At 38.8% G+C, this 144,179-nt stretch overlaps 4 protein-coding genes and 1 pseudogene across 4 annotated transcripts in view; 3 read left to right on the top strand and 2 right to left on the bottom strand.

Moving 5' to 3' along the window:
- The window catches only part of LOC140229963 (uncharacterized), a 20,672-nt gene extending 3,420 nt beyond the window's left edge, over nucleotides 1-17,252 (bottom strand). Inside the window, exons 1-6 of the mRNA XM_072310163.1 lie at nucleotides 17,200-17,252; nucleotides 9,320-9,560; nucleotides 5,071-5,199; nucleotides 3,964-4,077; nucleotides 2,826-2,897; nucleotides 1-194 (exon numbers count right to left, since the gene is read on the bottom strand). The exon at nucleotides 1-194 is cut by the window's left edge and continues 1,336 nt beyond it. Of these exons, the coding sequence (XP_072166264.1) occupies nucleotides 1-194; nucleotides 2,826-2,897; nucleotides 3,964-4,077; nucleotides 5,071-5,199; nucleotides 9,320-9,509 (699 nt within the window). The 5' untranslated portion in view covers nucleotides 9,510-9,560; nucleotides 17,200-17,252. The remainder of the gene's footprint in view (nucleotides 195-2,825; nucleotides 2,898-3,963; nucleotides 4,078-5,070; nucleotides 5,200-9,319; nucleotides 9,561-17,199) is intronic.
- A 9,484-nt stretch (nucleotides 17,253-26,736) lies between these two features.
- On the top strand, nucleotides 26,737-46,003 carry LOC140229962 (GA-binding protein alpha chain-like). The gene is made up of 11 exons (XM_072310162.1): nucleotides 26,737-26,768; nucleotides 32,013-32,143; nucleotides 33,856-34,003; nucleotides 34,948-35,032; nucleotides 35,882-35,962; nucleotides 37,004-37,123; nucleotides 38,643-38,846; nucleotides 40,139-40,186; nucleotides 42,868-42,990; nucleotides 43,979-44,171; nucleotides 45,554-46,003. Exons 2-11 carry the CDS (start codon nucleotides 32,067-32,069, stop codon nucleotides 45,744-45,746), a joined length of 1,272 nt encoding a protein of 423 aa, XP_072166263.1. The 5' UTR covers nucleotides 26,737-26,768; nucleotides 32,013-32,066; the 3' UTR covers nucleotides 45,747-46,003.
- Nucleotides 46,004-56,745: 10,742 nt separating this feature from the next.
- Nucleotides 56,746-69,276, top strand: LOC140229961 (platelet-activating factor acetylhydrolase 2, cytoplasmic-like). Its single transcript, XM_072310161.1, has 9 exons — nucleotides 56,746-56,849; nucleotides 57,573-57,727; nucleotides 59,107-59,272; nucleotides 59,861-60,008; nucleotides 62,933-63,046; nucleotides 64,302-64,393; nucleotides 65,681-65,860; nucleotides 66,723-66,871; nucleotides 68,489-69,276. The coding sequence occupies exons 1-9, from the start codon at nucleotides 56,746-56,748 to the stop codon at nucleotides 68,794-68,796; spliced, it is 1,416 nt and encodes a 471-aa protein (XP_072166262.1). The 3' UTR covers nucleotides 68,797-69,276.
- Nucleotides 69,277-81,150: 11,874 nt separating this feature from the next.
- Nucleotides 81,151-105,168, bottom strand: LOC140229542 (uncharacterized). Its single transcript, XM_072309790.1, has 4 exons — nucleotides 104,976-105,168; nucleotides 86,507-86,656; nucleotides 83,546-84,598; nucleotides 81,151-81,266 (listed from the first exon to the last, which is right to left on the bottom strand). The coding sequence occupies exons 1-4, from the start codon at nucleotides 105,166-105,168 to the stop codon at nucleotides 81,151-81,153; spliced, it is 1,512 nt and encodes a 503-aa protein (XP_072165891.1).
- A 2,353-nt stretch (nucleotides 105,169-107,521) lies between these two features.
- On the top strand, nucleotides 107,522-109,146 carry LOC140229851 (uncharacterized; annotated as a pseudogene).
- Nucleotides 109,147-144,179: the final 35,033 nt, after the last annotated feature.

Below are 144,179 nucleotides of genomic sequence, written 5' to 3'. Positions count from 1 at the left end.
GTCAGGGAAGTTGGTGATGACCACGGTCAGAGTACGGGAGGATGTCTGCACATTGTTTGGATCCCCGTCGATGGGCTCCTGTGTGGCTTGGACGTGGAGGACTTTGGTGGAGCCCCCCACATCTGCGGATTGCTGCACTATCTCTTGGCCCTGGTCCTCCTGGGTGTACATGGCAAAGGAGTCCACCAGTTGACCTGCACAAAAAAAGAGAATACTCTACAGTGAGTTGATAGACATCGAAACCTCTCAAAGCTCCATAAACGTCTGTCTGCAGATATTGCTTCAGGTTTTGCAATTTGGGTGATGACTGCAATGACAGCAAATAGATAGCTCACCCACAAGGCTTGAAATGCTAATGAGGAAAGTACAACTTCCTAGACATAACATTTTAAACTCTACATTCAAAACATTGTCATTCTGTAAACTCCCAATAGCAGTCCTCAGTTAATTTATTTCTGGATTAGTTGAAGTGTTGTAGAAAAATTACACCACCAACCTGAAATTTCTGTGACAGCATGCCACAGTTCGTCTACCTGCTCACCCAAAAATGTTCCAGCATGGGAGAACATACGACAATGTTGTGCCCATCGATGGGCAAACACATCTGAATGTTCCCCCATCATACGAAAATGTATATCAATTTGCTGACTGGCATTGATTAAAACTTAATAGAATGTATACGGCATATATTTTGTAAGGTTTTTATTTTCATGAATTTTGTGAGTTGGGTGCTATTCACTAATTCTACAACAAAACAATATTAACTTTAATCCCAACACAAATGTGACATGCACGTGTACCTTTCTCCATCCATTACTGTACTCTACGATTGTGAATTCAACTGCTCACGACATTGTCACAAAGTCCCCTTCACAAAAAAAAAAACAAAAAAAAAAACACTAACTAGATAATATGTTGCATACAGTAATGTATTAAAGTCGCCTAAATTTCCTCTGTTTGACCTGCTGACCTGTGAGATGAGCTATCAAGACATTCCTCAGGCATCTAATGCCCAGCCATGAAGTGAAAGTTTTCTTCTCTAAAAAATTTGGATCACTGAATTCTCCTATGGAGGAGATACCTGGCTCTCCTGCAGAACTAGACAAGTCAGGGCAGGGAATAATTTATCTGGTATTGCATCGCAATTTGCTATGCATTTTTGCACCACTGCTACACAAACTAACTTTTGTATAGCAGTTTTGTTCCAAAGAAGAGTACAGGATACCATTTGAAACACTGTTCATTAGCTAATATTGCTAACCAAATTTGAGTTACAAATTATTCCCTGTAGTGTAAAATATCTGTCGATATTCACAAGTTAACCAAGTAACCTGTCAAAGACTAATGGGAGTCAAAAAGTACTGTGATGCCAACTGTATCCAATATCAGATGACTTCTGAGAATATCACATCAGAATAATTAAAGGGCAAGTCCACCTTCATAGACATGTGGATTGAGTGAATGCAGCAATGTTTGTAGTAGAATACATCAGTGAGAGTTGGAGGAAAATCTGACAATCCGTTCTAAAGTTATGAATTTTTTAAGTTTCTGCTTAATCACTGCTGGATGAGAAGACTACAATAGCTTGTGATGTCACATGTGTAAAACGATATACAGAAAATACAAAGGAAATTCAACATATTTCACTTTTCTCGCATGATAAAAGATCGCTTGACTTGCCTCTATCAGAAGGCAAGGGGAATAATATTACCCTTTACATACATCAGTACAAATCGGGGAAATGTGCACTTCTGTCAAAAATTTGAATTTTGTGAAATTGTCCTCATATTTTCCTTCTATCATTCTATGCATGTGACATCATACACTACAGTAGTCTTCTCATCCAGCAGTGACTGCGCAGATACTTTAAAAATTCAGAACTTTTGAACAGATTGTCTGATTTTCTCCAAACTTTCACTGATGTGTTCTAATCATATTGCTGCATTCACTTTAAATAATCCACATGTTTATGAAGGTGGACTTGTCTTGTAACTCCCCCACCAACTCTCCTTTCTGAGTTATTTGCTCCAGTACGCTCCTCTTCTGACACACTACATGGGATGCCATATCAAACTAGAAAAGCACTTAAAGAGCGCAGACCTCCGCCAAGCGGCTCATTTTCACCCACACGCGTGTATGCTCATAATCCCTCAATTTCCCATTAAGAAGAAGCCCTGTTGTTTACCTCATCAGCTTCCTGCATGCTGCGCGCCGCCTTGAGCAGAGCACACGCTTTAGTGCGCGTATGCAAACCTCAAATATGCGCAGCTTGAACTCCAAAGTTCATTGACCCTATTAGCCAAAAGATAGAAAAATCCTTCAAAAATTCATAACAAATTCCTCGATCACTACCAAAATTCAATTATCAGTTCATTGAATCATTATCAACTTATCCTGCAAGTTTAATCCAAATCCATTCACAACTTTTTGAGTTCTTTTGCAAGTAGACACACAAACAAATAAATGCCGGGCGACAAAAACATAACCTCCTTGGCGGAGGTATAACAAGGACAGTCCCCAGGTGTGACTCTAAACCCATACAATGCTAACTCTGCATAGATGCCACTGTGAATTTGGCTGTATTCAGCAAGGTCAAATGTTGCATCATTCATACACCCCATTGCACTGTTTTGCACACAAAGGAAAACACAGTTTCACAATTCAGCATTTCAGTTACTATGTTGTTGTTGTCTCTAAATGTGTAATTTGTCATTCTAATTCTATCCACTAGCTCTAATTACTAAATGTCAACTGCGTGGTAAAACAACAACAAAACCAAGCCTCACGTTTTTGTCAATTTTTTTTCCTATTATTGTGATACATACCTTGCCCTTGCACACCATCTCCCGATGTTCCATCTTGCTTGTCATGTGTCCCTGGATCATCAATTAGCATTTCTGTGTACAGAAAAAGGGAGAAAACATAGGAATGAGTCTACCAACAAATGTTGTCATGTACAATAGGTCTGGATAACAATGGCCAATCACTGCAGGTACTGTATACGCCCATATTTAGTGAGTCTAAATTTGTGTGAATCGAGAATTCCTGACAATTTCCTAAGTGTTTAAATTCGGGATCGTGGAGTCCTGTACTAAAATGGAGGAATGTTTACGCAAACATGTACGTCACATTCGTATTGGGATCAGAGTGAATATTTTTGCGTGTCTTTAATTTCACAAATAGCACCTGACTCCTGAAATTTGCGAAAATAAAAACCTCATGAAATACTTGGCATATACAGTACTTGTAACAAATCATCAATACAATCAGTGTAAAAAGCTGGCCAACATGCGATCTGATCACCTCAATTGAGTGACTGGGTCATTATAAGTTTCTATACAAAAGAAACATTCAATCTTTGCTGTGTGCATACAGACAAAGACTGTACCATATGAGGATTCATTCTATTCCACATGGAAGATTATAGCTTCATGCGGAATTGAAACATTAAATCATTCTTTGTAAAGGGAAACAGCATTTTGCGTTCAAACTGAATTCACTAAAGATACAAAGAGTAATGTTTTATATTTTATTCTAATGTCATACTTCTTTTCTTTTTTTTCCGGATCAATGCGCTTAGAAACATCAGAATTAAGCGCTATATAAATGTTATTCATTATTCATTATTCATTAATGTCAAAGGGCAAGATATCATCATCTATTAAATCTACTGTATATGCCATATATTCAGCGAGACTATCTGTTCACAAATCGGGACTTCCCCAACAATTTCACTAATGGTTAGATTTGGAATTGTGGAGCGCAGTACTGAAAAGAGAAATGTGGATGTACACATCACCTTTGTGTTGAGATCAGATCAGTTAATATTTTCGCATGTTTTGAAATTTGCAAATGGCACCCAATCCGTGAAAACTAAAACAGTGGGAAATATTTTGGCATATACAGTAATCTGCATATGTGTGAATTTGGCCATTATAGTTAAGGTATGGTAAGGTAACTTACGGTCTGGGGGCCTGATTTCTGCGTACACTGTATGCGGGGTGTCCTCTCCATCCTCCTGCTTGATATTCACCTGCTCCATGATCTGTTTCATGAGCTCTGATGCTTGCAGGACGACTACAGTGAACATGGACACACACATAAGAAAAAAAAACACACCGGTGAAAGTAATGGAATGTGGATTAGTGGAAGCAAATGAAAAACACTGGAACATTGCAATGACATATAGAGGAGGAAGAGGGGTGGGGGGGGGGGGGGGGTGATGAGGGGGAAAGAGGTTTATGTCAACCAGAGGCTCTCTGCACACATTTCTCAGTATGGGAGATTCACCCACTCTGTGAAGAACAAGCCCACAATGTACATTGTAGGCTTATTTCATTTGTGACATTGTAATATGCTCACCATCATGACTGCACAGATGTACTGCACATGTACATGTGCTGGTAACGTTTGAGTAGCTTCAAAAGGTTTGTGTAATTTTGTCAACTACGGTTTAGTACAAATTGCTTGTCCATCAAATTACATGATATAGAATGTGAATCTGACTGCTGTGTAATACAAATTTTTGCTATAACCCATCATGTGTGGTGTCATGTTCAGTTCACCTGGGACTTTTGTATTTCTCTGTTAAAAAAAACCAAACCTATTTTCAGCCTCCACCCCCCCCCCCCCATGGGTTCTAGGACATTTACCCCTTGGACAATTCCCACAGAACTTTCCTCTGACCCTACCCATCTGACCCGACCTACCCCTAATCTTAATCTTAAACCTAATCCTGACCCTAACAAGGGTTGCATGTTAACACATTTTTTTTTTTCCCTACTGGTCCAACCTTTCTGTCAAACCAGAAGGTGCCCAGTTTTTTCCATTTTTCTACTGGTCCATTCCTGAAGAGTTACTGGTCCAACAGTGATTTCTACTGGTGCTGGATGGTTGGACCACTGCCAGTGTGCAGCGTTGCCCTAACCCAAATTCTAACCTTAACCCCAACCCTGACTTTTACTTTGACCTTATCATTAACCAGCATTTGTCAAGGGGAAATTGCCCTTATAAGCCCACATTTTCTTTACCAAACTGCGCAAGGGATTTGACTGAGTCTGTCCGACTTACCCCCATTTTGGGCCATGACAGGTGTGACCGTGGTGGTTCCCGTAGAGTCACTCACGTTACCATTGGCCTGGGCCAGTGTGCTCACTTCCTGTGTGATGATCTCCATCATCTCGGATGCTTGTAGCAGGCCTGGCAAAGACATCAAAAGATAAAATGACATTGTCACTCTAATGCTTTACACTAAGCGATGCTACATGAATTAGTCAAATCCGGTCCTGAGTTGGCTAGACATGATTACGTAATCTCGCATAAACATCAGAATGTAAATTTTTCAACTTTTATGCAATGTATACACGGTCCTGTCACTGTACAGAAGTCTGCGTCTGGTCGGGCTATCTTTTATCATTATGTAGCTTTGTATTTTGTGCAGCCTATGTACTGTAGGCTATGTGTACTTTTTATGAGAATTGATGCTGCACAGTCCAGTTTACACCTTGAAAATTGCAAACTCTTTTTCACTCTCACTGGAATTGTCAAGTTTTGTTCTTTTTTAAACAATGTCTAAACATTGTACCATGTATATTCTCAGAGTAAGGGGACCAGCAGTTGTTGAATGTTTGTTAACAGCTTTCAAGGCTGACTTTGCAACACACAGACATACACACAAGCATGTACAATGTACACTACTTAGCAAGACACCTTGGCCAGATTTACATTGTACAATGTTACCATGCAATATTCCTTTACAAGGAAACATATTTGGCAATTAGTGTGATACACTGTACATGAAAAGAGTGGAACAACCAGATATTTGTACACATGATGACGTAAATGGTATCCCGGGGTACCAAATAAAAATCAGCCATTTTGTTGAATTATTTTTTTTTTTTTTCAAACGGTTGTACCCTTGGTACCCTGGGTGCCAAAAAGAGGAAATTATTTTGGTGCTGGAGCTAGCACGCGCTAGCCACTGCACTGCACTGCACTAAAGCACACGCTAGTGGTATCGCAGCTTCCATGCATGCATAGTATAACATGCAGTGGCATGGGAATGCTACGTACACGCACACACAGTGCATGCATTTTTCTCTGGTTGTCCTCGAGTGGACGTGAGGTGGCGCTACACAACGGTGTTTATGTGGTTACCCGGGGTACTACGGTACCCCGGGGTAATACGTGATGCATCACATGTTAAATGTGCATGTGCAACAACTGAAGGAAAATACCATACTGTACCTCAGATTATGCATGTTTCTTCACTGTCAAGCGAGTGTAGACAGTGGCATTACATATAATATGAAATACCAAGTACTGCACAATGTCAATGGATTGTTATCATTTAAATTTGTATGAAAGAAATAAATTAAATGATGAGTGCGGGGACATTTGCACTCCTGTTTCATCCCAGTACGGTGAACAGAAACTGCAAGTATAACTTCAAAGCTACACAACAAACAACAAACAAAACCTGAACCAACATGTTTATACACTTTGCTATACAATATACATGTACAATGTGTCACTAAAAATACAAATTACTGTCTTATGAAGGAGAGGTAGTATTGTACAGACTTTATTGCTGTGAGAGTACTGCCCAGGCTACAGTAAACAGTATGCACGTATACATGGTAGAATCAATAATCCTTATTAATTGCCCTGAATAAGGCATGAATACATTTATGTAAACATTATAGCAAATAAAGATTCAATATGAACTTTCTTGTACATTGTATCTGTAATTGATGTCTAACAAGCAACCCCCCCCCCCAAAAAAAAAGGTTGGACGAGTACCACCATTCAGACGAGAGTATTCAAACTGAATTGCCAGTCTGCACCTTACACAAGTAATGAAACAATAGCAACTGTGTGTCATTGTAACCATGTACCATCAATAAATTACCTCTCTGCTCTGCCTACAATGCATGCATGCATGTACTGTTTATAATGAAGAAAACAAACAAACCTCAGTCCATAAAAGAAAAATCACTTTAAAACTTCATGCATGAAGGAGACTACTTAATAGCGTACAATGTGTTTCTATAGATGCAAACGTTGATGCAGAATGCTGTATGTACATGTACATGTAGGTCATTTTCAGTGCACGTAGAAAAGCAAATAACAGGAAGTGAGTGTTTTGCAAAAACCATCAGGTTAACCCATTCTGCGCCAATGGGTTAAATGTGTACTACTTTTGCATACATTCCTACAAACAGGAAATTAATGTGGTGCACACAGTGTTAACAACTGCAAAAACCATCAGGTTAACCCATTCTGCGCCAATGGGTTAAATGTGTACTACTTTTGCATACATTCCTACAAACAGGAAATTAATGTGGTGCACACAGTGTTAACAACAGATCAAAATAAGAGAGTAAACTTCTCACAATTTATACACAGTCTTTATGCTGTAGATATTGCCTAGGGTGTAGAGTACTCTACATACGTGTATGTACATGTACATGCACAGGTACATTATAATGTACTGGTACTATGTGCTCAGTGTCTCATAATGTGATTACTGTAAAAGTGGACATTTTCGTGCAACTACAAATACATTGTAATTCTTTGTGCTTGGCCGGATAAGAAGAGTTTTGCGTGTTTTTAATTCCGCAGAATCAAGACATCCAACACAGGAACACATGGCAAGCAGAAATATTCGTGTGCTATTACTTTCGCGCTAGTTTCTGGTTGCTCGAAAAGCGTGAAAATTTCAACACCGAGAAAATTTCAACTTTTACAGTAAATTATCATACTCTTTATCCAGAGCTGCACGCTAACCCATTTTCTTCTACTGGTCCAACTTGTCTGTTGGACCAGTACGTACCCAGTTTTTCCATTTCTTACTTGTCCATTCCTGAAAAAGTTACTGGTCCGACAGTGATTTTTACTGGTCCTGGATCGTCGGACCAGTGCTAATGTGCCGCAGTGCTTTATCAATCAATCAGTCGCATGGTATGTTTTTTAAGAATTTGTGTTACATTTAATGATTTTTACACTGCAATGCTGCTTTCATTGCAAAGGATAGAAGGTAAAAAAACACGTCGAAGCCAAATGATCACATGCATGTATAAATTACTGTCAAATGTTAATTGTGTCATTATTTTCAATATAATGCTCTTGAAACTAGGTGGTAAATTTGTGTCTAGATTCCACAAGTGACTGAACGCTTCAGCCTCAGAAGTCACTTCATTACATCGTACAGAATACCTACAGGTACACATGTAATCACAAGTTTTCATTAAATTTGCAAAATCTTTTTCCTTTCCATAAGAATGGCTTTTAAGGGAGAAAATGTTAGGTGTTGTTGCATCCAACATCCATTCACGAAAATCAGTGATATTTTCTTCAATATACATTTAGAATGCTACACGTACTGTATTGGAACACTATAACGAGTGTCTGTATTCTATGCACTATAAACAGAAGGGCCCGAATTCACGAAGGTGGTACAAATGAAACCATGGTTTAAACCATGGACAAAAACCATGGAGCGCCAAGTGTCGCATGGAATATTTCGTTACGAAATCAGTCATTTCATCGATGAAATGATTATTTTGTAACGAAATGACATTTTATAACTAAATGAACAGTTCGTCCACGAAATGATAATTTTGCTAACGAAACGGTCATTTTGTCGACAAAATGACCAATTTCGTAATGAAATATTCCATGCGACACTTGGCGCTCCATGGTTTTTGTCCATGGTTTAAACCATGGTTTCATTTGTACCACCTTCATGAATTCGGGCCAAGGAGTTTAAATTCTAATTTTGTTAGAATTTGACAAAACACGAAGTATGGAGTGGGGGTACACACAGTGAAGAGCAAACATGCCAGATATATGTACAAAGGTTATGTCAATTTCTCATAATATGAAAACAGGTACACACACTGAGACATTTATTATACCCCTTCCCGTCTGCGGGCTCGGGAAGGCTTGAACCATCAGTCTCACTGTACTTGATGGTTGAATTTGCCTGGGAACATGGTTCGATTCCTATATAAACTTCTTCTTTCTCCTTCCTGTAAATACTTACCAATATCAGTAGTAAGTAAACTGGATAGGACTGGATTTTTTTTTTTTTTTTTTTTTTTTTTTTTGGGGGGGGGGGGGGGGGGTGAATCCACTGATCAAGAAAGATCTTGCCTGTCGAGTCCAAATGAAAGTGCTTTGTAACTTGGATGAAAATCAGGAATGAATAAAAGACAAGAATGCAGACACACACACACACACACAAAAAAAAAAAATACTACAAAAATACTTGAAAAGGTTTAGAATGAGTTTGAATCAGGTATACTGTTTTAAATACCTCCAAGATCAGACGTCTGTCCGGCGTCGACAACCGTGATGGTAGTCCCTGCGGGTACACCACTGACGCTAGAGATCTCTTTCCCACCATCCATGACAGGGACTGCCTCCACCGCCGTGACGACAGGCTGGATCATATCAGAGATGGATGGTCCAGCTTGGTCCTTGTTGACCTGCACGTCGGTCTCCATGACGAAATTCGGCACCCGACTACTGGCTAATATTTGAGCTCAAGTAAGTGCCTGGAAGCAAAAATAGAAAAAAAAATAGATAAATAAATAAATACAGTTGTAAATAAATGAAACAAAAATAAAGAAATAAAACAAAATAAATAAACAAATAAAATTGGTCGCTGCAATTGTATAGCGACAGGCATGTATGCCACCCCTGCCATATCACAATGGTTGTTCCAATAGGCCTAATATCTTGACTGTATGAGACAACTGTTTCACATGATTAGCAAAAAAATTTGAAAGAAATTTTGAAAATGTTTGAAAGTTTGGCACAAATATAAATATGTTGCACGTTTATATTCCTTGAACCAGGTTTCATTTGGATGGCTTTAATTGTTTCAGAGAGCAAGTATACAGGAAATTGAGCATTATCACTTGATCTTTGACTATGCATCTTGACTCCATGGCCAATAACTTTCTTCAAATAATCACTCCCTGGTATTATTTAATTTTTATAGCAATACTTTGAGCTAGAGTGTATTTTTAAATATGGGAAAAAAGCGACATTTTAACATTTTCACTTGACCTATGACCCCAAGGCCTAAATGTTTCCCTGCAGAATCATTGTGCAGTAATGCATGCACTGGCTACTTTTTGTAGTCTAATTACCAGTAAGTGCATACAATGGTGAAATTAGTGTAATTTCAGTGCCAAACAGTGAAAATTTTCTAACATTCTAACCTGACCTTTGACCATTGACCCAAAACTTCCCAGAAAATTTCTGTTAGGCAGTAAATGCATAAGTACATGTATGTACTAAATTCCATGAAGATTCCTTAACCATTTCGGAGGTATCACAAAAAGGTGAAATTCTAGCATTTTTACTTGACCTTTGACCTTTAATCAATTAATTAATTTAGGCCAAGTAAAAAAAGAAAGTAGTTTCTCGTCCGGGTTTTTTGAGCAAGGCGATGAGGGAGGGCCTTACTATTTGATATCTTACTATTTTTTCAAGGATCGTCAAAATGAAAGTAATATGTGTTTCTCGTCCAGTATTTTCTGAGAAAGGTAACGAGAGAGGGCTTTACTATTTTCTATCCAATTTATGAAATGAAATATCACTCTGGTAGCTGTGTTATGAGAGACCAGGTCCCAAGTGTATGTCTTGCCTGCACTCTGTGCATTTTCAAACAAATAGATATACATGTAATATGTACCATACTTGAAATGAAACTTCATGCATGCAGAAATACATTTTGCTTTTTCTTTCCACTACAGATGTCAAGGGAAAATTACCATCTTAATACTGGTATTTAGTGTTGTAATGGCATTTCTGATACCAGTGTACTTGCAATTCTGATGTTGTGCTATTAATTGAAACAGGTATAAAACATTCTATCAACAAATGTACGACTGAAATAAATTCCATGATATTCAAAACACTGCTTTATCAATGGTGTTTGTGACTTTTTGTGTCAACACAGCTGGTATATTGTATCTGCATCTCTTCACAGTACAATTGTAGCACATTCAACTGGAAACTGGCTGGTACAATTGCAGATGGATGTCAAAATGATACTGATATGGCATTATAGCATTAAACATTTAAAGATGTTTCTTCATATTCTAAAAAGACATTTGATAATCACTCATCATTTGGATGATGAATTGATTGTATCACACTACAGGTGATACGACTCACGGCCGTGTCCGTGAATTTACATCGTAAAGAAAAGTATCCCGCAGAAATATGACAAACCAGAATCCGTGGAAAAGTGATTTATTTTGTAGATTGATAATAATTCTACATTTGCTGGAAAAGCGCATTCATTTTCTCTTCAAAATAGAACAATACATCGCCGTCAGATGCAACGTTAACAGAGCAGTGTTTGGGCCTCTACACATTCGAATGTGTTCATGCGTGCGTGCAGACAGCTGACAGACCAGGGGGATGGGGACTCTGGCAGCTAGCTACAGACACGCATAATTATACGCGGCCGGCACGGCCACTGCACTGGCACCGTACCTTCCGACACTGCACACACGTGCACATAGTCACAATGACATGAAAATGTAAACTCGATACAATCCTCGCAAGCATTTGTACAGTACAATTCATCCCTTTAAAATATGAGAAACGGGGAAAAATACGAACAATGCGCGATATATATTAGTGGAATACTAGTATCAGCGATCGTTTGCAAAAGATGTTGCCGCTATCGCGTTCACGACGTACCGAGTACGCTGTGTACATCACAGCCCAGGCCCGCGCCCGCGCGCCCATCCAACTACAGTTCGACTGCTTTGTGGGCCCTCCTTCTTGCCGAGCTCGCAGTGTGATAAATGCATGCATTATTACATACGCACTACGGAAGCTATAGTACAGCTGTACTCCAGCTAAGATAGAGGACGCGTACACATCACGATTGGTAGGTGAATTGTCGATTTTGTGTTTTCGGCGGCCGAAAAAATAGTAAATATCAAAAAAGTCGATGCGGCAACTGAAAATCGATGCGGGCGGAGAGCGGGCTGGGACGAGAATTTTGAATTTCTTGGTATTTTCAGCGCCATTTTGAAAATAGTAAATAGTAAAAAAAATCGATGCGGCGGCCAAAATCGATGCGCGCGAGGACGAGAAACTGGTTTCTTTTTTTACTTGGCCTTATTTATTTATTTATTTATTTTTATTATTCTTTTTTTTATAACCCCAATAGCCCCAAACTTTCTCAAGAGAGTCTTTATAATGTGGTAATACATGTCACTACGTTTCATGCAATACAATGTACCTTTAAAAATTGCAGAGATACAATGTATGGGGAAATAGTGACATTTTTAAGAATTTGTGACCTTGACCTTTGACATTAAGGGTGTGCACCCAAAAGCTGAAAGGCACCACTACGTCCACACATACACAGTCTGTACATATGCCAAGTTTCACTTGGATAGCTCAAACAGTTTGTTACACCATCCACAATATTATGAACAAAGGACAGACAACCTCAAAATATAATGCGTCCGGCAAGTGGCAGAGGTATACCAGTACAAATAAAATCTTTGGGCTAACCCATGTACTGTAACCTCACCTGCTCTAAATTCATTGATAGTTTGTAAATTTCTGGGTAAAGCAAATCAGTTTTGGTTGCATACAATGCCGAGTAATACAGTGATACAGGATACTAAATACAGTACACCACTCTTGACAGGAACATCACACAGACATGTTATTTTATCTGATAGCATTATGTAGGCCTACATTGTAACTGCCTTCAAGGCATCACTTGCAAGCTTTCTTGCATTTAAGTTTCTCTGTCTCAAATTTTTAAGGATTCTCTTAAAAGTCTGTCTACAATAATGACTGCCCCAAAATAAAATGAGTATTTTGAGGCCATACATACATGATGATGTATCTAGCAAACCAAGTTTTCTGTGCATCACTACAAGGGTTCAAATGTTGTATTCAGATCTGATCTTTTGAAAATCATACAAGGAAGGGGTTGTAAATAATCATAAATGGAATTCATCATGTCAAGTTACTTCATGGAGACTTTTATTGGTACATGTAGGCAGTAGAACATTGTCTAATCTAAGGAAATTTAATCATGCGAAACCAATGGACGAAAAAAATATTCTTATGACTTGAGTAGCAATAGGGAAAAGAAGCTGCAGCTCATACATTATGTATAAAAATTGTAGCACACAATTCCAGACTATCCCAATGTAGCACTAAGTACTTCAAACAGACTTGTCCTTTGCTCATAAAGTGAATTTTAATGTAATTAAAACAGGGTCTCTGCATCAGCCAACAAAACAAAACAAAACACACACACCCAAGAATGAGAAAATTGCAATGCTCTTACATAGTATCTGAGTCAGCAAAGTAACACTTTCACTACGCCCTGTTTCAGAAGGAAGTGAAATGCTATAGTTGTGCCAAAACTATTGGGTGCACATGACAGCAATTAACCAGCAAAACAGTATTAACCTGTTATACAACTGTATGCCCAGACACTTTTAGCTGCAACTTGCTGTGCTTTTTCATCAACTTTCAGGTAATTCCTCCTAAACTGATCCCAAGTTTGCCATCCAACTCGGGCCTACAAAACAATGTGCCTATAGGCTATATACACCAACTGGCCATGGTGACACGATAGAGATTATGGGGATTTATAGTGATCTCTATTCACTGGCAGTTAGTTTTCCATCCACTTCATGAAGAAAATAGTGCAGCATTGGTGCTAATCGACAATTAATACACTATCAAAGGGTTGAACATCATTCAGGTGTGTGTATTTTCAACATTTATTACTGCTATCCAATAAAGTAAGAGTCACATCACTTGATACAATGATCTACAGGGTAAATTTGGAAGTGATGGATCATCATTCAAATTCTGTACAGCTTTCTTCACACTTATAGCACTGTAAAGAATTGGACAGTGCATTGTTTGCAAAGCTTACAGTACCTACCTATGATACACTTGTACAAAACAGAGAATTTGTAGCTTTGGCAAGTTATGACTGTGCTCCACCAAGATAATATACATTGTACTCTTTATGTGCCAAGGTTTGTTTTGTTATCAACCAAATTTGACTATGAGATACCATTCTCTACTTCAAAAGATGAGTGTGCATGATAAATGTCATGAATTTCCCTCACTTTCGACAAGGTTCATTTTCACCAAGTGCTGCTAATTGCCCATGAAAGATACACTCTTGGTGGTAGACTAGAAACTAGTGGTTTATCAGCCAAGTAGCTTTGACCTCAAACGGACTCTTGATACTTACAAAACAGAGTTTACTGAACTAATACATTTCTCTAGCTTCCCTGCGATTTTGTCATCAGCCTACTTTGACCAAAATAATACGGTGAAATTACTGCGCAGGGAATAATTTTCCTGGTATCGCATAGCAATTTGCTATGCATTTTGGTATGACTGCTATACAAAATGTAATTTGCATAGCAGTTTCATTACATCGTATAGACTTGTATACCATTTTGTTGAAAATGTATGTCCATCGACATAAATTGCTATTCAATTTCAAGAAGGAAAATTGTTCCCTGCTGCGTTTTTGAAACATTGCTGGATGAGCACAGAAATTGCAATAGGTATCCTATGTGCTTGCTACACTCTAGATTTGTGCAAGGGCATTGATGCGTGGCCAAGATACAATGTACAACCCACCGAGGATGGTTAGACTTTGCTACAACACGCATTTCCCATAGACATCTGCCCGAGTATACTGGGATATACTCGGGACTCGTCCTCAACAGGTTAAAGAACAGCAAATTGCCATGGTAAAGCATAAGTAATGGTGGCTTTTAACACTCTTCAATGACAGACGATTAAACAAGATTCCTTCATCCTTTTTTCTTCTATTTGTACCTCCTACAAAGACAGACATACCGATACCGGTACTGAAGTGAATTATTTGAGTGCTTCTCTAATGGAGTTTAGCCAATTAAGTTGTATGCAATCTTTGTATTCATCCAGATAGCTTGTTTGTGTCAATAATTTGGATAATTACAACCCAGCAGTAAGAACTGAGATCACTAAATGTACATCTTCACGGTGTCAAGTGAGAAATCTGTACAGAATCTTTCAAAAGTATACATATTTTTTTTTTCAATAAATGTGTGGCATACATTGTACAGTAGTACATATCCCATGATTGGATTAGGCCAAATTAAAAAAACAAAAAAACAAACACAAAACAAAAAAACAAAAAAACAAAACAGAAAACCTGGACTGAGGACCGACATCTCTGGCCAATATTCAACCACACGCATGAGCACATGACAGCTTTCCAGGAGGTTAGCCTATGAATATTGGGAGGCACAATGTGGTTGAATTACGGGCAGCTTGACTATCAAATACTTAGTACCGCAGGGATGCCAAGTTAAAAAACAATCTTATGAGTGAGATTTTCATGACTCGGCATTTCGGCGAGCGAATGTGCACGCAACCCCCCCCCCCCCCCTCCCCTCGTGGCCTCCACTGTAGGGAGCTTTTTCAATTTTATCTCTTTAATGGTGCGATCAGGTGCATACTTAAATGACTATTTCTTACTTATTTTAAGAGACATAGGGAAAATATACCTTCAATTGTAACTATCACTTCAATCCTTCGATCTATGCTCCTAATTATGGGTCCAAATTGCAGACTTTGCCCAATGCGTGAGAAAAATGGGACCCATCCGTGAGATCGTGAGACGACCCCTAAATGCTTGAGTCTCACTCAGAATGCGCGAGACTTGGTAGCTCTGAGTACCGGTAATAGTTTCTTGCATTTGCATGCCTCCGAAAAAGTTAGCCACCTCCAGCAATGAGGTTGAAGGTGCAATGAACAGCACCAATAAAAATTGGGCGAAAAAATTGAATGTCTTGAATCTTGTGTCTAGGTAGCAGTTCTAACACGTTAACCTTTGGGCAATCTACAATGTAACAGAAAAGGTCCAAGAATTTTCTGTAACTGTGTTACATATCCTATCACATTTATTTTTCATTGTATTGACATTAACTATTGAAGTGATGAGCAGCCCAGCATAAATATAATTAAATGACAATAATGTATGAACAAAATGATGGCTATTCATGTCTCGTGCATTTATTCATAATCTATCCAATCAATCAATTTACTTTAACTGTTAGTTAGCTTACCCTGGGCCTGGCCTTGGCCTACCCTAGCACCCTTTGCAATCACAAAACTGATTGTGATATTTTCATGACGTGGTATTCAGTGTTTTATTAGTGTAGCGACGTGTAGGCCTACTGCATTTCATATTTCTTCTTACTCATACAAGGCCAGTTTGCTAGGCAAAGTTTCGAAAGTCACGAGGACAACTAACATTGTTAGTTTGGAAGTGGTACAATGTTGGGTCCTACTTATGTTACACGTTTAATTGAATTGATGCCCCCAGCCACAATCACATGTACGAGTCCTACGACCATGACGACTATCGGAAGTATCGGCCACCATCATGCATCATGCATCGTTCGTGTAGCGTGGTTTCACATTCCCCTCCAACATGAACCATTTTTACTCAGTCGACCCAAGAGAGAGTCAGATTATGTCATGGTGGTCGGGTGACAATTAGGGGTATATCATTGCTTAAAACGTAGAAAAATAATCTACAGAATCTTAGTGATACGTTAGTCAATGGTAGAATGGCCTGTCCGACTTGTTTACGACAGGATTACAAGTTTCCCACGGTTGTAATATGTGCCGCCGGTCGTTTGGTCCAGTCAGACATACATGCATGATACGCGACGACGCATACGCACGCAAGTCTATTGCATTGCACGATTGATGTACAGCACAGTACATCAGCCTATTTCCCTTTCACATGCATACTGCGTAGTCTGCATCTTGCCCGCATAATGTATGCCTTCACAGCTCCTGTACATGCTATCACGCGCGACAGAGCCCTACACCCGCGGGGCGGGGGCACGCCGAAATTATCATTTTAACATGGCGCGCGCCCTGTACAAACATATGGGCGATTTCAAGCACTCGTGTGTGTCGTACAGCTTCCCGCAGACATAACACATCGACGGACACGTCCAGGTAAATACCAAATTGTATGCACAAAACAACTCCAAATCCCCAATAAAGCTCGACAATCCCGACCGCATTTTCACGGAGTATATAACAGTACTATATATATAGTAAATTACACTACCACAAATATACAAATCTATAAAAATTTACCTGAAAATTACGGACACGTACGTACACGTCAGCGGACACAGCCCAGTTTTTAATTTACATTGACGTCATAAGATGGCGCTAGATAAGCGGCATTTTCGAATGGTGTATCGTCAACACGGGACTGTCTGTCCTGCTGGGGTATAGACTTCTAGTGGTATAGATTATCCCTACTTTGTATAAATAAACCAGTGACAGGTGAAAAATTCAGAAAATATTCTTGAAATGTCGTTTGAGTAAACACTAAAAAGATTAGACCATGAGCAGTATCATGTGCAGGTATTTGGCTCGATTCGCTTTTTGAGAAAAAAAAAAGCAGACAAGTAACTAGACTTACTGTTATCTCCTTTTTCAAATGACATTGTACAAAGAATACAATTATTGTTATTCGTTGAGATGATTGATTTATACATTTCTGGTTTTGATCCAGAGTGCACACTCAGTTTGCCAGTCTTTCCAACAAATTGAGACCTAAAAAAATTGCAAATTGTAAAGTATATATTCTTTATATTACAGTGCTATCGATAAAGTTACGAACTGTATAGAAATTGAGACCTAAAACATTTCGCAAAAGGTAGTAAAGATGCCTATTATTCTTTATATTACAGTGCTATCAATAAAATTGCAAAGAGTAGAGGTATAGAAAGGCTTTATTGATCAATTAGCAACGTGTACAATGGGAGCTTTGCTACCCTCAGTAGAAATCAACAAGCAAGCAAAAGACTATTCTCTCACTGAATATCATATCATTTGAAGAGATCATTAAAATACATTGTCGCACACGTAATAGACCTGCTTGTACTGTACAGTGAAACTAATGCCCATGCGGACATGATTTAGGCCTACTTGACGGCTTTCTTTCTAACGGACTCATGGGGGGGGGGGGGCAGTTGTTGTCTTGTCTTGGATAGGTTTAAGGCGGCATAACAAGCCTATAGGCCCCTATGTAATTTTCTCAGAATCATAGCTTTAGCAGCTATTAAAGGCCTACGTGCCTGCAGCCACTTTATGGGTTTTTAGCGGACCAACCACTCCGAAAAATTTTCCTCACTTTTTTTTTTTGTTTGGGTTAACTCCGTCCATATTCATTACAATTAAAGTGGATACAAAAGCGGAGAAGAGGACCAACACAATACACTAAAGTAAAGAGACGTGCAAACGCGAGGTATCAAACAGCAGCAACCAGATACAAGTTGTTGTTGTTTTTTTTTTTTTCATTTTCATTTTGAATTGAATAACTGAAACTGCACCGGTCTTACACTCGAGACACAGTAAACAGTTCCAGCATATTTATTTTCATATTTCACATGAGATATACATTTCATCAAAATACACTAAAAAGAATACAAACCAAGCAAGATACAAAATATGTTATAAATCGGGGCATGGACAGAAAGTGTGTCAGCGTATATAATGTACATAAGACAATTCTCTATAACTTGTGAAATATGATGGAACCGCAAAAGCAAAGCTTGTAAACGCAGGTTCCAAGAAAATATACCAGTGTAAATTTGATATGCATTCAATGGAGATAGGACACAAAGTAACAATGACGAAACTATATAAAAACTAGATTATCAAGGTACAAAGGAAAAAGAAAATAAAAGAGATGAAAAAGAAAATAACTCATCACGAATGTTTTCTATAGCGTATATTAGTCATTTTAATTCACCATCACCAAAAAGTTGACAGAATAATAAAAAAAAAAAAAAAAGGCAGGGGCTGTTCAACCATCCTAAACCGGGATCACTACTTTTTTCTCCAGTCACTGAAGGCATGAGATATTCATTAATACAGGCCTACTCACACACACACACACACACACACACACACACACACACACAGAGGAGGCCCATTATACAATTTGATCAAATTTCTGCCCTTTTATTGTTATTCTTTATATCATTTTGTACATGATATGCGTTGTATACTGGAGCCGATAGACGCTGCAAGTATACATCTGGTTCCACGTCCCTAGCTCATAAGATTTTTTTTTGAGTGGTTCACAATATACAAGCATGCTTTTAAACCTCTCAATTCTGTTCTTTTTTTCAACTTAAGCCGCATATAACTTTGTATTTTTGCCGATATGCATGTATATAATTATAATCATCTATCCTTTGCAAAATCGAATGTATAAAATATAATTCCTGATTTATTCTGTGTTATATGTTTTGTTGAAAAAAAAAATGAAAATAATTGAATTGAATTGAATTGAACGTAAAATGAAATAGCACAGCATTTGAATTTCCATTCATATAGTATAATTGAGTTAAGTAAATGTTACTTGAATTGAATCGAGATGTTTTTGTTAGGAGGGGGTAAGTCAAAGTGCTCACTTCGTAAAAAGAAAAAAAAAAAAGGTATATGTGCGAGCCTCAGTCTGTTGTCGTCTGGCCCTTCCATGCAAAGACGAATATTCCTATTAGTTGTTGAAGCCCGTGTATAATCATAGGAAACATGTGACGAAACGAAAACACCAGTATGTATAACTATGGAGGATACAATACAGAGAGATCAGTGAACCGGAAGCCCTTCGTGAGAAAGGAAAGGCGGAGTTTCCGGTTCTATGTTTTATTGCCGCTTTTGTTTGCATTCACCCGTCTCTTATAGGGCCCATACTATTTTTTTTTTTCCAGAAGCGGTATTCACAGTATGTGTAAAATTCAAGGGTATAAACGAAAAATGATTCATCATATTATTTTGAAAGTCAGGGATATGATCATCCTAACCTTATTACCATATCGTAAGAAACAGAAGGCAGTTATCGAAATAATCATTTTTTTTATAGGACAGATTTACACATATTTCCCATTTAACCGCTGACCTTTTATTTCATCTAACCCTTGTTTGACCCTTCTGAAGAGAAATCGTATTTTTTTGACATGCGACACAGTGCGCGTAAAAAAAAAAAAAAAAAAAAAATGGATACTGTATGCTTTTCATACCAGTGGCGGATCCAAAGGGAGCGCATCGGCCGCGCGCACCCTTTATCTTTTTTTTTTTTTTTTTGGTCAAAACAAAGGAAATCAAAAGAAAAAATGGGGGGGGGGGCGTGTGCGCCCCTTATTAATTTTGTGAAGGCACCCCCCTCTGTAAGGAAATCTTGGATCCCCCCCCCCCCCTGCATATACTCCAAGTCATCACTAAATAATGGTGCCTGGACAGGTGTGATGTGCTCGAAATCAAACGGTCCTTATGCATGCATGCTTGTGTGTATACATGATCTATACGTTTTCGTTGCTCGAGTATCTACAGTTTTTAGAACAAAGAAACCAGTGAGATGGGTGTAGGGCTTGGTGTAGGGACATGGAGCATCGATCTATTGCCGAAGGTTGCACCCCAAATTCCTGATAAAAAAGTGTTCCCCATACAACAAAATGTTACGCGTATATTTGGCCGATATCTGTATCAATTTAAAATAAAATGTGATAGAGGCTTCGATTAAAACGTATCTTTCATACAGTGTTCGGAAAGTGTGTATACGTTCGGAATAGTACAGAAATGAAACGGTTATTTTTTACAGTGCAATTCCACGATGTCTTCAAATTATCATTATTTTTATAGGCCTACAACTTATTTGATAACTTCCTTTTTTTCCGTCTGGTTATTTGGTTTTATTCCGTGTATCAAAGCCAAATTTGGACATGATGAAAAATTAGAATGCATTGACTGTTAATGAACGGCTTGAAAGCTATATAAGGGCCTACCTGCACCTCATATTTTTCCGATGATGTGGTATATGGGATGACCGTGTTTATACGGGACTCTATGAATATCTAGCATTGTCGTTTTATTAGTCTCCAACTGGTCTGCACATCACCAGTCTGATCACATTCACATTAACATTTGGGTATTGTGTTTCCTGACAGCAACTAACAGTTTTTAGCAACAACCTTTTAACCCTATAAAGCCCAAGCTATTCTGACCCTTCCTATCAGGCCCAATGGGGGGGGGGGGGGGGGGGGGGGGCACAATGTGCCCCCTAGATAACTTTGTTATATCGTCGTCATATTTTTTGGCACATGGGTAGAGCAACTAATATGACCGCATATTTGAATTTTCTCAAGGTCACCCATGGAGGGCGCTATTTACCAAAATATATAAAAATACATAGAAAATATGCTAAAAACATGATTTTTCTGGATGATTTCTTCATCCCCAGTATACATGTCTTATTATCGACAAATCATTTTCATACTTGCCAAAAATTATGTCCATGTCGAGTCTCATTAACGTTATGGTTGAAATTTCTCAAGGTCGCAAAATGGGGGCGCTATTCATAACAACATAAAGAAATACATTATGAGACTTGTGATGTATTGTTTGGGATAGGTACATGTATAGTTATCACATTTCATATTTCCATAATATTGGAATTTTTAGTTTGCAGATTGATAATATGAGTGAAGGAATCAGAATGACACAAAATAGAAGAACAATCCTTGGAAAATATTGTTTTCAATTATCTCTAATATATCTATTGTTTTATGTCTTTGTCACATAAAAACAAAGGAAATAATAGGAAAACATTTCAGGACCATTAATTCACATTTTCTTTCTTCAGCAAATTTTTATTTCACCCCCTAAAACCCCGCCCATTTAATACACTATAATATTGTTAATTGAAATTGGAACAGAAAAATACGCAAAATCTGACTGACATGGTTGTCACTTTATGGTTTAATATCATGGCAACCACAGCAATATCAAATATAGCTGAATTATAAAGCAAAATGTTTGCAATAAGATTTTAGGAAAAGTAACCAAATTTGGTTGAAATTGGATTAAGAGCGAAAGAGTGGCAAATCAAAATCTGGTAGGGGGCACATTGCGTAACCCTTGGCCTTTATAGGGTTAATTTTTCGCGAAAACCGACGTTTGTCTGTATATATCAATTTATTCACAAAGGATATGTAACAGTCTGGAATTGGTGTTAAACTTTTGATCTCAATACAAATTAGTTTCCTCCGAAACTTTCAGGTGCTAACGCTCACAGCCTTCATCAGTGCGAAATTATCCTTCTGACATAGTTGCACGTAGATGAATTTCCAATACATGTATATAGATGAGCTTTACTCTGATATGAAATGGTGTTCATAAGTTCTGTCCCTGTGACTATATTATTTGCTCGAAAGGATGTGATATCCTTCTTCTCATTGTTTTTTTTTTTTAATATTACTGATATAACTTAAAAAAAGGGAAATTTAGTGATTATTCGAGTCTGCAACCTTTATGATGTTTATTGCTTATCTCACCCTCGTCTCGGGAGAAAGGCACCAGGGAACTTGACACCTCCCAGGTCACAGTAGCACCGCACCCAGCTGCGCCCACATAATGTTATAGTTCTTGATTCAGACCATAATCTAACCTTAAAGATGACGGGGTGCTGGGAAAGACAGGGATGGGGGAGGGAGAAAGCGACCGACGGTCTGACTTCTCAATCAGTCCAGAAGATATACTTACTAAGTAACTATGCTGCAAAACATTATTAATGTAGACCAAAGTGTGATAGTTTGAGAATATCACGTAAGGTCCTACTTTTTTTTTTTCCACAGACAATGCTTGAAATACTTATGAGTTCATTGCAATGACCCGTGCGTGTTATAATCAACTGAAATAACAACGGGCAATTTACTTAATGGAGAATATTTATCCTTTCTGTGCAAATTTCTAATTATACGACAAGAAGCCGAGTACATTATGCTCCTGCTTCGTCCAATCATCGGCCACCGCATACGGTGATTGTATCTTATGAGGAGGTTAGATTTAGTCCAAACTTCCAATTCGAAAAGACAGTTCTAAAAGAATGAGATCGGAAATGCAATCATATCAATACCACGGACATAAGTTTAGATAAAGACTATGAGAATGCAACAATATGCAGTTATATTGTCTGTGCGATACCTCGTCCTCATAATTATCAATTACGTCAATGACGTAGATGAAAAGACATGCTTATCACATCAAGTCCTAGAAGGAATGTGTGAATTGTCATTATTGTCATCAAAATGGCATCTCTAAATTTCACTGCGTATCTCATATTGAAGAAAAATTCTGTGGACTCATCAAATGCATTAAATACGAACAAAATTAGGAACGTTAGCGGATTTACACAAAATGCCAATTTCAGAATGAAACAGTAACTTTTGTCTTGTTATAATACGTGATGCAATTTTAGGTTAAAACTTTCTCTGTAGCTATTTCGCAATCAAGAGGGTTTTCTTGTTAATCGACAGCTGAAACAAAGGGTGGTGGATGGCAGAGAGAGAGAGAGAGAGAGAGAGAGGGAGAGAGAGAGAGATCACAAGAGAATTTTACTCTAAAAACTTATGAAATATTAACAACTTATACAGTAAATGTCATAATTTCTTGGACGTGATAAGTTGATTGTGGCAGCCAAGAGATCAAACCACATCAGGATCAGATACAGAAAGACAGGTACATGCACACACAACAAATTAAAATGCCTGTTTGACATGGTCAAAGAGAGGTATGGCCTATCAATGATGTATGACACTGTGTATAGTAATCAATTTTTAAACGACCAGTGGCGGTAGGACAGTAATCACAGCTTTTTTTTTTCCCCACATGGGATATTTGTTATTCTACATCAAAAATATATTCGCCTAAACACAAAATTCATCATTATATGTCAAAGTATTTTGAAAAACAGGCAATGAAAATATCGTGACTCAGACCATCATAATACTATACATATCAAGAGAACAGGTATCTGAACAGACACCATTTTTTTTTTCTGAAACACTTGCAGCTCATGATTTCTTGCAATAAATTTTTTCCTTTTCCCTATGCTAACTTTACATAAATCAGAACGAGGTATGATTCTTTTCATTGTACAAACATAGATTTCCTATCTCACAAGCATATACAATGCCGAATTTATAAAAACCAGATAATTTATTTTCCGTTCTAAATGTTTTTTTTTTCTAACCCAGCGTTACAACATTGATCCATTCTCTTACTTCAACCCACGATCAATTAACATATTTACACTCACTCAAAAAAAAAAAAAATGTACTAAAGTCTCAGTATACACGCCTTACAAAACGAACATTCTTTTCTTTCAACCAGCCCAATTATATTCAACATGTTATTTGTATATAAAATTATATTAACTATTGTAAACTGAAACCACCGTAAATTAACATCTGCCGTGCTCTTGAACGGGGCCAACGAAAAGATTGCCATATCTCTTCCTCAAATTGTATTAATTCCTGCCACTTCCTTTACATTGATATGGATGTACACTATTCTCTATAACAAAACAGCATGAATATGTGAATATCCTTTTTGTTGATTTATAATCAAATATAGAATGTCCGGTACTAGTATATTGCATGGTTGACAAAACTTTTCCATGTTACTCATACCTCTATCACAATCTGTTTTTTTTTTTTTTTAACCGCTTGAAACATTCCAAAATAATCTAAAAAATTAACAGCAACATCATAATTTCCTCTTTAGAGCAGTGAATGATAATATATTTCCTTTTTCATCTAAAGAATAATTAACAAAACGGAATTCCTTTTTTTTTTTTTTTAAATATCACTTTCGTTTAAACCGACACATAAAAGAAGTTCCTTACAGTAATCATATTATTTTTCGACAAAGAATGGCACTGGAAATCATAACAATAAACCGAAAGTGAATCACCGTATGATAGCTGTAAGTATTTCTTTCAAAAAAGGATTAGAGGTATGTGAGGCTTGTTCAAATAAAAAAAAAGATATTTCCGAGGTTCTATCTAATTGATAGGTCTGAAGTAAGAACTCAATAATTTTTCTGACCATTTATCCGTTGTAAATAGCAATCGCCTAATACATGATATCATTATACTGTAACCATGTGCGTATATGTTCACTCAATTGTGTATACGTCTAAGGACATTTGAATTCTGTTTATTTTATTAGGCTTCCTTTCCCATATTACTATAAAACCTATCATTTATCTCATTCAAAAAGTTATCTTTTGGACTTGGTAAAGATAAAAATTCAATTTTGATAACAACAATGACTTGATTACTACAACTCTACCAAGCGCCGTTAAAGAGCGTTTACGTTAAGAGTTTATTTGTTTCCTAATCACTTCTATTTTTTCATAATAATAATTATATTGAACAGTTCTCTAAAAATCAGGAAAAAAAAAAGAAAAAAAAAGAAAATGTGTACTCAAATACTTAAAACCTCCCTCATAAAGTCACTGAAGCCTATTCCTTTCAGGCAACATTTCCCCCATTTTTATCTTCTTAATTCTTACATTTTCCTATCCATATAAGTTTTGTTTTATTTTATTGATTTTTAAACCAGATATATTTGCAAATCTATCATAAAAATATTCATTGCTATATATAAACCATTCTCTGCCAGCACCATTTAATGGTAACGGTGTATCATCAGCATATTGAACAATCCTATCGTTTTTATCCCTTCAAATGAATAAGGTCTGGAAATCATCAAATTCAATATTTCACTACACAACAAAAATATATAAGGAGAACGAGGGTCGCCTTGCCTGCAACCCCTTTCTATCCTAAATCTCTTATTAAAAAACACACCGAAAAACAACAACATTAATCTGAGCAGAAAAAAAAAGCATCAGCATATAAAATATCTATCCAAGAAATTATTGAGGGACCAATATTTAAAAAATGACATTCCTTTTCTGTAAACTCGGAAGAGATTGAATCAAAATGTTTTTCAAAATCAGTCAACAATAACAATGCTGGAATATCCTTGACATCAGATTCTGTGTATATATACATAAAATCAAATCATAACGGCGAATATTCTCTCCGATAAATCTATCTGATAAAAACCCTTTCTGATTTTCACTTCTGGCACGGTGATCACGAACGGCAAAGCCTTTTTAATTCGATTTGCAATACATCCAGACGGTAATTTATTTATTACATTCAGCAAAGAAATTAGTCGCCAATTTTCAAGTAATACTTACCATTATCTTCTTTAGGGATCAAAGTTAATATTTTGAAGAAAAAAAACCCCACACAATAACATATTATTTTCCCCTGAATATGCATAATAAGTTCTTAGAATTAAAAACCTAAAATCTTCCCAACATACAAAAAGAAAAAAAAAATATAATAAATCCATCCATTCAGGTGGTTTATTCTTCATATTCCTCAATATGACCGTAATCATAGTTGTCAGGTTGTCAGGTTCAGGCGAAGAACTAATCCAGCCATGTGGAAGAGGAAGCGAAATCTTGATCTCATTACTGTCTTATGTAGGATGCAAGCATGTCTAATCAATATTCTACCATTATGAAATATATTCGATGTATTTTTAGATTCCAGCCATTAGATGAAAATAAGCGAGATTTATAGGCCAGGTGACCCGATGTGTATGTAAGGGGTGCCGTCACAGCCGGTGGAGAGTGGGGGCTTGTATTACTGGCCTGGAACAAGGGGGGGGGGGGGGGTTGGTGGGATATGGGGGGGGGGGGGCTGTAGATGAGGCCGAGGTAAAAGCTGTGCAGTACCGGCCTGCTGTGGATGCTTAGCCGAATTTGAAGGGAAACAACTGTTGGCCGTGAGTATGTGATTCAGAATTTGGGATGTTCTTAGCAAAACTAGTCTGGGTAGAGTATAGCACAAATTCCTGTCCTTTCATTTCATGCAAAGAAGCTTCGCCTTAAACGTCCTAACTAAGCCCATAAAAGCTTGTTTAATACTGTTGAGATTGCGTTGCGCTGACTGAAGAAGAGGAAAGAGCTACACTGTCACATTGCACAGTCCCACTTATTGGCATCTCTGTATTGACTTTGAAAACAAAAGGACTTGGTAAATACGTACACTGTATAGACACATGTCTACGGACGTTCAACAAGGTAGTTTATTTGATAACAACTCAGGTAGAGTCTAACAAGCTATCTAGATCTAAAGTCTCGGTACAGACGTACGTAGATTCCCCAGGCCGTAGCCGTTTAACTGCTGGGGCGAGCGATGGGATCGCAGTGCGTGCGCCATCTGATTATTGAGTTCAGGTCGTAGATTCTCTGTTCTCGTGGTTCTGTGCTTCTCTGTTGACTGTTTGAGTAGAAACCATCTTTTTATTAAGCAGTACACAATTTTAACAAAAGAATGCCGTGGCGTGGTGGTTTTAAATTTATATGAAAGCTCAGTCAGAAAGGAGCTTGAGCTCACTCGCAGTGTGAGTCCAACGTGGCGTGGAGCTATTTTTTAGATATTGTTAACACTGGTGAATGATGTTGATGGTAGGGTGGCACATCCAATTACCGGACGCTTTCTTTCATGGCTTTGAATTCCATACTCAGAGGATGAAATTTGGGCTAAAAATAACATCACTTATTCACAGACTCCTGGAAATTACGAATTCAGCCAACTGATGTCAATTGTTCACTCCAGTTTTTAGAAAATATGCTTCAAACATAACCCTCTACAAAAGTTGTCTTTTTGCGCGGTGCAAAATCGCATTGTATTACCGGACACGATTTTCGCAATGAAATAATCGACATCTTTCGCACCTAATCCTTGCACAAGAATCACAATTTATCCCACAAATCATCGTACACATTATCACTGAGCGGATGACAAAGAAAAAATTGGCAAATGAGGCTAAAATTTCGTATTTTACGGTAAAATGTCTGTCTTGAACATTTCGAACAGTTCACAGAATAAAACCTTGTGAAAAAATCGACAACTGGTTAGACTCTACTTCTAGTTTACATGCTTTGTCTATGGGAGCTGCACACGCGGGTGATGAGTTGCGGGCCCCTTAGCGCACAACTATTCGCATCGTTCGCGTTTGAGGGCGATAGCTACAAATTTCTGATATCGATCAGTGAACTTTTGGTTCTATTGGAATCTTCAGCATTTTTCCTGTATGTGAGTGGGATTTCATAGAATTTCAGTCGCGAAATGTGATTCAAACATGCATAAATATTAGCTATCTCGAGGTGCGGGTCACTCAACTATAAACTTGAGGTAAAATGTGAATTTTTTCGTGTTTTTACATTTTTATGTGGCGTTTTTTGCGATTTCGGTCCACACAAAGTTCTGTGAGGCTAATCTACGAAGTCTCGCGCGTACAGAATGTCATTAGTACACAAAAATGTGCGTGTCCGGTAATACCATGCGTTCGGTAATACCGTGCTTGCCCCTACAAGTTGTACTACAACCCAAACAATGAGCTTTCTAAATGTATCCGTTGGCTCTGGCACCAACAAGGTTCGGCCTCCTGTGCCATGCCAAAGACCAAGTTAGACTGTGTGCAGTATGTAGCAGGGCTGGCAGGCAGTTGAATTTTGGATGATGTTGTGGTATATGGGCAGCTTGCATTTGGGTCTACATCTAAGTTTAGACTAGAATCTAGACCTAGAGTAAAGCCCCAATTTTCGGCCGGCCTCCAAAATCTGGATGCTTATCACCCTTCACAAGCCAGCAAATTCTACTGTCACAACACATGCATATCACTTCGTTTCACATACTGGCACAGCACACCCGTTCACCACAGGAAAGTGCCCGAGTCACCTCCAAAAATCCATCTAAAATCCCAAATTTTGCCATCAAAAATGCAGAATTGCCACAACTTTTCCAAAGTGAGCGCAAATTATGACCCGTGTAAAGAATCGGGGTCGCTGAAAAAGCGCTGAAAATTGAAAAATTATGCCATTCTGTTGCGAAATTTTTCGCTTATCACAAGCTCCGAGTGTGATGGTATCCTCAAAAACACAAAAGAAAAACAAAATCTCTGTACGTGCCGATGCAGTGAATAAATGTACAGGGCCTGAATGCAAGTGCAGAGTCTCCAAAATTCGGACACGAAAGGGCGCCGCAACGTCCCTGATGCAACCTTGTGCCAACAAGGTATGGCGCGCGCTCATTTTTCAGCGGCCTTGTATGCGCATTGACATTACGCGCATGTCCGAATTTTGGAGAGGCTGTCCGAATTTTGGGGAATTGATAAGGTAATAATATTTGGGGATTCTGTGAAATTTTATGATGTATATAACAAAACCAATATTGGGAAAAAGTAGGGTGATATATTTAACATACATTGTCATAGATATAATTTTGTAGAGTATTATTTGAGTTGAACAAATACTGCAAAAAAGCTTAAGTGTCCGAAAATTGGGGGTGTTACTCTAGTTATAAATTAGAGTTTAGACTGGGTCTAGAGTCTAGACTTGATAATTCAAAAGAGCATTTTTGCAGTAGGTGGAGGTGTTGCAGCTGAGTGGACAATAAGAGCGCTCGTCTCTGAATGACTGAGTGTGGTGCATTCAGGTTCGTTGGTTTGAACCTATGCGAAGCCCGACACACGTTCACCCTTCAGCAAGGCACTTTGTCCACATTGCTGCACTCCACCCAGGAGTATGAATGGGTACCCGTCAGGATAAGAAAGGTTACCTTACCTGTTATCTTGGTTGATCAGCACGTGTGGGACTGTAAAATGACTGTGACTGCATGGCTGGATTGCTCCCCTAAGAGTGGAGAGTGAGCACTGTCAGTGCTGGTTGGAAATGATGTATCCAGCGACCAGGGTAATGACAGTTTGTAAAGTGCACTGGGATACTTAACAAGTGTGGAATGCACTTCATAAAAACTAGCTATTATTATTGTTATTATCATCAAATTTTTTTGGGTCATAATCAGGCTTTTGAAATGTGTTGTGTAGACTGTAGTTAAAAAGACTTTGCATCCCGACTAATTTTTATATGAATGATGATTTCAAATGCACAAAGAGGTGCGTTTATGACTGCCAATTCTCTCTCATTGCACTTATCAAGTACTGTAAAAGTGGATATTTTCGCGGGACTAATTTTTCGCGCTAGGCCGGGTCAGAAGAGTTTCGCGTGTTTTTAATGCCGCGGAATCAAGACATCACGCACAGGAACGTATGGCAAGCAAAAATATTCGCGCTAGTTTCTGGTTGCGCGAAATGCGCGAAAATTTCAACACCGCGAAAATTTCCACTTTTACAGTAGCAGAAATACAAATCATGTTAAAGGGACTGAACACTTCTGGTTGAGGTGAGGATTTAGCCTTTAATTTTGTGAGATACTGTATTCAGAAACCACTCTATGAGATGTTAAAGAGCATGCAATTCTAAGGGGAGTCAAAAGTTTATTTGATGAAAATTGGTTTTGAAATGGCTAAGATATCCAAAAACAATGTGAAACAAAGAGATTCTAATAAAAGGTGTGGCCTGTCGCCTTTTATTATTATAACTTTATTAGGTATCTCAGCCCGTTGAAAACCAAATTTCATCAAATAAACGAATCCTTCTTAAAATTACATGCTCTTTCATATATCATAAGAGGTTTCTCATTATCTCACTTAGGAATACCTCAACCAGGGGGGTGTTTCATGAAACTTTTTGTCAGTGATTTACACCGACAACTGTTAAAAGCTACTGAAATCCTTGCGTCTGATTGGCTGATAGCAGATTTGTCGGTGAAAACCTCCGACGAACTCGTTGATGAAACGCCCCCCAGTACTGTTAACAATCAGTGAAATCTCTCTAAGTTAGTGGGGAAGCATATTTATGCAAAATCATGTATAAAGATGTGTATTCTGGGGGGTGTTTCATCAACGTTTGTCGGCGCGGCGCTGACAACTTGAATCACCATACCATAGTAACAGTCAGTGACCAGAGCATCTCAGCCAATCAAAACCAAGGATTTTGCTGAAATTGGTCAGCGCCGACAGTTGTCGGCGCCGACAAGCATTTCATCAATGTTTGTCGGCGCTGACAACTTGAATCATCATAGTAACAGTCAGTGACCAGAGCATCTCAGCCAATCAAAACCAAGGATTTTGCTGAAATTGGTCAGCGCCGACAGTTGTCGGCGCTGACAAGCGTTGATGAAACACCCCCCTGATGTCATCCCAATGCATCCAGTTCAAATGAAGTAGACTGGTGTGCTGAACAAGTCACTACAATAGGGGTTTTTAGTTTTTCAACAACGCACAGTGCAAAATTGGCTTTTTCTCAAGCTCGACAAAATTGAGTATAATCAGTACCCCCATGAATGGCATTTTGGATCAGAGTTTCTAAAGGCTGATTCTGCATTTGCAAGTGGAGTTTAAACGTGCCCGTTGACAATCATTCAGCATAGGTCTATTCAGATCTTGGTCATAAGGGGAAGTGATTGAGTGATTATTGGACAGTATTCCATTCTGCTGAAAAAGAAAATGTATTATAATGCACAGTGAACAACAGTCTTCATGACCACAATGTGACTGTTACGGTGAAATGCAATAACCAAGGAGTGAAAGTGACAGAAAATAGATGAAAGGTCAAGTTCTAAAGATTAAGTAGACTGGGCTATTTAATATCATGCAAGCATATTCAAGAAACACACAAGCAAAAACACAAAAACAAACAAACGAACAAACAAAAAACCCTGTCACAGTTCAACTTACACTAGATTTCAGAACTTTGAAATTTGACTGACGGGTAACAATTTTGACAAACATCTTTGTAAGTGAATTTCTGTTTATAAATTCTTGTTGATTTTAGTCTTTATTGATGTACTACTCAGTAGTACATCTACTCTACATCATTACTCTGCCTTGTTGATCACTCTCATGTTGTCATTTGAGAATGCCAATGATAATGATGATTGTCAATTGATATTCATTTAAGATGAAAATTGTAATCTAAAGAAGGTAACAAGAATGTATCATCTATTGCAGTTGTGTTTGAATGTATTTTGCTGGCAACCTTTCTCCATTTTCAACAGTTTTGTGATAATTTGTGACACTGTGTTTGCTTGTTTTTGTTGTCACGTGATCTTTTCGCACACAGGACCTCCTTTCTGTAGTCTTCAATAACTGCTAGAAAGCATCCCTGGGAGTCATAATGAAGCGAGCAGGTGGAGGCGTTGAGACGCCTTCCAAGAAGGGGAAAAGCAAAAGGACCAAAAGTGATGTATCAAGGTTTGTTTGAGATCCATCATACTGTTGTAGTTGCATTGCTTTGTTTCCAGTGCCAGCGTATGTACAGTGCACTCCCGTTATAACGAAATGCTTGGGACCGGCAGTTTTCTTTCGTTATAACGAAATTTCGTTATAACCGAACAGTTAATACAATAACGAAAACAAGGAAGCCACGCATATATCATATTCTGTTTGTTGAATACTCGTCATATACTGGAAAGCTATGTTAACAATAAAACAAATAGTAAATTCAATTTCAGATTATTGTATTACAATAACGCAAGTTCCCCTCTGAAACTGTGCGTGACACACCAAGCGAACACACAGTGATGTGACGCGTTCGCCCAAGCAGAGATGCTATAAATGCTTGTTCCGCTATGTATTTTCGGAAGCGATCCTAATTTCGTTGTAACGGAGCACATTTCTTTTGTTTTTCTTTGTCAGTGGTGCTCGGAAAAGGCTTCGTTATAACGAAAATTTCGCTATACCCGTGTTCGTTATCAGCGAATTTTGTACCATAGACTTTAATGGCGATAATTTTGGGACCAGACGTTTTATTTCGTTATAACGAAATTTCGTTATAACCGTGTTCGTTGTAACGGGAGTGCACTGTACACTTGAAGAGTTTGTTTGCAAAAACCGATAAGTCCATATTTGCCAAATGGAGATATTTGCAATTAAAGGTCAAGAAAAATAAAGAAAATAATAAGAACATTTTTGCTTCTTTTGACCATAACTTCAAAAAAGTACCTTTATATGTAATGACCAATATATCATTTAAAAGGTATTATTTTGTACTTTATGACAGAGACCGTATTTCAAAATCTTTAAAAATGGACTTATCTGTTTTTGCGAACAAACCCTTCACTTCTTCTGTGTGGGGTAATAATGTTTCCTCGTTTGTGACGTCAAAATTTGTCTATCAGATGTAGGCCTAGTATTGAATTGGAAATCACCATATCACGATGAATGGTTTTTATCAAATAGGATAATTGTGGTTGTGTTATGGCAGTTCATTAATTTGTAATGTTCTTACTGTCATCATTTTGTTCATCATAATGTTCTAACATTGGTCAACAGTATCATTGGTCTGCTGTTCATTTGAGCTTTTGAAATTTTAGATACCAGTACTTTTGATAAGTGTAATAGTCAGGTATTTTTATTATTTTTTGTAACTTGCTAATTAATGCTACGTAACGATGTTTATTTCACTCGGTGCCCAAATGGCCTAGTTACTGTTTTATTCACAATAAGATATTGACTTATTCCAAGAAGTGGGTTGTGTACTACCACTTTGTATACTTCACATAGCACATCCAAAGGCTTTGATATATGCCTGGTTTTAATATTCTTTAATTTGCAGTTTTGTTTCTTTTCCTTTTTTTGTTGTTGTGCATACTTTACATGCTAGTGGAACACCTAGGCGATATAAAACTATATTGACTAAATTGGAGCTGCCCGTATGTTCAGTTGTATATTTAAAGCTGTTTGATGTATTACATGCTGTTCTCCAATCACCAGTCAGTCTGATTTGAGATTAGCCTTTTGTGTTTGTGTGTATGCATTTATGCATTTATGTACGTGTATTTATTACTGGTTATAGTGGTGTGATAAAATGTACCTTTACAAAATATTCATAACAGCCTAAAAGAAGCCTAAATCAGGCATCCATATATATATATTTTTTAATTTTTGTCTCTCTTTCTTCACAGTGCTGTCAATGTTACTCTTGCATCTCAAAATGTGATTACACAAATGATGGACATTGCCCAGCCTTTGACAACACTGAAAAAGATGCTTGAACAAAGGCTACAGTGCAGTCTAGATGAGCATGAGATGTATCTCCAGAACGCTGCTACGGTGAGTACAACATGAATGTGGGACTCATGTGGAAATGCTTAAGTTTTTGGTAGCAAACACCTATGCCATTTCCAATGCCTTTGCAATGTATAGATGAAAGTAAAACATGTACCACAACTGAGTTGTGTGACCAATTTTTCTCTATAAGTCAGTTCACAAGCCAGACAGTTTTACCAAGATGTTGGCCTAATTTTGTTTGCAAAGTGTCAGAAATGCGAGCAAGACAGTATCAGTGTAGTATACAAATGGTGCTCATCCTTTGTGTCAGAGAAAGTACAGAAGGATGATCATACGTAGCTGTCAAAGGAATAGTGTAGCAGATTTTATTTGAAAGTCAATAATGCATTCTCATTTCAGACAGCTGCATAAACAATTCTCATCCAGTTCAGTTCATAAAGACTAAAAGCGTCTATGAGTTTGAAAAGTACATTGTATGATCTCGAAATGACATATGCTTAAAATACTATCATAGATAGAAAGTATGTTGAATGCAGATAGAGAAAAATTAAGTAGCTTGAGCCATCTGCAGGTTTTAGTGCATGCCGTTGCAGAGCCCCCTCAGAAGGCAAGGAATCAACACATTTCTTTTTCTATTTTTGTTGAAGATAACCTGCTCAAAAGGTATGTGTAGTTTTAGCTGCTGAGCATGGCATGCAATGCATCTGGTTCTCATTTTGGCACTGCAATCACATTTGCACGGATTCAGGAATTTGTTGACTTGATGTAGACATTTGAATTATTGCTATTCACAGGCCAAATTATGTGATGAAGGTGGCATTTCAAGGATATTTGAGAATAAGAGAAGGGTTTAAAAGAGGATGGTGTACCGGGTATTCCATGTGTCATTGTAGATATCTAGTCTTATCATTATTGCGCTTATAATATGTGTTGCCCTCTAAATAGACATGGTAAGGTGGCACTCAGTATATTGCATTTTCTTACAGCTGATTGAAGAGAAGAGTTTGTTGGAGCAGGGAATATCAGCAGATGGTGTGGTCCAATTCAGCATCCAGGTCATTTCAAACCAAGGTAAAGTAATCAACCATTTCTTCCATCCACCTTCATTTATAGCAATTTCACTTGCCTTGACTAGAAGAAAGCATTTCCGTTACTGTTGAGTGCAGTGCATTGTCATATGCAATTAAAAATTACATAAGCATGGCAACCCCTCCCCCAACCACCCCCCCCAAAAAAACAAAAAACCAACAACAACAAAACAACCAACAACAACAAATGCACCGCAACAAAATGAAGAGCTGGAAGATAATGGTAGGGTTGTCCTGTGAAGAACCAGTGTGGTAATGCACTGTGTTATTGCCATTAAAGTACCAGTGTACATGTAGCAACAGAACCATGTCACTGTGTGGTTATTCATGTCTCAAATAGTCATCTCCTGATGTTGAGTCCCTTATTTGAACATTTTGACTCATGAAAATGTCACTGGATATTTCATTGCAGATGCCAGTTTTGTCTTCAAGCACCTACACAATTGGTCTACTACTTTCATGTCTTTCCTTTGCATAGTCACTTTTTGTATAGCATTGTTGCAGCTTAAGCCTTATTGCGTGATAAGAATTTGAAGAAATTCCAGGTATGGTCAGTTAGTTTTGTTGAAACTTGTCTGAGTTCAAGGTATGCACTTTTTTTCACTCTCTTAAAGCACCTTTCTCAGATCAAAATGCTGATGATGTCAAGATGTGAAAATGGCTAAAATGTCATTTTCGCATTGTGAGTGGGATATGTCAGCAACACAGAGTCTCTAGTTGCCAACATAGCCTAATGCATCCATAGTAGAACCTGTCATAGGAATCAATATCAAAATTAAGATTCATCTGTCAGACTTGTAATGTTTATGGATTTGTCCCTCTTCTCTTGCAGGTGTGAAGCCTCGCCTAAATATCGTAGACATTGTCAAGCCAATTATAGAAACAGTAGAGGTTCCCATGGTGACAGATGAAGGTAAGTTATAGACCAGGAGTATGTCTTGGTTGTTTTAAGTTTTTGAGAATAGTGGATATATTGAACATGTAGAATTGCCACAAAGTGAGTTTCAGTTCAGATATTTATTTCAAAAAGACAAAAGTTGTTTGGTTTTAAATCTCATAGAATCTGTTTCACAGTGAGTACTTTAACAGAAGAATGCCATATTATACGAGACAATTGTTACCTTATTTAGCTGTAGACATACTGTCAAAAATGAATGAAAGGTACCGAAACAAATATCATTTGGTTAGGATCCATATCACCATTCTACAAAAGAGCTATTTTGAATACAAGACATATTTCCCTCTCCCCTCCCTACAGGAAACACGTGTTAAAATGAACATGATTAAAACCAAATTTTGTTCCAATGAAATGAGAATTATCATGTAATGTTTGATATTAACGAAGGAGAACTGCTGGTCATGAGGACTTTGTTATAGTTCTTAGGACTTGGTTAGAAGGGGAGTGGCCTGTACGTAATATTGCTCCTTGCATCCTTAACTTTGTTGTAGTCGTGAAGACTTGGTTGAAAGGGGAGTGGCCTGTGCATAATTTTGCCTCCTGTCATCCTTAACTTTGTTATAGTCCAGAGGACTTGGTTAAAAGGGGCATGTCCTGTACATAATATTGCCTCTTGCACCCTTAACTTTGTTGTAGTCCTGAGGAGGTGGTTACAAGGGGAATGGCCTGTACATAATATTGCCTCTTGTATCCTTAACTTTGTTATAGTTATGAGGACTTGGTTAAAAGGGGAGTGGCCTGTACATAATATTGCCTCTTGTATCCTTAACTTTGTTATAGTTATGAGGACTTGGTTAAAAGGGGAGTGGCCTGTACATAATATTGCCTCTTGCATCCTTAACTTTGTAATAGTCCTGAGGTGGTGGTTAAAAGGGGAGTGGCCTGTACATAATATTGCCTCTTGCATCCTTAACTTTGTAATAGTCCTGAGGTGGTGGTTAAAATGGGAGTGGCCTGTTAATAATATTGTCTCTTGCATCCTTAATACTCTGCCAGTCCCTGTGGAGAGCATGGAGGAGGAGGTGGTCAAGATTGGAGGAGAGGAGGAGCACGCCACCAGGTGGATTGTCTGCAGCAACTACAGGGAAGAGCAAGACAGGCTGTCCATGCCCTATGGTAAACTTAAAGGGAGAATCCACCATAAGTTCAAGTTAACTCTGATGAGAGTAGTCCAGTCAAATACAAATCAATGCAGAGTTCTATGAAAGTTGGATCATGGATAGAAAAGTCTCCAGATTTTACAGTTACACTGGGAGACTTAAAGGGCTATAAACAAGGCTTGAAAAATCTTTTGTGTGTGTGTGTGTGTGTGTGTGTCTATAATGGAGATTGACATCATTATTGTGCAGGAATGTGTGAAACTTCACAATTATGTAACCACAACATTCTCTTTGAGTGGACTTTCACTTCCAACTTTTCTTTGAGAGCTCAATGGGAACCTTACCTTATTGGAAATTAAGCTAAGGTGTTTGAATGTGAAGATGTATGAATTAAAAAAAAAAAAAAAATTAATGCTGTGTAAACGTGAAAAAAAAGTATGAATTATTAAAAAAAGTATCTTCCATCAGAGATGTGCAACTAGAACCTGGGAATCTACTACGAGACCCTGTGTTGTGCACAATAGTAATTATTGAGGATGAGCTCTGTCATGTCATGTTCCATTCCCCTGAAAGTAACAAATGCCACTGAGTGCTTCAGATTACTTCTGCAAAGTAAATTTCTTGATAAAAATTTTGGAGATTTTTTGAATAATTACAATCCAGTCAAAGTAAGATGTGATGTTTGATTAACAGATGTAGTTCAAATTACTGTTTCTACATTTCATATACATACATGTACTCTCTTTCTCCTCCAAACAAGTACCATTCCCATATGAAAGGGGAGAGTTGATGTACTACAGATATATCAATTCGAGCTTCTGTGATGTACTCTCCCGAAGTGAGACTAGTGAGCTAATGTCACAATGAATGATGTCTCCATGTTGCATTCCAGATACGATTACTTTCAATTACCCATCAAGATAGAATTTAGTCAAATGAAAAACTGCTATTTATTAGACCTTTCCTTTCCTTTCCTACAGATAAAGATGCAGTCATATCTCTTTCAGTAACCAATTGTTCATAAAGGCCACCTGCCTATTAAGACCACTTTGTCTGTCTACCTTTCGTGGGCTTCATGAATGAATTTTTGAAAATCATACCCAAATACTCTGCAGATTGAGAGAAGAGGATTACCAGAATTATTGCGATGAAAGGTGGAGTACAAGAACCGAAACAGTATAGAATTATGAAAGTTCTAATATCCCTTATCTCATTTACTGTAAAATTGGAAATATTTGTACATATCATGCAACTAGAAGCTAGCACAAAAATAAGAGCACGTAAATATTTTTTCATGCCACAATATTCCAGTAATTAATGCCGTGATTCTGCAGAATTAAAAACATGGGAAGTTCATCTTAAGTGAAAAAAAAAAAGAAAGAAGGAGAAGAAATTACATGTGTGGAAATATCCACTTTTGCAGTCCTCTTAGAAAGGAGTTTACAAAAAAAAAAAAAAGAGAGAAAAAAAAAGAAGGATAATACTACCAGTGCTAATAATGTTGTATTGCAATTTCCATTCTGCCTCCGTAATAGACCCAGAGATGTGGACAGAAGAAGACACCAGGCACTGGCTGGTCTGGGCGTCCGGTCAGTTCGCCACGGAGGCCCTCCATCAGGTGAAGAACATCCGGATGTCGGGGGCGGAGATGTGCCAGCTGACCAAGGAGGAGTTCCTCGCCCGGCTCCCCAAGGAGAGCGCGGAGCTCTTCTGGACCCATCTTGAGCTCCTCAAGAGAAGTATGTCATTAACTCGCTGAGTCCCAGTCCCCAAGTATTGACCGATTCTGTGACGCGCTATGTGTATTTTTGGCATGGGCAGCGCCATTACGCGGTGTCTCAGCCGACCCCCCCCCCTTCCCACTCCCCAACCCTCTCCCTACATTAGCACGCGCGCAGAATGAAAAACGGCTTTAGCCAATGGGCGTCTCGTACTGAGTGCGCGAATGCATGCTTAGTGCGCGAACCTTTGTTACAAGTGCGCGATAAACATGTTGCCCGGGGGGTGAGGGAGAGCAGGGGGGGTCGGCTGAGACACCGCAATTTGAGCTCATGGCTGCGCCCAGTGCCATAAAATGTCTGCTGCCCTCAACGAACCCGAATCGGTCAATACACGGGCAGGTCTCTATGGGAAATGTGTGCTGTAGCAAATCAGCTTGTCCTCAATGGGTTAACATTACTGCTTACCTCTGAGTTTTTACACCTATAAACTGAAGTTTTCTTTATTCAAAAAAATAAAAAAATAAAGGAAGCAGCTGCAGTCTGAAGAAAAAAAAATTGTGTTTGAAATTTAATTTTGCGTGCTTATTACACTTGTTATTTATATCCACGCATTCATTTTTGTCTTCAAATTATATCTTTTAGTGTGGAGGAGTATGTGTTTCATTTGCAGAGATTGGCACCCTAGGCTTAAAGCATACCACAAGCATGCTTTCTCACAGTATTTTTGCTGTCAGCTTTCACGCATACATATATATCTGCATATTAGAGGAATTGTATAATTTTGGTTGAGATGGGACTACAAGTTTCCAACTTTTTTTGTGAGACAGTAAAAACCTTTTTTGAAAAATTCCTAAACATGCAATTTTTAGAGGAATTCAAAGTTTATTTTACTTGATGAAAATTGGTTTTAAACTGGCGGAGGTGGCCAGAGACAAAGAGATACTAATATAAGATGACACTCACCTTTGATTAGGACCTCTTTGTTGACTTTGTTGATATCTCAGCCATTCCCAAACCCCATTTTCATAAAAAATTGAATTCATCATAGAATTGTATGCTCTGTAACATTTCAAAAGTCGTTTCTTATCGTCTCTCAAATGTTCCAAATCTGAGTACCTATATCAACCAAAACTGCACCATCCCTTTAAGATATTCCACACGTAATTCCATGTGTAAGATAGATATAAATGCTTGATATCACATTGCAAAGGAGAGATTTGTTGAGAGAAAATATAATATGGCCTATCTGTCGATATTGATACAGGGTGTGACCATTTATGTGACATTATTTTCTCAACGTCCTATTTCAGCTCTTCCTCATCAGTGTGGGGCTACTGCTATAGCAGTTGGAGCAGAAGGTATGTCTGTATATTCTTTGGTATTTTTTTTTTCACTTGTTGATTCATTAATATATTTTTTAGCTGGTGTCAACCAAAGGCTCAAGTGAGCCATAGGGATCATCCATTGTCTGGTGTGCATCTTGCATCATGCATTATGTACAAACATATCGTGGTGCCCCTCTTGGGGGCCCTTGGGGCATATGAAATTGGGGCCCAATTTTCACATTTTCAAAGTGCATAGTCAACATTTCTTCAAACTTGACAGGTGCTATGAGAATATCTATGTTTAAAAAAATGGGCACCGTGCCTTTCCTCTTTCAAAACCATTTTTATAACGCTTATATTTTCAATTCCCTTGTAGACTCTTTCACATTGACAACTTTTTGAAACCCTTTTATTTTGTAGAACCTCTTAATATTCATTTGATTTGCAGAATCTTTTTAAGACCTCTCATTTTGCAGAACAGTTTGCATAACCTTTTCATTTAAAGTTCCTTTGTAAAGTCTTCCTGTTGGCAGAAGCCTTCTTGATAATCCTTTCATTCTCAAAACGTTTGAAAACCCTTTCATCTTGTAGAAACATATCTGTAGCCATTTCATTCTCAGTACCTCTGTACCTTTGAAAACCTTTTACTTTGCAGACCAATTGCAACAAACCTTTTATTCATGGCTTCTTCGTGAACCCTTTCATTTCGCAGAACCCTTTTTATCTCACCCGAGCCAATTTTAGTTTTTTCTTCGAAACCCCATAATAGATTTTCACCGAAAATGATAGCTAGCGTTCCCTTCAGTGATAATATCTGAACACGGGCATCAAGTCCCTCTGGGGCTCGAAAGTCCCAAAATGAAGGGGTCATTATGTATTCTTCCCGTCTAAGTGTGTGTTTGTGTGTGTGTATGTGTGTGTGTGTGTGTGGGGGGGGGGGTCTTGACCCAGTTTTCACATTTTTATCTTCTTGAACATGAGTGGTCAAATTTTCACTAGACTTGGCAGGAATTATAGCAGGATGACAGAATATACATTTGTACACATTGACACCAAGCCCCACCTAGCCCTTGGCACTTGACCTTCACACACATGCTGTGTTTAAAACATTGCACCAGCAGCGCACGCACTCCCCAAATGACACACATACTGACGCACTGGCCAATTCTTGTGAACCAACCCCCCCACCCCCTCCAGTACAAGGTAGCTCCACTTAAACTATTGTTTCTTTTAGCCCCTCATGGAAAAAATAAACTTATGTTGACCCCTGCAGCAACACATGGCTGTGTGCCAAGGATAAGAGTAGCTGCACATGACTCATATTTAATAGCAAGTGCATGGTCCTTAATGAGATCTTGGTTTACATGATGTTGGAGCTTCTATACATGCAGATTATTTGTGACCCGCTACAACAAAAGGATCCGAAAGTCGGGGGAGGACAATTTTCTGAAAATGGCATGACATTATTTCTTTACTCTTCTACTTTAATTTCATACATAGCACAACTCATAAAAGTACTCGGTTGAGGAGATATTGATGAATTTATTAGCATATGTCAAGTGGTTGTGGAAATCAGAGTTTCGAGAAAAACGCCTTCTAGGTTTTCGAAGTTTCAAAGTTTTCCTTCCGACACTACCATGATCAAGGTGAGGCGAGACAGTTTTCACCGCTTGACAATAGAAGGTATGCTCCTAGCGACCTCTGCGATGTTCATTCAAGCATAGTGCCAGTGGTCCGCACGACCAATCAGTAATCAGGATGCCGCGCACTGGCCAATAAGATTACTCCCTCGTTGCTTGGGGCGGAGTTTAGCAGCGGCGCTAAATCCAAATCCTCGGACACATTTCTGTTCCGTTGAAAGTCGGAAAATCATGCCCAGAAAAACGCTTATTTCTTGCCTTTCCTTTGACCATTTAGCTTCGAAATTTTGGCAGATGATAGACAAAACATTAGATTACAAAATTATGCCAAAAACAGAAATTCTATTGTTTTGGCCAATTTTGATGATGTGACTTCAAATTGGATTTTCTCGGCTCAGCCGTCAGCGACTTTAGGATCCTTTTGTTGTAGCGGGTCACATTTACAAAACTATGCTGCAGACATTCACATCTTGCACATAGAAATTAAAGAGATAAAGATAAGAGCATGGAAGAGAAGGAAAATCTTGTTGACAAGACTATGTCCCCACTGCATATAGGTTTCAATCAAACGCGACATGAAAGTAGAAAATTAGTTCAGTTTGTTTAGCTTTTTAAACAGGACCTACCATGGTGCAAAACTGCACCTCTCCCCTGTACCAATTGCATCTCTGTGATTTTTAATGTCATGGTCAGGTGATTTATCTGAAGTATTATATACATTCATGAACGGCGAGTTTGCACTCGTGCAAGTGGGACTCCAGGATGGGTCATCCCATGGGTCATGCCAGTCTACCTTTTAGAATGTCAGTTATTCTGTCTTGCTGTTTGCTGTAGAATTCAACCTCCTTTTTGATATTCTTTTTTGTTGTTGTTGTTGTTGGAAAGACTAATATTTCTCATTTGCCCTCTTAGCTAAAGTGTATATATATATATATATATATATATATATATATATATATATATATATATATATATATATATAGATACATAGATACATGTATTTCAACTAAGTAGATGCCAAGAATTTTACATCAACACCTTTTTATTTTGCTGATTGTTGTCTCCACCTGACAGAGTCCGTCACAGAGTCTGAGAATGGTGAAGTGTTGACGTCTGCCAGAGCGAAAACGAGTGCTGCAGCTCGACGACCACGAAGTTACAGCATAGACGACAAGTACTCCCCCGGGAACAGGACAGGTACTGTGTGCGCCGTATAATTGGCAGGGTTTTTATTGTTTGCGTGCTGGGTGCTATTCGCGAATTTAGCACCATGCAAAAATATTAGCAATTAGCCCTGATCCCGACAAGACTGTTCACACATACAGTGCATTCCCGTTATAATAAAATTCCGGTTACAATGAAGTGAAAATTCAGGCCGCAACATTATCCACTCTATGTATTTTTATTGTTTATTTGTTAGGTTATAACGAAATTTCGATATAACGAAAGAAAACTGTCGGTCCCGAGGACTTCATTATAATGGGAGTCCACTGTACTTCTCTCCATTCATTACTGTACTCTACGATCGCAAATGTAAGTGCTAATGAAATTGCTGGGAAGTTTTGAAGTTTCATGTGTATTCATGATATCAGTGACAACCACATTGGCCCCCTGTCTTCACCATCACCTCAGAGTTTGTTTTCTTTCACTCTCAAAGTGTCCTCAGAACCAAGAAATCAAATGATTATGAAGTTCTAGGACAACTACCCACTGGAAAATTACCCAGATCCTTCCCCTGACCCTAACTCTAATCCTAATCCTAAACCTAACCCTGACCCTAACCCTATAAACCCGAATCCTAATCTAGGGTTGTGATGGGTTTGAGGTTTAGTTTGATGTGAGGATATGATTAGGGTTAGCAGTACTGTATACACTGTTATTTTGGCGAACAGATATTTTTGTGAATGAGGAGGTCACTGACAGTTTCGCAAGATGTTGTTTTCCCGAATTGACACAGAGGCCTCTATAAGCGCACTACATGTTGTACTACCTTAGCATATGGTGACATTTTTTGCATGTTGTTAAATTTGTGTTCCAACTGTGATTCACGAAATTCGCGAAAATAACAGCTTATACAGTATGTTTGTGGATAAAATTTATATATGACTTTACAGTGTGTAGATATTTCATGGGAGAAATTGTCATGAAACCATCCATGCTACAGAGTTTCCTTGTTGCCCCACAGGAAATAACGGTCAGATCCAGCTGTGGCAGTTCCTCCTGGAGCTGCTGACCGACAAGGACTCGCTGGACTGCATCTCCTGGGTCGGAACCGATGGGGAGTTCCGCCTCAACGATCCCGAGCTGGTGGCCCAAAAGTGGGGAGAGAGGAAGAACAAGCCGTCCATGAATTATGAAAAGCTTAGCAGAGCACTGAGGCAAGTGTTACTTTTGTCTCTCCTTAAATTTTGCAACTTTTTATAGAAGTTCTTTATGTAATATTGTGACTATTTCTTTTTTTTCAACAATTCAGGACTGATTGGTGTAACCAGGGCTCGACACTAACGGTGGCCCGGTGGCCCAGGGCCACCAAAAACGCACTTCGGGCCACCAAAATTTCAGAAAGGAAGAATTTGGTGGCCTGGTTGGGCCACCAAAAAAAGGTCGGATGTTTGCCTTTGGGCCACCAAAAATAAAAGTTTGTGTGGAGCCCTGGTGTAACTCACCCAGGATGATCGTGTCCTGGGTTACTCAAATGTATGATTTTACTCTGTTCATGATAGCCTGTGCACGTGGAGTGAGACAATGTGCAACATTAAGGCCCGAATTCAAGTACAACAAGAAACATGTTTAGTCACTTAGGCCCGAATTCACGAAGGTGGTACAAATGAAACCATGGTTTAAACCATGGACAAAAACTGTGGAGTGCCAAGTGTCGCACGGAATATTTCGTTACGAAATTGGTCATTTCGTCGACAAAATGACCGTTTCGTTAATGAAATTATCATTTCGTGGACGAAGTGTTCATTTAGTTACCAAACGTTGTCATTTCGTTACAAAATAATCATTTCATTGACGAAATGACTGATTTCGTAACGAAATATTCCATGCGACACTTGGCGCTCCATAGATTTTGTCCATGGTTTAAACCATGGTTTCATTTGTACCACCTTCGTGAATTCGGGCCTAAGTGACTAAACATGTTTCTTGTTGTACTTGTTTTCCTTAATTTTGCATGTTTTCCCTTTGGACAGTCACAGTACACTGCTCTTTCCAAAAAATATTTAGCATAACCCCATTAAAATTTGGGTTATTATGATATTTGCTTTAAATACTGCCAGGGCTTTGGGACCTGCATCCATTCTGCCTACATTGATTGTTTGTTTTAGAGATTTTCTGTGCCTCTGGTTCAACCAGAGAGCTTTTGGCCAGTCTCTGCCCGGCGCAATGTGGCTGACGGCTAGTATTATGACGAGTGTCATATCATAGAGTGTGAACGACTAATTGGAAGCCACTCTGGGAGCGTCAGCAACATGGTCAACAACTGACCACAGTCGCGAGACTGGCAAGGAGTTGTCATACATGAATGAACACTGTTAAATATATCAGGCTATACAAGTTTAAATGTTACAAGTTTGTAAAGGAAATTGAGTGAATGATGTGATTTATTGTAGAACATTGAATGACAAAAAGCTAATAAAATTTGTCATGGATTATTTTGTTGAAACATAATCCTGGCCTTGATATTTCTGTATTTGTGAACTTGGGAGTGTAACATTCGGGTAATATGAACAAATTCTTTACAATGTTTCCACTACAGGTATTACTACGATGGTGACATGATTGCCAAGGTGCATGGCCAGAGGTTTGTCTACAAGTTTGTGTGTGACCTGAAGAGCCTGCTGGGATATACAGCGGCAGAACTGAACAGACTGGTCACAGAATGTCGGGAGAAGAGGGCGCAAGGGGATGAGGATGTCGTGGCAAGCACAGTCGTAATCACGAGTGGGTAGTGGTGGCTGTGTGCGCGTGGTACTCTTTTGTCGACCGTCATTCCCCCTCGACAAAGTCGTGCAGTCCGGCACGGCTGATTGGCTGCCCGCCATCATTTGTCGATCATCGAGGATGTGCCGTCCTTCAGGTACTTGGCACTTAACTCACAAGCAATACTTCCACTGTACATCCGTGGCTTGCTGCTCATGTTGAGCGTGTTAAAGACCCCGTAGCGTGGGGATTTGTGGGTGGCCCACTTTATTCGCTGCCCATCGAGGTAATTCTCCATATCGCATATAGCAAAATATCGTCCCAGAATGCATTGCGCAACCAACATCCTGGCTTTTATGCAGTCAGCTTAACTTCCGGTTATCGCCAACGCGTTACGTACGCAATGCACTGCACCGCAATGCACTGCACGCCAACGCACAGTTTCACTTGCATCGGTAGCGTCTGCTCAACATCGGTCACGCAAATTTTACCTTTTCAGCAAGTGTCTTTCTAAAAGCTATTAATCATGGATGATCGCGAAAGATTCAAGAACTATTGCTCCCGACACCTGCCCCGCTGCCCCCGGCGAACTAGAGGCCCATTGCACTGCTGCTAGTGCTGAGTACACAGTTACAACTGCTGCACTGAATGTGCCGTGTTCATCTATTCTTCAGATCATTTATGAGGCCGACATTACTGAAACTATACCCCTTCACAGAATTCAGAGATGTTGAAATCCCTAATCTGAATGTTTTCACTTCTTATTTTACTATTTTGACTTAGATAAAATAGTTGAAAATTGACCCATGTGTACGATCTTTTCATTGCACGCGACGATCTCTATTACAGTCCCACATATACAGATTTGTGTAAGTTCTCCACACAAGAAGCCTATGGCAAAATTGTACACGATGAATAAGTGTGTGGGACGCTAGTCGCGCCGCTGCACGCAGTGTGCATGCTTGCATAATAGCACGCGGAGCGATAGCTGCAACCGGAAGTGGGGTTGACTGCAAATCGCTCCAAAATACGCCGATTAAATTAGTTGGTTCTTTTATAGCTAAATGCGATATGGAGAATTACATAACCATGAATAGCACCGGTCACTAAATACGTGCACTGAAGCATACACTCACTGGTAATGGTCGACTCCAGTCAAGATTCTCCCGCTGTGCATGTGCTTACATTGAGATCAGAGATAAAGCTGTACACAACTCATTGTGGGGATTCTCATATAAATCCGAACTGGGCTAGCATTTCCTGTTCCATTAATCCCCATGCTACCATGTCTAAAAGCGCAGGAGAGGCTGGATGCCAACTTATGACATCACGCGGAGGACTTGAAGCAAGGCGAGGACATCATTTTTCTATGCCTGTATGAACTCTGCCTGTGCTACTGGAATATAATGATATACTGTGCACACGCTATGTGCCACAGTGACTATGGGGCCTCTCCCTGTGCCACTTGAACCATTACACATGCTCTGTGCCGCTGTGACTGTATGAATCCTGTTCCCTCATTGCGGCTGGCAAATTATACACATCGATTAACCTGTTGAAGACGAGTCCCGAGTATACTCGGGCAGGTGTCTATGGGAAATGCGTAATGTAGCAAATCAAACCTTCAACGGGTCAATATTATCCAAACTGGATTGCTTCTGTGCCTGAGAAATGGTGACGTGAACCGTGCAGAAACTCTGAACCCCCCACACACAACCTTCCAAATTTGGGTCAGCGCTTGATATACAACAAGGATATTACTGATTGATTCAACAGTGTATGAGAAAGCACACATGATTGATATTTTAGTATGTAGTATGTTTCACAAGGCATTGTGTAGTAGATGCTATTTAAATCAGAGAGCCTTGAAGATTAAGCTGCCTGTCACTCTTTATTTTGGTTTCTCTTCACAAACTTTTGATACATTGTTAACCCTTTCCTGCACCCTCCATCTTATTGAACAGGAAATGAGAAAATGCTCACACAGCTTCATGCTACAGGAAGCTGGTTTACCTACAGCTGTGGGTCAAAGGTCCCTGAGAGTTGGGATAGATTCCACCCTATTTTCTTGTGGGTCCCGAGATTAGAGTTTCCTTGAGAAATGCCCCCTGAAATATAAAGGAATATAATTTCTCTTTTTGTGCCTCCGCCAACGAAGTGGCTGGAGACATTATGTTTTCGGGTCGTCCGTCTGTCCGTCCGTCCCGTTTTGTTTTTGTCAATATCTCAAGAACCGTGTGGTGGTTTTACATCAAACTTGGTATGAGGGTATATCCTGGGGGGATAATACTTTGTTTGGATTTTAGGGTCACGGGGTCAAAGGTCAAGGGTCAAAGGTCAAGGGAAAATGTTAAAATTTAACTTTTTTCTCCATATCTCACAAATATTTTAAGATATATCTTCATGGAACTTAATATATATGCATGTTCTGACTGACAGTGATCATTTAGGGTATTTATAGGTCATGGGTCAAAGGTCAGGGGGTCAAAGGTTGAGGTCAACTCATCAAATTGTCATTATTTCCCTCTCATTTATGCAATGCCTGTAGAATTTTTCCTTGAAACTTAGTGTATGCATGTATTACCCAATACAGATTCTCTTGGAAGTTTCTTGTCAAAAAGTCAAAGGTCAAGAGAAAGTGCTAAATTTCACTTCATCTTTAAACTTATAAAAGGGTCAAAAGTTGGGTACAAATCCCTAAATACCTGCACTCTTATTAGACAGTATAGCCATTCATCCAAATAAACCTAGTTCAAGGAAAGTGAACATTCAATGCATTTGTGACAAACCTGTCATTTTTAATATTTTGCCAGTTATGTGAAACTGTCATCACACATTGTCAAGACATTGTGCTATGGGCCTATTCGGAGAACCATGCATTATGGCGGAGGCATACCAGTCGCCATAGCGACATTTCTAGTTTTTTCTCCTTTTGTTTGTCTTCATTCTCTTGTCAGCATTGCTAATCTTTATAGTGATGATGATAATTATCATGATTAGTATAGCCATTATTATCATTATTATTATTACTGCTACTGCTGCTTCTACTACATGTACTTCTGCTCTTTATCATCAGTATTTTTAATGCCTCCACCACAAAGGGTGCGTTCGAGCGCTCTCCTAAAGCGAACTGTACCATACCGTACCCGCGCCAGAGGAGCGCTTGAACGCTCCTAAAGTGTACCGTACCGTACTGTACCGAGCCAAAAGTGGACCACTTCCCGATGTGCTCCAAAAGTGTACCAAAGCATACCAAAAGTTTGTTGTAAAGCGTGGGCGTATCATGCGCATACATCACAATGCAAAGACATCATTCTCTTTGTTCAGGACAGCTGTAAGTAGTTCAAGCGACAGGTGAATGACATTCTTGCTACAAACAAGCGTGACCTTTTCTAAAAATAACTCATGAGGTACGCTTTCTCCACAGAGCGCTTGAACGCTCCAAGACTGGCACAGTTCGGTATGGTACGCTTTGGTTCAGTTCACTTTGGTTCGCTTTAGAGCACTCGAACGCACCCCCAGTGTCGCCGGAAGTATTATGTTTTCTGGTTGTCTTTACTTTAGTCCGTTATCGATTTTGTGGATAGCGTAACTTAAAAAACCATTTGAGGTATCAAAATGTAACTTGGCACATGTATAATAAGTGGACGAAGTTATGCCTGTCAAATTTTGGATGTGCATGCATGAGGTCAAATGTCAAAGGTCAAGGTTAAATTCTTAAAGTGACAGTATTTCACCTATGTCTTTGCAATGCCTTAAGGTATTTACTTGAAACGTTGTGTGTACATGTATTAGCAGATAATGATTCTCCAGGGAAAGTTTTGAAGCAGGGGATAAAGGTCAAAAGTTCAGTGGTCAAGAGGACTTGATATTCTACTTTTTCTCCATATTGCAAAATTGGCTCAAGGTATTTTCATGAATCTCATTACATATGCATGCACTGCCTGATAATGATTCTCTGTGGAATTTTTGGGTCTTGGGTTAAAGGTCATGTTAAAATGGAGAAATTACACTTTTTTCATACCTTGGTGATTACTCAATTATGCATCTAACACTCTCACATCAAACTGGATATACAGAATGCGTTACTGATGCTTTGCAGTGATTCTGTAGGGAAAGACTTGGGTCATGGCGTCAGCGGTCAAGTGAACATGTTTTTTTTTTCTGTAATTTGAGAATAGTGCAAAGTATTCTTATGAAAAAAATTCAATAGGATGTATTAAACCAATTAGTGATTGTTGGCCATGTGGTGAAAGGGCAAGGGTCAAAGGTCAAGTGAAAAATACTCAAATTTCCAAATACTTGTTTTCTGAACAATTAAGCCATAACAAAATGAATCCTGTTTCAAGGAATGTAAACACTCTACACATCTGTGGTTGTGCCAAGCTCTCAAACATGTTATTTCAGTTTTTTACAAGTCGTGTGAAATTGTCGTCTGACATTGTCAGGACCTAATAGGGACATATCAGGAGAACCAAGTGATACGGCAGAGGCATACCAGCTGCCACAGCGACATCTCTATTTTATTTTGTTATGTCATCATCATCATCAGCAATGATCTTAGCATTATCTTTGCTACCCTCCTGTGTATTTCTAAACATTTTTTTTTCTTGCCAAGAACCCTTGAACAATCAATGTTATTTTGAGAGCTGCATTGTGACTTGACAACTTTAGCTAGCTTTGTTACTAAATACGCAAAAACTGTTTAGTTACCCAGCTCCTGTATGCTAAGGGAATATATCTTGTAATCAACCTCAATTCACACGGAATATCAGAGAAAACATTACCAAAATCTATTGTTTCATAACCTCATTTGACTGTACAACCAGAACAGACTGTTGGAAAACAAATGGGTAATATTTATCAAATGTCTATGCGTCTTTTTGAGTTCTATGTGCTTATTCAGAGCATGACTTTACATACAGATTTTGCTTCTGAAGAAAATTTTATTAGAGATTAAATTTTGGGAAAATGGTTATATTTTTTGGTGTGTATTTTTGCCCATTGTATCTCACCATTGTTATAACCCAGCCAGAGGAAATGGAGCATGATGGAAAATTTGATGTGTATCACACAGTAAAATGTTTTTTGGTTGGCCCTGCTGGTCAACTTATGCAGATTATACCATGACACACTCATCCCATTATTGGACATTATGTTTGAGAAGGGTAAACCTCCAGCAACTTGTTGTGATTCAGTTTGGAGTCACAGGTACTGAACACATGTATGCCTTTTACATCATCATTCATCGGTTCATAGTTCTACCATGGTTATGGATGGATAGGCCTATATGCACATCAAAACAACCAAAGACAGGGTAATGCACCAGTAGCAGGGGTTGCCGAATGGGTGGGGGAGGGGTGTGAATCAGAAAAATAGGAAATGAGAAATAGCAACACCCATGACATAGGGGTACCTTTGACCCTTTATCCCCGCAGCCCCCATCCTAAAATATGTTAAGCGGTCCCTGTGTAGTAATGTTGTCCAGGCTGAAGTGAAATGTGGATATAAAGTATTCCAAAACTTGTACAAACTACTGAATTGTCTATACCCAGCTGTTGATGTCATGCATGAGATGGAGGTGTTTTATTTATATACAACATTGAGTATGCACACAAAGGTCACAGATACACCAAGGGCTTGTCTGCACGGGCAGTTTACTCCAACCAGCTAGTCTTGGTAGCAAGATGCTCCTGAGAAAACTCAGGAGTACCTAGGTCGGAGGAAGAGGTCGTGGTAAGTTCCTCCGGTCGGAGGAACTTACCACGACCTTGTTCAGACGGGCACTACTCCGACCTTTCCTCCGACCTTCCTCCGACCCTTCCTCCGAAGTTACTCTGACCAAAACTGCCTTCGTCTGAACACAGCTAGTCAGATGAAAAAGATATTATAAATGCCAAGGTAGGCATGTCATTTTGCAGAGTACATACCTTTCTCTGAATGAAAGCAGTTGACTTGGCATAATTACTGTTCTTTTTTTTTTTCTTTTTTTTTACCATACCTTTGCCCAAAGTCACTGAGTAGAATCAGGCACAAAAACAAACAAAACAGAAGAGGAAGACGAAACTTGGCAAAGGCATGTTAATCTGTGCTGTACTTTGACCCAGATAGACAGACAGATTTGTGAGGTGGTCCAATAAAGCGTATAATTCCCATGCCATATATGTTGGGCTTGGTCTGCAAGAGACCAAGAAGACACACTGAAAGTCTATTTACTGTGTCGTCATCGTATGACATGATGGTATTGCTCATTTGAAACATGAGCTGAACCTGACTGAAAAAAAAAAGTAGAAAATGATTGCAGGAAAGCACCTTGTATGATATTAGTTTTTATTATGCCTCCGCCACGAAGTGGTGCCGGAGGCATTATGTTTTCGGGTTGTCCGTCCGTCCGTCCGTCCGTCCGTCCGTCCGTCCGTCCTTCCGTCCGTCTGTCCGTCCGTCCTTCCGTCCGTCCGTAATGAATTTTGTGGACAAGGTAACTATCAAAACCTGTTGAGGTATCCTAATGAAACTTGGCATGTATGTGTATTAGGGGGTGAAGTTGTGCCTATCAACTTTTGGGTGCACATGCTCAAGGTCAAAGGTCAAAAAGGTCAAGGTCAAATACATAAAATTTCACTATTTCCACCATATCTATTGAATGCCTGAAGATATTTTCTTGAAACTTAGTGTATACATGTATTACCCAATCAAGATTCTCTGGTGAAAGTTTGGGTCATGAGGTCAAAGGTCAAAGGTCAAAAGGTCAGGGTCAAATACATGAAATTTCACTATTTTCGCCATATCTATTGAATGCCTGAAGATATTTTCTTGAAACTTAGTGTATACATGTATTACCCAATCAAGATTCTCTGGTGAAAGTTTGGGTCATGAGGTCAAAGGTCAAAGGTCAAAAGGTCAAGTAAAGTATCAAAACTTTTTTTTTTTCTCCGTGCCTTGGAAAATTGTTCAAGGTATCTTCATGGAACATAGTATATACATGTACTGACTGGAAGTGATTATCTAGAGAATGTAGGGTTCATGGGGTCAAAGGTCAGGGGTCAAAGGTCAAGTGCAACACTTCAAAATTTTACTATTTCCCTCATATTTATGCAATGCCAGCAGGGTTATTATTTTTTTACACTTGGTGTATGCATGTGTAACCTAATAGAAATTCTTTGGAAAGTTTTTTTTTTTCTTCTTTTTTTGCCTCAAAGGTCAAAAGGTCAAAGATCAAGTGAAAGTGCTGAACTAACTTTTTCCTCCATATCTCGAAGTGGCTCAAGTTATCTTGAAACTTAGTACATATTATGCATGTTCTACCTGAAAGTGATTATCTTATGAATTTTAGGGTCAAGGGCCAGATGAAAATGGTAACAATTTACTATTCAATTCAGAAATTGCACTTTTTCTCCACACCTGTACCTTGAAAATTACTCAATGCCTAAATGTATGAATGGGTCAAAGTCAAGTTAAAGTCCTTAAATCCCTAGATACATGCTCTCCTATTCATCCAATTAAACCTAGGTCAAGGAAGGTGAACATTCAACACATTTGTGACAAACTTGTCATTTCAATATTTTGCCAATTTTGTGAAAATGTAATCACACATTGTCCACATGTACTATCTAGACCTATTGGGAAAATCATGCATTATGGCGGAGGCATACCAGTCGCCAAAGCGACATTTCTAGTTATGTTTGTGCCCCATTTACTTTAAATTGGAGCAGTAATTTGAGTGCGAGCTTTGTATATAGTAATTGAAATACAATGTATATAAATTTCAGACATTGTGAAAGAGCCTCGTGTGTTTATGTTTGTGGTATGCCTCTTCCAGATACTAAAGAACTCACTGGATGAAATGCACATACAATGTATATGATTTTGTGTTATTTATTTTCTTTTCTTTTGTGGAGAAGACTTTATATTCTTCTGTAAATCACTATATCTATCTATCTATCTATCTATCTATCTATCTATCTATCTATCTATCTATCTATCTATCTATCTATATCCATCCATTGATCTATCCATCTCTCTATCTTCCATATATATCAATCTATCTAAATGTATGTATGTATGTATATCTAGCTATCAATCTATCTATCAATATCTACAGGAGCCATTGATTTTTTTTTTTTTTTTTTTTTTTGGGGGGGGGGGGGGGTGGTTGCTGTAGCCCCCAGGTCCCACTGGATTTGTGGCCTCTGATCAATTATATAGGCCCCACATCTGTGTTTGTGCATGAGCATGTGTGTATGTGTGTGTGTGCATGTGTGAGGAGTGTGTTTGTGAGTGGGTGGTTTACATATACGATCCTCTGTATGATGTCAAAACATATTTCTTTAATTTTTTTCCATTTTTGGGGATGTGGGGATGGGATTGCATTGTTTTTTTTTTTCTCCTTCATTTTGGGGACGTTTGCACATGAAGGCAAAGCAGTATATGCAAGGAGGTACTAGTACCTCCTTGGTATATGGCAAATACTGAAAAAAAGTACATCTTGATTTTGAGTTGGAAAGCTAGCTTGCAGCAATAGAAACACACTGAAAGAGACCGATACTTTGTATTCACTATCTATCTCATGTGGCCTGTGGTTGTATCAATGGTTAGGAAGTAGTCTACCGTCATCATGCGTGGGCGTCAAAATCTTTTTGTCCATTGTCATCGTATTTCGCTATCATGCTTCAGGCAGATAGGCCCCACAAATTTGGGTTCGAATGACCTAGCTCCTGTAAAGGCAACGTAGCAGACGATAACAAGTTTACGAATACTGTACGTCACGGGGTGGGAAGTGTACGCAATCGTGCTAAAAATAGGCAGGGGCAGGTACGTACCCCGGAAGTCAAAGAGGTCCATCAGCTGTTCGTAATAGTGCAGTGAACCATCACCACTGCACGACCGGCCGATCAGATCGTCTCCGGTATTCCTCTGAAAACCAACTGACGTGTTCCAAGAAATTGGTGAGAAGCCGACCAATAAAGGAAAAGGTAAATACTTATTTTAGAAATAAAGCCAATATAAAGGCTAGGTTTTTAATTGCATTTGTCTCGGACATGTTGTCTAGTTGGACACGAATGAGAACGCCCAACGAACCAGCTCTGAGCTGAATTGAAGTACTGTACCGTGTACGGTATGTTTTCGCTGCCTGCGCTTAGCGGTTACCAGGCCTACGACTACCTACCTACCGACCTCGAGAGCTCTTCCTCCGTCGACAGCGAGATTAGCGTGGTCCCACACGTTTATAAATGTGTTGCTTGTCTTGTTCTGATTTCAGATGTGACGAGGGTGATAAGTTTAACGTAATCTTAGGGAGAGTTCAATACTTTAAATTTATGTAGAGAAATGTGTCAGCAACAATACCAATTGCAAATCTGTCTTCCCGAGATAGACTGACTTTCTAGACTAGATCTAACGTTAGAAGTTCCAACCACAAGGTCTCAGGAGCTGCTGAAAGGGATTAGATCTACGTGGCGGTAGGCGAGCTCCGCCTCAAAAGCACTCCAACTAAGGTTCAAAAGGTTCTTAATCTTTAAATATTCTTGACTGTAATTAGACCCTAGTTTAATTTACCGGTAGGCCTTGTACTGGTAGGTGTCCAACGCATCGACACTGTGCACACATTGAAACCGACACCCTCTATTCAGTGCTATTTGCTGCATTGCGCGTACCGTACAGGATGAACATTCACGCATGAGACTACAATTTATACAAGTAACTTGTTAGTGTGGTTTTGCATTTTTGGGATTTAATGATCAATGATCGATGTCAAAATGTTACTGAAAAAAACTGAGTAGTGATAAACAAGATCAACAGCAAAGCAATGATACCGTAGATTATAAACGGCACATAGGAAAAGCATTCATGCGTTTCACATGTATTGTCAATAGAGGGTAGGGGTGTTGGTTTCAAAGTATGGCACAACTGAGTGTGTCAAAATAACAACCCATGCGTTCGAAGCAGTCATCTTGGAGGGTGTACTGCAAATCACATTATCAATGTGCGCTTGTGAATTCAGAGTATTTTCTTTACATGTGAGTAAAATTTCAGGCAAATTGTGAGATATTTTAAGAGATATTTTAAGTATCTATTGATAGAAAAACATTAGAGTGTCAATGTGTTAGACACCCACCGTACAATGTACGTTGGTACCCATTCCAGATTCAGTGCCGTCAAAAATTAACATTAAAAAATAAAATACTTAGCTCTTAGCTATTTATACAGCGACTGGGCTGTGTATACTTAGATCTGTCCTTTATTATAGGCTGTGCATAAACTACAGCCACATACGTGTGACTAGCCGATAGAGGCTGGATATAGCCACATCAGCGTGCAATTTACATTACACACCACCATGATCCTCACAAAAGGGAGAAAATATAACCTCATTTTTTATACCTTGTTCTAGACAACTTTATTTCCTTACATGACTCTCCATTCTCACTGGTTTCTTTTTAATAAGATGGATTTGAAATCAATAACAAAAATATAACTGACCGAGGGACTCTAATCAATTGCAATGCTACCACTAGTCTTGAAACATATACTGTAGACCACCTCGATATGAACATGTGCATATCAAAATGTGTACATCATAATTAGAATTACAGTAATCACCCTGTTTGTGACAGACCTTGTACAGGGTGCATATTTGTGGCACGTGCCGTTTCATGATGAAAAGGCCCAATCAGACGTTACTTCCCATAACACTTGTGAGTATTTAAATCCTTCTTGTGTTCTAAAGTGGGACTAAGCACACATGATGCTCATTACTACATTAGCTGTTTTATTGATGAATGAAACTGCCTCTGCCACAAATAGGACCCTGCACTGCAAACAGGGTTGATTACTCTAGTAATAATTTTGCAATGTATGTGCATATGAATATCACTATACGAAAGTTCATTCACAGTTTGATTGTTATTGCAATTGTTCAGCCACCATGATGTTGAATAGCATCTGTATCTCTAGAGCAATTTAATTGTGCGCCTCTTTTATTTACTATGGCCATTCTATTTGTGTCCATCAATGCTTCCAGGTTCAATCATGCCAAACTCGGCCAAGAGCAAAACCCCTCGTGGTATCCCAGAAGGGCCTGGGCCTTATGGAGTAGGCTGTGCGGATGTGATGGCTGGGCTGTCGACATCAGGGTAAAAATGATAATGCAATTACTGTACTGTAATTAGCTCCTTGTCACTCTTCTTGATGGGCGTCTTCTTGCTGTAACAGACAGCTAAAAGGAGTGTATAGGGTAAACTTCCATTGTGTTGAGGATCAGCTTGAAAAAAGAACCACAAGAAACAAGTGTGTCTCGATGAAAACACCAGCCCAAACATTCAGGTTTTGCTGAAGGCATTTTCTCTAAATGCAACAATATCACTGAGAATCAGATTTTGTTTGAAATTAAAGGGATGGTACAGTATTGGTGGAGATGAAAATTGGGCTTTAACTTTTTTTTTTGCAAGATACCAAGAAAACACTTAAATGAAATAGTATAGAGCATACCTTTTTAAGAGGAATTCAAAGCTTATGTGATGAAAATCGGGTTTGGAATAGCCGAAACATCATAAAAACAAAGCAAAACAAAACGATGGTAATAAAATGTGGGTCCCACACTTTGATATTGGGATTGCTTTGTTTTGGATATCTCGGCCATTTCAAAATCAATTTCCATCAAATAAACGTTGAAATCCTCATAATGGAATTACATGCTCTTTCATATTTCTTAAGAGGTTTCTCACTATCTCACCAAAAACTGATAAAAACTTGAAGTGAAAGTCTCAACCAAAACTATACGATCCCTTTAAGCAGAGCATGTTTTGTGTATCCGTATTACAAATGTCTGCATACTCCTGCCTCTCCTCCATTCACAGGGTATTCTTCCGGTTATACTATCCTACTGAAAAGCTAGCTGATGGCCCTCCACAGCAGAATAGGCCGAGCTGGTTGCCAAGCAACCAGTACGCCAAAGGCTACGGGAGTGTGATGGGAAAGAAGATTGTAGCAGTGACATTAAAATGGCTCCTCTGTAAGTCCTCTGTTTCAAGTTTATATGTGTCTCAATATTCACCACATCATGTTTATTATTTGCAGTTGAATCATACATTAACTAAATCCATTTAAATTCAGACATTTTGTGAATTAATTACACATTGTATGTTGTGCTGGTAGCAGTCTTATTATTAGCCCTAAAAATCTTAAATTTCAGATCAGCCAGAAATTCCTCCTTTCTTTTATTTGCAAGAGAAATAAAGAAGAGTTACAAAGATATTGGAAAAAAAGATGAAATGATAAAGAATCAATTGTACGTCGTACAAAGGAAATCTGAAGAAAAAATAGAAAGAGTAGAGGAAGGAAGTAAGAAATGATGACAAAGAAGGAAGATTGAAAGGGAGAAAATAAAAGAAACAACACAAAACTAAACTGTTAGACAGTGACAGTTTACAGAAATATGAAAGAAGACAAAATGAGTCGTGCAGTGCAGTTTACAGAAATATGAAAGAAGACAAGATGAGTCGTGCAGTGCAGTTTACAGAAATATGAAAGAAGACAAGATGAGTCGTGCAGTGCAGTTTACAGAAATAATATGAAAGAAGGCAAGATGAGTCGTGCAGTGCAGTTTACAGAAATAATATGAAAGAAGACAAGATGAGTCGTGCAGTGCAGTTTACAGAAATAATATGAAAGAAGACAAGATAGTCGTGCAGCAAAAAAAGAAATGTTGGAATGACAGACAGGAAAGTTGTAGTGCAGGAAATGCCAAGAATGTCAGTACCTATTGACAGATCACAGAGATGTGTTAGAGGTAATTCAAATGTTTCTTTGTGTGTCTGTTTTTTTTTTTTGTTTTTTTTTTTAGAAGAAAAGATCCCCTTTACTGTAGCTAGCAGAAACTCAAACATTCAGAATGTTGCACATCAAGAGTGTCCTGACATATTACTTGGCCTGACAAAAAGTTATGTTCACCACAGATTGATTATTAGCTCATGTTCAAGGCATAATTTACCATTTGCAGATGAAATAAAAACTCAGCATTAGTGCTTTAAATTGTTCCTAAATGTGAGTTAGGGATAGAAACAAGCAATGTAAAATTTGAATCAGTATAATCAATGTTAAGTATTGTTAGATATACAAAATGTGACCAATGGTCATATTGAAAATGTTTCCAGACTAAACTGTCTACGGTAAGGGTTTATTGAGAAAAATAGTGATATCTCCATATATTTTAGGTTTTATTGCAAAATTCCTAAATGGTAGGATGTTTGTGATGCAACTGACCTACACATATGCATCAAATGTGATATCTTGGACATTTTTTGAATCACAGCTCCCAATGGTAAGCATGACCTTTAATGAGTTCTGCACCCTTGTACAAACTCCTGTGCACCAATTTCTCAATCTTTGCAGCCAAGTTCACCCTGCCAGTGATGTGGCACGGCCAGCTGTCTTCCACCCGAAGTAAATACCCAGTCATCGTCTATTCCCATGGCCTTGGGGGGTGCCGCACCACGTACACCAGCATATGTATTGACCTTGCCTCCATGGGCTGTGTGGTGGCTGCTGTTGAGCACAGGTATCACTTCACCCTTACATCCCCCCTTCTGTTTCTTCTTGTTTGTCACATCAGATTGTGGTTCATAATGTTTTGCTGATCACTGTCAGTCTCCTGGGGGTGAGCCACAAGGGGTCGTACATCTCTCATCTGTTTTGCTTGAAATTGTGTGAAATTTACCATTTTCACATCAATTTACTGCTATATGTAATCAGTGTACCCCATTTGTGAATTGTCATTACCATGGAAATGGGTGTATTGCTGCTTTAACTCCTGCTTTTCCATCTCCTAGTGTCCTCTTGCCTACCAGTCAGTCCAAGCCATGTTAAAAACAAAAAAAAGAAGTAACCAAAACATGGAGGCTAGAGGTTGGCTAGTTTTGTGTGATACAATACAAATATGGGTATGTTGGACCACTGTTGTTTTTGACTGACAGAATTTCATAATTTGGAAAAAAAAAGTTGTCAAAATTAGCATATCAAAACAGTTTGTTAGCCTGAACCTCATGTGTGTTCCTGTTATATGATTTCTGCTTTCATTACCTTCTGAAAAAAAAAAAAAAAATTTGTGTGTTTTATTTGTTTTGTTTTGTTTGCTCTTTCATTGCAGGGACAAGTCAGCATGTTGCTCATTTATCATCAGTGATAACAACAGTAACTCACCTGATAAAGGCAAAGATACCAACCATATAATAGGTCAGGAGTGGGTTGAGTATCATAGAGCCCCATATGAGGACCAGGAACTACGTACAAGACAGGTTAGTTGTGTAGTTGCATCTGTGTGTTTGTGTGCTTATGAGGTGAATGGCAGGTTACACTTGATGTCATTACTCTTAGTACATCAATCCTGAGCAAAAATATCATGATCTTTTTTAATGTCATCAAAAAGTTAATACATGCATGTATATGTCAGTTCTGCTTTTAGACTGTACTACGAAAGTGGAACTTTAAGCAGGGTGCAATTTCTGCTCATTTTGCCGAACATGAAACTAAAATATATATAGTGTGCATTTTTTTAAAACTTGTTATATGTAATCTTATTTTCCAACTTTTGAATTCAAGGTAGGTATATTGTAGGAGTACAACTGCTATGTTCTTTGTAGTTTCCATCATGTTCAATAGTCCTTTAGCACGAGTGACTTTGCTATCACAGTGTGGACCAGTTTTCCTTCACCATAGTATGTGTTGCCAAAGCCCTAAGCCGCCGTGGTAGTAGTGAGCTGTCTGAAGTGCTTGGCCAATTGCTGTGATCATCTGTGAATTGTAAACATGCAAAAAATATATCTTATCCGGCAAAACATGAAAAATCACTGATGCTAAATTTCCACTTTTACAGTATCTTTTTTTTTTTTGTGTGTGTGTTTATTCATTTTGTTTTCGTGTAATACTGTGGTTGCAAACATGTATATTAACTATACAGTGTATTTTAACTAGACCCAAGTCAATGGGTTATGTCAATTTACAGGATGAGGAAGTAGAAATTCATGCAATGAGAGAAAGAGAAAAGGACTAACCCGTACTACCATACTAATGAGCAAAGCAAAGAGGACTGCTATACAGTAAAAACAGAAAAATTTCTGTGTGCATTTTAATTTCACAACTTTTGCAAGAGCCCAGATTCGCAAAATAAAAATGTGCACATGAAAGTTCTTGTGTCTGTTATAAAATTATGCATTGTATGTCAGTGGCAATTCTCAAAAATTTTATGCAGCGAAAAAGGGTGCTGGCTCCAATTTGGGAAAATTTCATCCCGCAAATTGATCTGGTTTTACAGCTGTCTCTTTGGAAAGATCCAGTTACAGCTCTCCTGAAATCATATACATGTAGGATCAGTATCTCACAAGAAACTGTGAAGGACACTAGAAGAGCACTGTCTGTGTGTGTTTGTTTTTTGAGATTAAGTGCACTTTATCAGTACTGTTGGAAGCAGACTGATACACTTCAGTGTTGAACCCTGGACTTGCCAAACAAACACACAAATCACGCATGTGCACACGTGCATACACATTCACTATTGCGCATACACTGATAAGCCAAATCACCGCACAAAAAGAAGCGACTGAAGATGATCTTCTCTCCCCTTGTCCCTAAAGTAACTTGGTAGACTCTTGTCATCCTACTAACTCAAACTACTTTGCTATTGCATACTTGAGTGTATCTCAGTGCAATGACCTTGGATATGGTATCTTTCCATGTAGGTCACCAGAAATGCCTGATCATGGCTAGCAAGATAAATTATCTGAGCATGGCCCTTCCTCTTATATACAAGTTGCATCAGTCACTGTGATATCACACGGAGCATTCAATTTTTGGCCAGAAGTGTCTGCATCATTAGTTTTTCTGCCTTCATTATAGACTACTTCCAAAACTATGTAATTTTTGCCCTTATGATTAATTAGCTCAATGTATCTGCTCATTTCTTCTAGCAGTACTAGAAATTCATTGTAGCTCTTATCAACTTAAAAGACAACTGCCACCTATTAATCAAGCTATTTGGGAAATGGTCAAATTTTCACTTGTTCATTACATTTATAGGTAAATGACAGGGGCCGCGGAACGTTTTTCAGTTTTGGGGGGGGGGGGGGCTGTGAGACCGGGTTGGGGGGGGGGGGTGGGGGTGGTGTCAAGGTCAAGCCCCCCCCTCCCCCCCCCCCCCCCCTCATTTCCCAAATCAAGCTATTTGGGAAATGGTCAAATTTTCACTTGTTCATTACATTTATAGGTAAATGACAGGGGCCGCGGAACGTTTTTCAGTTTGGGGGGTGGGGGTGGTGTCAAGGTCAAGCCCCCCCCCCCCCCCCCCCCCCCCCCCCCCGCTTAGAAGAATCTAAGGGCGGAATCTTTGGAAATTGAAATTCATGGGTGATTTTTTTTTTTTACAACTTTTTTTTCGATTTTTTTTTTTTTTTTTGTAAACGATTTCGTTTTTAAGAGTCAAAAGTATGGGGGGGCTGCAGCCCCCCCAACCCCCCCCCCCCCCCGCTTCCGCGGCCCCTGAATGAGTTATAACTCCATGTGCAGTGTGTTTGTTTACAATGTATCTGACTGTATCATTATATTGTATCATTATGGTAGTTAAAATGATGGAAATGATTCAGTCTGAGTCAGTTAATAGCGCTTTTTGAAAATTATTATTATCAGCATTATTGTTGTATAAGTTTTTTATTAAGTGAATACCAATGCAGTGCTCCAAGACTTCTCAAAAAAAAATGTCTTTACATTCTATCAGAGCTGCTAATGTCTATTTCTCTCCTTTAGTCAAGCAAACTATGAATAGAGGTGTCATATTTCAAACATTACACTTTTTTTTATCATCATATCACATTCTGAGAGAGAATACCTTTTTTATCCCAACATTTGCCATATACTGTACGAGCTGAAATTTTCGCGGCGGTTTTATTTTCGTGAATTTCGCGAATCTCCTTTGAACCGCGAAAATAACAACGCGTGAATAACTAAGTTTAGTTAGACCCTCGCAACCGCGAAATTAACAACATGCGAAAATGTCCTCCAAGTAGCAATTCACGAAAATATCTGTATGCAAAAATTTCAGCTTGTACAGTAGTGGAAACATATTCGATCATGTGAGGTATTCTGAACCAGTTATGAACACGTAAGTTTCTGATGAGGGATTAAACATCTTTAAAAAACAAGTCTTGCTCCTTGATTTTCTTCCATACAGGTTAATCAGAGAAAAGATGAATGTATAGCAGTGCTAGACTACCTCCAAGACTTGAACGATGGCTCGGCGCTCGAAAATGACCTTGACCCAGACTTTGACCTTGCTCAATTTCAGGTAACTAAACTGTCACTCTTGCACCTTTGTACTCTGAAGTTACTCCATGTATATGCTAGTGTTAATAGGTTTGTTAGTTCTTGAACACAAAGGTGTACAGTGTATGTACTGTATGTCTGAGCATTCGTTAAACTATCACTGACTGTGAAACGAAAAGCACCACAGCAAAGTTTCTAATTTCTTTGGTGCAGGTTTTGTAGAAAAGATAAGGTTATGAACTTATGTATCTCTCAACATTTCTCTGCCAATTCAGAGAATATCACTGCAGAGGAATTCTTTGATAAATCAGTGTGTTTTGGAATATGAACTATAGGCCCTACCTTTTTTCAGTGAAACAAAAATTTTATATAATAGGAAGATTCTAAGATGGTCTGTGTAAGCTAGAACCTGTAAAGCGGAGAGAGAGAGAGAGAGAGAGAGAAAGAGATACAGAGTGCTACTGTTAAAATAAACACTTTTATGATGAAAGAAAGAAATCAGATCCCAGAATTATTATCTGTATACCCTTTGCTCATATTGTTTCTTTGCTTCGCTGTAAAGAAATTTTGATATAATGAACCCCCCCAAAAAAAACGAAAAAAAAAAAAAATGGCCTGTCTTTAAAACTCCAATACAACGGAGTTACGTGTTTGTCTGTCTTGTAGGGAGAACATGCTTTTTATTTAATTATAGTTTATACACATAATAAAGGAAAATTCGTCTTGGAAAAGATTTTGATTGCCATGAATTTTTGACTGTTTTTTTGATTACGGAAAATGACTGTCTTCACACTAGTGTATGCAGAACATATAAAAAAGGGTAATCCAACTTTGGAGGGCTACCATTTTGTAATTGTCAGCTATGGAGAGTGCAATTTTAGTTGTGAGGAAAGAAGAACTCTTCCCCTTTCCATTGATGCCTAATTATGTTGACAAATGTCATGCATGACTGAGCACATGAGCTTTAAAGACAACAATGATAAATTGCACTTTATCTAAGTTTGTGTGTCACATGAAGGAACAATGAATGTCTCACTGAATGGATGAGATCTGTCATTGAAAATTACCACATAAGCAGGCCAGCCTGTACAAATGTAGGTTTGTGTTTAGGGTTTGTGTTGAGTGTTTCTTCTAACATTTTATGGTCCATAACCTTTAACATGGCTACCTGTCTGATTAAAGGTTATGGACCATAAAAGATTAGAAGAAATGGTAGCTGTCCAAAGTTGGATTACCTTTTTTTGATACGCTCTGTACAATTTCTTGACCTTGTCTAGGACCACCTTGACATGGAAGATGTGGCTGTTTGTGGGCATTCATTTGGTGGGGCCACCACCCTCGCTTGCCTCAGTCGGGATAAACGTTTCAAGTGAGTTTGAGTTTGAAAAATATTAAACAGATGTTGTGCTTTTGTGGATATCTACACATATGTATCTGTCTGTCTGTATATCGTCGGCCTTATGCCAAAAGGCCCTTAACACCATTGACTTTGCACACTATTAGTGTCCTTTTGGCATACGGCCGACGATTTAATGTTTGTATTAAGCTATCTATGCACTTGTGTATGTCAGAATGTATATGATGTGCGGTTTTACTGTCTGGAAATTATACGTGGTTAATGTGCGACCTAACTTTGTTTTTCGTAGGATTGCCCTCTTCCTAAGTCTTCAAAAGACGAAAGTGACCTAATGCCCCCATTCCACAGAGATTTTTTTTTTTTTTTTTTTCTCATCACTAGATGGAAGCAAAGATTTTTGCTTCTGGCCATCCATCCAAGTGTATTGGATAGCAGTCTGATGAATCCGACTTGTGTTGGGTGACTATTAGGCCAATGTCAGACATGTTGGGCGTGATCTGATGAGGTGAAGTCGTCCAATAAAGGAACTGAGTTCAGAGCTTAGTTTGTCATCGGACACTGAGTGTCAGATAAGTGTCCAGTTAGTCTAATGAGAGTTGAGCTTGTTGGATGTGTGTCAGACTTGTGTTGTGTGGCTGCCTGGCATGTCCAGCTAGCATCCTATACAAGTCTGTGTCTGATGATTAAACAGTTATCAGACAGGTTAACGAGTCCAGGTTTTAGGGGTCTTCTGGCATTGGTATCACCCTTGGTGAGCCCTGGGGCCCGTTGCATAAAACTCCAACCGGATTTTTTTCCGGTTGAAATCACAAAATTCTGGTTGGAAGCTCCCAACCAGAGTTTTTATGCAACAGATTTTACATTCTTAGGTTAGCAACCTTAAATAATTCAGGTTGGGCGAATCCCAACCTGAATTTCTTAAGGTTGCTAAAAAAGTTTTATGCAACGGGACCCTGGTGTGAGTCTCCGGGGCTTGCCTGATCAGGGCCTCGTTTCATAAAACTTGTTATCAGTGACAAGTTGTAATAATAGTTGTTATAAGCTACTGAAATCCTTGCATCTGATTGGCTAAGAGCAAATTTGTCACAGAAATGTGGCAGTTGTCACTGACAACAAGTTTTATAAAATGGGACTCAGATTTCATCGGAACTCATCAGGATGCTGAAAATTTGGCATTTTTTTTGAACAAACAAGCATCCGATGGTCAGCGAAATGGGGGCAGTTTAATTTGGCATGAACAGTGCTATGACTGTCCAATGTTTTCTCTTATCTCATCTTGTCTCATCTTGTCCACCCAAGGTGTGGTGTGTGCTTTGATGCATGGATGTACCCGCTGGACGACAGTCACATGACCCTCACTCAGCCTGTCCTCTTCGTCAACACAGAGAAGTTCCAGTGGAAGAAGAACATTGCCGCAATTATGACATTGCTCCCCGATGCAGAGGCTACGTCGGGTCCTCGGCAGATGGTAACTATTAGGTGAGAAAACCTGTGCTTTTCTTTTGCATTAGACATGATGCAAATAATTGACAATTTAAGGTAAAATGTAGTTCTGAAATGATTTGAGAACCCATCTTGCACCATTTCATATTTGCTTGCAATATGTCGTAAATATCTACCAAGAAACTTACATGGCTGATGCAGTTTGCCAGGATGATGAGTAGTTTTGGAGTATATTGAGATAAAAAGTATAGAAAAATAAAAGTTTTTATACCAGGCACCAAATTTCATTCCATGGAGGATCCAGGCTAACTCGGACTGGAGGACAACTCGGCCTTATTTCAGACAATTTACACGCAGTTCGTGATTGCCATAATATTTTATACATAGGCGCATGTTTATTTTGTATGCGTGCCAAGGAGGGTCTTTTATGCGTGCATTGTATTAACTCGGCCCCTAACTGCGACCAGCCAGATCGTGAAGCGTTCCCATAGTACAACACTGTACAATCCAGAGGGACAACTCAGTCCCGGCGTCAAAGCAAGGCCGAGCTGTCCCTGAGTCCTAGTTAGTCTGACCCTGATCGGGTAAGTTGTAAGATTGCGACTCCGGCGAACTTTTTGGTTAATATTCTGCATTTTTGTTGTTACCCAATGAATATCTTGTTATTACAGCGTTATTCCACACATTTCTTAGGCATACTGTACGTGTACATTTTGAAGGGAAATTGGACAGTTCTGCAGGCGTACAAGAACTATGTTTTACATTTAAAGTCTGTAGGGCTAGTACAATATTTCATTTGTTTTAATAGCGTACAGTCAAAGGCTTATGGATGTAATATTTCATTTGTTTATTTTTTTTTTTGTCGGATATTTCTCTTTGTAATGTTGACAATGATCAGACGGACAGTGCATCAGAGCCAGTCAGACTTCAGCCTCCTCCTCCCTCAGTTCCTCTGCAAGGTGGCTAGCATGCGGGGGGAGCTGGACCCCCATGTTGCCATGGCAGCAAACAACCAGGCTGCCATCCACTTCCTCACAAACTACATTGGTGAGTTCTGCGGGCAGTTATGGTGAATGAGCTGAAATTTATCTGTGTCATGCTGTGCAAGGGCATGTATTAAACAAACAGATTGTAGGGACCTTGTGTCTGTGTATTGTCATATAGTTGAGTACCAATCAAATTTGATTATATCACTTTCTGACTTCCCCAAGGTTTATCCACACGCATGTGGGTTAGATTGCAGGGTACACAGTTTATGCCTTGTGTCTATCCAGAGTCAGCCGGTGGACACCATTGCACAGTCAGCTAGGATTAAAAGCCCAAATAGGCCAAAATAAGTATTGTGTGACCACGCCTTTTCATAATTTTATAATGTCATGGAGAAGAATACAACCCTGAAGAATAGTCAGTAACGATGTGCCTTACTGGAATGCATTTTCAAGTGTCTCCATTCCCAAATCACATGCGATGTTTTGCACGGCACATCTCTCTGAAAAAGTACAATGCAGAAAATGAGTATTTCATCGGATGCACGATTCTTACTCTGTGGGATAAGGTACAAGTTTTTAACCCTAATCAGGCTGGGCTTTTTTGGCTATGCTATATCGGGGGGGGGGGGGATTGCGCCCCCCCTTCAGATCTCGCCTGTGGAACGCGTAATTGCGCCGAAAATCGGCACACACGACGCCCGCGACGTGTACTATCAAAATGTATGGTTGCTTTCTCCGAAAAATTTTTCTTTTATTTTATATTAATTAATTATTGTAATTTATGTATAAAATCAGTTTTGGGCTCTAAATCACTTATTAATGCTCTAATTAAGCTAATTTCTTTTTAAAAATGTTTCTTGTATTATTCTCCTGAGACATAGGATAAAAAAAATCTGTATCGAAATTAATTTCTTATGTATTTGATTGTTTTTTGAATTTCTTATGTATTTCCTTGTTTTTCGACCTTTTGTTTTTGTTTATTTTTTGGCCAAAATTTGTCACAGACATTTTCGAAGCTTTATTATGCTAAAATAAATTAATTTCGTCCATTCTAAGTCAAGATATGAATTTTTATGTGAATTAATTGAAAAAACACAATTTGCATTGGATTTGTACACAAAATCACGTTTTGGAGCAATTTTGGGGTTGACAAATTTTTTTCGAACGGGCGTCGCGTCAAAACGGTACGCGTGGGCGCAACAATTTTGGTCTCAAAAGTTGCGCGATACTTGAAAGAAAATAGTCATGAAACATCGCGGCGGGAGCTTATTGCGCTGCGAAGATATTGCGCGAAACGTCAAGGGGGGGGGGGGCGGATTCCGCCCCCCCCCAGCCTGATTAGGGTTAAAGGTGGCATGGGATATTCCTAATAGGCATTTTAGGTAATGCTACTTTATAATTGCATCAAAATTCATTGTGCAAGTAATGATCATAGGATTATTATTATGCATGAAATGATTGTATGTGGAAACGTGATAAACACACAGCCACAATAGTTTTCTGTGTTATGTTTGATTGGTCATAGTATTTTGGCTGCCTGAGATTATACCTTTTTTTTTTTTTTTTTTTTTTATCAAGACATATCTTTTGGTTTATGCCTGCATCTAGTTTAAATTCTGGTCATTTTTTTTTTTTTTTTTTAATGGGGAATATTCTAATTTCTAATAAAATATAGGACTTGCTGCTGGTGATGATACAGATGCACCACTTACAACGATCAGTGAGCACATCATGGTTGGAACCAATATAAAACTGGATGCAGATATGGCCAGAGTGAATGCAGACACTGCCCAGATGAATGCAGACACTGCCCAGGTGAATGCAAACACAGCTGAGGTGAATGCAGACACAGCCCAGGTGAATGCAGACACAGCTGAGGTGAATGCAAGCACAGCCCAAGTGAATGCAGACACAGCCCAAGTGAATGCAACGACAGCCCAGGTGAATGCAGAGACAGCCCAGGTGACTGCAGACACAACCTAAAGTGAATGCAGACACAGCCCGGGCTGTCTCGTGAATGCAGCAGAACCCGGAAGGGCGGACAGAGGTACGAGAGATGGACAAGTGGCTGCGCAGAGAGAACTTTTAGAGTGAAAGTCAAAATCCTCATTGGAGGAAAATTCATGAAAAGAAGAGTGAGTGATGGAAGGAAACTCACATGCAGGAAGCAGGGAATGTAGAAGCTGTCAGAGATTCACTGTCACAAGGGAATTCTACAGTGGTCGGTGAATCAAATTATGTGGAGGAATAGAAGGAGAATGTATATTCGTGTGCAATGAAAAGGAAGGAATGGATATCAATAGAGATTGGATATGAAATTTAAATTGAAAGTGCAAAGTATCAGAGTATGTAATTTATTTTTCCATCTTCCATTTTTATTTTGAAGAGATATTCAGTACAGAGATGTGTACTGAGTATTGATTTTTTAGTGAACCAAATACATCTATTTATCATTCATGAGTGGCAGACCCCTTCGATATCTTTATATTGTGCCTTGGAATATTATGTGGAACAGAAAAATTTGTAACATTTGGCGGTTGTACTCAGATAGTTTAAAGAGCTGTTGGCCTTCTATGCTTGCACAGATTTACTGTTTAATAGGTTCATCTTGATTGTATACTGCTGATGTGTAAAAAAACAAACAAACAAACAAACAAAACAAAACAAAAACAAACTTAGATGAGTTTTGTAATTTTTTAATTTCAGGACTTGTAGGAAAACTAGTTCAACAGAAGAAAAAGTTCCTGAATTTTCATAGTTTCTTTCTGAATGCCATAAAATTGAAAGCTGTAGCTACCCTGTTCATGGATTGCCTTATAAAGTGATGAATCATACTGTGTAATTCATTTTACGATAATGACATTTTGAAATGATATCAATCAACAGGTTGATTATTTATTTATTTATTTATTTTTTTGTCCTTACGAAAGCAGCCTTCTTTCATGAAAATGCCTCATGTCTACAATGCCCTACTTTTATGACAGGAATTGACAGGCATATCCAAAGCTGAGATGTCAGTGTTGATACTAGACTTTACCTGCCCTGTTCTATTTGAATGTCTCATCTTGAGCACAGGCCACCCATGTTGGTTAGAGATCTCTGAGTCCTTTGGTAATAACAGTGCTGTGATGCCGGAATTAAGTACGGAATACATTCCACCGATTTATAAGATTTAGAAGTACTTTTTTATGGACTTGCTTCCTTTTGCCAAATAGGATGGTACTAGACTGCTTTTGATATTTTCTTACCAAAACAAGAATGGTGCTAACTCCATAGTCTTTGTACTGTGTTGTCATCCTTGTGGTTTTCAGAAAATTATTATTATTATTATTATTATTATTATTATTATTATTATTATTATTATTATTATTATTATTATTGTTATTATTATTATTATTATTATTATTATTATTATTATTATTATTATTATTATTATTATTATTATTATTGTTATTATTACTATCATTATTATCATTTATTTTTTTTTACTGGCCAATGTGTTGAAGAATGTTGGATGCACCTTGCCATATTATTAGGATTAAAGGGTAAATAGGTAACAAAACCTAAAAAGCTGTTCCTGTGCCATGATGCCATTTATATATTGACACTAGGCGCGGTCAGACTGGCAAAAGATCGAGAAGTTTAAGATCGCGAAGTTTGGGCCATTGGTACGCACACAAGCAAGAGTGCGCCGTCTGATGGCGAGTGATTGTGACGTAACAATGCGCATCTGCACATGACAATGACCTCGCGCTTCGGAGGCACCGCCCACAAACAGATTGAGAAGTTTCGCGGGAAGTTGTGCAGGAAGTTTGCGGTCACACTGGCAAAACTTCGAGATCTTAAAGATCGTGATCTTAAACTTCTCGATCTTTTGCCAGTCTGACCGCGCCTCATGAGTTATCTTATATAATTTCCTGGGACTAGTGGTTTTTGCCCCATGATCATGAGCTGTATTCTTATAATGCAATGTTTGTTCTCTTGAGCAAGGAAAATTAGTGTGATTTGCTAAAAGTATTTATAAGTTTGAATTTTCCTCCTTTTGATCATAACTTTGCAGAGGAATGGACCATATCTTTTAGACACAATTTACACAAGATGGAATAAAAAGAGACATAGACAATATCCTGGAATAATGCAGGCATGATATTCTGCAGATTTAAATCTGATTTCAGATTTTTTTCTCAAGTCCATACACATTTTGCTTTTCCTATATCAAAATCACCTGAAAATTTTCATTTCGATTTTTTTTTTTCAACAAAAATCCAGCCCAAATATAAGTTAGTCTCATAAAAAGTGTAAAATCTTACGAGGCAAACAGTACAAATTTGACTGAAATCGGATGAAAAATAAGGAAGTTATGACATTTTGAAATTTTGCTAATTTGTAAAACAGTTCTTGTACAGTGGATGTGAATATGCAAATGAGTGAGCTAAGCATGTCATAACCTCTCAATTTTTCATTGATTGTGTACAAAAAATGACAAAAATTCAATGATTCTGTCATTGAAATCTGGAACATGATGTTATTCCTGGTTGAATAATTTCAGAATAGTGACCAGTTAGATATACAAGGATTTGAGCCTCGGGCGTAATTGCATTTGAATGAAAAACAGGAAATTTCAAAATTTTATGTACAAACTATATGGCAAGTTGTGAGGGAATGACATGCTCACTTTACCATTTGCAAATTCATATTGACCGTTCAAGAACTGTTTCCCGAAAAAATAGCAAATCTTCAAAATGTCATAACTTCCTTGTTTTTCATCCAATTTTGATGAAATATAAGGAATAAAATGAATAAAAATAATGAAATATAATAATAAAATAATAAAATAAAAAAATAAAATAAAATAATAAAATAAAATAAAATAATAATATAATAAAATAATGAATTTTACTGTTGAACTCTTAATATTTTATTCTTTCTTATCAGTCTAACTTATATTTTGACTGGATTTCCCCTTTAAACCTCATCTTTGTTCTTCATCTCTTTCTCCTAGCAGGTTGCTTCATTCTCACCATCTCTCTCCCAGCTTTGTTGGTATTGGTCCTTAGGGCAATCTCTTTCATCCATCTCCCCCTTCGTATACCCAAATCATTCAAACCGTAATGTCCCTTTCACTCAGTTCCAGTCCTACCCAATATCGTTACTGAATGCATAAATCATGTGATCACCTTCAGCTTTTTGTTGTTTTGATTTTGAACATTCTATGTTTATCGTTTATCTTGTCAATTTTGTCAATTTCAGTAGCATTATTAGCAGTACAGTTGTGTGCAACTTAAGTTAGTAATGCTATACTAGAGAGAAGGCTCAGGTACGTAGTACAATGTGCGTGTATTTACTTTTCTGGAGCAATGCAATGCAGATAATTGCTATGTGATGAGCTTAGTTTGTGTGTGTGTACTTATGTGTTCATACATGTATTATGTGTGTTACATTTTAGCATTATATATATATATATATAAATATATATATATATATGTATGTATATATATATATATATATATATATATATATGTAAAACACATCCATGTATTCTGTTGTCATCATTGTGAGCCCTTTCGAGTTGAAAGTTTGACTATGACAAAGGGTCAAAATGCCACAACATCACATATTAGTCCCAACATGATTTTAATTCAATTCAACAGGGTATGGTAATAATATGATGATGAGCATGTTGTGTGACTCATGTTCTGAGATAAGTATTATTATGGACCTGTGCTGTCTAAAGCACTGTGGAATGAGAAGTAGGAGAAAGTGTATGTCTCGTGTTCATGCTTTTAGGCGACTACTACTGTAGCTCAGATTTGTAAATATATTTATTCTACGTCGATGGGGGTTGGTGGGTAGTGAGAATTCCATGTCAGTTGAAGGCCAGCTACAGTAGTTTGGGAGAACTACACTGTACTGATGACAGGGATCTACTTTTTAGTTTGATGGTACAAATAAGCAACATTTGCTCTATCAGTCTGTGTCTTGTATTGTTATTCTTTTTTTTTTAAAGTCTTTTTATCTGTCACTTGTAAGCGGTAAAGTGTAATACATTATCATGCAAAGTCATATTTTCACATCTTGTTATATTCGCTTCTGACCACATTTCACGACTGTCAATAATATGCAATCACACTGAATCTGCCAAGTATCAAATAAAACAGGAGTACACAGCGTGTTTTGAACACCATTTAGCGTAGAGTGCCATTATTATGTTTGACATTTCTCTTTACCAATATATTATGTACGGTGATATTTTAAAATGATTTTCAGAGGCTCAGTTTGATGTAGCAAAATTGATTTTGTAGTCTTTGACATCCCCATCACCTCTTTGTGCAATGAAAATAGATAGTGTGTGTATGTGTGTATGTGTGTGTGTATGTGTTTGTTTGTGCGCATGGGGGGAGGGGGTGACATAGCGTCTCTCAGAGGCGAAGAATCTTGACAGAAGTCGAACATGATCACTGATCACTGCGCTATTCGTAGTTTTGGAATGTACCCCGGTAGGCAGTGAATAAAGATCGAACCAGATGCAATAATCGGTTTTGAAATGGAAAGATATGCAAAGTGAGAACCCTATTTCATGCTTCCACCAAGAGCTGTTGTCATAAGGCATTATGATTTTGGGTTGTCTGTTCGTCAGTCCTTCCATATGTCTTTCCGTCGGTAATAGATTTAGTGGACAGTGTAAACTTAAAAACCATTTGAGATATCTTAACCCTAATCAGGCTGGGCTTTTTTGGCTATGCTATATCGGGGGGCGGATTCCGCCCCCCCCCCCCTTCAGATCTCGCCTATGGAACGCGCGATCGCGCCGAAAATCGGCACACGCGACGCCCGCGACGTATTCTATCAAAATGTATGGTTGCTTTCTCCGAAAAATTTTTCTTATATTTTATATTAATTAATTATTGTAATTTATGCATAAAATCAGTTTTGGGCTCTAAATCACTTATTTATGCTCCAATTAAGCTAATTGTCCCCGCCGAACGAGTTCGAGCAGGGGACTATGAAACGGGCTCCGTACGTGTGTGTGTCCGTGTGTCCGTCCGTGCGTCCGTGCGTCCGTGCGTCCGTGTGTCCGTCCGTGCGTCCGTGCGTCCGTGTGTGATCAAAATGTTCAAAATGCTACTCCTTCGCCATTTCTAACCCGATTTTGATTCTGTTTGCTTTATATGATAGCACTACATGGGAGCTTTGAAACTTCTATACAGAATTTCATTTGTGACCTTTGACCTTGACCTTTGACCTATATTGTACATTTTGCTTCAAAATGCTACTTCTTCGCCATTTCTAACCCGATTTTGATTCCGTTTGCTTTATATGATGGCACTAGGTGAGGGCTTCAAAACTTCTACACAGAATTTTGACCTTTGACTTCTTTGACCTTTGACCTTGATTTTTGACCTATATTGTACATTACCTACAAAATGCTACTCCTTCGCAATTTCTAACCCGATTTCGATTCCGTTTGCTTTATGTGATGGCACTAGGTGAGGGCTTCAAAACTTCTACACGGAATTTTGACCTTTGACTTCTTTGACCTTTGACCTTAATTTTTGACCTATATTGTACATTTTGCTACAAAATGCTACTCCTTCGCCATTTGTAACCCGATTTCAATTCCGTTTGCTTTAAGTGATGGCACTAGGTGAGGGCTTCAAAACTTCTTCGCAGAATTTTGACCTTTGACTTCTTTGACCTTTGACCTTGATTTTTGACCTATATTGTACATTGGCTACAAAATGCTACTCCTTCGCCATTTCTAACCCGATTTCGATTCCGTTTGCTTTATGTGATGGCACTAGGTGAGGGCTTCAAAACTTCTACACGGAATTTTGACCTTTGACTTCTTTGACCTTTGACCTTGATTTTTGACCTATATTGTACATTTTGCTACAAAATGCTACTCCTTCGCCATTTGTAACCCGATTTCAATTCCGTTTGCTTTAAGTGATGGCACTAGGTGAGGGCTTCAAAACTTCTACGCAGAATTTTGACCTTTGACTTCTTTGACCTTTGACCTTGATTTTTGACCTATATTGTACATTGGCTACAAAATGCTACTCCGCCATTTCTAACCCGATTTCGATTCTGTTTGCTTTAAGTGATGGCACTAGGTGAGGGCTTCAAAACTTCTACATAGAATTTTGACCTTTGACTTCTTTGACCTTTGACCTTGATCTTTTTACCTATATTGTACATTTTGCTACTAAATGCTACTTCCGGCGGGGACTATATTACGCACCGCGTAATTTCTACTTTTCCTTGTTTCTTTTTGAAAAAAAAAATCATTCTTCTGAGACATAGGATAAAAAGAGATCTGTATCGAAATTAATTTCTTATGTATTTTATTGTTTTTTGAATTTCTTATGTATTTCCTTGTTTTTTGACCTTTTGTTTTTGTTTGTTTTTTGGCCAAAATTTGTCACAGACATTTTTCAAAGCATTATTATGCTAAAATAAATTAATTTCGGCCATTCTAAGTGAAGATATGAATTTTTATGTGAATTAATTGAAAAAACACAATTTGCATATTGGATTTGTACACAAAATCACGTTTTAGAGCAATTTTGGGGTTGACAAATTTTTTTCGAACGGGCGTCGCGTCAAAACGGTACGCGCGGGCGCAACAATTTGGGTCTCAAAAGTTGCGCGATACTTGAAAGAAAAAAGTCATGAAACATCGCGGCGGGAGCTTATCGCGTTTCGAAGATATTGCGCGAAACGTCTGGGGGGGGGGGGCGGATTCCGCCCCCCAGCCTGATTAGGGTTAATGCAACTTAGCTTATGTATGCGTTAGTGGGCAAAGTTGTGCTTATTAATTTGTGGATGTACATGCTCAAGTTGAAAAGTGAAAGGTCAATGTAAAATTCTTGAAATTGAACTATTTCCTCATATATGCAATACCTGAAGCTATTTTCTTTATTGAATCTTGGTGTATACAAGTATTACCAGATAGAGATTCTCTAGGGAAAGTTTTGGGCCATGAGGTCATAAGGTTAATGGTCAAGTAAGAATGCTAAAATGTCACCTTTTTTTCTCGATATCTCGGAAATGGATAAAGATATCTTCATGAAACTTAGTACATATGCATATACTCCCTGACAATGATTCTCTTGTGATTTTTGGGGTCATTGTGTCAAATGTCAAGTGTGAAAGGTCAGGTCGAAATGCTAGAATTCTATCTAATGCTGAAATTATATTTTTCCTCCATACCTTGGAGAGTACCCAGTGTATAACTTTAATCAAACTAGGCATGCTGGGTATAAAGCTACAGGCATTACTGCAAAATTGTTCAGAATCTGTAGGGAAAAAAATTGGCAATGGGGTCAAAGGTCAAGTGAAAATGTTAAAATTCCACAAGTGTTCCCATATTTTGAAATTAGCTAAAAGTATTTTCCTGAAAATGGATGTTACCAGTTAGTAATTACTCGAAAAAATTGCGGGATATGAGGTCAAAGGGCAAAATGTCAAGTGAAAATGCTCAAATTCCCAAGCACTTGCTCTCTTAAACAATTTAGCTATCCATCCAAATGAAACCTAGTCAAAGAAAGTAAACACTCAACCCATTTGTGACAAACCTAATATCATATCATATCTTTTTCTTTGCCAAATCTGTGAAATTGTCGCCTCACACTGTCAAGACGTACTCTAGACAATCTTGGGAGAATCGTGCGAAATGGCGGAGACATATACCAGTCACACAGCGACACTTCAAAGGAAACCAAAACCCAAAGAGAATATGGATTGAGTGAAAGCAGCAATGTTAGTAGAACAAATCAGTGAAAGTTTGAGGAAAGTCAGACAATCGATGCAAAAGCTATAAATTTTTTAAAGTTTTGGTGATGGAACCGCTGGATGAGGAGACTACTAGAGGTTATGACGTTATGTGTGGACAACAATGTAAAGAAATTATGAAGGGAATTCCACAAAAATTCACTTTTCATGAAAATTACACATTCCACCAACTTGATGCTGACATATGGTAAGGGTAGTAATATATTCCCCCTGCTTTTTGAAAGCGATTAGTCAACTGCCAGTAAAATGGAAGCATGTTGAATTTTCTTTAATTCTTTATAATTGTTGTCCGCACATGATGTCATAAACTCAGGTAGTCTCCTAATCCAACGGTTCCAACATCAAAACTTCATAAATACATAACTTTTGCATCGATTATCCAAATGTCCTCAAACGTTCACTGATGTGTTCTACTAATGTTGCTGCTTTCACTCAATCCACATTTCTCTTTGGGTTTCGGTTTCCTTCAAGAACGGAAGGACACGTGACTAGAGTTACAGCATTCAATTTCGTCAAAAGGTATTGATGTTTCACAACTAGCGTTTTCAATTTACCACTGTACTTATTAGTTATCACACACATAAAAAATGATTTTGTGTATGTTGATGATTCAAAGATCTGTTTCTTTATGAATGTCGTAACTTCATTTTGCTTTGGTTTCTGTACCATATTCATGTTTGAAAGGTGTATGTCTGATACATATATAGGAATTAAGAATATTTCTGAAGGTTTTTCTTGTATATTTCCTTTTACACGTTATACCCAATCTAGAACACACACACACACACACACACCCACACACACACACACACACACACACACACACACACACACACACATATATATATATATATATATATATATATGTGTGTGTGTGTGTGTGTGTGTGTGAGCGTGTTTGTGTTACAGCATAGGGACTTGGTGAGGCGTTTAATTCTAGGGGACCATCATAATCATGAGGTTAAAGTTGTTTTGATTTTTTTTTCACCAAATATGTTGGAGGTATTTTGATCTTTGATTTGACAGTAACACAATTTTAGGGATATTGACGTTAAGTTGGACTTAGTGTGTATCAGAATTGTATAATGATACGGTGCACATCTGGTTGGATAGTGGAAGTTTGATTCTGAAGGAAGATGATTAAAAACGGAATAAGGTTGCATTTAGAAGTGAATCTATTATGAATCATTGTAGATACACGGTAATTGAAAAAAGATGTATTCAACAATTTATAAAATGCATGAACCTTTATAACTTTACAATAATCACGACAAGGAACTGAAAAGGATATCGCAGCAGAACATTTTAATATTAATTACATGATGTTAAAACTTACATAACTATAATTGATAGGGGTAAACCTGAAACATCATCAGTATCAATGATGTAGTCACCTTGTATGTATGAATTTGGTAGAAAGAGATATTAGATTAATAATTCTTGGACCTCTGAAATAAACTCTTGATGGTAAGTCACGTAAATTTCAAAACAGTGCACAATCCTCGGGACCGGCAGTTTTCTTTTGTTATAACCGAACAAATCAGTATGATAAAAACACGCAAACTGTGTATTATTGTATGCTGTTTGATGAAAGTTATGTCAATTGTGATGCCATCTCAATAATTTCGTTTAAATGTTAAATCTTTTAAGTGCTAGAGCGTAAAATTACTTTCTGTACCTGGTTTGAAAACACGTGTATAAAAGTATTGATTTAGGATTCGGTAACAGCTCGTTATTCCAAAGATTCGTCATCACCGAAGTTCGTTATTTCAAAGGTCAATTCCTTATTCCGAAGGTTCGCCATTCCAATGATTCGTTATTCCGAAAGGTTCTTTATTCAGTGGCAATTGCCAAATGGCAATTTTCATGGCGTCCAGAGATGTTTCCTAGTCATAAAATGTGGAGATAATACTTTTTAAAGCAAATGAACACTTATTTCATCAAAACTTCAAGACTTATTTAGTTCTTTAAGATACAATTAGAGGTGACTACATGTACTGGGGGGGGGGGGGGGTTGCAGGATTTTGGCTAAGCGGGAATTATGCCCCCTATAAACCTTAAGGGCATTCACGAAATTCACCACCATGCACGCTAAGGATAGTACAACACGGATCTCAAATTGAGGAGCGTATTTCCGGCCGAACTGGTAGTTTATTGGCAAAATACTTTCCGTTTATACATTTCATAATCAACATGAAATATTTACGAGCAGATCTGTTTGAACTTGTCTAGCTGGACAATGTCATGACTTTCTTCAAACTTTCCTAAAAAACCTCCAAACTCTTTCCCAAAGACTCTGTGAAAGTCCCTTGCTTCATCAAAGCAATCGACACTTATACCTTCATAATCAATTATTTCTTTAAACTCACACAACATTCAGGTGATTCGACTTAGGCGATACGAAACCAAGAATATGCTTACTGCATACCTTCATATAGAATTGAACATGGTATAATTCTTCAGAGGACTCAGTGCACAAAATAGAATTCCAAACATTCAAGGGATGTTGAGAATTTATAGTACGTAAGAGGAACGTTTCCTCGTGGAGCTACGTAGATCTATAGTGTATTTCATCAGGATCTGAGGCTAGAGCGGAAACCAACTTGTTTCGGATTGTGCCTTGCTGGGAACTTCATGAGTAAGAGTTGTGCCAAAAATGGTAATGTTTTGGGACTGAAGCAGGAGAGAGGAAAATTCCTTGAATGTAGTATAGAGGAGGAGCGCTCGACACTTGTAGAATGTAAATAGGGCCCAAGGAGAGTTCGTTTCGAAAGCAAGTGGGTCCATGTAGGCTTACATGTACAACAAGAGGTTCTGTATTCTGAGAGGTCATCAATGTCCAATTTCTGCTTTGAACATTCGTCACACTAATCTCACTTCTCTAATGTCGATGTCCCCATTTACAAATTGTTATAATGCAGAGGACTTATGAACGCGCTTGGATTCAACTCATATATTGAACTCACATGCCAACTCTTATGTATCAATACTTTGCCATGACATGCGTAACTAAAAAACTTAGAAGTACAGACTTACACCACTGGAATGGAATTATACTGTACACTATTACGATAGACATGAATACGAGATACTAATTCTATGAACACAAAAATAGCACGATACACCGTTAATAGATAATGAGGAAAAGAAAGCAAGATATTTGAATGAGGAATGAATAAAGAAAGAAAAATAATAGAAGTAAAATGAAAAGGGCAAAACATTTGAAGTTAGTTTGAGTAATCATAAGCTGCGTCTACACCATGTTCCTGGCGACCACGGCAGCCCCGTTTGCCCGAAACGTAGTTTGCCATGGGCAGATGAGATATTTTCCTGTTTTCCCCTCTTTGTGTTATATCTAGTCTTGTTCGTTCCAGTCCTCACCCCCGATGAACATAAAGCTATCAGACGCTGTTCTCACGGCGTCTGGTCAGGCTAGACTATCAATATTTTTAGTCGTGGCCCGCTACGGGACCGGATCCAAGTTGTTGTTGTTGTTGTTTTTTTTTTCTATGCGACCTATTACGTGCCGTTGTCTTTCGTTGCGTTCACCCAGTTTTATTACGGCATACAAGGTTCCTCATTAGTACCGGGACTGTCGTGACAAATTTTGACAGTGTAAAAATCTGACACGGCATCACGGCCTGTTACGTTTGCCTATTCCGTCTCACCGCGTTGTCTCATGTCCATCCCGTTTTGTCCACGGTGGTCTGATTCGTGACTGCCGTGGCCGCCGGGAACATAAACGCAGCAATACATGTCGTCACTTATTTACACCGGGGAGGTGGAAGATCAATACTAGTACCTCCCTGGTCTGATATGTATCCTTGTATAAGCTCCGAGCTTGATTCGCCATCGAGGGCTCCATTTCCGGTCGCAAGTCCAGTCAGTGCTGGACTCTTCTGGCATTGGTGTCATCCTCCGTGAGCTTTGGCGCGAGTCTTTGGAGCTTGTCGAATTAGATTTCATCGGACCTCATCGGACCGCCAAAATTTTGCCATTTTGGGGATCTAAGCCTTCGAAGGTCAGAGTTGAACTGAATATAGCGATCACATCGGCTTCTTTAGGGTGTCTCTGAAAAGGTAAACTTTTTTTTTTCCTTTCCTCAGCCAAGTGTAGCTGTAGTCGTCTGACACAGCGTTTGAGGGCTGTTGGTTTGTTTGTTTGTGTGTGTGTGTGCCCTTTTATCTTTTTCTATTTTCTTTGTATCTTTCAGTCTATCTGTTCAATACAAAATACGAAAGACATAATCATTAAACTACGTGAGAGATGGCTAGATTTATCACAGCGGCTGATTTTCGAATTTGGACTCAAGTAATGTTAGCTGAATTGAGATTGTTACACAATGAAATAAGGTTTGCAGTATCACAAATTTAAAATGATATACTCATGCTCTGAGTGTTGAATCACATGTTATCTGTCAGACATGAATGCGTGCAACAAGATGCAATATAATCATTCTCATAAAAGACAGAAAGTGACAAGAATATATCAGAATCACAAGCCCCACTAAACTTTTCTTTATTTATTTATTGTCCTGGTATATCACTGTAATTGTAATTTACATCGCGACAACAGGACCAGGAAAAAGACCACGAACTCGAAACCGACCACACACTTGAAGGACGAGTTGAAACCACCGAACCTATCGGCCGCAAATCCTATGACATGGAAGACAAGACGGTAGAATAGAATGTACATCTTAAAGAACGACACAATTATCAACATTGTCTGCAATTTGCAGGATATAATGTTTATATATTAATAATGGCATTAGAATTACTCGAAGATCAAATGAACGTATTGTTAGCATATATAGTACTCATTCTTAAATTGAATAATTTCTGAAGAGAAAAAGTAAGATCACTTCGGATTGCTATGCCTATAACTTCACTCACTTCACTCCCTGCAGACTAATAAGAACATTCTTCTCAGTTTTCTTCAGAACTCCAGAGAAAACAAAATATACCAATTGTCAGTAGTACCCTAGCTAGATGCTATGTGTACAGTGATAAACTCTTCTCAACCAAACTATCAAGTTCTAAGAAGTTGGTCCCATATCACCTTGGCATAAAGTGACGTTATATGTTGATTTGCGAAAAACAAACAATCACTTTTGCATACTCGATATATACCATGTATACCGGGCACAAAAAAGAAATCATATTGAACCGGCACGTAAAGTAGGTCTATATCCCCCCGTAAATCTTGATAGAAATCTTAAAAGTTACAGAACTTTTGAAAAGTTATTTCAATTGTCCTTGCCTCCAGATCAATAGATTTTGTACTACAACACGCATTTCTCATAGACACATGCCCGAGTATACTTGGGACTCATCCTCAACGGGTTTATGCCGTTTTTCTCTTTTTTGAGTGAAAAATGTCATAATATTCCCCCAAAGTGTGCACCAGATCGTTGATTTTCAGTTCAAAAATACAAAAGTTCGATCTTCGCATCTTCCGATTTTCGTAGACTTAGTTAAACACATTATGAAGAAACAGACGCGTAAACAATGTGGCAAATACCACATTATCCATTCACGTTGACTTTAACTGTAGGTGTGTTTCATCTTACTATCTACTCCGTGACTAAATTTCTCCTTTCCCTATTTTCTCCGAGACGCTTTAGCGTTTAGCGCTCGTAATAAGCGCTTTATAAATGGTATTTATTATTATTAATATTACCATTTTTATTCTTCTTCTTATCATTATCATCATTAGAAGTGTTAGTATTAGTATTAGTATTAGTAGTAGTAGTAGTAGTATCATCATTGTTATTTAACAATATTCCAAACCTACGCGAAGAAAGTATGCAGCAAATCATCGAATTTACTTAAGTAAGTTCCAAAATTGCCAAAGCTCCACACCCTCCCCTTTGTACCTGTTCCCATGGACCTCTTATACAATAAAGAAACACACGGACGACAGATGCCACAATTAAGTCAATGGCATTGAATATCATTTTTTTCTACTTTTTGATGAAAAAAAATTCAAAATATTCCCCTAAGTGTGCGCCATGCGTACGTTTTGACCTGCAAGCGCATATAATGCATGTTGGTACGCATACTGGTGGGTACGTACCAAGGAGGTTAGAGAGATTTGAGTCACAATTGTTTTTCCCTTTGAAACCACGTTCTATTAATATAGGACGTCGATTTGAAGCATGTTCAAAACTCGATCTGCCGTACAGATTGGACGACAAAAATACTGATTCATCTCTTATTGCATAATGAACAGCAATTCTCTGAGGACGATAATGTGTCTATAATGATGATTACTTTTTGTCATCCCCACTTACATAAAGGATGAGCGATACATAACGGTATACCCACAGGGATTCGTAAAAAGAAATCGTGCAAAGATTGATGAAACAAATTTCAAAATAACTACACTCGGCGTGTCGGGGCGCTAATCTGATGTATGAAGAACTGCACGCGACGATTATAACATATCAGTTTTGCTTGTCGGAATCAGGCGAAAAGTGATAATAATATCTGCTTTCCAGAAGGATACAGTGTTTATTTTTATTGTTTTATTTATTTCTTTAAATTTCACGACACACGGTTCTGATTTACACGCCTGCAGATAATTGTGGACGGGACTGACTCTCGTTTCAGATGTTTTTCGTTAGGGGAAATTTCATTTCATTTAATGAATATATACACAAACAAAATGAATCCCATACTATACAAGAGTTCAAAATAAGTCTTCGGATTGCTCTAAGAGATAGTAGCTTCAAACATCGGAGGCTCAAATGCACCTTTGGAATTCTTGTGTGCATCCATAGAAACGGACAGCTCTTTGAATGATTATAGCCAGTTGGAACACCAGCTCTTGAACCTCCTTGGTGTACAAACAGCAAACGGAGAATAAGTTTTGATACTAACTGTGAAATCAATATGAATAAAATCAGCAAAAAATTGAAAAAGATGAAAATTACCTGCAATGTAGGGACCAAAAAACATCCCTAGCCCGTATAAAAGCTCCACGAAACCGAAAGCGACTGAGCGATTGTCAGGTGATGCCACTTGACGGGTTATGACGACCATCAGTATCCCTCGACTGGCCATGGTGAATGAAGACAGGGTTGATGTCACGTAAATAGCAGCCGACCTGAAGATGAGGACGTCACAAAGTACGGTGAGAGCGTTCAACAAGGTAAGAGACAGGTGGACTTCATGAAGTCTGGAAGTTTTGTCGGTGACTAGTGCAGTGAAAACGCGACTCAGGATGTTCGCTAGTGCTACGCAGACAGTAACCAGGATTGCAAAATAAATTGTCAAACCACTACTAATAGCACGAGGAATAAGGAAGGAATGCCATGCCCCATAAGACATACCAAATGGTGCCATGGCCGCTAGGTATAGAGTTAACGATGGGTTCTGATAAAATTCAGAACTTCTTAAAGCGTCTGCGAAAACTGCTCTAGAATTCTCAGCTTGGTGGGCATAGCCGTTACATGGTTTAAGCTTGCTCGAAGCATCAAACGAAGAGTCTTGATGATGTGACAATTTTCCGTCCATTTCATGTGTAATATCATCAGAGTGTTCAATAAGCACTTCAGTTTCTTCTGCTGCTTGTGGATTTGTCATTGAAGGAGCTCTTTTACGGACCACAGATTTCTTGCAGTCTAAGGCACATGAGGCATTGCCATTTGCAAGTATTTCCATGCTCTGGTGGTCCGAAACATCTCCACAAATCTCCTCTTGTGTTATATTATGTTCCTCCTTTGTTGACCCGTTCCGAGAGGATGCGGGCACCTCAGGACAAATCGCCACAGTTATCGGCATGATATTCCCTATGAGCCCGCCCAGGATCAACATGGCGCCTCTCCAGCCGTACACGTTCATCAGGAACTCTCCAAGCAGCGGAATAACGGACATACCTGCCGCGAAGCCCATCGATCCTATGCTGTACAAGGGACCGAAGTGTGTCGATGCCTGCTCGCTGAGTTCCAACATCACGGAAATCAACATGACAGAAAAACCTATTCCTAGTAATAAAATAAAACAAAAGCAAAAACAGCAATAACAAGAACATAGAGTTTTGTGTGTTATTTTGTTATGTATAGCATGTTATATCACTTATTATGGACTATTCAGGTAATGATGAGGGAATTTACTATATTTACAACAAGGGTGCCAAAAAAGGTTCTGCATGGGATGGGTTGATACAAGGTCTTAACTTTGAGTCAACAGCACAAGAAGTTATGGCGAGAAAAGAGATAACACAGTTACACAGAGTTCTTTGTTTTGCTCAAGACATATTCCTTAGTATTGCAACACCCGAGCCCTGTTTCATAAAGCTGTTCGTAAAGTTACAAATAACTTACGAGCGACTGGTGATCAGTTCTGATGTGCTATACTTATCAGAATTTCCATAATTCAGCACAAGAACTGATCACCAGTCGCTCGTAAGTTATTCGTAACTTTACGAATAGCTTTATGAAACAGGGCCCCGCTTGCATGTAGTTGGTACCGGTGTGTGCTGTGTACATTATAAAGCGAGAAATAGTTTTAAATGCAAGCATGGGAGTGAGGTTAATAATTCTTCATTAAAGAACTATTAGCACAGGGTATTACGTTGCATTGCTTTTGGCCACAATCATTATTGAAAAAGCTACATTGGGTGTGATTGCTTATTGCAATCGTCAAAGTGTCATTATTATTATTATCATTATCATTATTGTTATTAGTATTTTTTATCATTATTATAATAATTATTTTGGTCGCGACGAGGTGTTGATAATTGTTGTTGGTCTCATTAAAACAATTGAAGAGACGGCCTAGATTTGCCCTCAAATTTTCGTTAGATTGAAATAAAAATGACCACCGAGTTGAATTGGTTTGAATTCAATCGAATTAGAGGCAAATAAACACGAAAAACTCAAAATAATTATGTGGTAACTCTATACTAACAGACTCAATACATAAGTGTAATTTTCTAAATTGCCATCCACATACTGAAAGAAAAGTACAAGTGCAAATACATGTACATTTTTTTTTTTGTGCAGTTGAACTCAGGACAATAATAGTATATCATTTACAGCTCATGCCAAAATCATTTTCCTCAACGTTTAATAATTATATCTTCCATACGTGTTGCGTTCGTTAAAGCAGCGAATTTGTTTTAGGTCAGCTTTACATTAACACTATGAACTTAAAGGGGAAATCCAGACCAAATATAAGTTAATCTGATAAGAAAGAGTAAAATATTACGAGTTCAACGATATAAACTTGATAGAAATCGGATGAGAAATTGACGAAGTTGACAGAAGTTATGACATTTTTATTTTTATTTTTATTTTTATTTTTTATTTTTTTATTTTTTATTTATTTATTCATTTTTTTTTTTTTTTGGGGGGGGGGGGGAACAGTTCTTGAACAGTCAATATGAATGTGCAAAAATAATGGCAAAGGCGAGCATGTCACACCCTCACAACTTACATATAGTTAATGGATAAAATTTTGGAATTTCAAGTTTTTCATTCAATCGCAAATTCAAAGCTCAAATCCTCGTATATCTAACTTATCGCTATTCTGAAGGCAATTAATCAGGAATAATTTCGTTTTTTCGACTTCAATGACAGAAACTTGGAATTTTCGTCACTATTGTAGGCACGATTAATGGAAAATTGTGATGTTATGGCATGGTTAGCTCACTCATTTGCATATTCATTTCCACTATACAAGAACTATTTTGCAGAAAAAAGCAAAATTTCAAAATGTCATAACGTCCTTTATTTTTCATCAGATTTCAATCAAATTTTAACCGTTGAACTCGTAAGATTTTACTCTTTTTTATCAAACTAATTTATATTTGGACTGAATTTCCTCTTTAATAAAGAAAGATATTTCATATTTCGAAAGATTTTTGAGGGTTTTTTTATTCCGGCTCTTACCAGAGAGTGCCAGGCAAGCTGTAATTTGGGTGTAATTGATGGTTAAGCTGGCCAAGATGACCCCGAGTGAGGATAGGAACGGTCCGCTAATGAGCATCATGCGGCGTGAGAATGACGGAAGACGGCCGTAGAAATATCCCACAATGGGAGCTTGGAAATAAACACATTGAAGCGACAAAGTTTATACTTAAGAATGACAGAGGAATAGTATTTGTCATTAACGAAATTAAACACGTATCTGATCACTGAATGAAGCAGAGATGGAGGGTAAAAAATCCACATACATCAAATCAACGGCGATCGTGAAAAGAACTATTAATAGGAATCATGACAACAAATTGCTGGATATGTAGCTCAAGATGATAACAATACCAAGGGCCTGAAATAAAAGTGCCTAGCTTAATGTTGTACCTAAAAGTACTGAAATACTTTAGGCCATCCTTGAAGGAGTACTGTATAATCTCTTTACTTTTTACTGAAGAGTGGGTAAAGTTGTCACAAATCATTCCTAACCTTTAATGATCCCTACCTATCTCTATATAGTTTGTAAGAAAAACTGTGGAAGAAATCGTCACATATTATGATACTGGATTTAGAGGATTCGGGGGAGTGAAATGCTACGTAATCATTGTTTTCTGTTGGATAAATAATCACTAATCCATAATAAGGCTATATATTTTGGACACCATATCTCATTAGTTCATGATCAAAATGTCATGATTGATGCTATCAAATGCCTTTGATAGATCCATAAAGACCCAAACCAGATGCCCTTAATTCTCATCAAAACATTCTGTCACCTTATTAAATAGCTGGACAATATAAACATAAACAGGAAAGTTTTTTCTCCCTAAATTGGTAAGGAACAAGCAAGTGATTGATATTTATAGTTGGAGGCCTAAGGGCTCAAAATGGGTTGTTTGGTTCAGATTCTTCCAAAAGCACCAAATTTGGCTTATATGTCCCTTGTACCATACTCTTTCCATTTTGATGGGCGCCAAGACTAAAAAACCCTTGGGGCCGCCATATTGGTGAAATCCAATATGGCCGCCATCCGGGTTAAAGGTCAACTGCAGTTACAAATTGAAAAGGTTGATTAATGTTATGAATCCCATGTGGAAGATTTTACGGGGTTAGAGAATGTGATTCTAAATATCATTACTGCAATTCAAGGTCACTATCACCTCTCAAGTTCACTTTCAATGTCAAATAAGGGTCAAATCAGGCATTTTGTGCATTTTTCGAAATGGTGTCTGTGAGCATTCAACTGGCAATTCACTGGTACCCCTATTTTGTCCCATTTGTCATCTCTTCCATACTCCTTCAATGGTCAATTAGGGCCAAGAGCGGCTCCATCTCCCTACATATCAATAATGATTATGACATATAAATGAAAAAATGTATATATATATATATATATATATATATATATATATATATTGAAATCTTTGAGCACAGAAAACGGGCTTCCATCGGTTTCGTTTTCTTGTCTCTTTTTCTTTCCTCAAAGTTTTCACTATTTATCAATTGTTTCTGGTCAGTTTTTCCTTTCTTTGTTTCAATATATATATATATATATATATATATATATATATATATATATATGTATATATCTATATATGCTTAGATACGGCCGCCATCCTATTCCAAGGTGCCGAATCAGGGTGCAATGGCAAAGAGGGTAATAAACACGCCTATCTTATTTTGTCTTCGTTTTTCCTTCTGACGAGATAGCTGGATAGCCCGTATGCATCTAGCTGGTCAGTTGTATGTACTTGGGGTGGACCACTTAACCGGTTTATGCGCCTTAAGTTTTCCGATAACGGAATGCCGATTCGGGATCTTTTCATGTGTCTGGGTTTGTGATTCTTTCACACAAGGGACTTCCACTTTTTATATCCAAGTGATGAGGTGCAAAGTGTTGTGCCTCTACTAGAGGGGACGGTATGACAACACACACCATTGCTCAGCTAGACTTGAGATAAGTGGGATTCGAACCCGCGCCGGAACACAAGTCTTTAGACCGCAAGCCACACGCTACCGACTGAGCCACCTCGTCACCTTTCATGGTCAATTATATAATTTTCCAGCTGGCAAGCGATATGATTCTCCTCCTGCTTAAATTGGTGCATGCCTGCAGTCTCCCTTGACAAGACAGCGTCTGCTTCTTCAGTGAAGGAAGCAATGACTGAAGCTTCCAGGGAATCGAGCTCCTCAATCCAGGTCAGACCAGTATTCTAGAGTCAGTTAACTAAATTCGATCATTAAAGTCCTTTAATGGCAGTATCTTATCAGAGTAGGTGAAGACAATTCAGCTGAAGATTTTTTCTTATCTTTTTTTATTCTCTTTTTATCAAACGAAACCGTTTCTATACTGAAAGTGCAAATGACTAGGGAAACTGAACACCTATTGATGTTTTATGGAATACTGATCCTGAAGAAGATAATCTTAGTATTTTTGCGCAGCAACACTGTGCAGTCCTCTGACAAGAGATGATGATGGCACCACTCAAATTTCAAATTGTGATTGGAAGAGCGTAGAGGCTTCCTGAAAATTAAGATTGAAAAATAAAGAACTCCCCTCATTTATCAGCGCACAGATATCCAAGGATAAATGGGACGGACAACTCATCCTGAGCACCTGATTCGAGACGGAAATATCCAACAGGAATTGTGATCTCACAACCCTTCAGCTTTCCAACCACTTAGATGCGATTTACGCAAAGATATCCTTACAAAGGATGACATAATGTTTTCTGAAAGCATTTTCTGAAAACAGTATACAATCGCACGGATGAGCATAATATCATATTTTCGGTAGTGTGTTTTTTTTAATCCCTTTGATCTAAGGGAGTTACGGGTGGGTCGTGGTATTGAAAAGATAAAGGCCTTTTCAGCTCTTTCTTGTACAGCATATAATACCTCTCTTCCAGAGCCCAACATCAGGCACTGACAGGGTGCGACATTACTTCAGACTTGCTTTGATGTGGCATGCAAAATGCCTAAGTAGTACGGGTCAGCAAACCAGAGCTCACTGGCACATTAACTACTTTAATAATCGTGCTCACGTCCAGCAAGGACTGATGAGCAACATGGTTTATAGGGCAGCCAACGTCAGGGTAGGCATCATCTCGTCATAACGTAGGAACAGATCATCAGAAACCACCCTATCTGCTCAAGCGGCGCTGTATCAACATTTCGAAGATGAGCGCTGCTGCAAGTGAGTTTCTACTGGAATCATGACAGCATGGGTCATGATGTGATCCCTGACTTCAGGGAGTGGAGTTGGAGGAAAGATGGCACAGGTACATGGCATTTACTAGTACTATCAGTCACTCTCCGCAGTGCTTCAGTACCAAATTTCATTCTTCTGCACCACAGCTGTTTCAAGGCATGCATTGGGAGGTGGAAAACATGGAAATGGAAAAAAAAATAATGAAATGAAATGAATGAATGAATGAATGAATGAATGAATGTATGTGAAAATGCACAATGTAGATCAGGTGTCAGACGAGCCATGGTCAGTAGTTTGATATTGCTGCAAACTTAAAGTGGGGAAGGGGGGGGGGGGATTGAGGGCCTATCTGACGGGAGAAGACATTGTCGCGATGCCAGCGTCTCGAAGAAATTATTTTCGCTGTCACAACTAACGCGATTTCCAGGGCGACGTCCAAGACGTCTTCAAACAAAGGGACAACTTATTTGCTTGGAAGTCACGGGGATGTTGGCACGGCTTTTGCAGTCACAGGGATTATCAGAGACGTCTTTTCTCAGCGACTTCTCCCTTTCGTCGCCATTATGTTATTACGGTCTCCACAAGATGCGGGGACATCTCGAAGATGTTGCAGACAAATTTAGTCTCCACGACATGGCCAGTGATGGAGACTAATTATCAGAGACGTCTCGGAGACAAGCTGGAAGACGGAAATAGTCTCTGCAAAAATCGAAAATGTTCGATTCTCCTGCGAATCCTGGAGATTGGGCTCGTCTCCAGGAGGCGTGCGTCATAGAGATGTTGCGGAGAGTAGAGTTGCAACCTATAGTCTTCAGACCAACGAGATATATTATACCAACTTATAAAGTCTTGTGATATCATACCAATTTGCGTCCAAGCACTTTTAATAGAATCTTAATAGACCCTAGAAGGTGTCATGAAAGTTGTACTATAGCATATCTAATCTGTACCCTGTTAATGGTGTCACTGTGGCACCTGTGAAATATGCTTGTTCCCTACGTGGCGTCACCAGGACCGTCATGTTCTCTGAACGGCATATTTAGCTGTGGAGGCACATACAATTTGCTATAGGGACTCTAGAATCCAACTTTCTTACACAAGTTCGAAAATAGCAAATTGATGCCAACCTGATGTACTAAAAACTCTCTTAAACACGACAGATTTTTTTTTCTTTTTTCATCCAGATTATAGGAGTGATCTTCATAATTTTTATTCCATTGAATTTAAATCTGAATTATGAATATCTATTTTGATTGAGGATCCCTGAACTGGAACAGAGAGATAAAAACACTTCTCTTTTTAGTGGCAACGTCTAGGACGCTGGTAGTATAGAGAGTAGCCCCCCTCCCCCTTATTGCTACACTATATATTAGGTAGCAGTAGGATTCTATTTCTCATATATGTATTTTTTTTATTGCATTCCTTACAGATGAAGATGAAAATAATAATCCAATAATCAAATCTTGAAAACTCTTTGAAAGGGCATTACCCATAATTCTAACTAGCTCGTCTGACTGTCATTAAAGCAAATGCAAATATATTGAATTCCGCAAATATTACCAGTCGGTGAGGACATTTCCTCTTAGCGCCTTTAATGTAAAAATAATTAATGGAATGATTGTGACATGAACTATGATATTCCATAGCTTTGGACAGAACCTCACTTAAAAGCTTGTGTAGCCATATTGTAACAGGCCATAATTGAAATGATGCAGAAAAAAAGGTAGACCGTAAGTAATCATTAAAAATGAAATTGAGAGGATTACCAAGTCTTCAAATTTAATTGTGAAATAAGGATCTGAGTAAGATCCCTTAAACCTAATTACTCTCAGAAAGGGGTTCTTATTATAATACATGAGTGTATACCTAATGTTTGAAATCTTAACACGAAAGCAGATATATTGATGTTACTCGTGAGAAAGCCCACCTCTCCCTCTCCCACACCCCTCAACAACTGCAATTCTATTAGCAGGGCTGGCATTCCTCCTATATTGACTATAAGCAAGCCATTTTCTAAATAACCTATTGTGAATATAATGGTTTGACCCCAAATGACTTTTAGGGAGACCTTATAAGGAAAAGTTGACATCAGACCATATCTAAAAAACAACTTTAGAATCGAATTCCTTGACCCATAAAACCTCTAAAGCTGACTTTTTAAATTATTGTAACACTTTAAAGGTTTTTAATTGTTACACTGGCCTTTAAACGTAGGTGGCAGCCATATTGGATTTTGCAAATATGCCGCCCCGGAGGGCGCCCGTCAGAAGAAATACGCCTTTTTTCATCCGTCGACAACTGCAATTCTATTACTAAGACTGGCATTCCTGGAATATTGACCATGGGCGAGCCATTTTTTTTTTCAATAAACTGTTATGAATACAATGGCTTGACCCCAAAAAGACTTTAAGGTGACCTTATAAGGAAAAATTGACTTCAGACCATAAAAACAACTTCAGATTCGAATTCCTTGACCCAGAGAACCTCTAAACCTGACTTTTTAAATGATTGTAACCCCTTTATGTTTTCAAATGCACGTGACCTTTAAACCTATATGGCGGCCATATTGGATTTTGCCAATATGGCCGCCCCAGAGGGCGCTCTTCTTGGCGCCCATCAAAAATCGAAATAGTATGGTTTGGGCTACATGTGTGCCAAATTTTGGTGCTTTTGGAAAAATTTGAACCAAAAATCCCTTGCGCCCCCCACTAGGAGAATATGCAACCATTTGGTATGAAAAGCCTTTTCCAAAAATTTAGACATAGACGGTAATATGGATATTGGCCGATAATTTGTCCAAAATGAGGGATCGTCTTTTGAAAAAAATCGAAACCACTCAGCTATTTTAAAAGATTTGGGGCATTTATCAATGGAAATAAAAGTACTGAAAATATGTGACCGTGCATCACAAAACAAACAAAAATTTAATATTGATGTTGGTGTCAGGACTCAAAATAGGTGAAACAAGTCAACCCAGTCAATCTTTAGTTTTTCATGTTTTCTTAGAGAGCAATTCTACTTCTGTAGCATATGAAAGTTTGGGATCACAAAACGCACAGGAATTGTGTTTTTAGCATGCTTTTCTAGAACAGCTTTTTCTGGAATCGTGTGTAGGTGTGTCTTAGATATTTCTTTTCATTCCTTCACAAACCTTCTCCACTCTCTCCACTTTCAACTCTTTTTACGTTTTGAAAGAATGGCGCTCTTCTTTGAAAGTTGGAGTTAGTCATGGATAATGCTTTGATTGACCATGGTTACTTTCAGCTCAATCCGCTCAAACTTTCATTGCTGCTTATTTTACGTCCTGTTTGCGGACCCATTTATTGCACAGAGCACGGCTCGATAAAATTATAGTGCTTGAATAGACCCTTTACTTCAGAGTCTCTCTTTTTTTTCAGTACGATGTGCTTTCTTTCCAACCCTCACATCTGCTCTTAACTAAAAATCCATGTCTGAGCGACTTTTTGTCCACTTGGTTATGCACGGTCACATATATATGTAAAAGGTTTAACTATATACATTATAATTTTTTTTTCCAGCAAATGCACGCTGAAAGTCCGTCACAGCTGGTTAACCCGCTAAAATTAAAGGTTCTAAAGAGCTAATTTATCACTTTTTCATCTCTTACAGTAAGAAAAATGTCTTGTGAAAGTGCGGAGGAAGAAACTCTTTAATAATGTTGGATTTGACAACAATATTTGAGCTAATTTTGTGCCTATTAGTAAAACAAGTGTTAAATGCTTTGGAAATGTAATTCGGTTCTGTTATCTCTCTTTCACTATTATCATAATATACTTATATTATGATTATAGTGAAAGTGTAAAATGTAGTATAGAGAAAAGAGTATTATATAATACTGGAACATTTTCTTATTTATTCTTCCCTGTAATTTTATTTATGATTTCCAATGAACCAATAACCCAAATCAATTCAATTCAATTCAATTTCTTTATTTCCATTTTAGATCACAGAAAGCAACAAAAGACAGCTGCCAATGCTACAGGATAAAACACACAAAATATCATACTTACATACAAGAAGATTACAGGCATATATTGTTACAAATCACAAGAGGAAAGAAATAAAATGGAAAACGGTGTATACATAAAAGGGCAATAAGGCCCGTAAGCGCTTGTGCACCGTGGTCAGTGTTATCTAGAAGTGGAATCTAAACAAAACAAATTATTTTTCAGAGATCCGATAGTAATTTTTGTACAGAAAATACACACAATATAAACATAAAACAAAACACAAAGCAAAAAAGACATTTTACAAAAAGATGGTTAGTTATAAAGAATCAATGAAAAGACAATGATTTTCTTATGCTGCTTCTTAAATTAGATTGTTATTTTGCTTACTACACGTGTATAATTATATGGGTTTATTGCATTCCATGGAGCTGGACTCGTATGACGAAGAGTTAGCTTTAATTTCGTACTAGAAAATTTCCATTGATGAATTGCAGCTCTGCGCACTGTGTGTTTATTATAGAATGTAAGCCTGTTTAAGGTTAATGTGAACATATTCATGATGTAAGGAGAGAGTATAGCAGCAGTGATCAGTGTAAAAACGTTGCATCAAGGAAGTTATTTGAAATTTATTTGTATCATATAATTTAAGCGTTTTCAATCGCTTAGATCACTGAGAGGTGTGACCTGAATATAAGGATTTCGTAACAAGACGAATTGCTTTCTTTTTTAATCAAAATAATTCATCTAGTCTGGAATTGAAAAGTGCTTCCCTGTATAACATTGCAGTACAACAAATGAGGTAAAATAAAAGAGCCATTAAAAAAAAGACAAAGGGTGGTAATTCAAACTTCATGCGATTTAAATCACCAACAAACTGCGCAGCTTTTCGACATACATTTTCTATGTGTTAACTCCAGTCAGTATTGTCATCTAAGGTAATACCTACCTATTGATCTGATTTCGCAAGATGTGGGCTTTCCATAGAACGATGGAGCCATAGAAATCTTCGTCTAAAGTATTGTTATATACATTTCGCTGATGGATAGCTGCAGGTTGGGAATTTTATCTGCATGTGAAGCGAGCTATTCAGGCGATCAGTCCCATTCGCCTTGGACTGAATTACGACTTCGTCCTCCATTGTGGCACTTTCACTCTTCTCAAGTCTCCTGTGGCATTATATTCAGATTACGTTTCTCTAAAATGTCTAGTCAAGGAGCATTGTAGTAGCTCCTTGGTCTAGTCGGTCAGCAAATACAATTTCTGTCCAACTGTGCCACAATGGAGGACGAAGTCGTTATTCAGTCCAATGCGAATGGGACCACAGCCTGAATAGCTAGCTCGCTTCACAGGCAGATAAAATTCACAACCTCCAGCGAAACGGAACAATACTCTAGACCAGGGAGGTTTCTCTCTTCCACCTCCCTGTCGGACGAAGAGTTCTATGGTTCAATGGTTCTACGCAATGAGGTGAGGGCCTGTGGAGCCGGGAAGCGAATGTGCAAACGTCTTGCCGGGAAATGTGCAAATCTCTAAATTTCATCAACGGGAAATGTGCAAACGTGACGCCGGGAAATGTGCAAAATCAAATGTTCAGTTTTGCCGGAAAATGTTCAAACCATTCATTTCACCTATATTATGTATATGTATCTACGGGGTTGATTCCCCTTTTTTCGAGGGCATTTTCGATGGCCTCAGAGGATGCATCGCTTTCCAAGTATTCTTGCATGGCATGAACAGCGATAGCCTCTATGATGGCTTGTGATCTAGTGGACACCATGTTCTGGGCGATTTTCCAAGAAGAAGATCGCTGAATATAATTTTCTCAAAATATGATGATAAGATAGTGACAGATTGATAGTGAGATAAGCAGGATGTCATTCAAAACAGCAAATGATGAGATTTGTGGGTTCATGCTGCATCATTGCAGATTTAGTAATTCACATTCAGCAGGGAAATCAACTGATGCTGAGCATCATTAATAATTCAAACATGACAGGAATAATTCGTGAGGAGTCACATTCAAGCAAGAATACAGTACCTTCTCTAAACATTCAACCTTGGAACGTAGAATTCGAATGATCTTAGTATAGTTCAAGTGTAGGATGAGTAGTGAACTTAGGCTGCACCGGGTTTTACTACGGGGTGGCACAAATCACAAGGTAACGATCGGGATCCGCTTGTACTTGCATGTTTTCTTCATCATTCCCTCTTCTTCTTTCTTGTCATTTTCTCTACATGGAATGTTTGGTTCCTTCATCGAAGTAACACTACCAATATCATTATACAATACTTGTGAAAAAAAAAAACAAACTTTATAAAATAGCCGTATCATGATCAGTAAAATGGTCAGCTCTCCACGACGTCTGACAATTCTTAAAAAATCGCATTGTTTGTGCTGTTTTCAAATTTCTCAGAATAATACGTCTCACGTGACAAACAAATTAAGCTAATCACTTTATTATGATATCTTTTAGTCTTAATACCTGTTTTTTATATCATTTATGTACTGAAGAAATTGAATACCTAATTAAAATTGTCCACTAAGAAGCGAATACTGCAACTCTTTAAAACCAACTAACAATTGCCCTTTTTCTGAAAGTTTTTGAATCAATTCCTTCGTTATTTGGACGGTATGTCAAAATGTTTTTAGAACGTCTTTTTCTGGAAGATCTTATGCGTATTTTAAACGTTTCAAAAGGAGGCTAAAAACGTTTTTGAACGTTAAAAAAGTTTAAATCAATTGCTGAAAACCTATTGGACGTTAGAAACGTCAGTAAGCCTTTTAAGAATATCCAAAACGTTCTGTGGACGTTCTGTGGACATCCAGTAAACCTTAGAAACTGTCTAGAGCGTTCAAAAACGTTTTAAAGAATTAACGTGTAATGTGTATAACAAACGTTTAAAGAACTTTTTAGAAAACTTGCAAAAAACGTCTCTCAAGTTTTCAGGAATGTCCGTAATTTCCTTCAAACGTTTTAAGAAGGTTCAAGAAACTAATGAAATTTTTAAACCTTTAAAAAAGTAATGGGTAACGAAGGTTGTATTTCCCTGGGAAAGGGACCCGCCCGGTGAAAGTAAAAGGTTTCAGGAAAAGCCATTGTATATGCAAAGAGTACCTCTAAATAATACGAAAATCACTCTAACCATGTCAGCAGCATTATTCCAACCAAAAGGTTATCCAGCCAAGCAAAAGTGGCACCTCATAACATAAAACATTTCAAAGCAAAAGCCAAGTTATTTTTTTTTCGTAAATAAATGGGGCGGACTCGCTAAAGTTTTGCGAAATAAGAATTAGATGAAGTTGATTAATCTCCTTTTAGTCGGACACACCACATAAAAATTATGCCAAAAAAAAATCGTTACAAGAAACTTTACGTGTAAACAATTTTCATACCTGCATACAGAACAGCTCGCCGCATTGATAGGTATATGTGCTTTTATTCGAGGTTGTTTATCAGAAATATGAAAAAAAAAACACGCTATTAATGATTAAACGTTATATTACTTTTTGTTTTGCTACTATTACTCACCCCCTAAAAAAAACCCAGCAGAAAAAAAAAGTACTTGTTTATAAAAGGAAAGACCCAACTAAGAAGAAGCAAGAAGTGAGTCGAGGGAGAGATTTGATTATAATAAGACCACGGAACTTCATTGTGAAACTAGTTCACTAAGTGACAAACACTTCTTGGATGACTGCATATTCAAGGATCATGAACAATCATGCAACTGTAGGTTGGGAGAAAACCTGAATACTGTCTGTTTCCCGGTAATTTGCGGAAGCATAGTGTGTATAATGAATAGCTCGGGAATAAAAGGTATAAGCTGATGTAAGTAGCATGCATGATGCAACATAAAGGAATTCAAACGCGAGAAGCCACATAAGACATTATAACAGGTTTGTGTGAAGGACACCCCCCGATGCGTACCCAAATTACATTCATGGGAATTAAGTACCTAAGGCTATGGTCACAACCCCCAAAATCAGCCTGCTCGGCGACCGGTCGGAGAGTTTTTAGCTAAAACCGGCCGGAGAACGACCGGTGACCGACCAGTGACCGACCAGGCGCCGCTGATTTTTAGGGCATCGGTCGGTCGCCGCTGAGGTTTTAACGCGGAGTTAAAATTTCAGCGGCGACCAACCAGTTTTCACTCGCTGCCCAAAATACGCTCGGTGTCCGAGCAGGAACCGCCCAGGTACTGACCTAATCGAGCGGTCCCCGCCGAGCGATTTAGGGAACAAAAATAATAGAGAGAAAAATGACAAGAGCACAGAAGAAAACCAAGAGAATAGATCGAGCGGTCGCCGTCGAGCGATTTGGGGACTAAAAATGTTAAGATAAAAATGACAGAGGCACTGAAGGAAATCAGGGCCTAGATGGAGAAGATAATCTAGCGCAATATGGAAGAAGCAGGGGGAGGGATAAGAGGCAAGGAAACCCCACCAACATATCAGCATCTCAACATCTCTGAACCAACATGAGGGACATTGAAGTCAGAGGCAACCACTTCGGGGCAAAAGAGATGAAAGCTAAAAGTTAGTGTCGATATGTTGACGTAGTAAAATATGATTTGGTTACCTTATTATTTATTAAATGCCTATTGATCGAAGAAGGAATGAATAACAAGAAATGGGGAAATTAAAATATGAAATCAAATAGGAATAGAAAATACTGTAAGATATAGAAGCAAACAAGATATTTTGGAAAATTCTAATCTATTCTAATCTTTGTTCCATCTTGGATGTTCCTCCATTTTGTTTTATTTCCTAATTTCTAGTTATCTGTGGTATCACATGGTGGAGGTTTGTTAGTTGATAATTTAACGATTAGATGTTTTGCCTCAAGTTTTCTCTTAATTAATTAATCAACACATCACAAATCACATAGGAACATTAATAAACACAGGTAGCTCGTGAGAAATTTCCGGCAGAGACTGGCGGGTGGCCGCCGGTACGCCTACGGGTCACCGGTAGATGACCTATCTATCACCCGTCGGTCGCTGAGCAATTTCGTAAAAATCGGCCGGTGGCCGGTGGGAGATCGTCCAGTTGCCGATGGGGCATCGCTCGGTGACTGCTCGGACTCTGCTCGTTGCAGATCCCAACATTTAGCCAAAATTTTACTGAAATCGATCGGTGACCGACGGGAAATCGACAGGGCACTGCTCGGTCATCGCTAGGATTTTACAGCCTGCTCAGCATCTCCAAAAACTGCTGACCGGTGCCAAAATTTCAGCAGCGATCGAGCAGGCTACAAATCGGTCGGTCGCCGCTCTGAGTTGTGACCGTAGCCTAACAGAAAAAAAAGTGACATGACTTGCAGCATGTTCTCAATCAACCAAAGTATTTTCATCAACCTTTGGTTAAGGCTTTCATAAGAGCTTCATATTATTTGTTCATTTGAAATGTTTGAAATCATTGATTTGCAGTGATGTGATTTAGTATTGTAAATTGAACAAGAGAGAAAAAAAAAAACCAGAATCTCTAGGGAGAGTAAGCCTATAGGCCCTACTCATGAAACTCATACTCATAATGAAATTATTAATTGTTTAGAAACAAACACAGACTTAGCATAATTATTTTAGTTACGGCATGGGTGTTGCATTATGACAAATTTACGGAGATGAAAATTTATATTGATAGGAAAACAATTAATCAGCATCGTTCATGGAAAAGCTTCGTATCGTGTAGGACATATTATGTGCGTTTCTCACAAGCCCGGCGACGAAAGTAATAAATAGTGAAATAACGTAATATTCAAACTTCATGGATACCTTGCATCCTTATTTCGGTCACAAAGAGATACGACTATGAAAGTGGTCAATCGAGGGCCTTTGTCAGTGTATACATCATTGACCCCAGGCGGGCCGAAAATTTTGTGAGTGAAAAGCTCTGTTGGAACTACGAATGGCGTACTCGAGACTGCTTCTTCTTTATATATGTATTTATGTATGTATGTATGTATGTATGTATATATATATATATATATATATATATATATATATATATACATTATATAATTTTATTTTATTTCATTTCCGACGAAAGAATACAATGTGGCAATTGTATATAAACAAAGTAAAGTGGAATGTGGCTTTTGCGCATTCAAATGAGATTTAAATGCACGTCATTTGTTTGCAGTGAAACAAACATAATTTTAGATAGAGAAATGCAAGGCAAACTGTAACTGAATCGTAACAAGGAAAAAAAGTCTGAAGGGGGGGGGGGGGGCTAGCTTGTAGAATGCAGTCCCCGCGTGAGTAGTAAATTGTAGTAATAATCAAACAAAACAATAAGATATATTGCTTGGAAAACAGTAAGATATATTGCTTGGAAAACAGAACAGAAACAAAATACACACACAAACGCACACACGGACAGAAATAAAGCAGCTCTTTTACATACGTCAGGAAAGAATAGACAGGAGGTCAAAGGTCAGAAAAGGGACAGGAAGAGGAGGACAGGGAAAGGAGCAAAGGAGGAAGAGATCAAGGGTTGATGCCACAGCACTTGAGATTATAGTCTTACCGAACTATGGACTATATGAATAGTGCGGTATATAACGATTATGAGATAAATTTAACAAAAGTTAAAAACGTTATAGCAAAGAAATAAATTAGCGGCTTTCAAAGATGGAAATCCCCAGTGATAAAAGAATTAAGGAATATTTCTTTGATTTAAAAGTAAAGGTGTTAAAGCTTAGAGCGTCTTTAATGCTGCTATCAAGAAAATCCAGAATTTAGGCCCGGCAAAGGAACATAAAGATTTTGTAAAAATTGTCCTAGACAGTGGTAAATGAAATTCATTTGTCTATAAAGGGATATAAAAGTTATATACAGTTTTATTTTGAATAAACATGGGATCAAGTACAAAATGAAGGGAATGATTGATTAGTTTCTTCAATAAACTGTCCTAAATCTAAACAATACAAGTCCTTAATTTTTGAAATGATATTCCATTTTTTTTTTTTTTTTTGGATGAAATAAGTTACTGGTATGACATCTCCACGATTCTCTACAAATTATACGAAGAGTTTTTTTTTCATGCAATAATAATATTCTTTCTAGATACAGGGAATAAGTGTTACCCCAGGCGAAAATGCCATGATTTAGATAGGGTAAAATCAATTGTGAGTATTACGTTAATATTTTTTTTTTTTTGGAAAATAAGATTTAATTCTATTGATTGCGCCGATATTTCTAGAGATTGTACCATCCGCAAATTCAATCAATATGAAGAAATAGATATGCCCAGGAGAAGGGGAGACGTACCCTTCTCACACGAGGGAGACTTTGCATTTTACGGATTGAAATTCAGAGATCTAGTACAACCTTTGCATGAAATATTCAGTTTTTGTTTGTTTCGAAAAAAAAGAAACAAAAAGATTATCTACTTGGTGGTGTGCGGGAGGAGGGCGTTATAACGGAGGGGGTACCCCCTCCCACATGAGGGAGATGTTTGCATTTTTAGCCTTGAAATCCAGAGATCCTCTGTACCCCTTTAGTAAGATATTCGATTTTTTTCTTATTACAAAAGTAAAACAAGCATATACTTGAAATGTGTTGGAGAGGGCGTAATGGGAGGGGGATATCCCCTCACACACGAGGGAGATTTTTAAATTCCAAACTTGAAATTCAGAGATCTGATGCACCCATTAGTTAAATATAATGATTATAACTATTGTGTCTATACAAAATAGTGAGACCAATATAAATTTAAACTCTGACATGATAGATTTTTCGATTTCAGAGTAGAATTTCAGAGATATGGCGCATCCTTGCTTTTGGTGAAATACTTGATTTGCATTTAAGAGTAGGAGAGGGGATACCACCTCCCTCTTGAAGCAGAATTTTACATTTCAGGCTTGAAGTTCAGAGAACAGAACCCTGAGCAGACTCTTTGGTCTCTGACCAAATGTCCGTTCTTTGTACGCTTAAAGTTTGTAAACCCCCCTACCACAAAAAAGGCTGTTTATTCAGCAAAGTATCAAATGTTGAGCTCGATGCATTGAATAATGACCTTGCTTCAAGTGAGCTGTGTGTAAGCCCACCTGATTCTTTGGACGATTTAGCCTCATTAAATGATCCTACCTAATCATCAATTTTCAGTAGCTTTGACCACAGTGAGTAAGAAAGCATATACTCGCCTCAGAGTGCCCGGTGGTTTACAGACGAGGAAAGAGCGGAAAAGAAGAAGAGGTGAAAGGCAGAAAAGATATATAATCTCGACCTGTTCCCACCATAATGCTTTTAAGACAACTCGGAACAAGACATTGTCTGTGATGAACAATGCACTTACAATGCAATTACACTTCGGATAACAGTTCAAAACAAAAGAAACTTTTTGATGCAACAAAATCTTTGTTAAGTATGACAAAGAATGACATTTTCATACCCTCTGTATAGTGTAGATACCAATGACTTTGTCAACAGACTTGGTCATTCTTTTTTTATTGAACAGAAGGTTGTCAATATCCGTTGTGATACTGAATCAATGTTACACGAAAATGTTGCCAGTGTTGGTATTTCCTGCTACTGCACTCCTCTGTCATCAACCCACCTGTGATTGCTAAGAGTTATTCACACTATTATCTCAAAGTGATGCTCGGAAGCTTGTACTGAATCTCAGAATTAAGAAATCATGTCTTCTTGACCCTATATGCCACCAAGATTTGAGGTTGAATGTCTAGACACATTTATTACCTGTGTGTATAAAATTGATCAATTTGTCAGTCTCTCTGTCTGTCTGTCTGTTTATCCATAAGAAGATGGCTGCATGGCTAGTCCATATTCAGCTACGCTAAGCTTGTCTTTCACGGGGTCCAATTGGATGTGAGGCGGGACCGCTTCACCGGGTTAAACGTCCTGCTCTTTGCGATGAATGAATGAAGCGGGATCTTTTACGTGCATGAGTTGTGACTCTCTCACACACGGCAGTGGTGGATCCAGAGGGGAGCGCAACCGGCGCACGCCCCCCTTTATTTTTTGTTAAAAACAAACGAAATAAAAAGAAAAAAAATGAAATGAAACCCGGAAGTGCATGGCACCAGAAATATTAGTCACCCCCCCCCCTTTACAGAATTCGTGGATTCGCCCCTGCACGGGACCTCCATTTTATGTCCTATCCGAGGGACAGAGTGTTTTGCCTCTTGCTATAGAGGGGACCGAATGATTACACATAACATTGTCACTACATTATGGTAAGTTTTATTCAGGCGGGAAGATTGCCCTAGTTAGACCTGTGCTGAAGAAGCCTATAGGGCAGAAATGAACTTCAGCAGTCACAGGCCAATAAGTATATAACCATCAGTAGGATCCTCGGTGTCCAAACTGGTTGAAGGGGCAGCCACTTTTCAAATTCATTAACACCTCCTCAGTAACAACCTCCTCCCTGTACCACAGTCGGCATACAGGAATATCATAGTACAGAAACTGCTTTCTAAGAGTCCAGAATGATTTGTTGATGGCAATGAATGAACAAAAGATCACATTTTTAGTATTCTTAGATCTCAGCGGCGCCGTTGATATTATCGACCGTAGTATACTTGCTGTGAAGCTGCAACCTGGTTTTTGGATCACAGATTCTGTTCTGTCTTGGTTACAGTCGTGCAGCTCACTTCAAAGCAGATTGATGTTAAATGGGACATTCCTCAATGTTTGAGGCTCTGCCCCCTTCTTTATCCCTTTTAATACGTCAGCCGACTCTTTGATATAATTGATTCATACTCTCACAACATATCTTGTCATTGTAACCCAGACGAAACTCAATTAATATGTAGTCAGCCCCGTGAGGATACAAGAGTTGTCCTGTATTTTGGAACTTGAGCAATGTATTAGGGACCTTCGTAGACAGATGTTAGGCAGCAGGCTGAAACTCAATGAGGTCAAAACTGAACTTCGTCATACTGGAATACAACATCAACATGATCAAGGCAAGTATCAAAACTGAATCTCAGTTGAATTACAATTGGAAACACTGAAGGCACGAGGTATATGGTTGCAAAAAACCTGGGTGTCTGGTTTGACTTTTAGCTGAGCATGGAGACACACATATCCATCAGACCTGCAAAGCAGTTTTTTTTTTAATATTATTTATGTAATCGTTGTCATACTCGCAAATATCTCAGTAGGACATGTCTTGAAACATTGGTCCATGCCTTCATCACAAGTAAACTTGATCACTGTGTAATGGACTATTGTATGCTATGGGTTACCTGAATCTCACATAAGTATGTCACAACGTGTACAAAATGCGTGTGCCAGACTTATTTGCAACTCCTCTAAATTTTCACATGTATGTCCATTGCTTCATGAACTGCACTGACCCCAAGTACGTCAGAGCATTGCTATTCATGGTTTGGCCCCCACTTATCTCAGCGAACTTCTCTCCATAATAACAACCCACAAACACAAAATATGGGTGTGTGTTTCTTTTTTTGAGGGAGGAGATTCTTTTGCTAACAAAAGCTGCTGCTTATAACTATAATATCAGTGTCGCTGATAATTATAATAGTTATGATAAAATAGCCCCAGAACCTCTATCTAATCTGACTTCAATATCTCATAACATTTCAGGGTAGGCAAAACTTGAAAAAATTTTTCACCCTTTACACACATAAACATGCGCACACACAGACAGACATGTACAAACAACAAACATTGACATACACAACACCTATTGGCGAACTGGAATACGAACATAATTTGTAGTTTTATTAATGATGAAAGAAAAAAGTATTTTCTCTTATTCCTTCATATGCTCCTCCTCCTTGTTTTTATAATTATCATATCATTCTATGTCATTACATCATCATCATCATCATCATTAGGACGAGCCATGCATGGCGTAGAAATAATCATTGTAAGAGGCCATTCAAAGGCAGAAAAAAAAATCACACATATCATGGAGATCATGGGTACGCCCCTGGTCATGATAGATAAGATTTTTTTCCATTCCCATATTAAGAACTCGACAGAAACGTAGATTCCCTGCCCCTCCCTTCCGGCTTCTCCACTGATAATTTCATTTCCGGGCAAGAGAACTTTTTTCCCCCGTAACATGTAATACACTGTATAGAATAAACTTTAAAATAGCCTTGTGAAAAATGTCTACGCTTAAAAAAAAAGTTAAGTCGCTTTTGCTCAAGTTCTCTTTGCTGCATTTATTACGTTGCTTGCTCTAACGAAGCTAATTTGTCCTTAGTGCGCCATGATAAAGACTACCGAATGTTTGAATTTTCTCTAACGCAAGGGTCAAGATTAGTACCTGGACAGGATATAGACGCAGCAAAAACGCCCAACGCCACCCCGATGCCTGTGTCAGACTCGCCCAAACTCGCCTGAATGCTGGAAAGGAAAACTCCGACGCTCTTGATAACGCCCATCTGAAAAGCCGACCTAGAGAACATCACAGCGACGAGAAGAGCAAGCTGACATCGGGTATAAGTCAGGCAGGACATTTTGTAGGTGAATCCGTATCGTACTACTCAACTAAAGGGAACTTTGTGTCGAAATGACTATGCCATGAACGTTGCCTCAATTTTGTCTCGTTCGCTGAACCCTTCAAGATTACCGTACCTGACCTTTTGTATTAGGGGCGAGATCGAGAACTGAGAGTTTCAGTGGTGCGCATGCTTTTGTATGATGTTTACTGACCATTGAAATTGTAATTGTCATTGCAGATTGTGACTTTCCATTTCATTTATGGTTCCGTGTGGTTGATTAGATGGCGCTAGACACATTGCCTTGATGCCAAAGTCAGATATTTATCTTTGCACAGTTTTGCCGTCGGCGCCATTTTTTTATTATTTTTTGTGTGTGTGGTTTTTTAAGTTTCATCCTGTTTTGAGAGTGATGATGGTGAATAGTATTTTATTGTGGTATTCATTATTCTTGTCTCGCAGTCAATTAAAAGATTGAATTCTATAAGGAATTACATTGTGAATAGGCCAGTACCAGTGAATAAAAAGACATTATGATAGATGGTGAAATATCGATATTTAAGGATATACACACAAACAAGTCATATGATCTAGACTTGCAAATTTGTCACGACTGACAAATTGGTTCCAGTTCGTTATTCCGAAGACACGCTATTCTGAAGGTTAGTGATTTCGAAGATTAGTTATTCTGAAGGTTGGTTATTACGAAGGTTCGTAGATCCGAAAATGACTGAGGTCCATTAATTCGAACGAGAAAAAGGAGTACTTGCGAATGGGAAAATACAATAAAAGGTGGTCATCAAGAGGTCCATTAGTCCAAAAATGAAAAGCGTTACTTTTCTATAAAGAAATGCTATGCCGAAGGTTTGTTCATCTGAAATTAAAATAAAGTTAGGTCTTTTAGCAAAAAGATGTAGTCGTACAAAGAGAAAATAATAAAATATCTTAAACGAAGTGATAAGTGTGTAAGGTGTCTACTGAGGAGGATGATACACGAATATATGACATTTCGAAATTCCATTTTTTTAAGGCAAACACCTCTTGACCAATGTTATGAATATTCAAATCATCAAGTTTCCAAATCATGCTCTCTTAATGTCTTATTCGTGTCGTTTACAGAAAAACCTACACTGTTATCAAGTTTTGCATGTGCAATGCAACTCTGATGAGTGCCACTAGCAAAACAAGCAAGCAAACAAACAAGCAGAAAATGTAATGTTTGTAGGCCTGTCTTCTTAATACAAAACTTCAAAATGATTGCCACTCCCCTGTACACATCCCTGTACAATATGAACGACAAAATATACATGGAAATAAACAAATGTTTTTTTTTTTCTGTCATGCAGCTACAATGTTCATCAATTTGGGTGCTGATTAGAAATCAGAAGGATGTTACCAACAAAAAGGTAAAAAGTAAAACATCTAAATTTGCTACCTCAATCTGGATTTTTCCCTAGGTATTGGGAAAACAAAAACACCAAAACTCTGAATTGACGCCAACATCAAGACCGTTAATCAGAATCATTAGATAATGAACATTGACACTTATTTGCCTTGAGATGTTCAACATCATAATATTACTCTGATTTACTGAAGCTGGATCTTAGGTGATGACACAAATGAAATTTCCAAATAATTGTCCTATTCTACATTATCTGAAAGGGATATTATACAAACTTTTCAATTCTCTCATCCAAAAAAGAAGATGTGTTATATAGGACTCTGAATGATGGCCTCCTCCAGGGTGGCTGTAAACTAACTCCACTCCTTTATAACATATACACGGTGACATGACAATCATTTCATGTAGGAAGTTTGCTCGTGCAGATGATCTTGCCCTTACGTCTCATAGAAGGTCCTTGGATGACATCAGCCGAGTACTGACCCATCTCAAGACAATAGATGAATACTTCACTTTTTGGAGACTTTGCCCAAACCTTTACAAGATTATACCATCCGGTCCGCGAAATTATTTTTCCCACATAAGTTTCGGACCCCAAGTCTAAGTCGTGTTTTGGATTGTATTACAGTTTACTTTAATATAATTTTGGAAAGTGGTGTAGTTCCAAAAGACTGGTGTCTCGGTACTATGATACCAATTTTTAAGAAAAAGGGAAGGGATACAGACCCAGATAATTATCGTGGAATAACGCTTTTAAGCTGCTTGGGGAAGTTATTCACTTCTATTTTGAATCATAGGATAACAACTTACCTTAATAATCAAGGTATGCATGGGGAAGAACAAGCTGGCTTTCGAGCTGGATATCCTATAATGGATCACGCCTTTGTTTTGAAAACTTTAATTGATATATATTTGTTTAAACGCAAGCGAATTTATTGTGCATTCATTGATTTTAAGAAAGCCTGTGATATGGTTGATAGGGTATCACTTTGGCATAAAATGTTGAGGTCTGGGGTGGATGGTAAGGTGTTTACAGTTATAAAGAATATGTGTGCTCAAGCCAAATCTTGTGTATTAGTAGATGGTCAACATTCTGAGGCTTTTCAGTGTAATGTTGGTGTACGGCAGGGTGAAAATTTATCGCCTCTGCTTTTTGCAATATATTTCAATGATTTTGAATCGTTTTTGAGTTGTCGTTTCAAGGGACTACAGTTTTTGTTTGAAAAAGTTTGTGTTGATATTTTAGACAAAGAAGTCAGTGAGGATCTTTTTATACATTTATATACATTGTTGTATGCAGACGACACTTGTATTTTAGCCGACAGTGCAGAAGAGCTTCAGTTGGCTTTGAACAGTGTTGAATGCATTGCATCGATATTGTATAGATTGGAAGTTAAATGTCAATACTACAAAAACTAAGGTCCTGATTTTCTCAAGAGGCAAAGTACGTAACTTTCCATTGTTCAGTTTTGGTGAAGACAAACTTAATGTAGTGGATGATTTTGTTTATTTAGGTATTCAATTTCATTACAATGGAAGTTTTAAGAAGGCTATTAATAACAGGTGTAACAGGCAAGGAAAGCACTTTTTTCTATGTCACTAAAGGTTCAGAAACTCAAGCTGCCTGTGGATATTCAATGCGAACTGTTTGATCAGTTAGTGTTACCAATACTATTGTACGGGTGTGAAGTTTGGGGTTTTGAGGATTTGAGTCGAATCGAAAATTTTCATAGGAAATTCTTGAAATCGTTGTTATGTGTAAATAAATTTACACCAGATTGTATGGTATATGCAGAAACCGGGAGAACACGACTGGCTAATACTGTTAAATATCGTATGGTTAGCTTCTGGCTGAGGATCATAAAGGGTTCTTCTGGTAAATATTCATTCAGGTTTAATACACTCCAAAGATTAATAAGTCAACAGGACACGACCTTTGTATTCAAGTGGATATCTCATATTGAGGAAATTTTAAACAATGCTGGTCTTGGTGTTGTATGGCTAAGAAAAGGGGAAGGATTTAGTAATAACTGGATATTGAGCACCTTGAAGCTGAGATTAAGTGATATGTCCAAACAGGATTTGATGTCAAAAGTTTGGTCAAATAGAGTATGTTTAAATCATAGTATTTTTAAGACGAATAGTCTCTTTGAAAGGTATTTAGTCCAGTTGAATAAGAGGGATAGAATTTCATTGAGCCGTTTTAGATGTAGGTCAAATCAGTTGCCAGTTAATAATAGAAGATTTGTACAGTCATTTGATGAAAGGGATGTTCAATGCCCTTGTTGTGAGAGACATGAAACAGGTGACGAATTTCACTATGTTTTCGTATGCCCCTTCTTTGAAAAGGAAAGGCAGTTATATTTAAGCAATCATTATTTGGTTAAACGTCCTTGCTCAGTACACATGTCCAGATTATTTTCATGTTCGTATTTAGGACAGCTTAAAAGATTAGTATTATTTGTGAGGCTGATATGTCATATTTTGCAAATTTGCAGAAGCCTGAACATGTTGAGTGTACTGTAGTCAAGAAAGAAAATATTGTATCTCGTAGTGGTAGAAAAATTAAGCATCCAGTGATACTCGATCTCTAGTACATATTTTGTAGTTATATATAATTATGTCACGATTGTTTGGTCGTATGGTTCATACGATTAGTTAACCTTGCTTGCCAATTTGTATATCACTGTATAAATGTTTAGTAGATATACACTATTTTATATTCATCATTGTAATATATCTCAAACATGTATTCTTTGATATTGTAATAACCGTATCTTGCATTTATGTGTTCTACTCTCGTACCCCGTATCTTGTATTTATGTGAGGTACTCTCGTATACCTCGTATGTTGTACTCCGGAATGGAGTCGGAAGAGTCGAATAAAATCTAATATATATATATACATATATATATATATATATGTCTGTCATATATCTGTCACAAATGTACACACAAGTAGTTATGTACATGTATCGAGGCTGTATGCATGGTTGTTTTAATGTGTATGTACACGGGTGACCAGAATAATGGAGAACATTCTATATGATATAGATATAGTACATACAGGCTGACCAGATCAGTGGAGAATTTTCTATGTGGTATACAATGTAGCTACAGTACATGTATGCATGTGATAGGAAATACATTATAGCTCACCCAATCTAGAATGATTTAACCCATTCCAGAAAATTCTAGGAAGTGCTGGCTGAGTGAGGCACTGCCCTTGTAGCCCAATGTGATTGGTAGTTAATTTTGGCAATGATGTTATGCACATAGTTAGGCAGTGAGTCATCCAGGATTCCTGGAATTTGGACTTGCTAGTATGTTCAGGTATGTGGCCCCAGGTTGGAGAAAATTACAGAATGTACTAGAAAGGGGTGAATGGATAGTATATAAGCCGGAGAAATTCTGAGGTAGGCAGAGTACCCAACACCTCTGCTCTGAGAGTTACGTCACTTCTGGCTCTGAAGCGACTTGTTATATAGTCAGTCCTGTGTTACCTGCTGACCTGCTATACAAACTGTGTTTGTGGAGATAAGGCCTGGGAGACATTTTGCCTGCAGAGAATTAATTTGCCTACATTGGAGATAGACTCCATGTTTTAGTGTCAACGGACATTGTTACGGCAAAGCTGTGACGGGCTGGATTCCTTGCTGGACATTATAAAGTGAATCATCATTCAACGCATCAACTGGACGTGGTCGTCACAACGTTTGGATTCTGCGCGTTTCGCCGTGAACATATATCGTGGATTTTACCCCGGATTTATACTGTGGATTAATGCAACCTGTGCCTCTGGAGTTACGCCGGAGGAATCATTCATCGGCACGTCAAGGATTATTCATTTGTGCATCGAACATTGCATTTGGACCTTCTCAATTAAAGGATTTTCTGATATCAGATACGTGTAAGTGATTCCACTATTGATTTATAATTGTTTTATTGATCATTATTGTACTGATGTGAAAACCGATTACGAGTCTGTATCCACGATATCACTGTTAATAAACCGCCCGAACATTAGTTGATTGTTTCCTTTGTGCGATCATTCTCACATATAATAGTCGTAACCAAATTGGGGGCTTGTGTCCGAGAAGTGAATTTAAAGCCAAAACTTAGAATTTGGAATGTTCCGGAATCCAGAATATTGGTACAGACAAAATACCAGTTGAGTTGATTGTTCAATTGTATATTGTGTGTATACATTGTGACAATGTCAATCAGTACAATGGATGTTCAGGCATTTGTTCAGAGGACAGATTTGTCCCTCAAAGATTTGCAAAGGTTACGCAAATGTGATTTGACCGCCATTGCACAGCATTTAAATGTAGATGTTCCACAAGGTGTAAGAAAGGCAGAAATTCTTGACTTAGTAGCTGGTCACATGGAGCTCAAAGAAGAAATTGACACTCCAGATCGAGCTCAAATTTCAGATCAAACACGGCTTGAGCTTGCGAAATTGGAAATGGAGAAAGAGAAGATGAGATTAAAACTAGAAAGAGAGCAAAGGGCTAGAGAAATGGAAATGAAGGAAAGGGAATGGGCTAGAGAAATGGAATTAAAGGAAAGAGAAAGGGAAAGAGAGAGGGAAAGAGAACAAAGAGAAATGGAAATGAAGGAAAGGGAAAGGGCTAGAGAAGTAGAAAGAGAAATTGAAATGAAGAAACTTGAAGTGGAGCAACAATTGAAATTGCGTGATATGGAATTGGCTCATGCACAGACTGTTGGAAATTGTGAAAGGGCTCCCTCTGAATTTGATTTGGCAAAGAACATTCGATTGGTGCCAAAGTTTGAAGAAAATAGAGTTGATGCATATTTTGTGTCATTTGAGAAGGTGGCTAACAGTTTGAACTGGCCACAGGACTTTTGGCCCTTGCTCCTTCAAAGTGTGTTTGTCGGCAAAGCAGCCGATGTGTACTCATCTCTCTCTGAAGAGCAATCACGTGACTATGCTACAGTCAAGAAGGCAGTGTTGAATGCTTATGAGTTGGTGCCAGAGGCGTACAGACACAAGTTCAGAAATTCGTACCGCAAACCAGGCCAGACACATGTTGAGTTTGCTCGTGAAAAAGAAATGATGTTTGATAGGTGGTACAGATCCCTGAAAGTGGATCAGGACTTTGATAACCTACGTGAGGTTGTTCTCTTGGAAGAATTCAAAAAGAGTGTTGCTTTCAGTGTGAGGTCGCATTTGGATGATCACAAAGTGACAAGTTTGCATAAAGCAGCCTTGATGGCTGATGAGTATGAGCTGACCCACAGAAATGACAACAGACCACCTTTCAGGAATTTCTCTGGAAACAAAAGAGACAAAAATCAGTTGAGCAATCCAAAGAATGCTGGTCCTGAAAAAGGCACGAGTTCTGAAACTTCATCGGCACCAAAGCCTCAATCTGACAAAGGGTCCTGTACAAGTGCAAATGTCATCAAATGTTTTCACTGTAACAAGACAGGGCATGTAAAGTCACAGTGTTGGAAGTTGCAAAACAAAACAAAGAAGGACATGGGATTTGTCATGTCAAAAAGTGTCCTACCCGAAAATAGTGTCCCGTTCAGTGAAACACAGGCCATTGAAAGTCGATCTCCCAAATTCAGAGATAGAACTAAGCAGGTGGATGAGAGCTATCGTAGCTTTTTGTTTGATGGTGAGGTGACCCCATGTGCTTCTGGCGAGGCAGGTAAGCCAGTAGTCATCCTGCGGGATACGGGGGCCTCTCAGTCGTTGATGGTGGATGGTGGTATGACTTTTCCACCAGATAGTGCAGTGAATGCAAAAGTCTTGATTTAGACTGTTGATGGCAGTTATATGTCAGTTCCACTGTAAAGAGTGGATTTGAAGTGTGACCTAGTTTCTGGTCCTGTCACTGTTGGAGTTGTTCCTGAGTTGCCCATGGTAGGCATTGACTTCCTGTTGGGGAATGACTTGGCTGGGGATAAGGTGGTTGCGTCTCCAGTTGTTTCGGATAAACCAGTGGTGGTTGCTGAAACTGAGCAGTTGCAGGAAGAGTTTCCTGGGATTTTCCCAGATTGTGTTGTGACTAGGTCTCAGGCTCGTAGAGCTGTTCAAGATGATGCGGATTCTGTTGATGTGGAGGAGAATTCCGGTGTTTGGTTGGCAGAAACCTTTTTCAAGGATTTGAATGATGGGGTTGCTGTATTAGGCTCCGAGGCTAACAGTGATGGGCTGTTTAGCAAGTCTTCCTTGGTTGAAGCACAGCAGGCAGACTCTGAGTTGAAAGGCTTGTCTCAGACGGCGTGTTCTGAGGCTGAGGCTGCAAAGGTCCCTGAGTGCTATTATGTCAAAGATGGCATTTTGATGAGGAAGTGGAGACCTCCCCATAGGCCAGCTGATGAGGATTGGACTGTGGTCCGTCAAGTTGTTGTCCCTCCCTGTTACCGCGGTGAGATCTTGAGGATTGCTCACGAGTTACCAGTTGGCGGCCATTTAGGCGTCAGAAAGACAAAGGATCGGATCATGAGGCATTTCTATTGGCCAGGGTTGAATATGGATGTGGCTGAGTTTTGCAAGACTTGTCACACATGTCAGGTGGCTGGTAAACCACAGCATTCAGTGAAGCCGGCGCCATTGATTCCGATACCTGCGTTTGAAGAACCATTCAGTCGGGTTCTAGTTGACTGTGTTGGACCTTTGCCTAGGACTATGTCGGGTCATAAGTACCTCTTGACAATCATGGATATGTCTACACGGTTCCCAGAGGCTATCCCATTACGAAATATCACTGCTAAGACTGTGGTAGATGCTCTAGTGCAGTTTTTCACTAGGTATGGGTTGCCCAAGGAAGTGCAGTCTGACCAAGGGTCAAATTTCATGTCAGGCATATTTCAAGAGGTGATGTATCGTTTGGGTGTGAAGCAGCTGAAGTCGTCAGCTTATCATCCCCAATCCCAAGGTGCGTTGGAGCGCTACCACCAGACCCTAAAGACAATGATTAGGGCATTTTGTGAGGAGTATCCCGAGGATTGGGATAAGGGCATCCCTTTCCTACTGTTCGCAACGAGGGACTCCCAAAATGAGTCGACGGGTTTCAGCCCATTTGAGTTGGGGTACGGTCATGAAGTTAGGGGCCCACTGAAGCTCATCAAAGAGAAACTCATGACTGAGGATGATGAGGTCCACCTACTTGACTATGTGTCAAAGTTTCGTGAAAGGCTTTCAAAGGCTTGTGAGGTATCTAGGGAAAACTTGAAAGTGTCACAAGACTCAATGAAGAGAAAGGCAGACAAAAATGCCAAAGCCCGAACCTTCAAACCAGGTGACAAAGTTCTTGTACTGCTGCCCATCCAAGGTGAACCACTGAAAGCCAAGTTCAGTGGCCCATACTGTGTCAAAAAGAAACTCAATGATGTGAACTATGTGATCAGCACACCAGACAGATGCAAAGAACAGAGAATGTGTCATGTCAATATGCTGAAAGAGTGCTATGACAGAAAGTCAGTTGGTGTGACATAGATAGTGGATAGCACAGTAGAAGTTAAGGGTGAAAAGTTTTCACCGGCATATCACTTTTACAGTGTATGTGTTTAGAATATCCATTAATGTATGCAAAACAGTTTGACACGATTGTATAAGCTCCAAGAATCCAAGCAATATCAATGTAACTGGTATCCATGAAAAGAGAACATGGAATTAATGCAGCTATTTAAAAGCATGTGATTATTGTTGCTTGACTTGGATTGTACCTCACATTCGTTGTAAATAACAATGAGAAATTGTGAAGGTAAAAGAAACCCTTGCTACGGCAAGGCTTTCTTTTTCCCATGGGGGATGGTGTCACAAATGTACACACAAGTAGTTATGTACATGTATCAAGGCTGTATGCATGGTTGTTTTAATGTGTATGTACACGGGTGACCAGAATAATGGAGAACATTCTATATGATATAGATATAGTACATACAGGCTGACCAGATCAGTGGAGAATTTTCTATGTGGTATACAATGTAGCTACAGTACATGTATGCATGTGACAGGAAATACATTATAGCTCACTCAATCTAGAATGATTTAACCCATTCCAGAAAATTCTAGGAAGTGCTGGCTGAGTGAGGCACTGCCCTTGTAGCCCAATGTGATTGGTAGTTAATTTTGGCAATGATGTTACGCACATAGTTAGGCAGTGAGTCATCCAGGATTCCTGGAATTTGGACTTGCTAGTATGTTCAGGTATGTGGCCCCAGGTTGGAGAAACTTACAGAATGTACTAGAAAGGGGTGAATGGATAGTATATAAGCCGGAGAAATTCTGAGGTAGGCAGAGTACCCAACACCTCTGCTCTGAGAGTTACGTCACTTCTGGCTCTGAAGCGACTTGTTATATAGTCAGTCCTGTGTTACCTGCTGACCTGCTATACAAACTGTGTTTGTGGAGATAAGGCCTGGGAGACATTTTGCCTGCAGAGAATTAATTTGCCTACATTGGAGATAGACTCCATGTTTTAGTGTCAACGGACATTGTTACGGCAAAGCTGTGACGGGCTGGATTCCTTGCTGGACATTATAAAGTGAATCATCATTCAACGCATCAACTGGACGTGGTCGTCACAACGTTTGGATTCTGCGCGTTTCGCCGTGAACATATATCGTGGATTTTACCCCGGATTTATACTGTGGATTAATGCAACCTGTGCCTCTGGAGTTACGCCGGAGGAATCATTCATCGGCACGTCAAGGATTATTCATTTGTGCATCGAACATTGCATTTGGACCTTCTCAATTAAAGGATTAATACGTGTAAGTGATTCCACTATTGATTTATAATTGTTTTATTGATCATTATTGTACTGATGTGAAAACCGATTACGAGTCTGTATCCACAATATCACTGTTAATAAACCGCCTGAACATTAGTTGATTGTTTCCTTTGTGCGATCATTCTCAGAGTGATTTTGGTCGTAACAATAATATATGAATGTGAATATGACTTGTGTCTTCAAAATAAGAGTACGCATGCGTGTGGACTTGTTTTTTATATCGCGGCGAGCTAGGAAAAGAGAAAATCGAATAAAATGTCGACCTCCAACATTGTGTTGTGCTCGCATGTTTGTTGCCCCAGCACAACTGAAGTGATTTCTTACGCGCGGTATCGTGATATCGATCTTCTCAGAGAGAGTGCGTGACGATTATGTTTACCTGTGTGTCGAATTACGTTAGTGAGTGTGGCGTAACTTCTCTAGGTTTGCTTCCCGTCCATTTCTCTCTTTGTTTCTCTCTTTTGCTTTCGTATCATTCTATCTCTTTTATTCTCAGAGTACAATCGCACTTCTGAGAGTGTTTTGTTCATTTTTTAAAGTAATTATCTCGTTTGCAACAATTTAGAGGTGAGTTTTTGTTTGAGTGTTTGTTGAGTTTTTTGATTGAACACGATATAGATTATCTACGTGTGTGCGAGAACATCGTACTTTGTATGGTACCCACTTGTTTGTTTCCGTGTAAGCATTTTTACCTTAAAGTGTCTTCATCGTTCGTCTTCCCAGCATCGGGTTTTCACCCTAGTTTTCCTCATTGTAGTTTTTACCTCGATTTTTTTTTCCGGTGCAAGATGTTCAGTGTATTTTTTTTTTCTACGGTAAAATGCCATCGTTGGTAGTCTTGGACACTCTTGGTGTATTCATAACTAGTTTTCCACCTCCGTTTCATTTTGTGTACAACCCCGGCGCGGGGCGTTGTAACATAGTAACAGCGCCCCGAAGCAACCCATGCAATTTTAGGAAACACTCAAGTGCACTGCGACACGTAAACAACTCACCGCTCAAAACGACACTTGGATTGGCAAGTCATATGAATATTCATTTAATGTAGACTTGGGGTCCGGAACTTATGTGGGAAGAATAATTTCGCCGACCGGCCATGGTGAATGAAGACAAGATTGATGTTACGTATATGGAGATGAGGACCTGAAGATGAGGACGTCACAAAGTATTGTAAGGGCGTGGAGCAAGGTAAGACACAGGTGGATTTCATGAAGTTTAGAAGTTTTCTCCGTGAGAGGTGCAAGGACAATGCGACTCGTTATGTTCGCGACGGCTACACATACGGTGACAAGGATTGCAAAATAAATTGTCATTCCACTTTCAATTGCACGAGGGAGAAGGAAGGCATGCCACGCTCCGTAGGCCATGCCAAATCGTGCCATGGCCGCTAGGAATAGAGTTAATGATGGATTCTGGTAAAATTCTGAATTTCTTAGAGCATTTGCCAACCTTGTTCTCAAGTTTTTAGCCTGTTGGGGATAGCTGTTACTCGGTTGAAGCTTCTTCGCAGGGTCAAACCAAGAGTCTCCAAAGCCTGACATTCGGCGCTCATCTGACGTATCATCTAAGCTTTCGAGCAGCACTTCATTTCCATCTGCTGTGTGTAGATATCTCTTTGAAGAAACTCCGAGGAGGCCTTCAGAGTTGCTGCAGTCCAATTCACACAATGCATTGTCATTTGTAAATGTTTCTTCTGAAACATCTCCACACATAGGGATTTTCTCCTCGTTCGTTGCCTTATTCCGAGAGGATGCGGGCACCTTTTGACGAATCGCTGCGATCATTGTGATGAGATTCCCATGAACCCGCCCAGGATCAACATGGCGCCTCTCCAGCCGTACACGTTCATCAGGAATTCTCTTAGCAGAGGGATGACGGACATACCTGCCGCGAAGCCCATCGATCCTATGCTGAGAAAGAGACCGAAGTGTGTCCCTGCCTGCTCGCTGAGTTCCAGCAGTACGCACATCAACATGAACGAAAAGCCCACACCTAGCAATAGAGTTTTGAAAAAAAAAAATAACTAAGACGCAAAGTTCAATTGGCTATTGAGCCATATAAATGCTAAACCACAATTGTGTATTTTGGGATATCCAGATTAGAATAAAAGGCTGATTTTACGGAACACGCGAACATATTTCCGAAGGACGCGAGTGGCAAAATCCAATATTCGGAAAAGTTTTTCTCTGTGTTCCGACAATGAAGCCGAAAACCATCCTTGCGTAGTTTGGTCGAAGATCTCACGACGTATGTGCGAATGACGTGTGTGCCATTGTTAAAGTACAGCCAGTTACGTCCACGAAGAAAAAGCGATGGAAATGCGAACAACGCATTTTTTTTTTCAATGATCTTGGTAGAAATGCTTCAAAGGAGGGTAGCCGTCTTAAATTGAAGTTTTTGTCTTTCCTGTATATTTTTCCTTTCTCTACCTTTCATTTCTCTGTTGTGTGTGTGTGTCCCAACATTTTTTTTTTTCTGAGGACCAACCCCCACAATTATTTGACTTTTTGCAGGTTTCCCCACAATTATCTTCAACTTCAAACATAATTTTGGCGTACTTTAGAATTTAGAGCCATTTTAAGTGTATATTCCGTGATTTTTTCCTGTTTCAAAAATTTCGTTTCTATCACCATACCGTGTTTTTTTCTTGGATGTAGGCTACGAATTTAATTTGTAGAGCTTTAAAGAGATCATACATTAAGGGGTGCGGATTTTTCCCCAAACATGCGCTAAACGTTGGTGAGAATGTCTCAAAAGTACGCGAACAGTGTGCGGTTATATCGAAAAATGATCGGGAGAACTTCGCGAAATATACGCGAGACATTAACCAAAGTTTCGGGATCTGTTTGGGGTTTCACGAAGATTTTGCGAACATCGCGCACGTCTTGCGAAGGTCTTGCGGATATCACGAAGCTTTAAAGACATTTTTGAGAAAAAATGTTCGCCAAAAAGAAAACAAAAATATATATATATATATATATATATATATATATGTATATATATATATATATATATATATTTAATTCTTGCCGAAGTAAAAAAAAAAAAAAAAAAAAAAAAAAAAAACACCCACGAACAATTGACAACGCTTCCAAACCGCCGCTTCCATTTGATGATCTTCTCCAGACTGAAATATGAATGCTGAATTTTGCCATTTGTGTTCTATGCAAATCGCTCCCATGTTTCGTGAAATCAGTTCTTAAGGAGCCAGCGATTACCATAACAAAGCCACCAAATTATACCAGAGGTTTAAAAATGTTTTGTTGCGTGAAGGTATAGCGTTGGTAAAGGGCTTCACTGTTGTTTGTCATGTTCCTTTTTTTTTTTGTGCCACAATAATCATTCATTGCAAAAATTTATGAACCAAGCATGCTCAGTCATAGCTAACTTGACGTGGTATATTGCGTATAGAGATACTCGTGACGGAAATGATATATGAAAAAAATAATGTGTTATACATGTTATATGCCAATAATAGTTCTGAAAAATAAAGTTGCAGAATATATTGGTGAACAGATCTTGTCAGTGCGAAAGGGTATCAAGATATGTTCAAGACATCTCAATATGTTCAATGTGTACGATTTACATATCAACATGCCTCAGTAAGAATGTGCTGTTTTGTGGGACGGGCGAATGGCAAGAAAATCACTGTACCGCGGTATGAACAATAAAGGCCGCAGTTTGTAGGTCTACGTAGCTTCCGAAGCGAGATCTCATATGCAATACAAGAATATAATACAGAGGTTGAGTAAAATATGCCGTTGTAATTGGTTAGATTGCGTCACGTGATAGTGGAAAAAACTTCGGTATTGACCGATTCTGTGACGCGCTATGTGTATTTTTGGCATGGGCAGCGCCATTACGCGGTGTCTCAGCCGACCCCCCCCCCTTCCCACTCCCCCACCCCTCTCCCTACATTAGCACGCGCGCAGAATGAAAAAAACTGATGCATGGTTGCTTTAGCCAATGGGCGTCTCGTACTGAGTGCTCGAATGCTTGCTTAGTGCGCGAACCTTTGTTACAAGTGCGCGATAAACATGTTGCCCGGGGGGTGGGGGAGAGCGGGGGGGGGGGGGGGGGGTCGGCTGAGACACCGCAATTTGAGCTCATGGCTGCGCCCAGTGCCATAAAATGTCTGCTGCCCTTAACGAACCCGAATCGGTCAATAGGCACCATAGACCTCTATTATACGTACTAGAGTGCGGACTCGTCATACGCGCGCACGTTAAGGCTCTGTGATCGCATGGAGCACGATCCGCCATTACTAAGGGTGCGTTTATAAGATTTTGCGGGCCTAGAATCACTGTTTTGAATCACTGTTTTGAAACACTGTTTCAAATCACACTTTCGTCGGGAGAGCGTTTATAAGATTTTTTCTCCGAGCGTGTTGGGGCTCTCGCTCAGACTGTGCCATTGCGCAACTCACTCTGCGCAGTTTTTCCTCGGCAAAAGATCAAACAGGGTGCGCGCAAGGCATTGTAACGTCACATAAATAGTGTTTGTGATCGCGGTTGCGTTTATAAGATTTTTGAAACACTGATTCTACAGAAACACTGTTTGTAAACGCACTATTTTGTGCGTTTACAAACAGTGTTTCAAAACACTGTTTCAAATCACGGTTAGCGTTTATAAGAATTTTTTTCGAGCTAGAATCACTGTTTGGCCAGAAACAGTGTTTCAAAACAATGTTTCTGGCCAGAAGAGAAATCTTATAAACGCACCCTTTGAGTGGCAAAACTTTAGTACAGTGCGAATCGCTTGTGTATTAGCAATGTACCGTTGCGTTGACAACCGGGGTTGACAACGCCGGATTTACTCCTTTGCAAGACGTACACGCGATGAAAATCAACGATTTGAGTGATAATTTGATAATCTCATTCACAAAACCAGGCGTTACGCAATATAATTGCTATTTTTAATGTAAATTAAAGCTAAATAATTATCTCCTCAGTAGTGTATCAATTTTCATACGCTGAGCGCTGATTGTTCATCGCGGACATTCAAGTGCAGCTACGCAGCTAATTAGCTCTGATTGACCGAGTGGTGAACGCGACTTGGAGATAACCCCGGGGCGGGAATCAGTGGCATAGCTAGGATTTCTCCAGTAGGGGGCACTGGGGGCCTCGCAATTTTGTAGGGGGCACCCTGAACTGCTACTGTGATTATTTTTTTATTCAGCATATTTTTGTTTTTTTTCAGGGGGTGGGGGTGGGAGGCACATGGTGGCATACATTTTTTTTTTTTTTTTTGGGGGGGGGGGGGGGGGCAGGTCTCCAATCCAGCCCTGGGGACATTGCCATTACAAGTCCTGTATTTTACAATGCGTGTAAAAGGGGTTGTTTTTCACGGACGGGCGATGTACGCACGTATGTGAAAAGGGTAGCAAAATCGCTGAAATCAGAGGAAAATGCCATACTTTTACAGAAGTAGCTAGGCTACTTGAAAAAAAAGGTAGCTTCAGAGTGAATTTGGTGTATCTTGAGATCAAAGGATCATTACTTGTACACACACACACACACACACATACCTAACAAACATAAATACACACACATACACATGCATAACACATCCATAACAAACACAAGTAGGCCTACACACACATACACATCCATAACAAAGACAAATACACACACACACACACACACACACACTTACTGAAGGCCCCCACCTCAACCTTAATTAGGAATACAATAATTTGAATGGGACATAGTGAATATGCCTGCACACACAAACACACACACACACACACACTCTTTCTCTCTCACACACACAAAGTCCTGAACATATCACACAAATGTACTACAGAGTATATTATATTCTATACATTTAATCTTGTCATGGGAATTTAACTCTAAAATTATTCGACATAAATCATAAATGGCTGTTAGAAAATCTGTAATAAAAAATACAAAATTATTTAAAGCCCAAGTATACGCACTGGCAATATCGTCTGCATGAACAATTTTGGCAGATGCAGTGTGCGTGCATATGCACTTGCCACTCTCACTTGCCACTCTTAGTAATGGCGGCGAGCTCTCCATGCGATCACAGCGATATAAATCAGTACGCCCTCTAGCGATATGTAAATACAGCTCTATGATAGGCACTAAACAAGGTTATAGTTACTCAAAGAGATTTTTCTCCTCCCCACCACTAGAGGGCGGACTCTACAATGGAGTCAGTGATTTCATGGGGGCCGCCCACAGATATAAATAGGTAGATTGATCAAGCCCATTCACAACCCACGCGTAGCTTTATAGCCAGTTGCGCGCACATTTCATGCCGCCATTTTGATTAGTCTTTTGTTACGTCACGGCTTGCGATGAACAGGGGGAGGTAAAAAAGAAGAAGAAAAAGTCAGCGTAGGCCTGCGCTATGCTGCAACTCTGCAAACCCTGTTCTGCGCACGCTAGCCGTGACGTAACAAAAGACTAACCAAAATGGCGGAGATCGCGTGCGCTGGCTATGCTTTCAGACCCCACTTGATCATTCTACCTATATAGTTCTGTGGGGCCGCCATAGCTCACTTAACAATGGCGGACTTTGCGTACTCACCGAACTAAAACATAGTGGAATGCGTGTCCCTATTCCCAACATACACGAGACCGTGCAGCCAAATTACCGTGTTGCGTCGCCATCTTGTTCCGGCAATTTTTCCTTATATGGAGTGCACGCTTAAGCGCGGTCAGACTGGGCCACTGGTACGCGCGCAAGCAAGAGTACGCCGTCCAGTGGCTAGTGATTATGACGTAACAATGCACGTTTGTACAATATGACAATGGTCTTGCACTTCGGAGACACAGCCCGCACTCCATATAAGGAAAAATTGCCCGAACAAAATGGCGGTGGTAGCAAGTTTTGGTGGTTGCGTATTTCCTGGGTGAACACGCATTCCACTATGTTTTAGTTCGGTGTGCGTACTATGTACTGACCGATTCTGTGACGCGCTATGTGTATTTTTGGCATGGGCAGCACCATTACTGCGGTGTCTCAGCCGACCCCCCCCCCCCTTCTCTCTCCCCACCCCTCTCACGCGCGCTTAATGAGAAACTGATGCATGGCTGTTTTAGCCAATGGGCGTCTCGTACTGAGTGCGCGAATGCTTGCTTAGTGCGCGAACCTTTGTTACAAGTGCGCGATAAACATGTTGCCCGTGGGGTGGGGGAGAGCAGGGGGGGGGGGGGTCGGCTGAGACACCGCAATTTGAGCTCATGGCTGCGCCCAGTGCCATAAAATGTCTGCTGCCCTCAACGAACCCGAATCGGTCAATACATTTCTACAGCGCGTATTACGCGAACTTCTGAAATTTTACGCGAGTACGCACTTGATTTTGGCTGCTCCTCGGTTGCTCGTTTGCTAGCGTGTTAGCACGAGGGGTGAGCCTACCGTTGTACCGCCTCGTTGTCATCCAATGCTCCCCTTGCGCTCACTTAGTACAGGGCGTATGAAGACTCCGCACTCTAGCAGTCACTGGGGAAAATCTCTTTGTAGTTACTATATCTCTGCGGTGAGTTCAATTTATGTTAAATCTCGTACTTAGGGCCTAGACCTGCGGAAAATGCATATAGATCGAGAGGCCTATTTACTATAACAATTAGGGCAATTGTAGAACTCCAAATACTAAATTGTCCCTCGTGCACTTTTATTCACATCGGCCTGCGGCCTCGGTGAAACAAAACAACAGTCGGGATAATTTTAGTATTTGTCGTTCTACATTCCAGTATAGTGCATCATTGAGCGTGCCCTATTTGTAAATAAGTCAGTGATGCATGATATCTATGTCTGTGGTAGAATCGTTGATCCGAGCATGGGATAACGGTGTTGGTTTATAGTGAATATAGAACTGTCGATTGTATTGTAAGGTATTATATTTGAAAATCGTTTAGTTAGCTCAAAGCAGCTCAAAGTAACATAAGGCCTATTGGAAGGGCCTACAATATACCTCCTGTACAATAAGAATGCTGATACAAATATTGTTCGAATAATTATGAATAAGGGTACACACAGTCAAACCTGCCTTCGCGGCCTCCTGTCTATGGCGGCCACTGAAAAATCTTCCCGAGAGAAAAGCCCTGTTAAAGACCTTGTGTATAGCGACCACCTGTCTAAGCCGGCCAGGTGCCACAAATCATGTTTCTCGGGGTAGATTTTAACCTGTCTATAGCGGCCACAGACACACATGGAGCCGTAGGCCGACCCGATAATTCAGCGTGTTTTCTGCTTTGTAGCAGTGTCAGTCATTCATGGGAAGCGTTTTTATTATGTCTGCTACGTCTTTGTCCTTTATAAACGTCCACAAAACGTTTTTATTAGGTCTACTACGTCGACTTCGTCCCTAACGAACGTTTAAATAACGTTTTATTTGGCCCAGTACGTGTTCGTCATTGGTTTCTTTTTCATGAATATTCATGCCTATTTGTGAATATTCAAACAAGAAAATATAAGATTTGAAAACTAGTGGAAATAGATGAAAGGCACTGAACTGTAAAGACTTAAGCCAGGTTCAAACTTTCTGTATCAAAAGTTGTACCTACGTTATTGTTCAGTTATTCACAATTTCAAATTGTGTGATGAAGAGGTATTTTCATAGTTCATAGGCCTAAAGGTGTGTGTGATTCAATATTAGTAACCATGTCTTCATGCATTACAACAGTTTGCTGGTATATAAAAGAATTTGATACAGATTCATCAATTGGGAACAGAACGTAGTTTTTAGGTGGTAGGACATTAGTAATAGGTTAGGATAGAATTATATGGGATTAGGATAGGATTATATGGGATTAGGTTAGGATAGGATTATATGGGATTAGGTTAGGATATAGGATTATATGGGATTAGAATTGTGCCTGTATAACATCATAACTTTACTTTTTTTAAATGCCCAATAAAAAATATAAATCAGACGGTCTTAAAAGGTTTCCTGGACGTTCTATAGACGGATATTAAAGGTTCTCTAAACGTTCTGGAATGGGTCATAAGATTTTTTTTTTAGACGTTCTTAACTTGGCGTTTTTTGAACGTGCTAGATGGTTTTCAAGGGTTTTCTAAACGTTCGTAGCACGTCCACAGAACGTTTTGAATATTCTTTAAAGATTTCACTGACGTCTATATAACGTCCAAAAGGTTTTCTGCAGGTCCTTAAAAATTCCGAAAGGTTTTTTATTATTTTTTTAAACGTTTAAAAAAGTTTTCATAGCGTCCATTTGAAATGTTTTAAATACGTCGAAAACCTTCCACAAAAAGACGTTCTGAAAACGTTTTGACAAAACGTCCAAATAAGGAACTTGGAACGCTTCAGAAAACGTCCAAATGTTAGCGGGGTAACATAGACAGGTTTGACTGTAGGTGAATGTTTGCTAGCTCAGTTTAATCTCCATTCCAAGGTCTATGGGTTGTGACTATACAGAGCCAGATCACTGAGAGTTAATGAGTGATTACACAAAATTGTATTTGTACGATTTCTGATGTTTGTGCATAAGTTCAAGTTAAGCAGAATCGATGCACATTGCAGCTGAGTAAGAGTGGTAAATAAAGTGCTGAGATCAATTTGCATAATAATATGTAATTGCGCGCGATAAGTCAGGACATTTTACAATTTAAACGGCAAGTGAGATAGATTTTGAATTAATTTATTTCAGCCATAGTAGCAAGCTCTAAGCATTTAGTGGGGCTGTGTAATGGAATCATGGAGATTCATTCGTTTGCTCATCGATATGTGATAGAGATAAATGTATAAGTATATTCACATGTTACGAGATACTATGAAGTCAACAAGAGATACAATGACAACAAGAGATGTTTAATTGCATATGCATGTCAGAAAAATGCAAGGATGTATTCAAACAGAGCATGCATGAGTATTAAAGGGACTGTACAGTACTGGTTGAGGTAGGGATTCATGTTTTGAACATTCCTAAGTGAGATAATGAAAAGCTTCTTTTAAAATATGAAAGAGTATGTAATTCTAAAAAGGATTCAACGTTTATTTGATGAAAATTGGTTTTCAAATGGCTGAGATATCCCAAAAAGTGCTAATAATAAAAGGCGACATGCCACAACTTTATTAGGATCTCTTTGTTTCACCTTGTTTTTGGATATCTCAGCCATTTCAAAACTGATTTTCATCGAATAAACTTTTGATACCCCTTAGAACTGCATGCTCTTTGACATCTCATAGAGTGGTTTCTGAATATCTTGCAAAACGTTAAAAGCTAAATCCTCAACTCGACCAGAACTGTACACACCCTTTAAATGTGTTCCACATGCCATGTATGGTACTTTATAGCAACAAAGCACTTAGATTTGTTTTTTTCTGCTCTATTATATTCGTTCTATTCCCTGATCGAATAAACAAGCTTCACAGCTTCCTATCTCCATTTATGTCCTGGGCAGAAACCCCGGTTCCACGCTTTAAACTCTTCCGTGAATGGTCTGTGTTAACATGCAATGCGGAATGTATGAATGCGTAGGCATGCGTGAGTGCACAGAAAATACCCTTTTGACCCATGTGCCGAGCTATGTCAAAACGGAGCTGTTGATAGGCTGTGTGTACTATGTGAGGGGGAAAATGCCAACCGTGTGCAAGTGTGTAATCGTATCTGTATGGATCTAGCTATGCCCGGCCGTCGCCTTCTACTGTAATTCTGTGAATTTAGTTGAGTAAAAGTAATACGTTATGGAGTAATACGCTATGGAATAAAACTTACATGTAGTCATGTTATAAGATTTGTAGGGCCTATAAACTTAGGATTATTATTTTTATGTCATTTATTACATAAGCATATTGTATGTGATATGATATGATTTGTCACTGTGTAGTCTTCCTCATTGATAAACAATTCATAAAAAGGAAAAAAAATGAATGGCACAGTCGTAGATTTTGTCACCTTTTGACCCGCATGATATGTGTGTCTTTACTGAATACAAAGTTCATAAAGATGATATGGGCTTTAGACGGGGTAAAGTGTGCCCCCCTCCCACACGAGTTAGGAATTTGAAGAAGTGAAATTCAACAATCTAGCACACACTTTTGGCAGCACATTTGACAATTTTTCGATCAAAATGCTTTAAACCTTTGAACACTTACGAAGATTATCTTTCAAGAAATCCTAACAAATACAATTCACGTTTACACTGAGACTGAGTGAACAAAGACTTAAGAAAGAAAAGGTGTCAGTTTGTGTGCCTTCATACTCCCAATACCATGGAGTATTTTGATCTCTTACCAGAGAGTGCAAGACTAGCTGAAAACTGCACGTAGTCGACGGCCCAGCTCGCCAGGATGAGCCCAAGCGAGGATAGGAACGGACCACCAATGAGCATCATGCGGCGTGAGAATGACGGAAGGCGGCCGTAGAGATACCATACAAGAGGAGCTGGCGAATGAACACATTAAAGCGACATTATATGAAGCAGAGAGACAGAGGAACAAATCGTAGTCATCAAAACTATTCAGCACAGCTGATCACTGACCGACCAAGAGATGGAGTAGGCCTACCCATGTCAAGAGATCCATGCAGATAATTATCATAGGTCTAGTATAGGCCTTCTTTCAATTAAAGGGGCCCTGAAATCCAAATGCATGTTGATTTGTGTTGATTTATGATACTCTCAACATCACTTTTGCGGTGAAATGACTATCTAGAAACATTCCATTTTTAACGATTTTTTTTTCTTCTAGTTTTCTTCAGATTACTTGAGAACGCCCACAAAAATCCTTCAAAACCAATATTCCTCAGATGACCTCATCTTGCAATCATTGTTAAAATACTGAAATGTTTAACAAAACACATTGGAATGCACCTTCCCCTCGACTCAGCATAACTTTTGTATTTGTCCATATATGTATTTGCTTCCAAATGGTGAAAATTTGTGTAATCAAAAAAACTTCCATGTTGAAAAATAGACTTTTGCTCATGGAATGTAATTTTACAGTGCCGCCATTTACAAGAGTTTTGTTTGTTTGTTTGTTTGTTTGTTAATTCCCATCTGCGAAGATGGCTGGATAGCCCATATTCAGCTACAAAGCTGGTCTTCCATGGGTCCAGTTGGATGTGAGGTGGGACCACTTCACTGGGTTAGACACCCTGCTCTATGCGATGAATGAATGAAGCGGGATCTTTTACGTGCATGAGTTATTACTCTCTCATACACGGGTCCTTCATTTTATGTCCTATCCGAGGGACAGAGTGTTTTGCCTCTTGCTAGAGGGGACGGTATGTTTACACACATCATTGCTCAGTCCAGACTCGGGTTCGAACCCGGGCCGCGTGATCGTGAGACAGACGTGCTACCGACTGAGCCAACTCACCGCCCTGAGAGGGCTATTGACAAACAAGCGAATTAGGAGGCAATGATGTCATAAATGTTTATTAGATAAAGTTTCTTAAAAGCGTTAACACAAGGAGTGGTGTAGGTCAATGTATACATGCAGTTCATAGTTAGTTGCATTGTGTGACCCAAGGTGCCCTATCTTAAGAATAAATGCATATAAGTTAAAGGGGATGGCTAGTAACTGATCAGTGGAAATCAGTGGGAATGCTGGGGGATGATTGTTCCAATCCTTGTGGGATTAATTTAAGAGTACATTACTATTGGATTGAGTGAATGCAACAATATTAGGAGAACACATCAATGAAAGTTTGAGGAAAATCCGACAATCTGTTCAAAAGTTATGAATTTGTATTATGTTATGTATCTGCGCAGTCACTGCTGGATGAGAAGAGTACTACAATGTATGATGTCACATGCGTAGAACGATATGAGGAAAATAAAAAGAGAATTTCACAAAACTTTACTTTTTGAATAAAGTGCACATTTTCTTTGACTTGTGACTGACGTATGTTACGGGTGATACTGACTTCTGACTTCTGAAAGAGAGAAGTCGAGTGTTCTTTTGTTATGTGAGAAAAGTGAAAATATGTTGAATTTTCTTTATACTTTCTTTATATCGTTGTACACATGTGACATCACAAGCTATAGTAGTCTTCTCATCCAGCCGTGACTGAGCAGAAACGTTGAAAATTCATAACTTTTGAATCCGATTTTCCTCAAACTCTCACTGATGTGTTCCACTAATATTGCTGCATTCACTCAACCCACATGTCTATGAAGGTGAACTTGTCCTTTAATAATAAAGGGTGTAAATAAAGGGTCTAGAACTTACAAGTTGGACATCCTTGTGCAACAGAATGTTCAAGAATGGTTGAAACAACCTATATAGACGAGGTTCCAAAGACGTCATCACGCCATGCATAAGGGCAGAAACTTATAGGCCCCATACGCGTGGGCAAACGGGTAACCATTGCATACCGTAGTGAGCAAGCTACTGAAACCATTGCCCTGGATCCTATACATCCCTGAAGCTTCAGCATATTACACGTCACCTCTATTTATGCTTCTGTATTTCTGTCAATCTTGATTGACTATATTATTGCGTTTTACCTATCCCATGAAATCGAATAGAATGTGAAATTGAATGTATACTGTTATACCGTATGGAATATGCAAAAATGAATAAAAATGTGTATATTAGTTTATACACCAATCTAGCTGTATACATGTACGCGAATCATTCTGCTGAACATCCTGAAAAGGCAAATTTATTGCCGGAAAAAAATGTTTGCGGACAGGCAATTTACGATAGCAGGGGCCTGTCTTATAAAGACTTGTGATAGAAATCAATCACAAGTCTCTTGTGAGCTGCAATGCAAGTTGCGATTGATTTGGGGACTTGTGATTGACTTGAAGGCAACAAGACGGGGCCCAGGTATATTTCTTTTCTCATGAAATGTATTCTGTTTATATACATGTACATGTAGTATGACAACACAAATACAATTTGATGCAAAGGATATTGTCAAGCTGGTTTATGGTATTCAAGATGGTGGACAAACAAAATATGACATTACATTTCCTTGTGAAGGCTTAAAATGCGTTCTGAAGGCCTTCGAGGATTGAACCGATGGTACGAAATCTCATTTATTCATATATTTTAAATTCCAATGTGGCGAATTTATCACATCAGCTATTATAGCATCTAGAATTGTGATCGATCTACTGTGATCTATAGAAAAGATATCAGAACATGTCTCAGAGGATGTTTATCACGTGTACTGGAAAGATTTATATCATAGCTTATTCTAATGATGTTATCCATGAAAGCCTGATACTCAGCGTCACAAAGACTTTTCCAGTCTAATCATGCCAACCCCCTAACCCCCCCCCCAAAAAAAAAAGGTATGAAAACTGCCTTTAAGAATCGTCGCCAAGATGACTGACACGGAATTTATCTTGCTTTAGGTATATGGTGTAGAGTATGTGACGTGTTGGCAAGTCTGCGTATGTCAAATACGATATTCTAAATTGATAAACTAATCACCGGCAAAGGAGATCCTCGTTTTACAGGCCTATACTCATGAAACTCGTACGTTCTGATCATGCCATTAGAATATATCCTTGGATATCGATTGATATGCAGATACCGCTTCTAAAACATTTTGCATGACCATCAATTCGCGACTAGCGAACTATTGACAACAAAGGTAATGGTGGTTGGTTTCACAACACACCGTTTATTCCTTCTTTCTAGAATGCGAGAGTGGTCCTAGAATGGGTTTACTGAATCTCGACATTTCGGTAAGCATGTACTTTATAGGTGTTACAAAAAAAAAATCCCACTTTTGATCCTTAGTAGTTCGAAAAGACGGATACAGCAGATAACACTGTCACTGATATGAGTAACGGCAAAATAGTGTACATTTGCTCATGTTGGAGGTGGTTTAAATATGAGACCATGAATCAGTTTTGTTAAATCCATGATTAATTTCAAAGTTAAGTTCCAGATTTTGGTTAATTTTGAGCCCTCTGTACAAAATTGAACTTTACACAATAGTCCATGGGCCAAGACCCGAAAAATTGGTTATTGGTACCACCTGAGGTGGCAAAACCTTCTTGGTGTCATTTTGTTTGTCGGGCATAGATATGCTTATCAAGCTATGATAACATTTCCAAATGAGTAGCTTAGCCATGCATTTTTAACCAATTTGGTCTCGTTTTTATATCCCTATACTTCTGATCGAAACTAACCGCTATACAAAGAAGAGCACTGTCCTCTCTATGTCCACAGGTGTTCTGTTGTAAACGCGGTGCTCTTAGTCTTTATTCAAGGCAGCGAAGGGAATATCCAAAGGGTTATGATGCCACAGCTGTCACGCGGTGCGCATAGTTTTTATCTAGAACAATGTACCGTTATCATATCTTAAGTTCCTAATAAAAGGGATTATCTATACTGTTTTTATACAACCCTCCAAACAAATACATAAGTTTTAAACAAAAATCACTCTGTTCATTTACAATATTATTTATTATAATGTATTGTAGTGTACCGGTACATTGTTTTTTGCATTATCTTTCACTGTTGGATAGAAATAAAGCGACATTGGCATGGTATTAGCGTTTTCACCGTAGCGTTTTCACCGGAAAATGATAAATAAGTGAAAAATACGATAAAATTCACGAGGAATTGCTTTTTTGTGGTTGTTGTTTTTAGATAAAGTGATATACACTGTATCATAAGCTTTGGATATTCCCTTCGCAGTCTTGAATAAAGACTAAGCGCTGTGGACATCATAAGCTTTGGATATTCCCTTCGCTGCCTTGAATAAAGACTAAGAGCAAAGCGTTTACAACAGAAACAACCTGTGAACATATAGAAGAGTGCTCTTCTTTAAATAGCGGTTAGTCTCGATTCAGAAGTATAGAGATATAACAACGAGACCAAATTGGTTAAAAATTCACTTATTATCACTAAGCTACTCATTTGGAAATGCTATCATACCTTGATAAGCATATCTATGCCCGACAAACAAAATGACACCAAAAAGATTTTGCCACCTCAGGTGGTACCAATAACCCATTCGGGTCTTGGCCCATGGACTATCTTGCTCCAAGCATGCTCCAAGGCACATGAAAGCTCATTAATAATTCATGCTAGATTGCCCTTGGCACTTGTTACAAGCCTCCTTTCGTTATACGTTCGTACGAGTGCGGTTATTTCAATGCTATATCACGGTTGTACTTTACATCGCGAGAACAGTACTAGGGAAAAGACCAAGACCTCGCAACCGACGACTACCATGTAGGACGAGTTGAAACCACCGAACCTATCAGCCGTAAACCCTGCAAAGTAGGACAGACAAAACGAAATATTATGAGGTAAAATAAAACAACAACAACAAATGAATATATTTGCCCTATTCTATAATTTTAGACCTAATGTTTGATACACCACATTTTATCATAAGAAGTACTCGTAGAAGAAACAGTTGCTTTATTATTATCATTATTATTATTATGATTATTGTTCATTTATTTTTTCGGCTTTCAATCACAAATATCAATATTACATTTTTTCAAAATCAAAACACACAATAATTAACGAGTTAAGGGTGTAAAAGGTTATTATTGATTTCAGTAAATTCTAACAACTACTAGGCAAGGAAACTATCGGTTGGCAAAATTTAGGTATACTTGACTGTCGTCTACTGAGTGAAATGACCAGAACACAAAAGAAGTGGTAAAAAGGTCTGGGAACTACAAGCGATTTGGATGGCCTTTACGTCCCTGCAAACAGTAAGAGTAAAATGATTCGCCGGCTTCATTCAACTTCTAATCGCTTCATCCTTTTAGAACATGAAGACACTCATAGTCGGCTTTCTTTACCACAACGACAGAATGCCAACATTGCAGATTTATCCTACATGATAGCAGTGACGGTACATATTTTTGTAGGCTAAACAGACTTGACTCACCTTTTGAATTAGTAACATTGTCTGATGTGGTAAAACAAATATAAAACAAAACTTTATGCAAACACAAAAACTTGATCGAACCGGCAAGTACTGAATTTTTACATAATCCTATAATCATATGTATCCCTGCTTTGGCGTATAAACTCTTTTCAGTTCGCCTTTGTTCCGAAAATAAAAGATCTTGTGCCAACACATAATGTTTTAAAGTGATAGCTTCACATTCTCTGGTGGAAGGGTGTATATATATATATATATATATATATACTGTATAGCAAAGACGATCAGCAAACAATGAGCAATTTGAATGGCTTATTTGACTATAATAAAGAAAATGAATAACAACACATTTCCAAAATAAAGACAGGATACTTTCTGCAGACTTTTATGACATGAAATATCAAATCAACAACATGGTAAATCAGCAGCTCAATGAATGACGGAGTTACCTGCAAGGTATGTACCGGCAAACCACCCGATTCCATACTGAAACTCCCCGAAACCCAAAGCGACAGAGCGATTATCAGGTGATGACAGGTGACGTATTATTATGACCATCAGTGACCCGCGACCAGCAACGGTAAAGGAGGACAAGACGGATGTTACGTAGATAGCAGCCGACCTGAAGATGAGGACGTCACAAAGTACGGTGAGAGCGTTCAGCATGGTAAGAGACAGGTGGATTTCATGAACTTTGGAAGATTTCTCCGTGAGGAGTGCAATGACAATACGACTTAAGATGTTCGCAACAGCTACGCAGACGGTGACCAGGATTGCAAAATAAATTGTCATACCACTTTCAATTGCACGAGGTAGAAGAAATGCATGCCACGCGCCATAAGCCATACCAAACGGTGTCATGGCCGCTATGTATAGAGTTAATGATGGATTTTGGTAAAATGATGAATTTCTGAAAACCTTTGCGACCATTCGACCATTGTCACAATGTTTTCAGCTTGTTGGGAAGAACTGTCACTTGGTTGAAGCTTTTTCACAAACCGAGAGTCTTGCAGGTCTGATTCTGTCCCTAGGATTTTATGTGACGTATCATCAGAGCTTGCACTTCAGTTTCATCAGCTGTTTGTAGACATTGCTTCGAAGAAGCTATGTAGGAACCTTCACATTTCTTGTAGTTTATTTCACACAAAGCATCGTCATTTGCAAACTTTCCCTTGTTCTGTCCGTTGTGTTCCAAAACATCCTCACGGATAGGAACTGTCTCCTCGTTCGTTCCATGCTCGTCCTCCATTGCCTCATTCAGACAGGATGCAGGACGAATCGCCGCGATCATTGGGATGAGATTCCCCATTAGCCCGCCCAGGATCAACATGGCGCCTCTCCAGCCGTACACGTTCATCAAGAACTCTCCAAGTAGCGGAATAACGGACATTCCTACTGCGAAACCCGTCGCTCCTATGCTGTACAAGAGACCGAAGTGTGTGCCTGCCTGCTCGCTGAGTTCCAATAGTACGCACATCCATCACCATGAGGGAAAAGCCCAGTCCTGGAAATTTGATTTAATGATTCATCTGTTGGTTATTGTGTCACGTAGAACGTTATCATATTGTATAATGGGATGTCCATATGTTATTATAATGGAATTAATGATAATAGTAACAGGGCCACAAAATTGAAGAGATTTAGAGGAGTAAAAGAGATCAATCCGTTGGACTCAAATCCACTCTACACTTCACTGCATCGTACTCCTTCTTTTGTCCCCATTAGAAATGAAATAATATCTAAAAGTAAAGACAAAGTTAGTAAGTTGATTTAAAGTGAGATGCTTAATCAAGATTTCGCTGAACTATAAAATAAGTGTATCATATCCAGCTCATGGCAGGGACACTTCCCTCATTTTTAAAGACTGCAATACGAATACGCGGTCAATATATAACTCGGCCTTCCAGACCTGCTGCATTCGTTCGGCCAATGAAGTTTTCTTGTAAGTTCGGCTTTTCACTGAGATTTTGAAAAAAAAAATCGACAAAGAAAAGATGTCTTGGTGTACTTTTGATAGTCACAATCCCTTGTTAGTAATCTTCATTTCTTACCTGTGAGCGCCAGGCAAGCTGCAAATTGCACGTAGTCAACGGCCAAGCTGGCCAAGATGAACCCGAGTATTCAAAGGAAAGAGAAGGTCCGCCAATGAGCATCATGCGGCTTAAGAGTGGCGAAACTCGGCTGTAGAAATATCCCACGAGAGGGGCTGGGAATATAAAACATATTGAAGCGACAGGTTTGTGTGCACCAAAGGGACTGAAGATAATGTTTGTCATCGATGATGCGACATAGCTGATCTCTGACAGATCCAGAAATGGAGTGTTGACTACTTAATTCCTATTCCGGAAGGATCAACGGGAATCATGGCAACAATTTGCAAAATATACGTCAAGTTTATTTTGAAAATAAAGGCCTGAAGGGCTTGAAATACTAGTAGAACTTTCTATGTACCTTTAGTTTGTATATTACTCTACTGAATTACTGTAGTCTGTGACGACTCTGCTTAACCTTCCGTTTACAAGAAAATGTATCGAATAAAATCACTTAATTGCCTCAGATGAAAGTATTTTAAATATCTTTTCAATTTGACGTTGTAGGCATGAGGTTAAAGTTTTAGTACAACGCGATATTACAGACAGACGAAACGACTAACTCCGGTTCTTACGGACTGTCAACCAAACGTGAGTGATATGATTATATATATATATATTTATATGCATGCTATACATGTAACGTAGAATTCAATGTGAGAATTATATATAGCGGCACTGTCTAAATTATTTGCACTTCAAAAGGCCTACATAATAATTACAGTATAGGGCAATGGTTGCTTCAGCACAATAGGCGTTTTCACATCAGCCCGATGTTTCGAAATAGCGCGCTATTCTCTGACTTGGGAAATTACCCGATCACGAAATAGCGCGCTATTTGATAATGTGAATACAAATTAGCGCGCTAGTTTTATCGCTCTGATCGAGAAAATTTCTCGAGTCCAACTCGGGAAATTTCAGAAATAGCAGGATAATGAATGCGAACTAGCGCGCTGTTTGATAATGTTCGGGCTGATGTGAATAGGAAATGAAATAGCGCGCTAATTTGCAATCGCGAAAAATATCTTGGATTTATATCGGGCTGATGTGAAAACGCCTAATGATGCCATGCGGCATTCATTTGGTTTATTTTGGTGACATATGTCGACCCTTCTTAGCGCGACGTGATGATGGTCTAATAAATTTTCTCTACTGTTCACAATATCCTTACCTGGACATGACAGGCAGCCGGAAAATACGCCCATCGCCACCCCGATACCGGTGTCAGACTCGCCCAAACTCGCCTGAATGCCGGGGAGAAAAACTCCGACGCTCTTAATAACACCAGTCTGAAAAGCCGATCTAGAGAACATCACGGCGACGAGGAGAGCTAACCGACAACGGCTACCGCTCGCACAGGAAGGCATTCTCTTTGGTGAGCCAGTTGTGATCTTCAAGTTACAAGGGGCCTCATAGACTTCGCACCGTGCCACGTTCCCTCTCTTCAATGATCGGTACACAGAATCCTTCTGGTACTGTGCATCAATACTAACACTGCGACAATAAACACCATGGAGTCAGTGGCAGACCCAGGATCGAAAGAAACAACCCTCGGGCCAATGTTCACATGGACTATTTGTACCTAGGTAGGGCTAACACGTAATGTTTACCAGCTAAACAATAATACATTAATGTGCAGGTAGGTAACGCTCCTCCCCCGTTACATTGATCGGCATGCCCGACTTCAACAAACACAAATTTATTTACGTGGGTGGGTAGCGCCGAGGATCAATGAACTCGCAGAATGTCAAGGCTAGTATTCATTTGCATGACAATATTCTGTTTCCTCTTGGATGATTGAGGGTGCTGAAATTTGGGAAATGTGCGAAGACAAGGAAAATGCGCAAACAACGGTAACTGTGCAAACGTCTTACCATGAAATCTCTGAAAGTGCAGGGGCGGATCCAGGAAATCCGTAAAGAGGGGGCGCCTTTGCAAAATTACAAGGGGGTGGGGCGCACACACCCCACCTCATTTTCTTTAAATTTCTTTTGTTTAAAAAAAAAATGAATGGGGGCGCCCGTTGCACCCTTGCCTGGATCCGCCAATGAATTGTGCAGTGCAAACGTGGCGCCGTGAAAATGTGCAAACGTTTAATTTTGACGTGATTCTATGTGCAAACGTTCAGTTTTCACGTGAGATGTGCAAACACATCCTTAAAAAAAAATGTGCGTATCATTTATTTCAACAATGACATACAGGCCTTTGTAAGTGGTACACGAACAAAGTCTGTGTCAAAACTGCTGCGACATGTGTGATGTCATTCATATTGTCATGTTTACGTGTTCATTGATTGTCAAATTATGTCTAATTTCGCCGACGTGTTATCTGTTTAGTGTCATCAAGAAAAGAGCCCGGAGGATAGAGAAATTATGACGTAATAAAAAGGTCAGGCAGAGAAAATGAAGGTTAAAATACTGGAACATTCATGAATAATCAGAGTGTTTGATCAAACTTGCTAATAAAAGTCATTTACATCCATTCTCAACACCTCCATTATACTCGACACTGTACAAGGTTTTAGGTAGCAGATGCTCGAATGCAGCCATATGATATCGAAAACACTTGTGTGACGAGTAAAGCGCCTCATTGATCCGTTAAAGCAGCAGGTGGATAAATATCAGTTTGTATATCAGAAGAATAAATCCGTAGATGACGCGGTGTTATCACTGGTTCACTCCATTCAAAGTCACACAGACAACCGCGACACATACGCTCGTGCTACATTTGTGGATTTCTCATCAGCATTCAATACCATGGTAGCAGGAAAGCTGATCGAAAAACTTCAGAATCTGCGAGTTGACCCCACCCTCATTCACTGGATTCGCGATTTCCTTGTTAACAAAACCCAACAAGTATCGGTTAGTGATGTTCTTTCACTCCCGATGTCAATTAGTACCGGTTCCCCCCAGGGTTGTGTCCTGTCCCCCGTCCTTTTCATACTTTATACTAATGACTGTCAAAGTGATTGCGAGGACACGAGCATACTGAAATACGCTGATGACACGGTCATAATTGGACTGATTACGAAGAATGACGAAACAACACATCGAAGAACACTGGACTCTTTCGTAGAGTGGTGTGACTGTAATTATCTCAAACTTAATGAAAAGAAAACAAAGGAAATTCTGTTTGATCACAGAAAAAGACAGAGTGATGTTCTAAGACCAGTCATCATCCACAACTCAGTTATTGAAATTGTTCCAAAATACAAATATCTTGGTGTAATGATTGATCAGTCGTTAAACTGGGAAGAGCAGAGCAAACCAGTACTGGCAAAAGGCCATGCAAGGCTTCACTTTTTGAGGAAACTAAAATCCTTTCATGTTGACAAACCCATTCTCAAACTCTTCTACACCGCTGTTGTCGAGAGCACCATTCTATATGGTTGCCTCTCCTGGTATTGCAGTCTAAGGAAGAGAGACCAAATGAAAATTCAAAGGTTATTGAATCAGGCAGGTAAAATAGTCGGAGAAAATTTCAGCCTAGATGACAGTTAATGTGCACTGTCCGTATTCTTAGGAAAGTAGAGAATATCATGAAGGACCCCCATCACCCTCTTCATCAATGTTTCTGTTGGTTAAGATCTGGTAAGCGACTGCAGTCTGCAAAATGCAAGACAAACCGATATCTGAATTCTTTCATTCCATTTGCAATTAGACTTTTCAGTAGTACTCGTTAACCCATCAGTAGTTGAATTACCTGAGGCCGCCCGTGAGGTTGCTCACTGGGCCACCCGAGGCCGAACGCCAAGTTTCTGATAATTTTGTGTTTAACTGTTTTCATTGTTTTCACGTAGTTTTTCAACAGTACCTGTTAACTCATCAGTAGTTGAATTATCAAAGGAAGCCGTTGGGTTGCTCCCTGGGCCATCTGAGGCCGCTCGCTTTTCGATGATTTTGTGTTTAACCGTTTCCATTGTTTCCACGTGGAATATGTGATTGAGTAATTTGAGGAAGGTTACGGGTCAGCAGGGATGTGTCGGAATTGTTTCTGTGATGAGTAGGTTGTTTGGCAGAGTCATGGACTTTCAAATGGATGTATTGTGACAGGGGTAAATGTGTGGTGATTTTTTTTAATGTATGGGCTGGAAAGTTGTTGGGAGGGGGGCATTGTAAAACAATAAAGTCATTATCATCATCACCTCATCTTGTGATTTTACAGTTTTTGGATTTATGATGCCATAGTTAATGATATTTGATATAATTATGTTATTTATTTATGAACTGTTCTGTTTCCCTTCCCTTTCTTATTCTTTTTCTTTCTTTCTTCTCTCTACCGCTGATCCTCCCTTTATATGCATATTATATATATATATATATATTTTTTTTTTTTCCTGGCAAGTTGACGTACAACTACAATAATTATACTTGTTATCACTATTTTATCTCAGAATTTGGGAAGTGATTATGTGCAATATTGGTGGATTTAGAAAGAAATTTATATGATATGATGATATAATCACTGATATTGTTTCTGTATGTGTTGATTTGTTTATTGTGTTGTATTTCAGGGCGAGTTGGTTTTGGTTTCAGTTTATTACGGGCTGACATGGGGGGGGGGGGGCTGAGATTGGGACATAACAACAGGGAAGGTTTCTGAAGTTTTTAACATCATGCCAATGAAGTCGGTTTTTATGCCACGTTTTTATGCGATTGTTCTTTTCAGTTTAACTGTTGCATAGATGTCCGGTTATTTATCTATCTGTCAAGTGCTATTCCGTGTTGTTCTTTCTCTATGTATATACTGTATTTGTTATGCATTGTCATTTATATGTGAAAATCCCGCGATGAGTTTCCTGTAATGTTTTTTATTGGACGAATAAAAATGAATTGAATTGAATTGAATTGAATTAAAAATTAACTTTTACTCTATTATTTCGGTGCTTCATTATTCGTTGTTGCCTCAGTTTCATCCAATTTGACAAAAGTTGTTTATACAAGTCATTTTGAAAGACTGTAGATTGTCTTATAGATATAAAAATACAATGTCAGAAAAAAGAAAAACAATACGAAAACAACAACAAACGAGCCTCACATTAATTTCTTCTTTTACTCACGAGGGCATTTATTCTTATGAAATATCACTTATGTTGTAATCTACATCGCGAGAATAGGACCAGGAACAGCACCAAGACCTCGAAACCAACGACCATCACATATGACGAGTTGAAGCCACCGAACCTATCGGCTGCAAATCCTGTACAGTATGAAAGACAAGATTGTAAATTAGGAAGTAAAATTGGGAGAAAAAAAGCGACAAAGTTATCAACGTCGTCTGCCCTTTTGTATACAGGCATAATGTCAATAATACGAGTGAAATGTTGATGCTGGCTTCTCTTTGAATTTGGCCAAATCATTTTCTAGAAACAATCAAATTCATATTCATGCAACGAGACAGGCTTCTGCAATTGACCACGTGCAATGACAGCTTTTATTTCCAAAACTTTGTTTGTACTGGACCCAGATTCTGAAATTCTTTGAATTCATTATTTGTCCCGTCAGTATATTTGTCTTCAAAGGTAAATTGAGCTTGGTTGACTCGTAAACTTGCGCTCTAAACTGTCAGACTGCTGTGTTGCAATTATTAATTATGGTATTCCAGACTGTTCCTTAACATGTTAACGCATAATCTCCTTTCAAAGAACTGAAAACTTTCTTTCTGTCTCCCTCCACACTTGTAACCAACTTATCTCCCCCTCCCATTTTTTTTTTTTTGAGATTATATCATTTAGGTGCCTCTGGTCCTTGTTTTTTCTTTTTCTTTTTTATTTCTGATCTTTGTGAGTGTTCCTGTTTTATGTCCATTTTGTAAATAGTTATTTTCTATATCCATATCCCCTTGCTTGTTACAAGTGTGTTTCATAGTTGTTTTTAGAAGCATCTAATCAGCTGTTGGAAACTGTTTGTATAGTGATCATGAGGACCCTTGATTTTACAAGGTTTGCTCTCTTTTTTTTTTCCTAGGGCGTCCTCATCTGTCACCTTCTTTCTTTCCCGCTGAACCAACGCATTCCACTTAAGTTTAAATGCTTGTTATTCTCATGTTGACTGACACAAATGAAATATATTAGGTTGTTCAGAATAAGAAAGATTTATGAACTTGAAACTTGAGGACTGGGAAGGGAACTCTCAGTTGGTAAGGTTATGCGAAACTGGACTGTCGTCTGCAAGAGTGAAACTCTATCAGAACTACGCGATTCTGATTGGAGTTTACGTCCCTTCTGCAATGGCGGTCATACCAAAACGGTTCAAAGATTGCATTTTACTTCATTCTTTGAGAACACCCAAATGAATTGTATTCAGTTATATTTCGAACCCCCCCCCCCCAAAAAAAAAAAATCAAATAAAACATAATCAGTTAGGTCTATATGCTACATGGTATACAATGCAATTACAAGTTCTGTAAGCCAAACAAACAAGAATCACTTTGGAAATTAGAAACGAATATGGTAATCTGATTGACGAAATAATGATTGCTTTAAATAAAAAACTTGATATATAAAGAACGAAGAACTTCTACAACCCGTCAAGTATTTTCTTCCAAAACGTAAATCATATTAAAGATAATAAAAAGTTTTGGTACCTCAAAAGTTTCCCTGAATTTCCGTGTTTCAGGTTAAAGTATCTATCATATAACTAACACTGTGAGACTTACTCGCCCCAAAGTGCTCTCATTTCTTAGTAATCATGCAATTAATTGCGACCAGCAGCCCCATACGCATAGCGACCAGCAGCCCCATACGCATAGCGTAATGGGGCTTCGCATTGTAGCATTCAGGATCATGACAGATTTAGTATCGCGGGTAAATATCAACTTAAAATCCACAAAATTCTTCAATTTGAAGACTCACTAATTAAGTTGAAGTCTTGAAAACAGGCTTTGGGCAACGTTTGGTTCTGCCAATAGTCCCTTTTTGTTCAAATTGATGACTGAATGTGACTCTGTCGAGAGGACCTTGGGAGAGCTACATACACTGATTACTACGGCCAGCGCATACGCACACATCACATGCGAACAAATTTCAAATCCATGAACGGATAAGATGTTTGTGTGCGCATGCGCTGGCCGCCAATTCAGTGTAACTCTCCCAAGGTCCTCTCGACCGAGTCACATTCAGTCATCAATTCGAACAGAAAGGGACTATTGGCAAAACCAAACGTTGCCCAAGACCTGTTTTCAATACTTCAAATTGAAGAAATTTTTGGATTTTAAGTTGATATTTACCCGCGATACTAAATCTGTCATGATCCTGTAAGCTACAATGCGAAGCCCCATTTAGCTATGCGTATGGGGCTGCTGGTCGCAGTTAGCTACACAGTATTCGTATGGGGCTGCACGCTGCTGGTCGCAGTTATCATGCAATAATGGTTTCGCACAATACGTGTACTACCTGCGGCTCTGGTACGAAACCATTATTGCATGATTACTAAGACATGAGAGCACTTTGGGGCGAGTAAGTCTCACAGTGTTAGTTATATGAAAGGTACTTTAACCTGAAACACAAACTAAGACAAGAAAATTCATGGAAACTTTTGAGGTAATACCAAAACTTTATATTATCTTTAATCTCTATTTCTAATCTATGAACCCATTCCAATTTCCCTTTGCCCCCCCCCCCCCCCAAATAAAAGATCTCGTGCTACCAGATATCAATAAAGCGGTGATATTTCGGTTAACCTAATGTAATGGTATAGACTGTATAACATAAATAAAATGCAACGGAAGGGTCGATCAGTTAAAACAGAATGTACGAACTGAAAAGAGTATCCTTTCTGCAAAGTTTTATGAAATGAATATAATTATGTACATCGAAAGCATTCGATGAAATTTAAGTTTTCTTTTTTGAGTGTTGTAACAATCACCAATACATATCAAGCAGTCAGTAACAGAAACTATGTTTGAAGACTTACTGCAAAATCAACAATATAGATAGAATCGGCGACAAAAAAAAAAAAAAAAACTGATGTATCTTTATTACCTGCAACGTAGGTACCAGCAAACGCCCCTACTCCGTATTGAAACTCCCCTAATCCCAAAGCGACGCAGCGATTATCAGGTGATACCAGACGACGGGTTATAATGGCCGTCATCACTCCGCGACCAGCAATGGTGAAGGAAGACAAGACTGATGTTACGTAAATAGCAGCCGACCTGAAGATGAGGACGTCACAAAGTACGGTGAGAGCGTTCAGCAAGGTAAGAGACAGGTGGATTTCATGAAGTCTGGAAAATTTTTCCGTTAGGACTGCGATGACAATTCGACCCGTAATGTTCATAACAGCAGCACAGTCCGTGACCAGGATTGCAAGATAAATTGTCATTCCACTTTCAATGGCACGAGGTAAAAGGAAAGCATGCCACGCGCCATAAGTCATGCCAAAAGTGGCTATGGCCCCTAGATATATCGTTAACGATGGATTCTGGTAAAATTCTGAATTTCTTAGGGCGTTTGCAACCTCTCTAATAGTGTTTTCAGCGTGTTGGAAAAAGCTGTTTCTCGGCGGAAGCTTATTCGCAAAGTCAAACAAAGACTCCTGGAGGTCTGACACCTTTCCTGGGCTTTCATCGAATATATTATCAGAATGATAATGCACAACTTCAGCTTTATCTGCTGTTCGTGGATTTTGCCTTAGAAAATCTCTAAAGGAGCCTTCATATTTTCTGCGGTTTAATTCGCTCAGGACACTGTCTCTTCGAACAACTGGAAATTTTCTCTTGTTCTGTCCGTTGCGTTCCGAAACATCGCCACACAAAGGACTTGTCTCCTCGCTCGTTCCTTGCTCCTTCTTCGCTGCCTCATTCCCAGAGGATGCGGGCACCTCAGGACGAATCGCCACGGTTATGGGCATGATATTCCCAATGAGCCCGCCCAGGATCAACATGGCGCCTCTCCAGCCGTACACGTTCATCAGGAACTCTCCAAGCAGCGGAATAACGGACATACCTGCCGCGTAGCCGATCGTTCCTATGCTGTAAAAGAGACCGAAGTGTGTGCCTGCCTGCTCGCTGAGTTCCAGCAGTGAGCACATCACCATGAACGAAAAGCCCACACCTGAAAAGTTCATTTAAATAATAGTACCAAAGTTCCATCAGTTCATTGGCTGTGTCACGTAGGCCATGATTGTGTATCATAGATAGAATATTCATGTTATGATAGTGGAAGTAAACGATTACGAGAACAAGGCACATACCCAAATAATTGTGCGAGGGGTTTAGAATTAAAACAATAATTTCGTGGGAGTCACGTTCCGCTGGGTGCACGTAATGACCTCGATACCCATGAGTCATAGAGCCCACAAGTCATATATATAGCCCACGAGCTAAACACAAAGTGAACATGGCTCACGAGCTGTACACTCCACCACCTCGACACTACTAATATTCAAATATGTCTAAATAGCTCGCCACGAACTATAGGCAAACAAGGCCCATGAGTTCGATACTAAGCCAAAAGGTTCAGGAGAACGACATTATATCAAGGGGCTCAATGCACGCAGTGTCGGTTTCGTGGACTTTTATTTTTCTTTTGTCGAGCCTATATTGGCCGTATTTACATAATTCTGGTGGGCCCTATTGCCTAGTGTAGATCTCGTGGCCTGTATGACTCGTTGACTGAATGACTTTTGGACCTTTCCTTAATGTCGAGCTCGTGGGCTTTATGACTCATTAGTGTCGAACTCGTGGCATGATCCCATTTCACTGCAGCAGTTAATGAACTAGTGCCTTGTGTCCTGTTTGTTTGTTTGTGTGTGTGTGTGTGTGTGTGTTTTGTTTGTGTGTTCAAGTGTCCATTTCTTATCTTCAAAGCAGATTTTGGTTTTGTTGTGGCGGTCTACTGGTTATTATCATTACTCTCAGTCAAACTAATGGAATTCTTTGTAACGTACAGAAATGTGAGTCATTTCAGTTAGTTGCTTTAATCATAACTTATCAACTTATATTAATCGTCCATC

Source organism: Diadema setosum, chromosome 6 (genome assembly GCF_964275005.1).
Source record: "Diadema setosum chromosome 6, eeDiaSeto1, whole genome shotgun sequence".
NCBI classification, from domain to species: Eukaryota; Metazoa; Echinodermata; class Echinoidea; order Diadematoida; family Diadematidae; genus Diadema; species Diadema setosum.
The sequence above is the reverse complement of the archived record's forward strand: the minus strand, read 5'-3'. Positions and strand labels throughout refer to the sequence as shown.

What these genes read in the sequence shown, in the direction of transcription:
- LOC140229962 (XM_072310162.1), top strand. Translation starts at nt 32,067, where the DNA reads ATGAAGCGAGCAGGTGGAGGCGTTGAGACGCCTTCCAAGAAGGGGAAA. An exon ending in TCTTGAGCTCCTCAAGAGAA is followed by an intron (nt 38,847 to 40,138) that starts GTATGTCATTAA and finishes GTCCTATTTCAG; the next exon opens with CTCTTCCTCATCAGTGTGGG. An exon ending in TATAGCAGTTGGAGCAGAAG is followed by an intron (nt 40,187 to 42,867) that starts GTATGTCTGTAT and finishes TCCACCTGACAG; the next exon opens with AGTCCGTCACAGAGTCTGAG.
- LOC140229961 (XM_072310161.1), top strand. Translation starts at nt 56,746, where the DNA reads ATGCCAAACTCGGCCAAGAGCAAAACCCCTCGTGGTATCCCAGAAGGG. An exon ending in GCTGGGCTGTCGACATCAGG is followed by an intron (nt 56,850 to 57,572) that starts GTAAAAATGATA and finishes CTCCATTCACAG; the next exon opens with GGTATTCTTCCGGTTATACT. An exon ending in AGTCGGGATAAACGTTTCAA is followed by an intron (nt 64,394 to 65,680) that starts GTGAGTTTGAGT and finishes TGTCCACCCAAG; the next exon opens with GTGTGGTGTGTGCTTTGATG.
- LOC140229542 (XM_072309790.1), bottom strand. Translation starts at nt 105,168, where the DNA reads ATGTCCTGCCTGACTTATACCCGATGTCAGCTTGCTCTTCTCGTCGCT. An exon ending in AGCTTGCCTGGCACTCTCTG is followed by an intron (nt 84,599 to 86,506) that starts GTAAGAGCCGGA and finishes TTTTATTACTAG; the next exon opens with GAATAGGTTTTTCTGTCATG. An exon ending in TTTTGGTCCCTACATTGCAG is followed by an intron (nt 81,267 to 83,545) that starts GTAATTTTCATC and finishes TCCATGTCATAG; the next exon opens with GATTTGCGGCCGATAGGTTC.